Source organism: Dipodomys spectabilis, unplaced genomic scaffold (assembly GCF_019054845.1).
Source record: "Dipodomys spectabilis isolate Male_0828 unplaced genomic scaffold, ASM1905484v1 ptg000644l, whole genome shotgun sequence".
NCBI classification, from domain to species: Eukaryota; Metazoa; Chordata; class Mammalia; order Rodentia; family Heteromyidae; genus Dipodomys; species Dipodomys spectabilis.
In genome coordinates this window covers 1-106,041 of record NW_024871321.1, presented here as the reverse complement: position 1 = coordinate 106,041, position 106,041 = coordinate 1, and the positions used below count along the sequence as shown (strand labels likewise).

The following is a 106,041-nucleotide window of genomic DNA, read 5'->3' as shown; positions in this document are numbered from 1 at the left end:
GTGCCAATTGGACTGAGAAAGCCAAGTGTGAGTGTGAGGCAGAGTTCAAGTCCCAGTGTCAGCAACGCGCGTGTGTGCACGCACGCACACACACACATACTTCAATTAGATCTTTTTTTCATCTCACTAGCTCATAAATATCTGAATTTCCTGTCTACTCTGATCTGTATCTTTATTCTTCCTTGGATCTCCGGAAAGTAATCTTGGCCTCCAACACTATCTGTAGTAAAAACCACCCAAGTTGTACCGACAATTGATACCTCTCTTGTTTACTGTCTCTTTCATGAAGGAGAGAAATTAAAACCAAAGGTAAGTTGACTACAGCAAGGCAATCTTTATGGTAGTGAATTATTTGTCGTGATCTGAAACTTTACTTCTTCGTGTTTATTTTACTGAGGATGGGGCAAAGCTAGCACTCTACCATCTAGCCCCGACATCTTTTTTTTTTTTTTTTTTTGTCGGTAGTGGGGCTTGAACTCTGGGCATGGGTGCTATCCCTCAGCTCTTCAGCTCAAGGCTAGCACACTACCGCTTGAGCTACAGTGCTACTTCCAGTTTTCTAGTGGTTTATTGAAATAAGAGTCTCGTGGACTTTCCTGCTCGAGCTGGCTTTGAACCGTGATCTTCAGATCTCAACCTCCTGAGTAGCTGGGATGACAGGCGTGAGCCACTGGTGCCCGGCTCGACATCATATTTTTATTTATTAATCTTTGGGTTTTTTTTTTGCCAGTTCTGGGGCTTGAACTCAGGGCCTGGGCACTGTCTCTGGGCTCCTTTCGTTCAAGGTTGGCACTCTACCACTTGAGCCATGATGCCACTTCTGGTTTTCTGGTGGTTCGTTGGAGATAAGAGTCTCATGGATTTTCCTTGCCTGGACTGGTTTGAACGATGATCCTCAGATCTCAGCCTACTGAGTACCTGGGGTGACAGTGGTGAGCCGCTGACACAGGGCTCATTTTTTTTTTCAAATTCTTTATTGTGATTAAGTGGTTACCTAATTTCCCAAATTTCACAGTATTGTGGGATAGTGATGCTCAGTTAAATCACAAACACATTCTAACGTTCATGGAACAAATTGTCTATTATGGTCTATAACATTTATGAGTTCTATGAGCTTTACAATACAGTTATTTCTTCCACATTGGGTGATATGTACATTTCTTTTGTTTTGCATAGCATCAGCTGTTCCCTCTTTCCCACTTGTTCCCTCCCTCCCATCGCTGCCATTGAGTTGCTTAGTTCATTTTGGTCAATGTCCAGTGCAGCTGATGGGTCCCGCTGTTGTATGTTTTTCCCTGATTCTCTCTAGTTCTGTGTCCTCCTCCTGGTTTCCCATCAGTGTGCATATATATACCATATATGTGATCAGCAGCATGGGGTTATTTAGTAGTGATTCGGCCAGTTGAGTGGAAGTCCTTTGTTTCTTAAGTCTTGTTAATTTTGTCGTATCACCTAACATTTTGGATTTAACATCCACTTATCAGGGAGACCATGTGCCATTTGTCTCTTTGCACTTGGCTTACCTCGCTCAACATGATTTCTTCTAGCTCTATCCATTTCCCTGCAAATGCCATTACTTTGTCCTTTCTAATGTCTGCATAATATTCCATTGTGTATAGATACCAAAATTTGGGCATCTGGGTTGTTTCCATATCCTGGCCATTGTGAACAGTGCTGTAATAAACATGGAGGTGCATGTGTCCTTGTATACTGGTTCCTGTTGTTCAGGATAGATGCCTAGAAGTGGTATGACTGGGTCATAAGAGAGGTCAATATTTAGCTTTCTGAGGACCCTCCAGACTGCTTTCCAAAGTGGTTGCATAAGTGTACATTCCCACCAGCAGTTCCTCTTTCTCTGCATCAGGGCTCATTTTTTATTTTTCATCAAACATTGCAATTGAATGGTCACTAGTCTGCTTTTCATGATTATGAAGAGATATCTGAGGCAGGTTAAGTTTAGAGACAGAAGAGGTTTATTTGGGAGATTCACAGAAAAACCACACTGTCAGCTCGGTCTGAGTGTGGCATCTTGCTCACTGGGGCATGCGTAGTTCAGGTTTTCTGTCCTTCTCCTTAGCACACCACCAGGAAATACACTGATGGTAAGTCTGTGAGACTCTTATTTCCACTAAATTACCAAAAATGTAAAATCAAATACAGCTGAAAGTGCATCTGTGGCTCAAGTGGTAGAACGCTCATCTTGAGCAAAAGAAGCTCGAGGATAGTGCCCAAGCCCCAAGTTCAAATCTCAAGATTGGCACCAAAATAAATAAAGAATAAGCCAGGCACTGGTGGCTCATGCCTGTCATCCCAGCTACTCAGGAGGCTGAGATCTGAGGATCATGGTACAAAGCCAACCCGAGCAGGAAAGTCCAAGAGACTCTTATCTACTATAAACTATTCAGAAAAACTGGAAGTGGCCCTGTGGTTCAAGTGGTAGAGCTAGCTTTGAGTTCAGAAAGGCTCAGGGACAGAGCTCAGGCTCTGAGTTCAAGCCCCAGGACCAGCAAAAAAAAAAAAAGAATAAAATAAGTAAAGCCACCACAATTCTCTTGTGAAAAGCCCACTTAATCTCTTCAAAATCAAACTACTGGGGCTGGGGAGGTGGGGGTGGCTCAGTGGTAGAGCGCTTGCCTTGCATGCATGAGTCCCTGGGTTTGGTTCCTCAGTACCACATGAGCAGAAAAAGCTGGAAGTAGTGCTGTGGCTCAAGTGGTAGAGCACTAGCCTTGAGCTGAAGAACTGAGGGACAGCACCCAGGCCCAGAGTTCAGGCCCCACAACCGATCCCTCTCTGCCCCCCAAAACTCAAACTACTTTCTACCAGCCACATCTCTAAACTCAATGGCCAGATCAAATCTCTACTTTTATTCATTCATCTATTCCTGCAGTGACACTGGAGCTTGAATTCAGGGCCTGGAGCTGTTGATTAGAGTTTCTACTCAAGGCTGGTACTCTACCACTTAAGTTATCCATACCTCCACTGTTTTGCTTTTTTTTTTTTTTACTGGTTAATTGGAGATAATAGTCTCTTGGATTTGTCTGCTTGAGCTGGCCTTGAACCTCTATCCTCAGATCTCAGCCTCCTGAGAAACTGAGGCAGATGACAGATTTTCTTGATACCATGAACTAGTGACTTTGGATAATGAATTTGGATGAAGGGGTGACAAACTACACCAGACTTCCATCCCTACCAGAGGAGGTCTGAAATTTGTAGCAAACATTTCAAGGAGAAATTTAGTCAGAGCTCTGAGTTCAACCCTGGTACTACCAAAGACACAATACAGATAATGGAACCAATGATAGACACACTCCCATTTTCCCCAAAACATGGAGTTTTCTTGACTCGCGGAACTTTCCCATTGTAAACTACCGTGAGCAGAATGCTTCCTGGTTAGAGTTTTTGCAAAAGAAACAGATGTAATGTGTCCTTTCCCAGGAAGATGAGCTTATCGAAGTCTGTAGGAATGTAACAGTGTTTGAATTTTTCTTTTTTTAAAAAAAGAGACAATGTTGAAAATGAATAGTTCCCTTTGGGTTGATTTTCTTTCTAAAAACAATGGTTGCAATTTTCAAAATGCTTATTCTATGTGAAAAAAATCACAAATATGATTAGCTCTCCCCCCTCCTTTTTCACTATATTATTTTGTTGATTGTGGGGCTTGAACTCAGGGCCTTGAGCTTTTGTGCTCAAGGCTAGTGCTCTATCATTTGAGCCACAGCTCCACTTCTGGTTTTCTGAGTGGTTAATTGGAGATAAGAGTCTCAAGGACTTTCCTGCTCGGGCTGGCTTTGAATGGTGATCCTCAGTCCTCAGCCTCCTGAGTAGCTGGGATATAGTGTGAACCACCAATGCCCAGCTCCCCATCCCTCCTTTTACTTTTGAACTGAGGGTCTCTTGCTCTCCCTTGGTTCTCCCCAACTTTCCCCTTTCTCCCTGGCTCAAGGCTGGTGCTCAACCACTTGAGCCACATACCTCTACTTCAGGCTTTTTGCTGATCAACTGGGGAGAAGAGTATCTCCTGGACTTTGTGCCTGGGCTTTGAACTGTGATCCTCAGGTCTTCAGATCTCAGCCTCTGTGTGACAGGCATGAGTCACCGGCTCCAGGCCTAATTAGCTTGTCTTTCCAATAAGGAGTAACAATAGCCTAATACATGAATCACAAATGCAATCAGCACCTGATTGGTTCCTGGGAGAACGAATGAGTCAGCCAAAGGGGACAGAGGGAGGCAAGTACTGCCTGCTCCACCGATGAAGACACAGGCCCCAAAGTCCACAGCTAGACAGGAAAGGGACTTCAACCTGATCATCCACTCCAGGACAGATCCTGGAGGTTGGGGCTGCAGACGCAAGGGTGGAAGATTCCAGAAATCCAGCAGCTCACGGCCATCCCTTCTGTCCTTGGATATTTATCCATCACGCCTTTCATTTCAGAAACTCACATGAACCCAGGGACAGGGCAGCCCACAAAGCACAAGTCAGGGGAAGGCAAAATGGAGTCATGAAGTGGAATACATTAAGACAATAATTAGCCTCCCCCTTCCCCCCCCCCCCCCCCCCAGGTTCTGATGGCTCACACTTATAAATCCTTCCAGGAGAATCACAGTTCTGAGCTAGCCCAGGCAGAGAAATTTGGATCCAATTGCAAAATAACTAGCAAAAAGCAGGTCTGGAGCCATTGCTTAAGTCGTTGAGTGCCAGCTGTGGATGAGTAGATTGAGTAAGCCCAAGGCCCTGAATTTAAAACTTAGGACTAGAAAAGAAACTGCCCCCCCAAAACCAAACCAACCACCATGTCCCCCCAGGTAAATTACCTTTCATGTGTGTTATGTCATTGTTTACGTGTGTGAAAGAGAAATATAAGAGGAAGATGAATTACCTAATAGAGAAAATATTTTTTCCATGTACAAATGTTGGGAACGCTACAATAGTTTATTATTAAATGGTTGTAGAAAGGGGGTTACAGTTCCATAAATCAGTGTACGAAGTCAGTGCTTCTTGGTCAGTACCAGCCCTTGCGTTATTTCCCACCATTTTTCTCCTACTGTCCATATGTTCAATACAATAGCTTGCATATGTGTGTATGGGGGGGGGAGGGTGGAGATGTGTGTATTGGGCTTTGAACTTAGGACCTGAGTACTGTCCCTTAGCTTTCAGCTGTATTTTCTCAAGGCTGGTGCTTTACCAACTGAACCATGGCTCCATTTCCAGCTTTTTTGTCCAGGCTGGCTTTGAACTTCATTCCTTAGGTCTCAGCCTCCTGAGTAGCTAGGATTACTGGAGTGAGCCGTCAGCACTCAGCTTAAATTATTTTTTGACAAGTTTGACCCAGACTAGCCTATAGGCATATATACTACAATGGCAAGCTTTGAGCCCCTCTTCCCTTCTCCTTTTTTCTTCCCTCCCCTTCCCTCCTTCCCTCTTTTCCTCCCTTCTTTCCCTCCCTCTTCCCCTTCCTCCCTTCCTCCTGGTCCTGAGGTTTGAACTCAGGCCTCTTGCTTGCTAGGCAGACTCTACCATTTGAGCTCTTTTCATGAGATGCAGCCTCTCTTAACTGGATTGGACTGGACTGGACCCACCCATCTCAGAGATAATCCTGATCTCTGGGATTCCAGGCAAGTGCAACCATACACTCAGCTCAGAGTACAGATTTCCTGAGGATGGACACCTAACCTAGTTGTAGAATGTTTGCCAAATAAATATGAACAAATATGTCAATTTACATTAAGTAAACAATTGTACTAAAAAGTGATCAAACATGCAAGCCTAGTACTTTTAGGGCACTTTGTGGCTTAAAAAACATATTTAGATGAATTAATTTATCCTTCAGACAAGTTGAACCATGGGTATTACCACATTTATTTGTTTGTTTATATACCGGAGTTTGAATTCAGGGCCTTGTACCTTCCACACAGGTACTCTATCACATGAGACACACCTCCAGCCGCTTTTTTTTACTTACAATTTTTTTGGGGTGGGTCTAAAACAAGGAATCAAACTTGGTGGCTGACTTTTGCTCATTGGCTAGTGCTCTACCAACTGAGCCAGGCCTCCAGCTTTTTTCTTTTCAAGTTACGTTTCCAATATAGGGTTTTGGTTTTTGTTCAGGCTGGCCTAGACTTATACTTTCCACCCTTCCTTCCTTCCTCCTTTCCAGGCCAGCTATTTGTTTTTGGTGCAAGTACCGGGATTTGAACTCAGGCCCTTGCGCACGGTAGGCTAGCATTCGACGACATGAACCACAACTAGAACCCGGCTTTTGGTTGGTTGGTTTGGGAGGCTGCCATTTCATGGGCTTTCCTAGCCAGGCTGGCTTCAAATCGTGATCCTCCGGACCTCAGCCTCCTGAGAAGTCAGCATCGTGGGTGCGAACCAGTGATTCCGCAGGGATTCTCTCCTTTTCTGTGTGTTGTGTTCCTCTTCGCTCTCGTGTTTGTGCGTGGTCTTCTTGGTCTTCCTCCTCCTCCTCCTTTAGTATTGGTCCTGGGCCTTGAACTCACGGCCGGGGTGCAGTCTCTGCTCATCTTTCACTCAAGGCGGGCGCTCTACCACTTGAGCCACAGCTCCACTTGCGGTTTTCCGGTGGTTCACTGGAGATCAGAGTCTCGCAGCCTTTGCCGCCCTGGGCTGGCTTTGAACTGGGATCCTCAGCGCTCAGCCTCCCGAGCAGCTGGGACGAAGGGCCTGACGCAGGGTGACCGTTTCGTTTTGCATATGCTAATTAGCTGCAGCGCGTCCGCACGCACGCACACGCGCAGGTGCGGCTGCCTGTGTGCTTACGTAAAGACGCACGCCTGTGCCTAGGACACCCGTGCGTGCGCGCGCGCATGCGCCCTCGCGCGCCGGTCCCTGGGCCTTACCTTCTCCCTCAGCGTTCCCGCTCGGGGAGGGCGCTTTACCGCTCGCGCCACGCCTCCAGCCCGGCTTGGTTTTTTCGCCGGTCGTCTCCCATCTTCCACCCAGGACGAACCTGCGCGTGGATGGACGGCGGCCCCCGGGACGGCCGGACGTGCGGACGCGGAAGCCGAGCGGACGTCAGGTAAGCGTCGGGCCCGGGGCGCCGCCCGCGCGCGGTGGAGCGCGGCCCGGGCTGCACGGGAGGTTCTAGATCCTTCTCCCGGGCCACATGAAGGCAGATCCCCGCAAGGCGGACGCGCGGCCACATCCCCGCCCCGGGTTGAGGTGTTTCTGTTTGCTTTAAACCGCTGTCCGGCGTCTTCGCCCTCAGCTCTCCACGGGACGGCCGCAGAACGCTGCTTCACGGGGAAGCGGCCCCCGAACCCGCCGACCCGGGCCGCGAACCGACGGGGCGGCGCGCGCGCGGGCGGGCAGCGCCCCCGCCGGGCCTGGGCCGCGCGGCCTTCCCGCCGTCGGGGGGCGGGGCCACGGCCGCGCATTCAAATCAAAACCCCCGCGATTTGCATAAGGCCGGCGCCAACTCGAGCGCTTATTGGCCGGCGCCGGTGGGCGGAGCTCCGCGTGACGACCCCGCGTGAGCTCCGCCCACCGTCATTTGCATAACGGCCCCCGGCGCGTGCAAAGGGAGAAGCGGGTTTGTTTTTGAACCTGCGGAGGCGGAGGCGGCGGCTGTGGCAGCGGCGCCGGGGCGGCGGCGGCGGCGGCGGCGTGCGCGCGCGACCGGAGCGAGGCGGCGGCGGCGGCGTGGTGGGGACGGCCGAGTGGAAAGGAACGCTGGGGTTGCTCCCCCCTCCTCTCCCGCCACCCCATCCCCACAGGTATCCGCGACTCCCGGGGCCTGGTCGTGAAGCACGTTTTGGGTGAAGGGACTGGATTTTGTGTTTCGGCGAAAAGTGGGAGACTGCATTATGGCGGCGGCGGGACTGAGTCGCGTCTGCGCCTGCGCGGAGACGGAGGCGGGAGGGAGTGTGTGTGTGTGGGGGGGGGGGGGCGGTGGTGGCGGTGGGGCGGCCGCGAGTGCGCCTGCGCGGGGGCGGCGCTGCATGGGAGCACGTGACCCGTGCGGTGCAGCTGGCGGGGGCGGGGGCTGCGCATGCGCAATATTCATATCTAGCCTTTCCCCCTCCCCCTCCCTCTTCACCAGACCGGATGTTCTGGTGGGGCGCCATTTGGGTTCTAGATGTGCATTTCCCTCGTTCTTTTTATTAGTTAATTATTGATGTCTTTTTTTTAATGGTTCCTTGTAAAGCTTGGCCTGGGAGACGTTCTTAGCGTACCGTGCTCTCACCCTCGACCCCGGGGCCCAGCCTTCCTTCCCCGGAGCCTGTCCACTTCATTTTGTGTAACAATAATAATGACGATGACGATAGCAATGTTAATAATGAGGCTCCCCTCCCCCGCGGTTCTGGGCTGCATTTGTATTCCGGGTCAAGGGTAGGTCGACGGTGGGGGGGTTAAAGGTCGGCCCCTAGCGGCCTTCCCACGGGAAGTGCAGTTCTGCAACTGGGCTTTTCTTTTTTTCTTGGTCAGTGCATGTTTAACCCCGTTTCTACCAGTCCCGTCGCGACCGCCTGCAGCGCTCCCCGCTGGGGTTGCTGTGTTAAAAGTAGATGAGTCTTCACATTGCGTTTGCCAAGATGCGCAAGCCGTGATATTTACCCGGTAATTGATTGTGTTATTATTGCTAGCATTACTCTGGTGCCGGTTCTCGGGCTCGAACTCAGGGCCTGAGCACTGTCCCTCCCTCAGCCTCTTCCACCCACACAAACCGGCCGCTCTACCACCCCTGGAGTCCTAGCTCCACTTCCGGACTTTCCTGCCCAGGCCGGCTTCGAACCGTGATCCTCTTATTCCAGCCTCCTTTGCAGCTCAGATTACCCAGATGTGAGCCCCAGTGCATGTCTAACATGCTAGATTTTCCTAAGGATGAGTTTTATGAAGAGTTTCTCATTACAGTGGGGCAGTGCGAAGAAATTGAGTGAACCGTCAGTAAAAACATTTGTTTTTATATAAACACTGATCTATGTATGTGTGTGCGTTTGTGCGTGCGCATGCGCGTGTTACGATTGTGTTAGATTTTTGCACCTGGTTTTAGTTTCATAAGCAGAATGTCAGTAGGATTGGTTGTTTTGATTTGAAATGTGAATATTACTATATTTAAATATTATGTAACATACCTGGAAGTTATGTAAGAGTTTATGTAATGTCATTTGTACAGTTTGATGTAATTTCTCCGATTGTGCAGATTCCCTTAGAACTTTGGTCTGCTTAGGACAATGTTTAGTATGTAAAACAAATACCATTAAGTCAACATTTACCTGATGTGTGTGAAAGTAGTTCTGTGTCAGGGCAGAGGACACAAAGGAGGGAGTGATGGGAGTCTTTCTCCGGAGTCACACCCTGAGCTGACGTCACGCCAGCAATGTCAGCTCCACAGATCGAAGGCTGTTGGGCTGTGGTGACACTATGCCTCTGGTTTCAAGCTGTTAACTTTCATTTCTATCTACACAGTTTGTGCTTTGCCTCCAGTGTATTGATGATTTCATCTTGTGTTGGTAATGACAGTCATAAGATGTACTTGAAGGACATAGTTTATGGTGTAAATCCGGATAGGACAAACGCTGTCATCGTTTTCGTGAAGGCAAACAAATGTAAATTTAAGCGCACTGCATTGAACACCAGTGATTTGTTCTTAATGCATATTCTGAAACTTTAGAGTGATGATTATAGTAATACAACTTTTTTTCTTTTGGCCAGTCTTGGGGCTTGAACTCAGGACCTGAGCACTGTCTCTGAGCTTTTTGTGCACATAGCTAGCATTGGTTCTCCGGTTTGAGTCACAGCTCGTCTATCAGCTTTGTGGTGGTGAGTTGAAGATAAGAATTTCTTGGACCTTTTCTGTTGGGCTGGTTTTGAACTGTGATTCTTAGATCTCAGCCTCCTGAGTGGCTGGCATGACAGGCGTGAGCCACCAGCACTGGGCAGTGATAGTACTAGTTTAATTTTAAACTGAGAGTCCTGAGGATTGAGCCCAGGCGCACAAGTTTGGGCCCCCTGCCACTTGTACCGTGTCCTTCCCTAGTTCATGGTACTACAAAATAACACATGCAGCAAGTATAAATATAGGTTATTGGAGTTACTTAAATATAGTTACTCAAGTTACTTAAAAATCTTTGGAGTTTTGTAATTTCATATATAAAATTTTGTTGAGATTTGAATGATAAAGCCACAAACCATTACAATTTCATTTTTTCCTCTTATTTGGATATATGAAACTATATTTAAATATTTCAAAGAAGCATTAAAGAAAGAACATTTGGAAAACGTTGAATATTAATTAGCAACATTTGAAAATAACCACTCCAAATACTCTAGTGATTTTGGTGACTTTACATTTTTCACAATGTGCTTATTAATAATTAATTTTTAAAAATCAAGACCATAATTTTGCTTTTTTCTGTGTGTTGCTGAGAATCAAGCCCAGGACCACAAGCATATTCCCTTTTGATTATTTGTTTTTAACTTTTACGTAATTACGAATTGGTTTTTGGTGCCAGTGTGTGAGCCATCGCTGCCTGGTGGCCTCTAGAGGTTCTGTAGATAGGTGTGAAGAGCTGCAGGAATTTCTTCATGTACACAGTTTGATGTGAGTGTGCATGTGTTTTCTGTTCCAGTGTTAGTAGCTTCTCAACAAAGTATGCAGTGCAAAATCTCAGCAAGTGAGCATCCTCTGCCTCAGGACCTTGCCACGGCATTTCAGCTCTGTTTGTTGTAGGCCAGCTTCATAAATGTAGGTTTGTAGTGCTGCATACCATGTGAATGCAGTGGCCTTTTCCTTCTCGTTAAGGCATTTCTATTTTGGCAGATCAACTATAGATTCATTTGGTTCAAGTTTTTTAAAGCAAATTAATTTTGTGTAGAGTTACAGTAAATCTAAGTTGTTGTGAACTTTTATCTTTATACTTTTGAAAAAAAAGACTCCCAGAAGGCATTGTGTTTAGAGCTGCTGATGACATTTTTGGTAACTATGACTTCCCAAAAAGATGTGTTCTGCTGTTTTCAGATGTTGATAGTGAGTAAGAATGCATTTATGCTTTTTCTTTTTACAATATTCTTTTAAGAAAATTGTAGTTTTTTTTGCTTTTAATCTGCTTATACAGTATGGCAACACGAAGGTAATGACAACCTTAATTTGTAGTATTAAATTACTGTATTTTCTCATCTAACTTAATAACTAATATTTTATAATAGTTTTATAGTAAATTCATTCTTCACTAAGTCTTAACATATTGTAATTTAATATTCCAATAATATTTTATAATAATGAAATTTAGCAATTATGTATGAATAATAATGTATTTCAGTTGCAACTTTTTGAATTTTCCATAGTGAAAAGTATCAAGTTATTGCCACAGTGTCATTTCTGTTGGACTAGTTAAACTTGAAAATTAATGGAGGGATGAAAAGAAGAAATCTAGGAAGCAGAGGTATAACTTTTTTCTCTCTCCCTTCCTCCTCCCTTTCCCCACTGTTTCCCTTCCTGCCTCACTCCCTCTTCCTGCTCTTCACCCCTCCCCTCCTTTGTCTTCCCATCCTCTTTCCTGCCCTTCTTCCTCTTTTTGCCCCTCCCTCTTCCCCATCTTTTCCTTCTTGTTCCTTGCTCTCTCCTTCCCCTTCCCTTTCCCAATTCCTTTCCTCTTGCTCCTCCCCTCTTCTCTTCTTCCCACTTTGCTTCCCATGTGTGAATTCTAACCCAAGGCCTTGAATGTGCTACAAAATCACTCCACCAGGCTCTAGAGCTATATAATTTAAGTGTATTTAAAAAGTAATTTAGAGTCAGAGGCTGGTGGCTCCCGACTGTAATCCTAGCTGCTCAGGAGGCTGAGATCTGAGAATCCCAGTTTAGAGCCAGCCTGGGCAGGAAAACCCATGAGGCTCCTATCTCTAGTTCACTGCTGAAAAGCCTGAAGTGGAATTGTGGCTCAAATGATGAGTCCTAGAACACAAAAGCCTAGGGACAGTGTCTAGGCCCTGAGTTCAAGCTCCAGAACACGCTTACACACAGTAATTTAGAAAATCAACATGATAATGCTATTCTGTAGTAAAGCGTTTCCAGAAATAGTTGACTTGCAATGTGTCATGAGTGTGCGTTTCTATTTCGTGTTAATAGAAATACTAGAAAGCTAAGTGAGTGTTTATTGGGAAAAAAAGATTATTCAGGTGGGTAGGTTTATAGTGAACCTCTTCATGGTGAAAAAGCAAATATTTTCTTTTACCACATTAAAGTTTGTTCCATTTCCTCAGTGAGGAATGAAGTCTTTTATTTTGAGAACTAGATCCTTTGTAGCAGACGTTATTTCTTGGCCAGCTCTGTGCCGATGCCACGTCTAGGAGTTTGGAATAGGATTCTCAATAATGCTTTGGTGTAGGTTTATGTATTGATTTATTTTCCTGCAGGACAAAGCCCAGGCCTTTTCCTGGAGGTGGGAGTTTTGATCTTTATTTATTTATAAGACACATTTTCCCCCTGAGATAGAGTAACACAGGATCTTATTTCTGTTGTCTCCTTGCCCCAGGGGTGTTCTCTTAACTCACAGCCCCAAGGTTTGCTCTCTTCCTCTCCCCTTCCCTTCCCTCCTTTCCTTCCTCTCTTTCCTCCCCTCTCCTCTTCTCTCTTCAAGGACCCTTGTCTTCCAAATTCCTTCTTTGTACCTGAGGGGAGGGGGCTGCATTTCTAGAAAGGGTATGCGAGGTGTACACACACACACACACACATACACATATATATCATGCATGTGTGTTTATGTATGATCTATGTCTGAGTAAATTTCATATTTTTATGCTTGGTCGATAGTTTGGCTGGGTATAGAACTCTAACTTGACATCATTTTTCTTGAGAATTTTAAGGGTTCTGCTTCACTCTTTTCTTGTTTCTGTTAGTACTAGTGACAAACGTGCAGTCATGAGTATTTCTGGCTTCTCACCCTCTGCAGACAGTTGTGGGATCTGTTATTAATGTCCAGTGTTCTGAAACTCATTGCAGCATGCCTTGCTTTGGATCTGTTTATTCCTGTTTGTCGGCATTCATTGGGTTCTTTTGGTCTAATAGCTTGTGCTCTTCAGTTTCAGGAATTCCTTTTTCTTCCTTACCCAGCGCTTTACATATTAAGGAAGTTCTGAGCTACATTCCCAGATCCTAAGTTTTCTTTAATTATCTCATCAGCTATGTCTTTCCATTGCCATTCTGTCATTCCAGCTGCTTGCTTGACTGTTCATTTATTTACTTTCCGTGTGGCTGCTGGGCCTGCCCTTAGGCCCTGAGCTCTCCTGTGCTTTTTCACTCAAGGCTGTTGCTCTTCAGCCAGTCCACTTGTGACTTCTTGAAATTGAGTTATTCTCTTGGATTTTTCTTTCCAGGCTGCCTTGAAACCCTGACTCTAAGATCTCAGCCTTCTGAGAAGCTGGCAAGCCTGACTTGTTTTTGGTTGTTTTTTTTTTTGATTGTTTTTGTTTTTGGTTGTTTTTCCATTTGAGATAGAGTCTGTGCAGCCAAGCTGGCCCAGAACTGGCATCATTGCAGCCTTGGGTGTCTCAAACTGGGGGTCTTCGTACAGTTTTTCCTTTGAGGTGTTTTTTCCCCTCCTGGTCATGGGGCTTGAACTCTGCGCCTGGGCGTTGTCCCTCAGCTCTTCAGCTCTTCTGCTCAAGATGAGCACTGTACCACTTGAACCACAGTGCCACTTGCGGTTTCCTGGTGGTTGTTGGAGATCAGAGTCTCACGGAGTTTCCTGCCTGGGCTGGCTTTGAACGTGATCCTCAGATCTCAGCCTCCTGAGTAGCTAGGATGACAGGTACTGGCTCCCGGCTCCTTTGAGTTTTTGTCCAGTGTAATCCTCAGGGCCAGGTGGCAGCATACTATCACCTGTACTTGTGCTAGCAAGGACATGAAAGAGTGGGGGACCCAGGGGCCTCAGATGTATTTCCTTGCAGTTGTGCTGCTGCATGTGAATGTGATGGGCTGCGCGTGTGCATGTGTGTGCGCTTACCTGTCTGGAAGCTGGGCTGCCCCTTGGGGGATGTCAGTCCTTACAGTGAGCAGCTTAGGAGCTAGCCTTTGGTGTTTTGGTTTTGTAATATAAATCAGATCCATTTTCCATTTGTTACCTCTGTGGAATAGAGTCATCTGGAGATGGCCAAATCAGCACCAGTGGCCCTGCTTATTTCCTAGCTTTCCAGCTCTTTCTACCTGTTGTAGTGTACTTTTCTCCAGTGAGAGAGTACTGGCCTAGCATACTGTACAGCCGTGAGTTTGATCCTTACCCCTCCCCAAACAAGTAAGCAAAAACCCCTTCACTGTGGGGAGTGCAGTGAGATGTGGGGGGAAAGGAGTGTTTCCATTCCCACCATATCACTGTATTTCCCTTCCTCTTTCCTTTTACTGTGGACATTGTTGATAAGAATAACTTGTGTAATTCAGGGTCCTACCTAAGTAAATGAAGTGTGTTTTTTTTTTTAAAATCAAGTACAGTGAAAGTTTTTCTTTAGCTTCTTTGGCATTGTCAGTAATTTGCATACTCAATTTCTTTACATATTATGTAAGTACATTTTATATTTACATTATGTACTTTCAATATTTTTATATTATATTAAAAATATAGTTTGCCAGGGTTAATTGTCTTAGAACATTTTCTGTTTTTCTCATTACTACTTGTGTAAGTCCTGGCACATGACTACATTCTCCAGTCATAAAAGTCAGATACTGTAAAGCTGGGTGCCGGTGGCTCACGCCTGTCATCCTAGCTATTCAGTAGGCTGAGATCTGAGGATCGAGGTTTGAGGCCAGCTCAGGCAGGAAAGTCTGTGAGACTCTTATCTCCAATGAACCACTAGAAAACCAGAAGTGGCACTGTGGCTCAAGGGGTAGAGTGCCAGCCTTGAACTGAAGAGATGAGGTACAGTGCCCAGGCCCAGAGTTCAAGATTCATGACCAACGCATCCTCCCCCCCCAAATTAGATACTGTTAAACTCTTTCCTTTGTATAGCCATTGTAACAATGAGTGACATGAAAAATAAAATCATGAAACATACTTTTAATTAGGAAGAGATTAAACATGATATAGCCATGGAAATGTTTTTGGAACACTAGAAAATATTTGCAAATATGTATGTTCTTACAAACAAATGAACTGGTTGAAAATGATCCTATCAGAAGTTCCTTGTAAGATAGTCTTTGACTTTGTATAAATAACTGAGCTGTTTTCTACTTGGAAATGTTACTAGAACTGAAAAGTAATTTACAAAGTACTGTTCTTAGTTTTCTGTAGACTGCAGATCACTATTCTGTGTACACTGTTCTGTAGATCCTGTACAACCACGAAAAGCTTTTCAGGGTTCTACAGAGGTGTTTTTCCCATATTAGATCTTATTAGATCTAATTAGATCCTGAAAAATGTAGGGTTTTAGGGCAAGACTGAAACTTAATTTAACTATTTCTTCCTAAAAAGTAAATTCGAAGCTGGGAGCTGTTTGCTCCCCTGTGGTCCTAGCAACTAAAGGCTGAGATTCCCAGTTTGAAACAGTCCAGGCAGGAGAGTCCATGAGCCTCCAGCTCAAAGGTGATTAACAAAAGGCAGGGCTGGAAGCATGGCTCTAGTGGTAGAGTGCCAAACCCACAGACAACAGCAGAGCATAGATCCTAAAAATAAAGGGCCTTAAAAAAGGCTAAGAATTTCCTAAGATTTTTTTTTTTGTGTGATTGAAACAACACACTGGGAATTAATTTTAGTTTATCCTCTGTATAGCACAAGTTTCACATTATAAATAGCAAAGGGAGCTGAAATGGAAAGCAAAGATGTGATGTGTGTCCCCATGTGTTTGCTTATATAAGAGGGTCAAGAATAACTTGGGGAGTTGCAATGGAGGTTTGTACCAGAGATCTGGACAGCAGCAACCCCTGCTTGGGCAGATGCAGAGTGGGGACTGTGCAGGTTGAATGCCGAGTAGAACTTAGCAAGGGAATGTGGGTATCTTGGGGATTCAGTGAAGGTTAGAGGTGGAGGACTTAGGCTGAAAGTCCTTTCTACCACCAACCACAGGTTGGTGAGAATTGAGGTGGTGTGTAAAGCTGATTCACCAGGTATTCGCACCACCCCTTCCCCAATTAAACATTGGGTTCCCGGGGCTGCAGTAATACCAGTCGCGATCAGTCTTTCCCACAGCATCAACATCGTTGGGGTTGGATGAGTTACCATTTTTTTCCTCCCATAGCACTTGCACTTTTCACGTAGCATTGTCTATGTCAAATGAATAGAGACCTTTTTAGGTATTTGTTTACTTCCATGTACCAGGGTTACAGCTTCACATACCATCCACGTGTCCAGTGGTTCTTCATCAGTCTCCCCTTCCGTTAGTCTCCCCTCTCATCTCCTTTCCCCATGAGAACCTTTTAAATATGCACGATCAAAAATGGTGTTACTGTGGAGAAATTCAAGCGAATGCAACCGAATGACATAACCAAGCCCCCTGTGTTCCAACACTGCGTTGGAATGATGTACTTCTCACAGTGTGGCTCTCCTTTGAGCTGTATTCCTTCAGCCCTTCCATGCTGCGACTACTTGTAGTAAATACCTACACTTAATGGCGGGAAGAGGCGACCCACCACCGCCAGGTTTTAGGGAAGTAGGCTTGGGAAGAGAGCAGGTGCTGGCCAGCAAGTCCCCTGGCCAGTGGGACCTGCAGGCAGGCGGCACCCGTGGGTGCCTTGGCCCTGCCTGGAGGCTGTGCTGCTGCCTAGCAATGTTGTGGCCAGCCTCAGTTGTCTTGTTAGGGGACTCCTTCCCACTGGCTTACCCATTCTCCTTGAGATGGCTTTCCTCCCCTATTTGCTGTTCCCTGGTACTGACATGGGGGGGCGTGGTCTGTGGAGGGCAGAAAAGGAAATTTGCCCTACTGCCACTCAACCCCTTGGGGATTGTTTTTGTGACATTGGCCTACCAAAGGGAAGACGTTTGGTGTCTTTCTGAGTAGCTCATCAAAATAAGCTTTGCTGCCATCTTAGATCTCAAGAGATGATTGTCAAAATTCCAAAGATTTGATTATAAACTTTAATTATTCTGTTAGATTTGAGCACATAAATTTGGGGAGGGTCTAATTAGCTTTCTGTAATTTGTAATGAACTTGATCAAATGATTGTCAGGATTTAAAGTCATTTAATTTTCCAAAAATAATCAAACTGAGACTCTTTCCATGATAAAAATGTAGTCCAAAAAGTTCAAAAAAAAAAAAGGAAGAGAAAAGAAAGAAAAAAGGCCTCAGCAGGCTTGACTTCTTTTTTTCTGGACTGCAATGGAGGCTTTCTTTCAGGCGAATTCCCTGATGTTTGCGCTGTGTGATTTGGCTCTATCTCTGTTACTGCTAATATGTGGCATGGATTTCAAGTGGTTTGGGATCTGGATGTGCTTCCGTCTGAAGTGCAAGTCCGGATTCAAAGGCATTTTGTTGCAAAACTGGCTGGCTGCCTTGTGCTTTTTCTGTGTCCTGAGCAGCTGCATTGTTTGTTGCAGTATATGCATTAGCTGTCATCTGTGTTAGTTTCCTGCAGGCTGACGCGGTGGGAGGGGCTGAGGCTTCCCTGGGCGTTCTGGACTGCACACTGCAGCCATCTTAATGACACTTTTGTGCAGCTGGCCCAAAATGGCTGCTCGCCCAACCTTTGGAGCTGCTTAGGCGTGCCAGTGAGGACCGAGTCACATGCACGGGGACCAGAGGTAAGAGCCAATTACGGCTGATCTTCACCCAGCGCAGCACACACATCTGCGTGTCACTGTGCCTCTTTCGGAAGGTGAACTTGGGATGAGATGTGGGACCGGTTGCTAGAACCTGGGAGCCAGGATGACATATCAGTCCTCGGGGTGGCGAGGTCAAAGGTCAAATTCCTGTGCTTTCTCACCATCTTAGGTTCTGTCATTGGCAGAACATGGATTGGGTCACGCCAGTAATGTCTTGTGGCCCTAATTAGCTTGCTACTACTTTGAGTTGGGTATTTTAGTTTGTTAATTATTTATAGAAACTGAAACAGTATATTAGCTGAATAGATTTTTTTAAAGTAAAATAATCTATAAACATTTTTATACAAAGATGATTTTTCTGCTTTTTTGGCGAGGCATTGTTTGGAAGCTTTCTAAGAACAATGGTGATTTTCTATATAAATCAAGGTTGCAGGGATTTTTGAGAATACTGTTGTGTGTGTGGTGTGTGTATGTGTGTGTCTTGTTTGTGTGTATCTGTGCATTACTGTCTCCAGTTCTATCTCCTTGTGTTGCTTCTTCATTGTATACTACTCTTACATTTTTAATAGTGCTTTACTTTTTTCTTCAGATTACCTTTTGCCTAAATTGGCATTCAAATAAATATTTAGAAATAAGTTCAAATCTAGGCCTGAAATACCTTTTTACTGTATTTCTAATGCTCTACAGGCCCATAGAACTGGAGACATACTTAGTTGTTTTACTTAGGTGATATTAATTATGTATATTTAGAAGTAAGCAACTCAGTGGTTGTGTAAATTTGCATAATTTTCAAAAATGTTTCGTAGCGTTGTTCTGAAGTAGAATCATTTATTGAGATACTGTAATTTGATCTTTACCCAGAAAGGTGAGAGAATGAACTTCATTCTTTCTCACGTAGCACCTGAGATAGCAGCAGAACACTCATACTTTAAGCAGGGCTCACACTGCAGTGCTTGCTAAATGCTGCGATACACTCTTCTATTTTTATCTTCTATCTTTAGTTGGAGATAGGAATATATCCCCAACTAATTAGCCATAGAACAGTAAGTTCTAAACTTATGACCAGAACAGCCTAAAAAACAAGGTCTTATATATTAAATTTTTGTGGAATACCCTAACATATAAAAGGGTACATGTGACAGGTTATTGATGTATATTTATTTTATGTTGTACGTTTATAACACTTGCCATAGATATATTTAATTAAATGAGACAATTAAGCTGTTGTGTTGAGCATAACTATGAAATAAGATTACATAGGATGATTAAAACCTTATTAATGTCCAGATCCAGTTCACTTATTAGTAGACTGATAGCCTCTAAGGCACTATGGGATCCTATTGACTGTATCTGTATCTTTTTTGGTTTTCATGCAAGTGGAGCAGAAGATTTCATACTACTTGACAGGCAGCTGCCTTTATGTATTCTTTACATTTTTCTAATACAACAATTATTTTTTCAAACGTAATGTATTAATGGATTCTCACAATAATTTGGACATTAATTTATATAAATCATTCAGTTTTATGACTTTGCCCCTAAGGGAGAAAAAGAAAAAAAATCAATTGACAGTGTGCGTGATTGAGTGTGTTAGTTCCTCCAGTGAGGTCATAGGTCATGCTCGGGAGGAGGAATGACAGAAAATTGAATGTGTTGTAACCGCAGTCACTCATTGTCTTACCTCTTCTGCCCTGCATGGAGGGCAGGGAGGGAATTATATGTAATCACACACACACACACACAGTGCAAGCCCACAACCTGTTTTAATATTTTCTTAATGCTTAAGAAAAGCAGATTAAAAAGCCTGGAGCCGGTGGCTCAGGCCTGTAATCCTAGCTACTCAGGAGCCTGAGAGCTGAGGATCATGGTTCAGAGCCAGCCCAGGCAGGAAAGTCTGTGAGACTCTTATCTCTAATAAACTGCTCAGAAAACCAGAAGTGGCGCTGTGGCTCAAGTGGTAGAGTGCTCTCCTTGAATTGAAGAGCTCAGGGACGGCACCCAGGCCCAGAGTTCAAGCCCCACAACTGACAAAAAAAAAGAAAAGAAAAGCGCATTAGATAAAATCACTGAGCACTTGATGTTAGCATTGAGAGGAGGATCATGGGAAATTTAGCAGTCCACGTTTCTGCCCTCTGACTGCTGCCAGCAGTATTTACTTCCAAACTTGATTGTCACGTGGACACTAAAACTTCATAGATACTGAGGGTAATATGTAGAATTCTTTCATTGCATTTTTGCAGTGTTAGCTTAAATGAGGCCTCTCTGAGATTTTGCTTTTAATTTTTAATTTTGTACTTTGGGGTTAGTGCCGGTTTTCCGTGCTGACTTCATGTTAGCGATTATACCGAGTGTGGTATGAGAGTATCCGTGAGGATGTGCAGTGTCGCTTGTAGATGGGTCCACAGGGGAGTTGAGAAGGGGAAGGAACCCAGCACTGAGCAGCTCATTCCATTTTCTGGTTCTTGTTTCCTCACCTGTGAAATGGAAAAGCTGAGAATCCGTTGGCGTCACGTTACCGAACAGCCTTGGAAGATAGTCCACAAATGTGGGACATTCTGGTGTTCCAGTCTACCCGAGCGCTTCTGTTCCTTGCTGCTCAAATGTTGTATGCTTGGCCGAGTATGAATCGATTGGAGTGTCAGAAGCAAGCAGCGTTCATGCGAATAGAGCTGTTTAATAACGTCCCATGTTCGTGTCCCTCCTCTGTGTCCTTTGCCGAAGTTCAGGATGTTGTCATTACAGAATTGGAGGGGTAGGGGAGTGCTTCGGTGCTAATACCGAGTCTTCTAACTGTACCGTGAGGAGAAGGGTTTCTCTGGCCTGAGCTCAGTCAGTCTCTGCAGTGGAGTCTTTACGCTGGCTGCCCCACGTGTGTATCCTTTAGCCACGCTTCCATGTGTCTTGTTCACCCTCTAAACTTGTCGGGTGTTCTGTGTGTGACGGCGTGAACCATTCCTTCAGGAGGCTGGGTGTGCAGCGTGGTAGGACGTGGGGCCTAGAGGAAGCTAATTGGGTCACCAGGTGCCACGTCTAGAAGTTTCTGGGTTCCCAGAGATTGGAGCTACACGGGAGGCGGCTGGCACCTCCTCCGGGTGTGTCTTCCGCAGGTGCCCTTGTGTCTCACACGCGTGGTGCATCTGCCTTGGCGTGATGGCTGGAGGCTTGTTGGGGGGCAGGTGGAAGTGGGGGGGTGGAGAGAGAAAGCTGGCCTGTTGAAGTGGGTTGTAGGGGTGATCTTCCTGAGGGCTCCTTGCATGCACGCACGCACGCAGACATCACAGTGAGACCACCTTGAATCACTTAACATGCTGACGGTAAAAACCTCCGCAGGACACACTGGATAGGAGTGCGAGGCCTGCACCTGAGAGTGAGCACGCACGTGCTGAGCAGGTGCTGCCTTCAGCGTGCGTCTCCACCTGCCCTCGCCGGCGTTTGGCCCCTTCGCTGCCCGCCTTACGTGCTGACCCCACAGACGGTTCCGAGGAGTCCCTATGCTACTTGCTTAGGGGACCTCAGGCAGCCATAACCAGAACAGCTCCTAGCTCAGAAGTGAGCCACAATGGGATCCCACCTACTTGATCTGGAGAGGAGACTAGCGGGCGAACTTACACTTTGGTCTTCAGAGGACATGGCACCCTTGACTACCTTCCATTTTGTTCTGATTCTTCCCCTGCTGCCCCCCACTCCCCCCAGGGCCTAGCTATGTAGCACAGGCTGGCCTCAAACCCCCGTTCTCTCTGCCTCCCTCAGCTTTGCTCCGGCCGAGATCAGCAGGGAGGCACCCCTGTGTGCTCTGTGTCTGAACATGTCCCAATGCCGCGTCCCCCATTGCAGTGGGGCTGGTGGACAGGGACAGCGCCACCAGCACAGCACTGTGCTTGACTAAAACGAGGTGAAAGACAGGCTCATGAGAAACCTATCAAAAGCCCAGCGCCGGTGGCTCACGCCTGTCATCCTAGCTACTCAGGAGAGGCTGAGATCTGAGGATCTCAGTTCAAAGCCAGCCTAGACAGGAAAGGCCATGAGACTCTGATCTCCAGTGAACCACCAGAAAACCAGAAGTGGAGCGGTGGCTCAAGTGGTAGAGCACTAGCCTTGAGCTAAAGAGCCCAGGGGCAGTGCTCAGGCCTGACCAGCAACAACAAAGAAAAGAAAAGCCATTATAAACTTACTGTGGTTGAAAATTCTTAGGTCTCCATTTATTGATCAGTATCCGCCATGTTGGCCATGTGCGAAGACCACAGATAGCACATGGAATGTGCTAGTTTATCACCTTGATCTCCTTTGTGTCTGAATCCGCATTTTCCAGGGGCTGGGTCCCACAATGCTGTGATCTGTGTAGCTCCATGGAAGGGGTTGAGTGAGAGGGCTTGGAACACGGGGTGTCTCCCCCCCTTCCACCCCGCCTGGGGTTTTGCTGCTCCCCAGTCCTAGAGGAAGGAGTCTTGCTTGTGTCCCTCCCGCTCATGCTCCTTATGGCTTGCAGCGTGTGTTCCTGTGTCCCTTCTGATGGCAGCCAGGTCTGACTGCTAGGAAAGCCTCCACCGTGCCCTCGCGGCCGAAGATGAGGGGCCATTGCTGGGATCGCATAGCTGGGTGACTGAGGAATCCCTTGGTGCCATTCCTGTCCCCTGAGTGGGAGCTATGGGAGCTGGATGCGAGTCACCGCTCACTCCAGCTGCTCCCAAGGCAGAGGCAGGAAGATCGCATGACCAGCCCAGGCAGCTTGTCAGAATCCAGTTGGAGTGGGAATTGATGGACTGTCCAGTGTGCGCTGCGGACTGGCTCCTGGCAGCCACTCTCGTGACGCCTCCCCGTGTAAGGTCCTGATCTCCTGTGGAGGGAGCCGTGGGGAGACTGGGCATGCCGGGGGAAGTGGCGCACAGCTGTGTGCAGGGCGAGGCGGTTTTGTGTGCAAGCCTTCAATCCAAGGAGCTCAGTTGAATCAAGTAATAAAAATAAGTGAGGCTCGTTATACTTATTCTTCTCTTAACACTCTTTAGGTCATTAATTTTCATTGTATTTTATAAAAATATCTGTATGGATAAGAAGAAGCCCACTCTTTTGCTGCAGTTTGAAGCAGTGAGTCGGGAACACCTCCCATTTTGGGCCCTCGGTAATCAAGATTGTCTGTTTTGGGGCAGTACTGGGCTTTGAGCTGGATTGAGCTTTCTTAGATTGCTTGCACTGCTGGTACTCTACCACTTTAACACTTTAAGTGTGCCTCCAGCCACACTTTTTGCTTATTGGTTTTGGAGATGAAGCCTTAGGACTTCTCTGCCCAGACTAGCATTGATGTGCCTCCATCTGCCCAGACTAGCATTGATGTGCCTGCCATCTCTGGTTCTTGGCTCCTCAGGAACTAGTATAACAGGCATGACCCCCCCTCCCCCAGCCCTGCACTCAGCTAGGTTCTAGAGATTTTTAGCTTTTGACTAATTCACATGCTGTTCTGTGATCTGCTTACTTGACTTAAAAAGTAGTACTTGTAGCCGGGTGCTGATGGCTCATGCTTGTAATCCTAGCTACTCAGGAGGCTGAGATCTGAGGATCACGGTTCAGAGCCAGCCCAGGCAGGAAAGTCCATGAGACTCTTAACCTCCAATAAACCACCAGAAAACTGGAAGTGGCGCTGTGGCTCAAGCTGTAGAGCACTCACCTTGAGCTGAAGAGTGCAGGGACAGCGCCCAGGCCCAGAGTTCAAGCCCCACGACCTACCAAAAAAAATGTAGTACTTGTATTTTCTGTGGAGCTATAGTTGAAGTCCTTTGATTGTACTATTATTATTCAAGATTGGATTCATGTACAAGTAGGAAAAGAAAGACAGGAAATACCTAGACAAGGAACACTGGGAAGGGATGCAATATGTAGATAACTTCCAAGGTCTTTTTTCCAACTCTGAGATTTTCCGATTAGTGTGTGGTGTGAGCTTCACCCTCCCCTGGCCTGTGACGTCCCACTGGCTTGCTTCTGTCTCTGTCACTTCCTTGGCTGCTTGTCCTCCCAGACCTGACAGAGAAGGAGAAACCTATCATTTCACGTCAGCCTTTATCTAGTACGTTTATGGTTCCCTACAGGTCTGTTTGACGCTGATACCCCATCCTGTGACTTCATTATTCCTCATGGGTTTAGAGCCTTCTTTCCTTTACTATGTAATACGGGTATCTGAAGAATTTTTGTTGTTGTTTCTTTTTGGCACTGGGGATCGAACCCAGGACATGGCAGTTGCCCAGCAAGCGCTTTGCCATCGAGCGACATCCCAACCTGAGGAAGGTTTTCTAAGCTAAAAATAAGCTTAAACAATAAAGAAGGCATTTTGGCTCAACCGTTTTATTAGCATCTTAATACTTTGTAGTATCCTTTCAGATGTGATACTAAATGACCTTTTTTTTTTACTGGAGGATGAAACGAAACATACGTATGTGGGAAGAGTGAGGTGGACAGTACGATTATTTACAATTCAGATCAGCCCAGTAAAAGTGATGTGCTAGTGACAGCGTTTTCGAGAGAACGTTTGTGACCTGGTGTGTGTGTGTCTGTGTGTCCGTGTGTGTGTCTGTCTGTCTTCGCACGGAGCACGTGTTCAGAGCACTAATTCAGCGAGCCAGTCGGCTTTTCAGCCCTCATGATAGTGGTCCCGAGTCTGCTCATGTGTGCTTCCGGTAGCAAATCTATTGCACGACATGTGCTACTTAATTGATTCCTTACTAGAATTTGAAAAACACTTGATTGGAATGAGGACAGTTTTGATGATAGTTAAAACCAGAAGGCATTGCGTTTTAGGTACTTCTATTCATCTGTCACCATAAAACGAAGGCCTTGTGGAAAAGAAGTCTTTAGGGATTTAAATTTGTCCACGTGGCGGGGGATGGGGCGTCAGTTATGTAAGAATTAGAAGTTGGCTTCCCCCCCTCCCCCCTCCAGCACCTGGATTTGAATGGTATTAGCAAATAGCTAGTGGATTCTAGAACCAGTCGCTGCCTGTCAGGAACGAGAGCCAGAGTGAGAGCGAGGGGAGGGTTTATTCCCCGGTTCTCCTCGCTGGTCTGGAAAGCTAGGACGGCTTTATGTAAATGGCTCTCCCGGCGCCAGCTAGCTGTGACTGCTGTCTGGCTGGTCCAGGGCAGCCAGGAAAACGTGTCGTGGATTTTCCGTGTGGACTGGGCAAGAATTCAGCCTCTGGAGTGGCTGACACATCCGAGTGGGCGCATTAGAATAACAGTGGGGAGAGCTCTACCACGCCAGTGGACGTGTGCGGAGCGGCTAGCCTGCGAAGCTTCCAGCTCCGCCGGGGCAGATGGTGCCTATTGATGCACTGGGCGGCCGTGGGAGGGGCCCACTGCACGCCGTGGCCGCAGAGCCAGGGGTGGACAGGCCGCGTGGGAGGCCGGGCAGGGATTCCGATTCTAGGCATTTTCACTTGACACAGTCATTGTGAAGATGCACTTGACGTGTCCCGCGCACCTCCCTGGCATACACGGGTGACGCGTGGGGCTTTTGTGGTTCATGGGAGTTGCTGCACAAACTCCACCACAGATGTGAAGCATCGCGAGCAATCTGAGTGGGTAGCCAACCCACGGTGCTCCTGGTTTGTTCTTTTTCATGAATATGAATTAAACAAGAAATGGTAGACTACAGAAGGCTGTCCCAGAAGTCTGCATTAGCTCTAATGTTTGCACAAATGAACTAAGTAGCAGTGGTTGACAGAAGAGGAAGTCCTTTTCTCACTCCACAGGTAAGAAGGAGACTCAGGTCCTTGTTCTTGGGGTCTCTACGCCTACCCCGCCCCCAGGTCTTACAGCTCTGTCTCAGCATCAGGAAGCTTGGCTGGTTGGTTTCTACTCCTGGCAACAACAGGATTGATGGATGAATAGTGTTAATGTTCAGGGAGATTTGGGGGTGCCATATTTGGATTTGGTCTTTGAAAAAAAAATGTCCTTTTCATGTGTTCAGAATGTCCTCACATGGAAATGGAAATGCAGGGGACTTCATATGTGACTATTACTTGTGAACATGATTTGCTCATATTACATGTAAATCAATTGCAGGTATCTTTTAATTCTAGTCTGTTTCTGTATTTTCAGTTACACTGACACCAACTGGTGTATGCAGAGATGGTGTTTGTAATCTCACTTAACTCTGAAGTTCTAGTGTAAATTTGCTACTTTGAGTTACCATTACAAATCAGACTGCTTACACAAGTGACTAGGCTTACATCAGATAAGATGTATTTATAGAGAGAAATAGAACATTGTTACGTCAATATTCATATTAGATAATTCATATATAACATGGTTCCACCCATATCCATCCCATATTTAAATGTATCACAATTTTAACAAACTGAACTTGAGTCTAAAACTAATGAATATTAACTAGAAATCCCATTGCATCTAATATTTTATTTCTTCAGGTTTCCTGAGGATGCATAGCCTTTTGTTACTTTGAATGTCTGAGATATGTATACAGAAAGAACTCCTATTGCAATACAAATAGCTATTAAAGATGTTGGCCATTATATAGTAGAGATAGGGAGGCTTATGTGATAAAGAGCTGCAAAAATGCGTGTGCTCTTTTTATCAGGATTTCCAGAGGACCTAAGTCACTGATGGGTAGACTCATTTGGGGACCAGGTGTAGGATGAGTGAGGTAAAGAGGTGGGGTTAGCATGCAAGGTGGAAAAGAGGAGGCAGGCGGCTCTCCCCTGTGCCCGCTCTCTACAGAGAAACAATAGGCTCCCCTGCAGCCTGGAGCCCTGGGTCCTCCGCAGCGGTCACACACTGTGGCTTCAGACGTGGGGGGGCAGCGGCCATGGACGGTCATGTGTTGGATGTCAAGCTGTCGCTAGCTCATGGCCTTACACCGTGGGGCCCGTGCTTTTAACATGTACTGTATCTGTGTGCACATATACACGTGTGTAAGAACATATCCTTCAACATGCAGTGTATCTGTGTATACCCACACGCGTACACACTTTCAATATGTGTGTCTCTGTGTGTACACTATGCATACACATACCTTAATATGTACTGTGTCTGTATGTGCATATACACATGTGCAGGTGCATATACTTTTAACATTGCAGTGTGTCTGTGTGCATGCACACATATGTAGTTACAAATACTTTTAATGTGTGATGTGGCTGTGGATATACACATTTATATGGATATACTTTTAATATGTTGTGTCTGCACAGATATATACATGTATGCATACTTACATACAATATAATTTTTAGTGATTTTTCACTATAAAGTAGATAAACCTTATATTTTTGTGTGTCTTTTTATCTTAGCAAAAGACTTCACTGTGATTGACAAAAAGATGACAAATCAATTTTGATTAATTTTGAAGTCAGTTGGGGAGAAAGACGACGATTCTCAAATGTCTCCTGAACTATTACACTGCCTGGGAAAAGGTTGGCTTGGGAAGATAATTGAGGCAGATGGAGTTTTTTACATCTTTTTACAGAAAAAGAAGGGAGTTGTTAGATGAAGAGAGTGATTTATTGGCTGGGTGAAGGCTGGGGGGGGGGGGGGCGTGTCATAGCAAGGGAGGGGGAGGGGGGAGGACGCAGGAATGTGCTGTATAGACAAGCCCAAAGGAAGCATGAAAGGAAATGACAGAAGACATGGTGGGGGTAGGGGGCATGTGAGACTTGGGGAGCTGAGTGTAAACAACCCAAAATCCGGATGATAAAAGTGTGAGTTTTGAGTTCTTCTGTTCCTTTTAGGCGGTCAGATGTATTTAGCAAGCAGGGTAGAGCCACACAATGTTTGCAACAAAAGGGACGCTCATGGATAAGTAGTTCTAACCTTGCACTGTGCACAAAAATCTACTGTTTGTTAACTAGTTGGGAGCACCTGTGATTGCATTAGGCAGTTCTTTTTTTGTGGGATAGAAGGCAAATCCGACAAAGTTGCCTTTGTCTTGGCTATTCACATCTGCCTGCCCCATGCTTTTGTCTCTGTGTAGAGCTAAACTTTTCCGTGTTCTAGGCTAAATACCCTGCCTCTCCCCCAGCTAGCTCTCATATAGCACATGGTTCCAGAACATTCTTTAGCACCGTCATCCTCTCCTTTAATCTACAAGGCGATGTTTAGACAAAGACAGTATTCAAGAAATACCTCATCACCCCTTCTAACTATATAGAGTATTATTCTTGGCAGCCATCTTAAGGTGTTCAAGTTTATGCAAATTTACAGCTATTCTCACTGATAACCTTTAATATACTTGAATATCTGAATCAAGAAGATTTCTTTTTTTTTTTTTTTGTATTTGTCTCTTTAGAAAGCAATGTGTGTGCATCTCCACAGATTGTAATTTCTACCTGAGTATTTTGAGACCTGGATGGCATTGTATGTGATTTGAAGTGATGCTCTTCAGGAATATTGTTACATACCCATTTCTAGTGGTTTGTGCTTTGTTAACAATGAAACATACTTCTTTTGGGGCTGCATTACTTGAGTTGCACTTGGAGTCCTCTTACAGTATGTTGTCTGTCGGCTTCATATTTATACTTACCATTTTCTTTAGTAGGATTTATATTTAGCATGTAATTTTTTCCTTCCTAATTTGCAGTTCTTCTGTGATGTTTTGTTATAAGGAATATCTTTTTTTTTATAATACCTGATGGATTTTTTTGGTCTTCTTTCTATCATTTTGAAATGGAAGTAATTTTTTATCCCTGGTTGATTTTTACCCTTATTTCCTTATTTCTGTAACTCTAAATGCTAGTTCCCATGTTGTAATATTCTGATATTTTATTTTAGTTCAGAATATTTTAAAGGTGATGAATCCTCAGTTATTTTAGCCTGCCTATGGGTTTAATTTTTTTTTTTTTAGGACATTGCTGATTGCCACATCTGATTTTCCTCATAGAGGCTTTTGTTATTTTGTACCTGTAATACAGTTTTCGTGTGTTATTCTAAGCCTTTGCTTAGAAGTAGTGTCTTTGTCTATTCTTATCGATTGCTAGTTTGACTGGCAATAGAATTCCAGGGTAAAAATAACTTCCCCTGAGCATGGACCATTGTTTCTTCTAGCATAAGTCTGATCTCATTTAATTCTTATTTCTTCATGATAAGAAAGCTTGAAGTCATTAATATGTTCTTATATATTGCTCTCTGAAATCTTTTTACTATATGTCTTAGGTATCAAGAGATTTAATTTTGTTTTAATTTATTGTTTTGATATTCATTGGGCCTTAGTTATTGGAAAATCTGTACATTTTTCAGCCCTGAAATTTTTTTAATTGTTTCTCTTTGCTCCCCCCCTCTTCAAACTCATCTTAACTAGCCACTTTTATTAGTGAACGGACATGGAAACCTTGAGTGCCTTTCGATTTCTGTAGCGAAATGACAGCTATCTTTTGTAAGCCCTTCTGGGCTTTTAGTAAATTCCCTTATTATATGCTTGTACTTCCTTAGATATCTAAAACTAAGAACGAGTACCGTGTAGGGTATAAAAATGATGTCCTCTTTCAGGCGTTACCCAGGTATTGAGGAGTCACGGGATGCGAGGGAGATGTGGCTTAAGTGTCACGCCTGGCCTTGAACGCGCTCACTGTTCGCGGCTGTCCTGTCTACCGCCAGCCCTGCATCTGCGCCTGCGCGCTGTATCCAGCAGTGATCTGGCTGAGAGTAGCTTTAGAATCTGTTATCATGGAAAAGATGAGAACTCTGGAAGACTGCGAGTAATGCCAACTTCAGTAGGTATCTTCCCTACTGCCTTGCTCCTCCCCACCGCCTTGCTCTTCTCATCTCTTCCTGTTCCGCCCCTTCCCTCCCTCCTCCATCCTCTCTCCTTCCCCCTTCTCCCCCTCATCCTTCCTTCCGCTCCTTCCCCTCCCCCCTCTTCCTTTCTCTCTCCTCCTCCCTCCTTTTCCTTCCCTTTCCCTTCATCCTTCTTTTCCCTTTCCCCTCCTCCCTCCTTCCCTTCTCCTTCCCCGCCCGCCTCCTTGTTCCTTCCTCTTTTCCTGTCACCCCTCCCCCCATTCTGGAGGCTCTAGGTTCAGTTAAATATTCTCATGTGGCCGAAAGCCAGCTTTCCAGTAGGCCTGAGCTGAGCATGCTGCTGTTGCTTAGCAACTACTTGTGAAGTCTTGTGGGCTATAACTGAATTATAAATAGGATTATGAGCAGAAGTGCATTGAAATTGAGATTGGAAGGAAAGGCATACTTTTTTTCCCCCTCTCATTTGAATTTTTTAAATTCAGTTTTCAGAAATCTGGCTGAAAAGTATTGAGAGTATTTCCTTATCAAGAAGTCAGGATTCATAAAAGTTTTATCTGTAATTATACATTTGAAAGCCTGGTGGTGATTACTGGGATCAAGTCCTCTGTGATAAAGAAATGGTAATTCATGCAAACTAGAGAACTGCTCCAACATTTGTTGGGCATGCATTTGAGCTCAGTGTCTCTTCGGTATATGCACAAAAATTCTATGTGCAATAACTTTATATTACAGACTATATTGTCCATATTTAGGTATTTGCTACTTATTTCTTAGTAGTGAGGTTTGAATTTAGAACCTTCTAGCTCTTAGGCAGGGTGTTTTAAAGCTACAGATAGAACTAGAGACTGGATATATATTACATGTAAATGTAACATTAAAAAATATAAAATGGTATGTTAGGTTTCACAAATTATTATTTAAAATGTGTGGTTTTTGTTTTATATTTTTGTATTAGTTCTGAGGCTAAAACTCACTTGATCTTTTTTTGGCTCACTGCTAGTCTTCTACCACTTGAGCCATGCTCCCAGGCTGAGTGTTGTGTTTGTAAAAGCATAGGGAAACTTTATTTCAAAATCTAGCCATTGTTCTGAAATGAAAAGAACATTTATTAGTAAATCAGTTCCTCACTTAATTTTCCCCGTCCTTGAATTGACCTTTTATTATGTAAAACTAGCTTGCACTCCTGTGGATTGAAGGCCTGGGCTTCCGAGCTTGATTTGAAATGGAAGTAATTCCTTGTATGCTAATTTAGGATACAGGCATTTAGCTTTTTGAAAGTAATATCAGGTATATGAACTCATTTTCATTTTAGAGAACATTGACCAAAGAAAACATTTGAAGCTTAATTTTCCATTTCACCAAAATGCATTGATAGAAGGTTTGATAAGAAACGGATAGACTTGCCTGCCATTTGTTGTGAGGCTTTGGCTTGATCCTCAGCTTCCAGGAGGGGAAAGGAAAACAGAAAAATAATAAGTGTGTAGAGCATTCGCCTCCCCTCCCTTTCCCTCCCTCCCCTCCCCTCGCCTCCTTTCTTCCCTTCCCTATAACATCATCTTTCCTTGAACCCTTGTTAGTGGGCTAACCATTGAGTTATAGCCAGAATGGTGAAATACATCCTGGAAAACAGAAGGAAAAATTTTAAGTTCTGTCAGTTTTCATGTTTCTGCACTTCAAGCCTAATCAAAAACCAGAAATAGAAGTGTTGTTTAATGTTTAATTATGACTTGACTCCTGCACTAAGGTAATGCATTTTCCTCACTGGTATTATTTGAACTTGACTGGGAAAATAGTTATCGAATTCCTGTTGTGTATAAAACACAACACTACTGAGTGCTGGGAGAAGTTTCTGTTTAACGAATAAAGGAGAGTGAGGTGTTGGTGGTTTAGGCTTACAATCCTACTCAGGAGGCTGACAGTAGGAGGATCAAAGTTAGAGGTTGGTCTGGGAAGAAAAATTGCAAAAGTAAGACTGGAGGTATAGATCAAGTATCACAAACCCCAGAACTGAAAGAAAAGAGGCAAATTCCTCTATTATTTAGAGGTCTGCTCTGACAAGATGTTTAACTTTTGTGTTTTTTTTTTTTTTTTTTTTTTTGGTCGGTTGTGGAGCCTGAACTCTGGGCCTGGGCGCTGTCCCTGAGCTCTTCAGCTCAAGGCTAGCACTCTACCACTTGAGCCACAGACCACTTCCAGCTTTTTCTTCTTATATGGTGCTGAGGAATCGAACCCAGGGCCACATGCATGCAAGGCAAGCGCTCCACCACTGGGCCATCTTCCCAGCCCAACTTTTGTGGTTTTAAAACATGTCAGTTTCTGGTTTTTTTTTTAAGATTGTGAAGTAGTTGCAGAAAAACGTACTAGAAAAATGCAGTTGTTGAGATCCTGGGGTTTTGAAAGTGCTTTGAATTTATTAGAACTGTGATCCATGTGTTTCATTATTCGCTTGAAAAATACAATCCTTACATGTAGCTTTGGTTTGTGCACACATGCGTGCACATACGTGTGAAGTAAAATAGATAATGCCATTGTTACTTAGAAGTGGCCCATTGGTTTAGCTTTTCATTTGTTTTTCTTCAGTGAGCACTTAAGAAGAAAAGAGATCAAATTACTCTTTGAGGTCATAAAATGAGAGGCACATTTCCCCCAAGAAAACAAAGTGTGTTAGCTGTTCCTTGTTCCTGTGTGTTCACACCTGGTCTAGGACCCATACAGTCAGTCATACAGTGTCTATTTTTAGGCTGTTGCCAGGCAGACTTCAAATTTCTCCTCTTATGGTTACCGACGTGGGCTTCCTGATTGGCCACGTGGCTCTGCTGCCAGCAGCCAACCACAGTGACTATGCAAATTGTATTTCAGTTTCTGTTTGTGTGAAAGAACTGATAAGATGGCTGCCAGGGCTCCCTTTGGGGTATGTGTGTTATTTTAAAGATGGCTTTCTTCAGGGTGTGGTAATAAACCATTGTGGATAGCTTTTAAAGGGGGTGTTTTAAGTTTGAAATAGGAAATCACACTAGGCAGGCAAGCTTTAGATGGCTGACAAACGTCTCTCAGTGTTAGATTTCATTAGTTCGAATGGTGCTAGGCAGTGCTTCTATTAGGCAAGGCCGGGCAGGGCATAGAATATTATACTACTAGGTTACGTTAATTGCGTTATTTTTATATGAAAACACGCCAGCATGTTAGCTTCTATGTCTGTTAAAATGTTCTAGATCACTGCCTTTGCTTTCTAAAAGAATAACTTTTGCACTTCAAGAGTTGTTTATACGTGCTTTGTATGTTCCTACTGGTTCCTTTTTAACTAGTATCTACTATATGCCCAGACTCTATAGTACATGATGATAATGTCAGGATACTTCTGTTTTTGTCCTTTGTGACACCACCTCATCAGCTCATTAGAATGCCAGCATATTTAAGGTGCTTTCTGACATGAAATCATTGACACATAAAATAGATAAATCCTCTACTGGATACGTGAAAAGATGGGTCCGAGTGTCTCATGAAATGGTCTATCCCCTGGGCATTAGAGTGCGTTTATCGCTGTCGCCTCTGACGGTGCTGTCCGACGAGTGAACGGTGACTGGTCGCTTGGTGGATCAGGGAGTCATGGCTAAGGCGGGACCGAGCCATGTGCAACTCCAGAAAGTTCGAGAAACAGACCGCATGTAAAGACACACTTAGCAGCATTACTTACACGTAAGTACTCAGGCTCTTCCATTGCTAGTTCATCGGAGGACATGTGTCTCGCGTAGGACTTGCTGCGTCTCTGGTAGAAGATGGCCGATTCACCGGTGGTTCCGCGCTGAGGACGGCGTCGCTCTCATCTCCTCCGTGGCTCTGCTCTTTCGTGTCGGTGTTTCAGGCTTCTCTCTGTTTCCTAAGCTATAAGCACACTGTGGATTGCGTCCCACTTCGGAGGGGAGTGACACGTGGCTGGTCTGTCTAGGTGAGTACGGCTCGGCGCGTGCCGCCTCTGCCACGGGCACAGCCACCGGACGCGCCCTGGCCGGCCCCGCCCGGCCCGGGAGTCCGGAGCGACTGACCCACGAGAAGAGGCTTGGGGAGAGCAGGTGGGGAACATGCAGAGCAGCTGTGCTATTTTCTGAAATGCCACGCACGGATCATGGCACTTACCCTTCCGTGTACAGTCCCGTGGTTTCTGTTGCATCCACAGAGCTGTGTAGACATCGCCACGGTCCTTCTCCATTCCTGTGCCCTTTGGGAGCTGCTCCTGGCTCTTCCCCAATCTGCTTCCGGGTCAGTCTTCTCTGCCCGTCCCGGCCTGCTCTGTAGGTGGAATGGTTCAGGGTGAGCCATGAAGGAGGGGAGGGAGGAAGGAAGGAAGGAAGGAAGGAAGGAAGGAAGGAAGGAAGGAAGGAAGGAAGGAAGGAAGGAAGGAAGGAAGGAAGGAGTCCTTCCGTCGTCTGTCTGGTTGGAACAGGCAGCAGTACTTGGTTCCTTTTCATGGCTGAGTACTACTCCACTGCTTGGATATGCGATGTGCCAAGCATTGGAGTTGTTTTCGGTTTGGGGTCATCGTGAGTGTTGATGGGCAGGTTTTTGCCTGACTCCGCACACGACATGTTTTTGGTCATTTTGGGTATTGAATTTGGTAAGTTAAATGGAAACTCCACACTTCACAAACTGAGGATTCCCCCCCCCACACACACTTTTTCCCTCTCCTCCATCCCCTCCTCCCCCGCCCCCCCCCCTTCTCTTTCCTTCCAGTGTTAGGTTCTTGTTTTTCCTGAGCATATTATTACCTGCAGCTTCCTTGTGATCATATGGGCCTTTCTTTCCCTTGGGCGGTCCACTGACTTCCATCAATTGGCTGTACTCTGAAGGCTTGTTTCTCTTCCATTGACCTAAATACTGATCTTTGTGCTAGCATTGCCATATTGTTTGGGTTATTATAGCTTTGTGTAGACAGTTTTGAAAATAGGCAGTGTGAGTCCTCTATGCTTAGTTCTTTGCTTCCTCCCCGTTCCCAAATTGTTTTAGTTATTGTCAGTTTCTTCTGGTAGGACTTTAGGGTCAGCTTGGTCAATTTCTTCAAAGTAGACAGCTGGGATTTTGATAGGGGATTGCTTGGAATCTGTAGCTCAATTTGAAGAGAATTGACAGTATTACATTGTTTTTTTCTTTTTCCGGGGATTAAGTCCAGGCCTCATTTATACTCTTTAATGATCCACTCAAGAAAAATGTGACAAATATATTTAATGACGTTGTTTCTTAATGCCTGAGGCAGTAAATGTGTGGCCTTGATAAAGGCATGTTAAGGGAGTAACTGTGCGGCAGCTCCAGGGCATGACTGGCTGTGGACTTTGGTAAGGGGGGCACACCTGGCTACCTCGTTAGGTGCTGTGGTTTGATGAGTATTTCCTTGCTCAGGCTGGCTGAGCTCGTGTGATCTCCAGGGTATGTGAGTGCTGGCGTGCAGGCCTGGGCCCCCTCCTGCCTCCCCCCTGTATCTGCATTCATGGAATAGAAGCTTAGAGAAGGGGTTTCTGAGGGGCGTCCACCTCAGCACCAAGGGCCACAGTGAGCCATGGTTTTCATGGAACCAGAATCTCGAGAGCGGGACTGCTCCTGCTCGCTTCAGGAGCTGCTGCTGCTAAAGAAAACACCATTTCCTTGTTAGATTGAAGATTCTCTGTTCCACATCTTCATACTCAAGCTGATACCGGGATGCAGATGACGAGCAGTGGGAATATTTATAGATGTGGCAAGATGTCAATCAATAGGAAACAGACCTCTCCATCTTAAAAAAGAAAAAAAGGTTGCTGGATGCCCGTGGCTCACGCCTGTGATCCTAACTTCTCAGGAGGCTGAAATCTGAGGATCATGGTTTGAAACCAGCCTGGGTAGGAAAGGCCATGCGACTCTCATTTCCAGTGAACCACCAGAAAACTGCAACTGTGGCTCAGTTGGTAGAGGGCCAGCCTTGAGTGCAGAGGCTCAAGGACAGCACCCAGGCCCTGAGCTCAAGCCCCACAACTGACAAAAACAAATACATAAAAATAAATAAAGGTCCAGGACAGCTGAGGGCAATCTTGTGTGCCAACAGGAGAAGCACTTCAGTGTAGAATTGAAGACAGCGAGCAAGTAAGGAATATTCCAGAAACATCTAGAAACAAGAACTAGGAAAAAACGGTAAAGCTTTTGTGGGATTTGAAACAGCAATAATGATTGTGGCTTACTTAAGCTTTAGAGAAATAACAGGTTTTTACACGAGAGTAAGGAGATTCGTAGTCTGAGTTTGCGCATCTTAGGTCAAGTATGTGAAGCATTGCATTGTGGGGTTGCCCTTCGTTGGCAGTAAGCGGATGGTTGTATTGACTGTGTGACACACTGACTCTCCTTCCACCGGGAGGTACCAAGTGCACCCCTGTGCTAAGACGTGGGGTACATAAAGATCCAGAAAGAGCTGTGTTCTGAGGCGGGGCTGAGGGACGCTTGTTCCTCACCCAGGCCCATGGAAGTGGGCACGAGGGAGCCGTTACCAGCCCGGCTCATCCAATGCCGTTGAGGGGCATCATTGGAAGACCTATATTTGCATAAAAGTCCTTTCTACACGCAGTGTGGGAGCAGCGTGTGGAGAGCCCTGCGGAAGGCGACACTGCAAGGCGACACTGCGTTGCCCTCGGTTTGGCTGCGCATCCTCTGTTTGTGCAGGTTTTGTGTCAAGTGTGTTTGATCAGGCACTCGCGACGGTGAATTGGTGTCGTGTTGTGCGCTTTGACCCAATAACCTTGGCGTTTACTGAAGGCAGCGCAGGCCCTGGCCTACCAAGGCAGAACAGAACTAAGGCTGGAGGCGCCTGGCTCCAACAGAGCCGGGGCGGGCGTGCCCACGGCCTCCCTGCGGGACTCACCTTCATTCTCACACCTCCGAGCCTGGGCAGCGCTGGCCCTCCTCAGCTTCCCTTGTTGCTGGGTAAGGTTAGTGAAGCCCTTTTCTGATTGGTATTCATGCAGCTGTGCTTTGGGCCAATCAGCAGCCAGCTTCAGTTCTCACTGGGCTGAGCACTGGAGGAAGCGGCTCTCTCTTGTGGGAGACTGAACTAAGAGTGGCTGCAGATGGCTCCCTTCTGGTGTCTGTTCTTAGCCCCGAACACCTGACACGGGGCAAGCGGGAGGGCGGCTGCGATACTGTTTTTATAATCAGTCGCTTACAAAACGGGACAAGGAGTGTGTTGCATGGAGTGGGGTGCCCATGTCCCCCCTACCCTGATGTGGGGGCAGCAAGGAGCCGTGGTGGAAATCCAGGCATGCGAGGGCCTCCAGGGCCGGGCCATGCGCACTATGTGTGGCCAGGACTGCTGAAGGTTGGAGCTGGGGATTCCTAACAACAGGGGTGGAGGGTAGGAAAAATAATGCTCATTTGTTTGGATCTAAGGTTCTGTGAACATCTGTAAGTATATATACATATAGACACATAGACTCGTGTGTGCGTGCATGCGTGCACCCACATATCTTCGTATCTACACACATCCTATGCAACTTTATAATTTTGCAGACTCATTGATGTAGCAAAGCATGCTTTCATGGACTGTCCACGCTGGACTCGTTTCTCAGGTAAGGAGTGAGTTTGTATCTCTAGAAACATGCACATGTATTAAATATTTAAGAGATGTGCACGTTGTGTGTGTCTGCTGTGTGCTCAGCACACTCCTCACGCATGCGCATGCATGCAGACTACGTTCTAGATTACTTCTGTCACACTGGGTCTGACCTTCCTGTCCCTGGCCTGTTGCTGGGCAGGACTCAGAGTGCCGGCCACTGATTGGCTGACTGGGTGTGTGAGCTGCCCGCCACAGCCACTTAGATTCCTCAGCTGTCTGAGCTGACCATTGTAGGCGGAGACAAAACAGCTTCTCTTTGTTGTGTCCTAGGAGGGTCTATGAGAAAGAAGGAAGACAACCAGTAGATAGAGGGGTCACTTAGGGGACTCCCTGGGCTTTTCCCAAAAATTACTTCCCAAGAATTTGAAAATAAAAATCCTTTTACAAGCTACAGAGAGATGTTTACAGGTACCAAATACACCAGTCTGTGGTTAGTGACATTGTAGTTGCTTGTAGACACGGCAGACATTTCCCGCTGTCATACACACTTCTTTCCTGTGGAAATGAGTGTCATCCCGTGGCTCTAGTACTGCAGCTCCCAGAGTCAGCCTTTATTTTGCAGAAGAGACTTAGGAGTGGAGTCTGATATCCAGATGGTCCTCAGAATTTTCTGGTACAATAGCCGTGGGAACTTGTTTGCCTGTGACTCTTTCCTCAGTGGGCAAAGGAGATTTCCAGAGCAGGCTGCTGATTGGTTTGCACAGATGTGGCTGAGCAAGTACACTGCCTGCTCACACTCACACCATTTCCTGGTTGCTTTGTCTGTTTTTCATTCTACTGAGAACCAGAGGCGGCGGGGGACGTGTGCTCCCTTGTGGGCGTGGGTGGTACTTGCTCTTTTTGCCAAGTGTGCCCAGGTTGCTACTGACCCCATTACCACATTAAACATTACTCGGGCCAGGGGGTAATTTAGTACTAAACGTGATCATTTTACTTGTTGGATTATCTGATTCTCATATGAAATAGCAAAATTATTGATAAGTAACGAATATGTAACTCATTGAAGTCTTCAACTCTGTGCCTGAAAACACACTGATGGACTTAGAGATTATGGTGGTAACATGGAATGCTCACTGCACTCTCCGTGTGCAATGTAAATTGATTAGTATTAAATAGGCCTCACTTGTTTCCTTTTTAAGACAACTAAAACCTGAAGCGTTAGGTAGCTTAAAATGTCACTAAGTAATTACCTAGGAGAAAGGAATTGGAAACTGTGACTGTCTAGACTTTTTGTTTGTAAGCCACTAAAAGTTATGGAAAGCATTTTCATTTCCCCCTGGTGTTGCTAGGATTGGAGCTCAGGGCCTGGTGCTTGCTAGACAGGTGCCGTACCACCTTACCCATGCCCCCAGCCCTAGTTGACTTCTTCAGATAGTGTCTTAGTTTTTCCCTGGTGATCTTTTCCCTTCTTGATCTTTTGCATAGCTGGGGTTACAGACATAGCACCGCTATGCCCAGATTATTGGTTGGGATGTGGATCCCGCTAACTTTTGACAAGGCTGGCCTCAAACTCTGGGTGTCTTACTCCCTGCCTTCCCAGTATGGGTGTGCCTCACCACATCTGGTCACACAAAAGTGCGTGTATGGATGTGTAAATGCGTGTATGTGGGTGTGCGGACATTTACATGATGCAGTCGAGAACAGAGTGGTTGCACACATTGATTTCCCATGGGCCAGGCTCACCTGAGCAGCCTTGCGCTCCCCACTCAAGCTGCCCAGGCGCACGGGGAGTGGGCACCGAGGGGCATCTCCCCATGCCTGCTGCTTAGGGACTGTTGGCATGTTGGCCTAGCTGTAACAAAGGCTGCTGGCATGCTTTGCCCGCATTGAAGATAGTTTCCTTGGTTCAAGGTTACTGCGTTGTAACTGCTTTCAATACATTTGAGGCACGAGTCTCTTCATCAGATAGGACTTCCGAGTGTTTTCCCTCTTCTCTCCACCCCCTCCCTGTCTCTTTTCTTGTCCTCTCTTCTCTTTCTCTCTACCTTCTCCCTCCTCCTCTCCTCTCTCTCCTCTCTCTCCCCTCCTCTTCCTCCCTCCTCTCCTCTCTCTACCCTCTCCCTCCTCTCTGCTCTGCTTCCTCCATTTGGAGAGGTGCTCTACCACTTGAACCACAACCCTAGACTTTTGAATTTTCTTCTGGTTTGCTTTTGTTTGCTTTCAAGTCCTGGGGCTTGAATTCAGGGTTTGGGCCGTGTCACCAGGCTAGCACTCTACCACTTGAACCACGACTCTACTTCTGGCTTTTTGGTGGTTAATGGAGATAAGACTCTCATGAACTTTCCTGCCCAGGCTGGCAGGCTGGCTTTGAGCCGTGATCCTGAGGTGTCAGCCTCTTGAGTAGCTGGGATGACAGGTGTGAGCCACTGACACCCAGCTCTTTATCTGCTTTTTAAAGCTCCTATATCTCTGTTAGTCTCTAAATTCCATATTGAAAATGAAAATTGTTCCTTTTTTTTCCCCCTGGTTTCTTCCTGGTTATTGATCTTCTGGTATGGACCAGAATGCCTTTTATCACTTTGGAGTTATATAAATGAGGCAAATAGGAAAATTTGCACGCAGCAAGTTCTTTATGTCATTATTTCAAAATGACCATTTGTCTTCTATTTGGACAGGATATCTACTGTGTCGGTGTCTCCTTCCGGATCAGTGTTTAGAAAGCCTAATGAATTACGTGACATTTCCGTTATCAAGCTCTTTATCTCCTTTTTTTAAAGTTTCGAGATGGATTGTATAGAAGAACCTCAGAAAAAAATCTTCAAGGCTCGGAAAACAATGAGAGTGAGCGACCGGCACCAGCTGGAGGCGGTATACAGGGTGAGGGACGAGTTGTTGAAGACTGATGCCAAGCTCGTCAACGGCAACCACGAGAACGGAGACCTGGACCCGTCCTCCCCGCTGGAAGGCGCAGACTACATGAAAGAAGATGAGGGCATGAACGGCATTGATGGGGTTTGCTTTGACCCTGAAGACAGTAAGACGGAGTGGGAGGAAGCGCCCGGCAGCCTCACTGTGAAAGTAAAAACTAAGCAGGGTGACACGGCGAATGGTGAGCCTTTGCCTTCCGGCTGCGTCACTTCAGAGGCAGCTCCTGAGCTGAACCCTGGGCCGGCCTCTGGCGAGCCGGCCTCTAGTGAGCCGGCCTCTAAAGAGCCGGCCTCTAGTGATCAGGCCTCTGGTGATGAGGCCTCTGGTGATGAGGCCTCTGGTGATGAGGCCTCCAGTGAGCCGGCCTCCAGTGAGCCGGTCTCCAGTGAGCCGGCCTCCAGTGAGCCGGCCTCCAGTGAGCCGGCCTCCAGTGAGTTGGCCTCCAGTGAGCCGGCCTCCAGTGAGCTGGCCTCTAGTGATCAGCCCTGTAGTGATCAGGCCTCTAGTGAGCTGGCCTCTAGTGAGCTGGCCTCTAATGAGCCTGCCTCTACTGAGCCAGCCTCCAGTGAGCCGGCCACTGGAGAGGCCGCCTCTGGAGTTGTGGCCCCTGGTCATTCTGAAGGTGTTGATTCCAGTCCTGGTGATGTCCCCTGTGCCGGTGCCCCGCCCCACAGCCCCGCATCTGTGGACCACACCGCACCCTGTGACCCTACTTGTGAAGAAGCCGCCACTGGTGACCTCGCCGCTGGCGACTCCACTGCTGGTGAGCTTTTTTCGGACAAGCCGGTTTCTGCTGAAGAGGCCTCTGCCGAAGCAGCGCCTGGTGCCACCGGTGCCGCTGCTCCCGGGGGCCTGCCCGCTGCTGGCCTCTCTTCTGGTGATGACCTCCCCGCCGGTGATCCCGGCTGCAGCGCACGGGACTCGGATGACCCGGCCTCCTCCAAGCTGGCTCCGGCCCAGCCAGCCTCTGGTGAACCCGCCGCTGGGGCACCAACTCGCGAGTCAGCCCCTGAGCCCGCCTTGAAACCTACTTCCGGATCCGGCGGTGAGCCAGTGCCTGAAAGTGACCATCCGGAGCAGAGCAGCAGTAGGGACGGTGCGTCGCTGGCGAGCAGCGAGGACGGTGGCAGCGCTGACCGGAGCCCACGCGGGGATGCCCTCGAGGACGAGAGCCACGCCGAGACCGGTGCTGCCAGTCCGAAGGAAGGGCGAGAAACAGACGGTGCGACGGCGTGTTCAGATCTACCTCCCGAAAACGAACAGAAAGCCAGTGAAGACCCTGCCGCCGCCGCCGCCGCCGCCGCCGCCGCCACGGGGGCTGTGGGGGACGAGGCCATCTCCAGCAGCGTGCAGATGGACGGAGCGGACAAGGATGAGGACGAGGAGGAGAGCGCCGCCCGCCTCCTCCAGGCCGCCAGGGACGAGACCGCCGCCAGAGACAGCGGCGAGGAGAGTTTAGAACACGCGGACTCCATGGAGACAGACGAGATCATTCCCATTTTGGAAAAACTTGCACCTTCCGAAGACGAGCTCACTTGCTTCTCCAAGAGTTCCCTCCTTCCAATGGAAGAGGCAAGTCTAGATCTGGAAGAGAAAATGGAAGGCTCTTTTGGCTCCCCTTCGAAGCAAGAGAGCAATGAGAGTTTGCCGAAGGAAGCCTTCCTGGTCCTCTCGGATGAGGAGGACATCTCGTGTGAGAAGGACGAGTCCGAGGCCATGCCACAGCTCCCCGCGTGCTCCCCAGGTGAGCCCGCGCGCGCGTGTGCTCAGCCTTGGGGTTCCTTTTGTTCCCTTTGTTGGTGACTGAGGGAGGGAGGGAGGGAGGTTTCACTTAGTCATCACATAGCCAAATCTGCAAGCATACTCAATTATTCACCAGCTCCAAGCGTAACGTCATAATTTTAATGAATTTTACCAATCAAAGGTGCTTTGAATGGACTTGCTTTTGAAAGTCCACTACCATAGTTGGAAGGTGAAAGCTTGAAGCCTTCTTACCTGTTCCCTCCGTCCCCCGCAGCTCTTGGAGCCCGGCTTTTCCCCTCGTCTCGCCCCCACCCCTTCTTTCATGAAGTTCGGGTGCTTTTAGCTTGCCTGCAGACTCTTCTGCAAAAGATCGATAGACTTCATGATTTGGTAAATACCCACCTCCCATCTTTGATTTTTCATTGTCTTTTGTTTGCCAGTCCTAGGGCTTGAACTCAGGGCCTGGGCCCTGTCCCTGAGCTTCTATGTGCTCAAAGCTAGTGCTCTACCACTTGAGCCACAGCACCACTTACGGCTTTTTCTTTTATTTTTTGGGGGGGTCCAGCCTTGGGCCTGAACTCGGGGCCTAGGCACTGTCCCTCAGCTCTTCAGCTCAAGGCTAGCGCTCTACCACTTGAGCCACAGTGCTGCTTCCGGCTTTTTTCTTTTTGCTTATGTGGTGCTGAGGAATCTAACCCAGGGCTTCATGCATGCAAGGCAAGCACTCTGCCACTGAGCCACCTTCCCAGCCCCACTTACGGCTTTTTCTAAATGGTTAATTGTGGATAAGAGTCTTGCGGACTTTCCTGCCCAGGTTGGCTCCGAACTGTGATCAGATCTCAGCCTCCTGAGTAGCCAAGATTTTAGTTGTGAGCTACCAGCACCTGGCTCCAGTTTTTAATTCTCATAGAGGAAAAAAGAAAAATTTGAATTGCTTTTGTGGTTAACTTCAAGCATCATTACTGAATAAAACCTTTTATGCCCATCAGATTACATGACAAGGTTTTAGTTGTATCTTATGACATTGTCTGTGAGGGAAAGCATGGTAGCATGAACAGTGTTTTCTTGTTTGTTCCAAGTAAGAATAAGGAGGCAGGCCTAGTAGAAAAAAATGGAAGATCTTCCTTCAGTGTATCATAGCAGCTTTTGGAGATAAGTTGGTTTTGGTTTTGGTTTTGGTTACAAGGTTTGAACTGGGACCCTCATGCTTGCTAGGTAGTTACTCTTCTAGAGACACGTTGAGCTCTGTTTTCTGTAGCATTTTTAATCAATCATATTTTATGGGCCTCTTACAAAAATCACTCAGTCTTTCCGACTATTACTGTTCCCATGTGTATCATGGCACATGTAGGTTATATGGAGGAGAGATCTAGAAAGCACCAGGCCTACTCCTTAACAGTGTTAACAAAGTATTTTCAAGGAATGTTTTTGTTGCATTCAGGATAGCCTTTCCATTCCTTGTTTATGAATTGCCCTGTGACCTACTGTGAAAATCGCATGATTCTTTCTACCGCTCTGGTTAAAGTTGAGTTTATCAGAAGTTTCTAATTTTTTTTTTTAAACCTGCCGCTGTCACTGTTCTAGTTTTACAAATTTAAGGGAATCTAAATGCACACAAGAGTTGTTTCCACATTTTATTATTTTATTAGTGATAGAAAATTATTGAGAAAACTGTCTTGCTTTCGAGCCTGTATTTCGAATTGTTTTATCCATGTTGAGTTTATTACGAATTAGATAATGATAGAATATGCACTCGATTATTCATGTCCGTCAGGTTGTGCTCCCATTTTCTTTGCAGAATTTCACATTTTGGGGCTCTGACTTTGTAAGAGTATAGTTTGGAGACTGAGTGGTTACTAAAAGTGTAAACCAATGAGTTAATATCCATTTCCTTCCTCTGTGGATCTTCTGCTCAATATTTGATTCCTACTAATCTATGAACTTGGGAAGTCTTGCTGCTGCTTCATCTGACATGAATTCCCATGGGAAAGGATTTCCTTTTCTACTTTCGTTACAGCGGAAGTAGAAACAAATGAGAAGGACAGCAAACCTGAGGAGGAAGAGCCAGTCATAGAGGAAGAGGAGGAGAGGCCTTCTGAGAAAAGTATGTGTGTAGTGTTTGAAAAACGCTCATTATTGTTTCTGGCTGCAGATGCCATGGAATGACACACTTTTCTGCCCATGGGTAACTGCAAAACCTTGCAGTTGAAGGCACAGTTAGTTCATCTCGCTGATGACTTGAAGGATAACTGAGTGGGTTATTGCATGCACTTCAGTGTTTGTATTTTATTTATATTACATGTCCACAAAAAAAATGATGGCCACCTGGACGCCAGTGGCTCGCGTCCATAATTCTCGCTACTCAGGAGGCTGAGATTTGAGGCTCGCGATTCAAAGCCAGCCCAGACAAGAAACTGTGAGTCTCTTACCTCCAACAAAGACCACTAGAAAACTGGAAGTGACACTGTGGCTCAAACAGTAGAGCACCTTGAGCTGAAGAGCGCGGGGACGGTACCCAGGCCCAGAGTTCAAGCCCCACAACTGACCAAAAAAAAAAAAATAGATAGCTGCTCTTAGTTCTCCCTGTCCCATGGTTCTTCTCGCTGGTCATGTTATATAACAGGCACCAGGGGGCACGGCTAGAATCCGTGCTGTCTCCGTGTATAGGGTAGAGGGAGGTGTGGGGAGGGGGATTAATATGATCATATTGAGATGATATGAGGAATTTTAGACATTGTAAAATAAACCAGATGAAATCTGCTTGTGATCCAATGAATGGCAACATGATTGGAGATCACCTAAAGTTGTAGCTGATTTTTAAAGCACATTTATAATCAATGTCACACGCTTCTCCCCACCCCCAACCACTTCCCCTCCAGTACTAGGAATTGAGCCCAGAGCCACACACACTAGACAAGTGCTCTACCACTTCAGTCTGCGCCCTAAAGCTCAGGTGCACTTTCGCAGTAACATTAATTTTGTAGGCTGTATATGCTCCAAATCCACTAAGATATGTTAAAAGTGACTATTAGAATACTGTTATTAGCTGGCCGCTGGTGGCTCATGCCTGTCATCATAGCTACTCAAGAGGCTAAGATCTGAAGATTGCCGTGTAGACCCAGTCCAGGAAAGTCTGTGAGACTCTTACCTCCAACAAAAACCACCAGAAAACCGGAAGTGGAGCTATGGCTCAAGTGGTAGAGCGCTAGCTAGCCTTGAGCTGACGAGCTGAGGGACAGCACCCAGTCCCAGAGTTCAAGCCCCATGACCGACAAAAATAAAAAAAGAATACTGTTGCTTTCTTAAGTCTAGGGGGTAAGCAGTTGTCCGATATTTACTGAGGCAGAAGAGTGAAATAATCCAAGCTATGTCCATTTGACAGAAGTCTGTGATGTTAGAATACATTCTGTATTTTTTTCAGAGGACTATGCGCACTGTGGGATTTAGTAAGGGAAAGAATACAAGGTGATCTCCACTTTCTGCAGGACGTAGCTATAGAGAATTCTCCATTTTACTAGGTGGTTTTCAGGGGAAAGAGGTTCTGCATTTAATGACGAATGTGGCTTAGTCATTAGAAAGTTCTTAGCGTTCTGAAAATGTCACCTGATGTTCAAAGCTAAAAGTATATATACATAAAATGCAATTCTAAGAGAATTGGTAAAGAATCCTATTGTGAGGGTGGAAGATAGTTAACAAATCCTGTCATGAAAACACCCGCCTAATCACTGTGGCTTTTGCCCTCAGGTGAATGTTCAAGAAGAAAACGTTCTAAATCAGAGGACATAGACAATGTACAGTCCAAACGTCGAAGGTACTTAGAGGACGAATACGAGGCAGAGCTTCAAGTAAAGATAACTGCCAAAGGAGACATTCATCAGAAGCTTCAAAAGGTGTTGTAAATGATAACTTAAAAGGCCCACGGCCCAGAGACTCATCTCAACCATGTGTGATGGGGGGGATGCACACTCGGCCCTGTGGAAGTGTGTACAGACTCACACCCGAGCCTCCCCAGGTGCGAGCACAAGCATAAAGGCCTGAGGGCGTGGCTCCAGTGTGTGCCTGGCAAGCACAAAGACCCAGGTTCGAATCCTAATACCAACAGAGCAACAACAGAAAAGAATGGTGATTCTTCTAGATTTGTGGTATGATAGCATTCTATGTTTAACTGACATCCAGTTTATCATGGAAAGAGACACCGTGAAATGGTTGAGCTTAGGAAGTCTTATTATTAAGTAGATTTTGTACCTTGTATTTTAGTGCTCGAATAAGGTGATTTCATAGTTGTACACCTGTGCATTCTAAAATCTTTGTTATGTGCTTTAGTGTTAGGGAAAGAAATATGGAAGGACTGTGAAAGCCTTCCCCATAAATTTGTCAGGTGAGACAGAAAGAACAAAAATACTCACTATTTTAGGTATTTTAAAAATGTGTTCACTGATCCTTATAGTAAATACCTGTTGTAGATAGGCACTCGAAACTCAGGTGAGGCTAGTTTTTCAAACATTATATATTCAGTTATGCCTTTATAAAGCCAGATTCTTCCGCTGAGATAAAAACCAGATACCTACATTTTCTGGAAAAAGGAACAGCATGACAATAAAAACAGCGATACTTCGTTCCTTGTCTCATCTCTGTTCTGCATATTTAGATAATGTTAGTCTGTTAGCTGTGTTAGGATTATGAAGAGGCGAAGTGTGTAAGAACTGTGCAGACTTGTAAGTGAACCGAGAGCTGCATTGGAAAGGTGTAGTTCATGGGTCTGCTGAGGATCCTGTGTTTTGTTTGTCATAATGAAGTAGTAATGCGAATTGTAAGTAGGTGGTTAGAAATGTTGTATAGGATAGACAAGCATTATTAGTATATCTCATAAGAACTAACCAATGTATATTAGAACGGAATTTTTTTTAAACCACTGCTTTAATTTCCTTTAAGTTATTGGAACAGGAGCTATGGGAAGAAAATTCTTAAACTTCACAATTTTACTCTACCATCTTGAGGTCGATGCCGCCCGCATATATGGAAGTAGGGGTTTTCAGCAGGTAGAATCGATTGTGGGGTGTATTTAACCAGCTAAGCAGTTTCATTCATTAGAGTTAATCACTTAGCATCATTTTATACGTACTTCTATACATCTTGCTGTTGTTTTGCTTGCTGAGTGACTTCTGCATAACAGCATATAGAATGAGGACTGGGTGTTTCTTTAGGTTGTGCAGTGGTTACTGGAAGAAAAGTTGTGTGCGCTACAGTGTGCTGTGTTTGACAAGACTCTGGCGGAGCTGAAAACGCGAGTGGAGAAGATCGAGTGTAACAAAAGGCACAAGACCGTCCTTACCGAGCTGCAGGTTTGTGAGCACCAGCTGCTAGCGTTGTACAATGTGTTCCCTACGGTGTGCCATCGCGGAAGACTAAAATACATTGACATTCTAACTGTGAGCAGTCAGAGGGACCTTAGCTTTCCAGGGCTGCTATCAACCCAACCCAGTGGAGTGCCTTTACCTATAAAGCAAGATTACCTGAGAGAGTCGATGTCAATAGGGTCGGTGCTCTGAGGGCTGGCGTGTGCGTGCGTGTGCGTGCATGTGCGTGTGTGTGTGTGCACTGATGTGCATGTGCATGCATGTGTATGTGTGTGTGACCCACCCCTATGCTTCCCTCCTCTCCAGCTAGCAAGTGGATGGATGGTCTTGATGTCCATGCCTTGTAGCGGTGTCCCCAGCTCTGGGGCTGGGCTGTTCCTTCACATGGCGTTGCTTCTGGATGTGTGCTGGTGTTCGGTTCTTTCAGGTTTAATCATCATTCACGAAAGGCTGATAGGTAACCTGCTGTATGTGCAAAATAGCATTTTATCAGTTCACTTCCTCCATGGGTCTTACATTCAGTATTTACTACTAGCCCATGGACATGGAAGGTCTCTCTTCTTCCAATGCATTTCTTCTTCAGGACTTCTATCTTTTTCACTGTAATAGTCTTTAGACTATTTGGTTAAATTTATACTTAGATATTTTCTTACTTGTTTCTTGAGGTTAGCATGAATAGGACTATTTCCCTGATTCCTTCTCATTGCGTTCATTACTAGTATATTTAGAAAAGCCATCTACTTTCTATGCTGATTGGTTATCTTGCTGCTCTGCGCGGGAGTATTTAGAGATTTCAAGTGTAGTCATGTTGTCTGCATACAGGGATAACTGGACACCTTTCCTTTTCGTATCTCTCTCTGACCGTATTACTCTGGCTAAGAATTCAAGCACTATAAATGAAGAGTGGAGAGAGTGGATACATTTGTCTCATTCCTGACTTTAGAAGAAATGCTTTCAGGTTTCTAAAGAGTCTTTATTATGTAGAGGTGTCTTTCTGTTTCAACTTTCTTCAGGGCTTTTCGTCATAAAGGACTGAAATTTTGTTAAAAGCCTTTTCTGCATGTGTTAAGGTGATGGTACAGTTCCCTTGTTTGCATTTATTTGCTGCATGACATTGATCCATTTGCCTACTTAGACCCATCCTTGCCTACCTGGATCAAAACTAACTTGCTTTGTGCACGGTGGTTTTCATGTGTTGTTGAAGTTACTATCTGTTTTGTTAATAATTAATTAATAAGAATTTTTGGGTCTGCATTTATCAGAAATCCGCGCATCGCTTACTTTTGTCCTGACCTGGTTTTGGTATCAGGGTAATTTTGGCTTCACAGAGTGAATTTCATAGCATTCCTTCCCTTTCAGTTTTCTGGATCATGAGTTGGAAGTTCTTAAAGGCCTTAGAGTCTACCAGTAAATACATCTGGCCTGGGCTCTTCTTTGTTAGGAAATACTACTGTTTCAGTTCTCTGCTCTTAGGCATGCTGAAGTAGTTTAGTCTTTCGGTTTCATTTCAATGTCATTTGTGTCTTGAAATAGGCCTTTTCCTTCTAGAGTTTACAATTTATTGAAATATATGTATTGAAAGCACATCCTAATGATTCTCTGGTTTTCACTGGAATCTGTTGGAATATTTTTTTTTTTGTCGGTCGTGGGGCTTGAACTCTGGGCCTGGGTGCTGTCCCTCAGCTCTTCAGCTCAAGGCGAGTGCTCTACCACTTGAGCCACAGCGCCACTTCCGGTTTTCTGGTGGTTTATTGGAGATAGGAGTCTCACGGTCTCTCCTGCCCGGGCTGGCTTTGAACCGCGATCCTCAGATCTCAGCCTTCTGAGTAGCTAGGATTACAGGCGTGAGCCACCAGCCGCCCAGTTTGTTGGAATATTTTTTAAATTTAAGTCTTCTCTCTCTCTCTCTCTCTCTCTCTCTCTCTTCTCTAGTTTGGCTAAGGGTTTGTTCATCTTAATTGTCTTCTCAAAGAACAAAGTCTCGTTTCCTTGATTCCTTGTCTTGTTCTGTTAGCCTCTATTACATTAATTTCCACCCTGTTCTTTGTGTCTATCCATGTAATACTTTCTGATTTGGCTTTTGTTTTTCTTAGTTCTCAAGATGTATCATATAGGCACTCATATATCTATCTACCAAACCTTCTTAAAAACTGTTTTTGCTGTGTCCCAAAGCTTCTGGTTAGTTTGTCTTATTTCAACCTAGAAACTTTAATTTGCCCAATTTTTTCACAAATACATTGATTAGTTTCCATGTATTAGTAGAGTTTTTCTTGCTGTTGATTTTTTTTTATTATTTCTTTCCATCATCTGTTTAGGATAAAAGAAATGATTTGTTTTTTGTATTTGTTGAGATTTGCTGTGTGGCCTATAATGCGATTTATTGTGGAGCAAGTTCCATGGGCTGCTGTTGGAGGGCGTGTTCTGTACATGTCTGTTATTGACTGGTTATGCATTTTAACCTGAAGTGCTTGTTCCTTTTTGTGTCAGGTGTTTGGAGGATGCCATGGGGTGAGGGGGGTCCTGAAGTCACCTCCTGTTCCTGTCTGCAGAGCACTCTGCCCTTTTATGTCCACTCGTGTTTCAGTGGAGAGTTAATACCATGTATATTCACTTATTATTGAAAGATAATTGCTGATGCCCGTAATTTTGCTGTGTTTTCCTTGTTGACTTAAGTTCTGTTCGTTTTGTCCTCTCTCCTTTATTTTCTCAGGAGGAGATCGCTGATGTACTGAGTAGATGGTTTTCTTTCCTTTCTAATTCTCCTGTGAACTTTACTTTCACTGAGCTTTCATGTTGGTGACTTCTCCATCTGTGTGTATGATTCCTGGCTTAAATGGTCATGAATTGTTTGAGTCGGACCTTCTCTGAGAAGGTCTAGTTCTCCATGGATTTAAAAGGATAACTAGGTTGGGTATGGTAATCTTCCATGGTAATTCCTAAATTTGGCCTTGTGTTGTACACAGCAGTGTCTGTGTAATAAAATGATGAGCCATCCGCAAATGTAGTCGTCGTTGGTCTCTGGGGATGTGTTCCAAGGCCAGCGCATGCCCAGATAGATGCATGCCCAGATGCCCGAGCTCCACGCAGTGCCGCAGATGCCCGGTGCATTTCAGCTTCGGCTGCAGACGTGAGGCCTCCCATCAACCCAGAAGTGCTCACTCTTATCAGTCGAATGAAGCACGCTGTCCTTCTCCTTGCTTGTTGGGCACCATTTGTCATTTGGGGAGGCCAACTTTCATCATACTGCAGACGGATGGGCTTCCGTCATTTCTCTATATGGGAGGAAAAAGTAATTACGTACAAATACTGCGTAGTTTTACTATGATGTGGTTTTAGTTGACTTCTAATTTGATTCTGTTATTATTAAGTAGCTTTAATTCCGTCATTCGGGTTGAGCACGCTGCATCTTGATCCGTGTCACCCCTTTTGTGGTCCCGCGGGCCACAGAGAGGTAATTGTCACTCTGACTCCCGGGTGGCGCCGGGGAGATGGTTGTTTACTTGCATACACAAATTGTGGGAGTGTTTTCCCGCAGAACTTGCTCTCAAAGTGGAGCGAGCTGCTGTTGTATGAAATGGAGTCACTCAGAGCCAGGCTCAGCTGCTAGGTGAACACTTTGCTCTTAATTATGTTCTCAGCAGCCGGTTACCTGGGGATTTGTGGTGGTTTTGTGTGGCCTTTTCACTGCTAGATTGCCACTTGATTTTCTTTTCATGTTTCTTCCATTTCAGGCCAAGGTAGCCAGGTTAACCAAACGCTTTGGAGCAGCCAAAGAAGACCTTAAGAAAAGACAAGAGGTAAGAGTTTCTGCTTATGCAGCAGTTTTAGGAAACACTGAGCTGTCATGAAAGTGTTTTAAGTTGAAATTGGCATTTATAATACACACTACTACACTTGCGGAGCTGCGGCTTGAAGCACATTCTCCAGGACGGGTGATGCTGTGTGACTCCATCCTCAGCTGCACTTCCTGTCCATCCTTAAGGTGGCCGCGATTTGTCTCTCCTTGCAGTGTCACACCTAGTAGAGGTTGTGTCCCTCTGTGCCTCAGCCCCTCCTCCTCCAGTACTGTTGTTCCTTCAACTCACCAGCAGAGGGGACACAGTGCAGTCAGCGCCTAAGACACCTGCAGCATTTCTTTTCGTTAGTAAAGGGTTAAGTCCACACATCACAGGCTAGTATTTGTCCTCTGCAGTCTGCCTTACGCTCTATTACTTACTAGTCTACTGTTCTTTTATCCTTTATATTTTTCATCTAGCAGCTGCATACTATGTTACAGATGAGTTGAATTTCTTTCCCCTTGAACTTTTTCATTTGAGCAAATTACAGTCTCTTTGTTCTTTATAGCTCCATTATCTAGACTATCATAATTGCCAGTAATTAAAATCATTCTTGTGTAACTTATACAAGTAGTTTCAGTGTTAGCACAGTTTTATATTTTCCTTACTTGACTGTTTAACAAACAATTTAGTTTGAAGCAGTGATATATTCCTCAGAGTGCTCTATCTTAGCACAGTGTCAGAACCAAAAATCAGGACATCAGCAATGTGGCTGGCTTTTCCATTCATTCATTCATTCTTCTGTTGTGAGCACGCGCATGTGTGTATCTTGTGCGGTTGGATCGCGTGCGTGGGTTCGTGTACAAGCCTCACCACCGTTAGGCTGATCGATGGTTCAGTTACGACACAGAGCTCTTCTGTCACGTTGAGGATCCAGGCTTCTCTTTACAATCTGCTTCCCGCCTCCTCTCTTCCTTAAGCTTTTTAAGCTCTGCTTCTCTTCCCCAGAGCATCTGGCGTTTGTTGTCATTGTCCCAGACAGTCACCTTTCCAGGTGATGGTTTGGTTATACCATGCTCTTCATTGTGGTCTCACATGATGTGATTGCCCACGAGCCCCGCCTTCCTCACGGTTCAGACTGAGCCATTTTACATGAGAAGCATTTGGCCTTGGACGTTTCCATTTTGTTGTGCACGGTGTCAGTTTTCCTTTTCTCCATTCCTTCTTGCATCCGAACTCAGCAGCTGTGTGATGCTGTGGGTGGCGGGCTGCCGAGGGCGGCAGCGTGGAGGAGTGTGTTCTCACACGGGCCCGTGTACTGGACTCCTGCGCCCTTTGGCTCTGCTTCCTTCTTGCTTCTTGTTTTCCTGGCCCAGTAATTGCCTCTGGCCTTTTCTCAGGGGTGTGGCCTCGTCTCTTCACTGGGCCCGGTGTGCTCTCTGCGCTGGGCAGGGAGGGTTGCCCGTCAGGCACGTACCTCATGCCACAATCTGGATAGGAAGATCTCCAGCCTTTCCTCCAAAGGCTCATAATTTGAAATACAATCCCTACCTGAAAGAGTAAGACGGTGGAAACTTAATCTGACTGCAGCCTCTGGAGGCGAAAGGTGAGACACAGACAAGGCCACCAGCGTGAGCCCTGCACCGACAGGTCCTGATGACTGATGGGAAAGAAGGAGAGACCAGAGACAGATGGAGTATGCGTGTGCATGCGTACACGTACGTACACATGAATACCTCCATCTCCTCTCATGTAGTGCTATGCACCATCCTGGAACACTGCTAACAAAAGGCAGCACCAGCCCTTCCTTTGGACCTGCAGAACTCTGAACTCTGTTCTCTATAAAGTTACTTGTCCCTGGCATCCAAGGATAAAGGGAACAAAGATAAAGCTGCTACGCTGCAGCACCAAAACTTGATTCCCTGTGGATACTCGTCTCACTCATGCATCCTCTTTCTGGTTTGCTTTAGTTTATCTCCCCAAGCATCTTAATAGCAATTATTTTGAATTCTTTATTGGATTCTCTATTTCTTTAGGGTCAGTTAAATGGTGTCCTTGTTCCGTGTTCCCTGATTCTATCTTTCTTTGAAGTTTGAGGAGGGAGAAGGCTGGTCAGTGGTGTGTGTGTGCAGTGGAATTTGAGAATTTTTGATCAGAGTGAACTATATTAGAGCTATATTAGTGTTGAGTGGAGTCATGTGATTTGTTCTTCTTCTATGGAATGAATAAGGAGGGCATTGTTATCAGAAACTTGACTTGTAACTAATATGTGGATGTTAGAATTTCATTTCTATTTCTTTGGCTTTGAGGGCACAAAGCTGAAATTGGGACGTCTTTTTGTGAGATTACTCAAGTCACATAGAGATGGGTACGTGTTTTAAAAACAAAACCTTAAAAATAAATTTGGTTTGAGAATTTTTGATCTGTGACTTTAGACATGTCGACTCTCTCGTTGAATTTCTGCTGGGTTGGCAAGTTGGCCGTTTTCGTCTTTTTATGTTTTCCTAAGAACACTGAGGTATAGGAATTACAGTGTTCATCCTCAGATGATGAGCAGTTGTCTTCCACAGAGAAAATGACAAGTTGCAGTCACCAGGTGCAACGCCAGGTTCAAATTCTTGTCCTCACCAGTAATGTTTTCCACTGCGTGACAGAAATGACCCATCACATAGGGAGAAAGCACTGAAAAGTCCTCTTTTTAGAAAGAAAAGTTTGTATTTTGGGTCTTAACTTTGGTATTTCCTCGTGCCAGAGCCCACCAAACCCACCCGTGTCCCCAGGAAAGCCCGTGAATGACATCAACAGCAATAACAACATGGTGTACAGGTGAGGCTACGCGCTCTGTGATCGGCAGGAAAAATGATGTGGGAGTGTGCTTTCTGCTTTGCTACATTGCCCATCTGTAGATACTACTTTTGCTAATATAGAAAGGACTATTTTGTTACCGTGTAACGTGTGTTCACGTGCGCGTGCACGTGTGCATGCTGGGGATCAAACCTAAGGCCTATACTGTGCCTGGCCAATGCTCCGCCCCTGCCCCTCCCCTGCAGTCCCCTGCGTGTTTCCTTATGCACTGGCCATTCCTGGTCTCTTAAGGAAAGAAGGGCTCCATCCACTCAGTCTTGGGGTCAGGGCTGCTGATTTTAGAAGACGAGGCCATAGACCCCATCATATGCCAACTGAGTCTGGGTGGCGTTGCTTGTGGAGTTGGGTGGCAGAGCCCAAGTCTGGCCTCCCCCGCCCCAGGCCTGCCCACTGACCTGCGCATGCGCGTCTGTTTCGTAGAACTGCAGGCACAGTGAGGCAGATGCTGGAGTCTAAAAGAAATGTAAGCGAGAATGCACCGCCATCCTTCCAGACCCCTGTGAACACAGGTAAGATTTTTGAACATCAGAAAACCACTCAGGATTGGGTTCTCTTAGATTCTTTTGAGATTGGAAACAGGCTATAAAACAGACGGAGGTCTACATATGAAATATTACTAACAATTCAGCATCATAGCTAAGTATGTGTACGGGAGAATACAGAGAATTCAATTCCTGTGCAGCAGTTCCCAAACTTTCTCACCCGCATGTCTCTTCACCATCTTACCAGACTACTAAGAAACCCTGGGAACTTGTGTACATTATACCAACTGGTTCTTAATATCAATAGAAGTCACACCAAGGTTCTTTTAAAAATGGCTTATTTACCAGTAGTCATCCATGATATGAAACACCAATAAATGAAGAAATAGTGGTAGTTTCCAAAGTAGTGGTTGAGCACTCGATTGCTATTCACCTTCACGGACAGTGGAAGGGAGTGGCTTGGGGCATGGTTCTGTTTGCTGATTGGCTGAAGTAGAAGGAAGCTATCCAGCCCCTGGCAACTAGTGGAGACGGAAAAAGGCAAGCCCCTCGATTTTAGATAACCGGATGTGCCTTGCTGACACCAAGCTAGTAGTTTCTTCAGGATTAGCACAAACCAGAGTATGAAACCAAACTAAGGAATTGTTCTTGTAAGTCATTGCTTCAAGAAGGAAGGTCTAGCTGGGTGTAGTGGTGCACACTTGTAATCCCAGCCCTCAGGAGGCCCGGGCAGGAGGATCTGGAGTTCAGTAACGTCTGACAGAGGCTGCCACTCCGCTGCCTTGGTTGGTAGCAGTCCTCCTGTACCCATTGGAGGAGGGAGGAGGTGGCAGGCGCACCGCCAGCTCAGCACAGCTGTCACCCCGCAAAAGAGTCAGATGTCCCTTCATTATCATCAGAGCTTTCACGAGTGAACTCCCTGGAAAGATCTCGGGAAATCAAGAGTGTTTCTAGATTGGAATCACTGCTGTAGTGCGCCTGTGATTGTAGAAAGATTGTGAGTCAGTCAGAAACAAGTTTAGCTATTTATTTCTACCCTTGTCCCTGAGGCTAGACCTCTGTAGTTGAGTCCCAAGCACTGGAAGTCTCTGGGGACACGTCTTTCTCCTCTGTCTAGGTCAAGTGCTGTGGGTGGAGAGATTTTCCTAAGGAATGGCAGAAAGCTAGATCCACGCAGCCAGGTTTCCCAGGGTCCAAGTATCAGGTACCCTGACCATGTTTTCCTGTTAAACGCTGCAAATGGATCAAGCCTTCCCGCTGGGTTTGTGCGCTGCTGGTACAGTACAGCAGCTCTGCAGGTGTCTCGTGTGGTTGGAAACCAGTGCGTAGCATTGAGTCAGATTTCAGTGTCAGCTAGTGCTTCAGACCTTCCTAGTCGCTCAGAAGTGCTTGTGCTTGTGGTTCATTTTCCAAGGTTCCTGGGCCCTGGGGCAGCGCCCCTCCACACTCATGTTTACTCAGTCTCACTACACACACCACGCCCCTGTGCACACATGGTACGGGGATCCTGGATGGGCTGTAGTGACTGCACATCGCCTTGTGGGGGCGCTGAGCTCATCCTGGTGCTTTCTCTCTGCAGTGTCCTCGTCCAGTCTGGTCGCCCCGGCGGTTGTCAGTAGCCAGCCGAAGCTGCCCACGCCGGCCACCTCGGGCTCACTCACGGCCGCGCCGCTTGTCCCCGCACCCAGCACGGCCACTGTGGTGGCCACTTCTCAGGTGCCCAGTGGCAACCCGCAGCCCACCATCTCCCTCCAGTCCTTGCCGGTGATCCTGCACGTGCCGGTGGCCGTGCCCTCCCAGCCTCAGCTCCTCCAGAGCCACCCGGGCACAATCGTGACCAACCAGCCGTCGGGCAGCGTGGAGTTCATCTCCGTGCAGAGCCCACCCGCGGTGAGCGGGTTGACCAAAAACCCTGTCTCCCTGCCGCCCCTGCCCAACCCCGCCAAGCCGGGCGGCGCCCCTCCCGTGCCCAGCCCCAGCATGCAGAGGAGCGCCACGCTGGCTGTGCAGGCCGTGCCCACGGCCCACTCCATCGTCCAGGCCACCCGCACGTCCCTGCCCCCCGTGGGCCCATCGGGCCTCTACAGCTCCTCTAGCCCCCGGGGCCCCATCCAGATGAAGATCCCCATCTCTGCCTTCAGCACCTCGTCCCCCGCTGAGCACAGCAGCCCTGCCGCGCCCAGACCCGGTGAGTGGCTAAGTTTGGCTGCACAGCCTCCAAGCACAGAGGTGGGAGAATCGCTGTTAGTAACGCTCAAGATCCCGCAGAGTGGGTGCAATTGGAGGTGGACAGGGAGGTTGTTTTCTTCCGTGTGGAGGTGCAGTTTTTGTCTGTCTTTGGGGGCACATTGTGCTAAGTTGATACACGTGCACAATGTCTAATAAATAGATTGGTGAAGTGCACCTCTGCGTCTTCAAGTCCAACCATTATGTAGCTGGGATTACAGGCATGAGCCACCAGCTCTGTTAGAGAATCTTTCTGTTTAACCATTTGCCTCACTGGAATATCTTCAATGATTTTTTTCCCTTTAAGTATTCCTTAGAATATCTGACTTTCAGTGACTGGGTCAGTGGGTATTTGACCTTGGTTTATCTAGTTTGTGCATTTGCCGTGGTGACTCTGAGAAAACCATTTACTACACGGTAAATGCTAGCAGCAAAGCAGCCGTGAAGACTAAGGAGAGCTGTTACATATAAAGCCATCTGACCTTGTGCCTATGTATGTAGACAGCTGATGAAATTGTTCTGTTTCAATTCTCAGAAAACCAGGCAAACAAAACAGTAGATGCTGCTATTAATAAGAAAGCGGCTGATAGCACGTCACAGGTAAGATTTCCTTCTCTCTCCCAATAAAACTCAACATACTCTAAAACACGGCTTTCCCTCGGTATCTGTGACTCGATGTATAATAGTGCAAGCCTGTCTTGCACAAAGGCCCATATGGTTTCTCCCAGCTTCTTGGTTAGATGCGTGAACCATTAATGTATTAGATGTAGTGAAAATGCAAATTCATTCAGATTATCAGCATGTTGGAAGACCGGAGGCTTCCCTTTTACATTGCTCTCTGCAGTTGTGTTCTAGTTCTTAGGGAATGGAGATCATCTTCCAGTTCGTTTGTTTTCTAGAAAGATTCATGAAGCCAGTTGCAGGTTATTTTCTTGATTGCAGTTTGCTCAGTGGGCAGGAGTGGAACCAGAGCGTTAGGGAAAGACACCTCGACCTGAGTCGGGGTCCAGCGTCGGCTGCACCCCCTCCCAGCAGCACAGCTGTAAAGAGAGCCCAGGGTAGCTGGGTCCTCGGGGCCTGAGCTATTTTGGAGGTGGTCACATTTTTCACTATAGCTGGTCAGCACCTGAACAGTGAAACTCAGGTCCATACCATCTGTCTTCGGTGGTCTGTCTGTCTGTCTGACGCAGCCTGGCCTGCGTGCACGTTGGAGCACATGCTGGCCCTACATGCATGGTCTTGGCTTGCTGAGGTCTGGGGGCCACACAGCCTCCTGCAGTCTTCTCTGACCCCACCGCGCTAATTTTATAGCAATTGTTTTGCGCTGCTTGCCGCCAGCTTTTGGCACTGCCACTCCCAGCTCCACAGCTCGGCGACAGACGACGCCGGGCGAGGTTTCACAAGTCAGCAGCATCAGAAAACTGGCTTCTGCTAGATAGCAGAATATTTCACGTTCTTTGGAGACCATTAGAAACTTTTAATTTTGAAATTAACCAAATGATGGTACATGTTTGTAAATATGTCATTCTTGTGAAATCACACAAAAAAAACCCAAACCCTTAGAATAGCAACTTTCGCTTGAGATTAGGCCTATATTTTTTGAAACTAGAATTTTAATTTAGTGCCACAAAATCTGAGTTTAACAGATGAAACCCCTAATTGGAGTTGATCTCCGTCCGATATAGTAAAGGAAGTTATTTTTATGATGTATTGCACAGTTACCATGTGCCATATATGTGGTTAAGCAATACATTCATACATGTGTATGTATATATATGTATGTATGTCTTGATGATCATCACAATGCTTCAATGTCCATACTTGAGAAATTGACAAATGATCTTTGAACACTAATTTGCATAGCTAATTCGTGGGAGCTGTAAGAGCCGGGCTTTCTGGCTCTGGAGATGGTTATCACCTACATGTGTGTTTAAAGTAGCATTCTGGGGGTAGGGCACTGTGTTAATTATCCTTATAAGGATGCTATCAGTGGCTTGGGAAATTGGATGGACTCTAGGTATGTTTCTTTGGTTGTTGGTGTTGTTTGGCATTGTCTCTGTTATTTTGGTGATATTCATTCATAATTGATTTTTAGAATAAGCTAGTTAGCAGTTGAAGTGTCAGAAGGTGAATGGTTGTTTTGTTAGTCTCCTAACCGTTACAATGGCTAATTGTTTTAATGACTGGGGGAGGGAGGAGGGGACAGCTTCATTCACAAAACTGCTGGAATTCCTTTCTGGAATTGGGTGTTACTCAGCAGTGCTTTCCCTCACCAGCTTCCTGGGGTGTGAGCTGACAGTCGGGCATCTTCTTGAAAAGCCATGCAGTGCTCCAGAGGGCCCAGTCTGCGGGTGCCCTTCCCCTCTATCACTGTGCTAGGCTCGGCCCACGCATGCGCCTCTCTTCCCATTAGACCTGCCCATGCCTGACCCCTTCCATTACTGCACGGGGAGCCGGTCCTTCCTCTCCCCCTTCCCCCCCTCCCCCCCTGGTTACTGCACTTGGCCCTGGTGCCTACCATGTTCTGCAAATGCTATTTTGTATTTCAGAGTGGGAAGGCCCCTGGCAGCGACTCGGGCGGAGTCATCGATCTCACGATGGATGAGGAGGAAGGCGCAGGCGCAGCTTCCCAAGGTACATGTCCTGGTGGCATTTAGTGCCCTCCGTCCTCCAGAGACGAGTCCCCTGCTTGTGTCAGTAGACACAAGCGTGCTCTAGGACAGAGCAGTTAGTTGACAGTGCGCTGGGATTAGGTGTGGAGGGTCAGCAGGGGGGCTGGGAACGGAATTAGATTGAGCTCTTCTAAATCTACATGAATTGTTCTCCGCATCTCCTAACTGGAAATGCACGTCAGTCACGTGGATTGCTCGTGTGATGTCTGTGTGCTGTGTAAATGCAAGGGAAGGCCTTCAGTAATGCTCTGATGGCCCTGTGCAAGCTGGCCAGGCTGCGCCGGCCTCAGCTCCGTTCCTGGTTCTCCTCCTGCGCTTCAGCCCTTGTTGTTGGCGTCATGTGTTCCATGGGTCCCTGGCACGCTGGGAACACGCTGCGCTAGTGCTCCATGGGCTTCCCGTGAGCCTCCACCATGCCAGGCTACCCTGTCCACCTCTGCACAGACCAGAACCGCAGCGGTTTCTCACACTTCCTCAGCTGCACAGTAACTTCGTTCATGGATGGGGCTGTGCTCAGCTATGCTGATGAACGAGAGCCTTCAGATGCTTAATAATCAATGTGTAAAGCAAGTCTTATGTAAATATCCTATTTTAAGGACAGTTGCTATAGGGCAATATTGGGTTTGTGTGTTGTGTGTTTAAAACTGAGATAAGGGCTGGGAAGGTGGCTCAGTGGTAGAGCGCTTGCCTTGCATGCCTGAGGCCCTGGGTTCCATTCCTCAGCACCACATAAGCAAAAAGAAAAAAGCCGGAAGTGGCACTGTGGCTCAAGTGGTAGAGTGCTAGCCTTGAGCTGAAGAGCTGAGGGACAGCGCCCAGGCCCAGAGTTCAGGCCCCACGACCGGACCCAAAAAAAAAAAAAAAAAAAAACCTGAGATAAAGGGGCTGGGAAGGTGGCTCAGTGGTAGAGCACTTGCCTAGCAAGCCCTGGGTTGGAGTCCTCAGCATCACATACACAGAAAAAGCCAGAAATGGTGCTGTGACTCAAGCGGTAGAGTGCTAGCCTGGAGCTGAAGAGCTGAGGGATAGGGCAAAAATTGTTTTGTTTTCTTTGGCGATGTGTGTTTCTACTAGCACATGTGCACTGTGGGAATTTCAGTGGAACACTTCCACACATGTGTGGAACACATTCCTGAGGCACTGAAGCAGGCTTCCTTGTTCTGTTTTCATACGTGTGACTGTTTGGGGTAAGATGGAAAACAGGCTCCTCGTACCTGGTCTCTGTCAGTGAATGCTCTCCATTACAGCAAAGAAGCGCTCAGCCAAGGCTGAGGACTGCAGGCGGGGACCACCATAGATAAGGATTTAGCTTGCATTAGTCGCACACAGCGCCCTTGACATTTTTGAGAGATTTTTATTTCCTGGGCTCTTGGAGACTTTCCTTGACACCAGACTCCTGATGGACATTTTATTTTAAAGGCTAGCAGTCATTTGTGTTATCAAATGAACTATGTAGCTTTGAAGAGTTGAAATGCAAAATCATGGCAAAGCCTGGTGCTGATGGCTCACGCCTGTCATCTCAGTGACTCAGGAGGCTAAGATCCGAGGATCGAGGTTCAAAGCCAGCCCGGGCAGGAAGGTCCTTGAGACTCTTATCTCCAAAGAACCACTAGAAAACTGGAAGTGGGCTGTGGCACAAAGTGATAAATGTGCTAGTCGAGCAAAAGAGATCAGCACAGCACCTAGACCCTGAGTTCAAGTCCCAGAACCAACAACAAAAATCGTGGTAAAAATCTCACCAGTTTATGTAGTGTTTGTTTAGGAGAGTGTATACACCTGCACGTATACAAACACATGCACTGATTCACACAAGCAGTGGAGTTAACTATACTCAGAGGATATCTGGAATCTACAAGTGAGATTCCTTCATTCAAAATCCTGAGCTTATGTAACTGTGGATTAGGATTATTCTTGAAGTGTTGGTGAGTCTTTGATTATTCTCGAAGTGTTGGTGAGTCTTTGTTTTCACACCAATGAAAATCCAACTCAAACAGCCGGAGTTGTCATCACAGGAAGCTGAAAGTGGCGTGTGAATGCAAGCACACATCGCACGCACGGGAAACACCGGCGTTCTCTGTTTTCATCGGACCTCCTCACGCCTCCCCTTTCCTTCCCAGACCACAAGAAGCTGCACCACACGCCCGTCCCGGCCATGACGTCACCCCAGCCCCTGCCTCGCCCCCTGCAGCCCATCCAGCCTGCGCCACCACCGCCGCCACCGCCATCCGGGGTGCCCACGAGTGGCCCGTCCCAAACCACCATCCACCTGCTGCCTCCAGGTACCTCGCAGGGCATGGGCGGCCTCGGCTGCGCCCGTGGCTGCTGCCAGCCACACCACACTCTAGTGTTTGCTGCTGCTGAATCTTACCTCGAAGTGGTATAAGCTGTGGACTTGATTGCGGGAAGTAAACGCTCGTGTTTCACTTCTTCCGTTTCAAGATCTTACCGATGAGGGGTTTCCAGGCTGTCACGCAGGCCGCGTGGGTGCCAGGCAGCGGGGCAGCCCTTCCATGGAGTGAACCTCCTGCTGCTGCGGCCCCGCTGGGGATTCTACCCCATGCAAGGCTCACTTAGAATACCAGAGTCTCTTGTAGAGAGAGCGCTCAGCATTGAGTTACGGGGTGATGGTTGAGCGTACTTGTTAACCGGAAGTATGTTAGCACTGAGAAACCACCGTTGCTGTCAAGCAGGTGGCAAGTGCCTGTAGTCCCTGCTACTCGGGAAGCTGAGACAGGCGGATCAGCTGAGCCTCAGACTTTGAGGTCAGCCCTGGTAGAAAGAAGCCTGGGCTTCTCCTAAAGGCTTTCAAAAGAATCCTCCTCATTATTAGAGCTCTGTGCTGTAAGTCCTGTTTTGATAAATGCATCTGTTAGCCCCCAGGCTCTGAGTTCAAGCCCCAGGAGTGGGCCATCAAAACAAAACACAAGACTAAAAAGAGCAATCTACCTTTGAAGAGGGCGATTGTTGACCTCTCCTGTAGGAAACCTACCCTTAAGTCTAGTTCTTTATGCTCTCACGGTCCTTGGTCGGTAGTGGGACCTGAACTCTGGGCCTGGGCGCTGTCCTTCAGCTCTTCAGCTCAAGGCGAGCTCTCTACCACTTGAGCTACAGCGCCACTTCCGGTTTTCTGGTGGTTTATTGGAGATAGGAGTCTCACGGTCTCTCTTGCCCGGGCTGGCTTTGAACCGCGATCCTCAGATCTCAGCCTCCTGAGTAGCTAGGATTACAGGCGTGAGCCACCAGCGCCCGGCTAGAAGTGAGGATTTATACTGTTCATCTTTGGTGGCCGCGTTGCTCTTCCTGTCCTTACGAGGACAGCAGCGAGCTCACGTCCCGTGAAGTGGTAATTAATTCCCTGTGAATGAATACTGTTTGCCTAACGCACTGTTGCTTTATTTCTCTCTCTCTCTGGCTTCCATTAGCTCCAACCACCGTGAATGTAACGCATCGTCCCGTAACTCAGGTGACCACGAGACTCCCCGTCCCCCGGGCTCCGGCCAACCATCAGGTAGTCTACACGGCCCTGCCCGCACCGCCCGCCCAGGCGCCTCTGCGGGGAGCAGCTGTGCCCGCACCTGCCGTGCGTCAGCTCAACCCCCCAAACAGTAAGAGACTCCTCTTCTCCCTACGCTTCGCGCTCGCTTGGTGATCTCCTGTAGAGCCGTTACTCTAAGTGCCAGAGCTCGCTGCCTAGCGGCTCTGTAGTGTAGTACAGCTGCGAACAGTGTATCACGCACTTGGAAGTTGTGAAGACTCTGCACATTCTCACCAGGCAACAGTTCTGCGTGTACGATTAGATACGTGCATTACACGATCGGTCATTCCACAGAGTGCACTTAGTTCAAAACCTGAGTACACAATGAATGCACACAGTTTTGTCGATGACAACCACTTTTTCCTGAACAGTAAATAAAAGCTGTGTTACTGAAAGTTACCCAGACCAAACTGGACCTGGTGCACCTGGTGTGCGCTTGCGTGCTGTCGTCAATGTCACTTTTGATTTGGGTGCTAGCTATCTTCAGTGCAACTTTTGATTTGTGGCCTATGCCATCACCAAGTACTGTTTGGTGCTGGTGTGGGCATCGCTGGCTGGTAGAGTGGGCATGGTTGATCGGGTAATCACGTGTAGATCAGCCTCTAGGGTGCAGACAGAAGAAATACAAAAAGGAAAAGTCAGAGGAGGCTGTGCGGTAGCGTGTGTGTGAACTGTGCAGGATGGATTAATGTCTGTACGTATGCATGTCAGTGTGGATACACAGGTATGAGTGTAGATCAGCAGTAGACGGTGTTAGATGAAAAGCAGCTTCGTAAATGTCTTTTTCAAGTTTAAAGCAAACTAAAGTGAATCACCTCTGAACTCTACAGGTTTAAGAATAGGTCTTGAGCAGACCCCGCACACCATCTCTGGTCTGGCATTCCTCCTGTTCTTTCCCTTTCCCCTTCCCCCTCTTTACTTTTCTGGACTTCTCTGTACTTCTCTTTTTGCTATCCCTTTTCTTCACTGTACATATCATTAGTGCACGTAGAGTTGAGCTTTGGCACATTCATTGCATGTCAAGGAGACGTGGAACTGCATCTGGGAACTGGAAATGCCATCACATGGTAGCTTTTAGGAGAGAGTAATCCAGGCCCTGCTCGGGTGTGTAAGAGCAGCCGACCTGTTGATAGCGAGCTCTGGGAGACAAGCTTCCCCCCGGCCGGATGCCCCGCGCCTGCGCCCCCACCCTCCCCACCCCCTGTGCCGGAGGAAACACAATGGGAAAGATAGCTCTGGATTTCCTGTGGCTTGCTCTAGAAGATGTCACGGTTTCCTGTGGCGTGGAATATCTGCTCTGTGAGGAGGACGTGGACAGAAAGATCATTCCACAGGCATCACACCATGTCTTACACTCCCTGTGGTGGCTGAAAGTGTGAGACTCCAGGGTCTCTAGAAAGACAGCTCGAGTCCGCCTGTCTCTTACATCTCACTTGGTCTCTGCGGCACCTGGCCGCACCTGGCCGGTGGGGCGGGTTTCCCGGCAGGCCTCTGGCGGGCGGACAGGTATGCCTTTCCGCGCTGATGTCCTGTTCTTGGATCTCACGTCTTCCTCTTTCTTCTTGTCTTCTCTCGCGGTCCCAGTGACATGGGTGTGAAACTTGCACAGCCCTCGCTCCTCCGTGACCCCCCGCTCACTGCACGCGTCCAGGCTGGAATGACTTTGCCTTCAGAATTTCAGAAACAAACGCTGCTCTGCTGACAACAGATGCTCTCATCAGCACCCCCCAAGACCTCCACCGCCCCCCCCCACACACACACACACACTGGCGTTCTGATGTGTCCCCCTCATTTGGTGTTACAGGTGTTACAGTTCGAGTGCCTCAAGCAACCACCTATGTGGTGAACAACGGACTCACACTGGGCTCGGCCGGACCTCAGCTCACGGTGCACCACCGCCCTCCGCAAGTGCACACGGTGAGTGTGGCGCGGCACGCGTGCACGCCGCCTCGTGCCGGCATCGCCCCCACAGCGCTCGTGCCCAGCCAGGTGGTGGCTCTTGCATCGCGGGTGGGAGCCGAGGGCGGCCCCGCTGAGCCGCGCGTGGCGGTCGTGTGCACCCCGTCCTCCGCTGGGACAGGAAGGGAAGCCGCCCGTTCTGGTTCACTGTTAGTGCGCCTTGAAGTCTGCCATCTTGTCGTTCCTGTGTGTTGTACAGCCCTCTGCTGTCAGCAGTCGGTTCATGGAAAACCAGGGCCCGCACCTCCCCTTCCACACCCATGTCCCGCGTGGGCGATCTCTGTGCATCTCTGGGGTCTCTGAGCCCAGCTCTCGGTTTCCGGGGAGAGCTCAGCATTCTTGGTCTTGGAAGTGGGGGGGCATGCCCCTTGCCCCCAGGGTTCTTCCCATGCTCCAGAGAACCCCCACAGTTGTTGGAGTGCCGTGCTCCCCGCTGCCCGCCCATGTCACTATTAACCGGGCATCCGTGTCTCTCCTCAGGAGGCTCCCCGGCCCGTGCACCCTGCGCCCCTGCCCGAGGCCCCCCAGCCGCAGCGCCTGCCCCCCGAGGCCGCGGGCACGTCCCTGCCGCAGAAGCCGCACCTGAAGCTGGCGCGCGTGCAGAGCCAGAACGGCATTGTGCTATCGTGGAGCGTGCTGGAGGTGGACCGCGCATGCGCCGCCGTGGACAGCTACCACCTGTACGCCTACCACGAGGAGCCCAGTGCCACGGCACCCTCGCAGTGGAAGAAGATCGGCGAGGTGAAAGCCCTCCCACTGCCCATGGCCTGCACCCTCACGCAGTTCGTGTCTGGCAGCAAGTACTACTTCGCCGTGCGGGCCAAGGACGTGTTTGGCCGCTTCGGGCCCTTCTGCGACCCCCAGTCCACGGACGTGATTGCGTCCACGCAGAACAGCTAAGCCCGGGGCCCGCCCGCCCCGGGCGCCACCCTTCCGTCTGTGCACACCATGCGCGCATGCGGGACCGCTCCGGACACCGCCGCCTGCACGCACACTCATGTGCGCACACTACACGGTGCACGGCCCGTGCGCAGTGCACGCGGCCCCAAAGGCATGGGTCAGGGTGCGACGTGTAAATACGCACCTCGCCGGAAGCGCGGGTGCTGGTGTGGGGTTTTAGGTTGTTTTTGTTTTTGTTTTTCCTATTTCTGTGTCTGTTGCCATCTTCACCCTCCGATCCACTCCTCTTCAGCTGGAAGGAAGGAGAGGATGGGGCTGGGGTGCGTGGCGCACCTTCTGCCCCCCCAGATGCCCGCGTGAGCGAGTTCACACACGTGACGAATCCCAAAGAAATAGACAGCACAGCGACTGGCTCCACGTAGCTTCCCTTCCACGCAGAAGACCTTTCCTCCATCTTCATCTCCTCTCCTGCGTGGCCGCACCGCCGTGCCGCGCCGCGCCGCCACTCCTTCCTGATTTGGCTCCGACATTTGTTTTGTGCCTTAAAAGTTAACTCGAGAAAGAAACACGCCCGCCCCGGGGGCTCCGTGCATCTCCTCCACCCGTCAGTGCACACACGTACCTGGCCTGTGTGTGCATGCGTGTGTGTCCGTGTGACACTGGTGAGTGATCATATGGCGTCGGTGTGATGTATGTGTGTGTCCGTGGGACGTTTGCATGTGTGTGTGTTTGTGTGTGGTGTTTGCGTGTGTCCAGTGTGTGCCTGGTGTGTGTGTCCGTGGACCCCCCCCTCCCCCCCCCCCTCCCCCGCATCTGTAGCATTACTACGCTGAGCTCGGGGAGCTTTGTTCTTGGGAGAACGCGGGCTTCTATTACTGGCCGTCATTTAACTGCAGAGAATGGACCAAGAGAAAGCCCCGGGGCTCAGGACATTGCCCCTCATCTCTGTCTCCACGTGCGAGTGGCCCACTTAGCTCCAGGAAGTCCATCCCATCCCCCCCTCCCCAGCAAGGCCCATCAGTTCAAGAGCTCACGTCTCCCGTCAGCCCTGGTGGGCGTGGTTTGGTAGTGCCAGCAAGAGGCTGGCTCTAGGCCCCCTCCCCCCTCCCCCTCCCCCAGTTGTCTGCGGAGCACTTTGATCCTCTCCCCCCCCCCCCCCCCCCCCAGCAGCTGTGCCCTGGCTGCTCGGGTGAGGTTCGCGGGTGGACAGGCGGGAGCAGGGCTCAATCGCTTGTAGACATGATCGGTGCTTGGAGGAGTACTTGTCGGGCGGGGCCCTGCTTTCCACGTCACGTCCCATGCGGGGTTTCATCCCCTTCTCTGCCTTCTCCCCACAGTGGTTTTCTGGGAAGCGCCTAGGGAGCCCTCTTTCTCGGGGTTCTGGTTGCTTCTCACCGGTCCTGGCCGGGCATGGTGGGGTTTGCCCACAGGTTGCCAAAATGTCCACGCTCAAGCCCCCCTTCCCCGCCACCCCCGGGGGGTGAGAAGCGGGGTTCGCACGGTTCGCCAGGCCGACCCTGCAGGCTCGGCGTGGCGTCTCCGCGGCTTCCCCTGGGCTCATCTCGTCCCCATGGGTTCGAGCCTGCCCTGCACCGTGGGCTGCTCGGCCGCGGGCGAGGTTTCCCGGTCCCTGCTGGACGTTGTTATTTATAGTCACCCGTTGCCGTGTTCCCTCCGCTTTCTCTGTTACAGAATCAGGTAGCCCTTTGGAATAAAATATTTCGTTATTTTGGCTTATATATTTTGTTAATGGAAGAGATGTGCATCGTCCCGATAGCGACCCCGAGACAGACTGCGGGGGGGATGGCCTCCCCTGTGAGCCTCTCCCCTCCCTCATGGGCCTGCCCTGGGGGGCGGGTGCAAGTGCTCAGTGCTGGCTTTGTGCTTGGTTTGGGTTTGGGGGGGTTGATGAGAGTTTAGGGGGTGCCACTAGAAATGGTGAGCAACACCCCATGTCTCCCAGCCAGCCACACCCACCCCTACACGCAGCATCTGTACTCCGTGATGTATTTTCCTGGATTCTAACACGCTCTGTCATCCCCAGTGCTACTGCCAGTAGGGGGTCCTGGAGCCCCAAGTGTGTGGAGGGGAACAGACCCAGGGCATAGCTCCCTGCACCCCACTCTGCACCATGTCAGGATCCATCCACCCTGCTGAGAGGGTTCAAATGCCTTCCACACCCATAAACACAGATGGGGGGAGGGGGTAGGGCGCAGCATCCTTGCGGGGTCAATGTCTCTATGCAGAACACTTTGTACTATACCACACAGCGTGGAAGCGGCATTCTTCCCAGACCGTGAATATTGGGGTACATTTGCCTCCCAGAGTTTTTCCCATGACCCTCAACCCCACTGCCAGGTAATAAGACCTTGGGAGAAAAAATGACCTCCACTGAGCCTTCTAGAAGGTAGAGTTCCCATGGGCGCCCTACCACGGGCAGCTTCGTTTAGTTGCTTTAAATTCCAGCAAGCCATGGGTGAGGCAGCATTGCACCGTTAGCCTTCTTTCCATTAGTTTTCCAGTGCTGTAGGAGACTGAGCCCAGCACCTCATCTCACACTGCACACCTGTGAGCCCAGCACGGTAGCGCACTACATATGCCCTCCGAGCGTTCTGTCTCCTGTTCTGTTCTTGGTCCGTTTCAGCATCCTCAGTACGATGATCTTTTTTTTGATTTATTGTTTGAATTTCATCACGGGGCTATCATTGGTTGGCCTGTTTTATTCTCATTTCCAGGAAAAAAAAAAATACATGTCCCAGTATTAAATTTTATAGCACCTAACTGTATAACCAATGTATGAGTCTATTTACTCAGCAAATGCTTAAAAAAGATATTTTTGTTATCATTAACATGTTGTCCCAAAGGACTACCATTTCATAAATCAGGGTTTTTGTTTCTAATTTTTGTTATGTTTTTGGTCGGTCATGGGGCTTGAACTCAGGGCCTGAGTGCCATCCCTGAGCTCTTTCAAGACTGGTGCACTACCACTTGAGCCACACCACCACTTCTGGTTTTCTGGTGGTTCATTGGGAGATCAGAGTTTCACAGGCTTTCCTGCCTGGGGTTGGCTTTGAACCACGGTCCTCCAGAGCTGTCTCCTGAGGAGCTGGGATGACAGGCGTGAGCCACCAGCACCTGGCTGATTTTGTGGTGGTTGTTTGGTTTTAAAGACAAAAAAATTACAGCAATGTCACGCCATGTTTGTTAGTGGCAGACTCCAATCTGTTTCCTGAACCTCACGCATGCTCCCTGTCCAGCCACAGGGGGTGGGATTACCGCACCTGTCACTCATCATCATAGCTTACCTTCAGGCATTTCATGTCAAAATAAGCTTTGGGGTTTTTTATTTTTAATTTGTAGAGTCTGCTAAATTATATTTAAATGTCTTTTTTTTTGTAAATAAGGTAACAGCAAACACTTTTTGGGGGATCTTGGCTTTAGTATTTTGTCAGACATTTCAACACAAAAGATCACAACCAATCTTTTGTAGGAACCTTGCACCCTGATGTTTGTTTATTACTGTGGAAAGTGTAAATAATAATAAGACAATGTGAGACCTTCTTCCTGTCTGATTAACTGGGCGGTGGCGAGTCGCCCTTTTTCTCTTGGGTTTCGTGGAATTTTCCTTTCTCTCCTTCCTTTCTTTGATGTACAGTAGGGTGATGTCTGTACGTGTTACCTGTAGTGGGGTTTTGTTCAGCAAGCCTGAAATTTCTACTTTGAAATAAACGACTGGGTTTTTAATGTGCTGAGTGCTCTGATTCATTTCCAGCCTGCATGTGTGTGTGTGTGTGTGTGTGTGTGTGTTTGTGCATGCACGTGGGTAACGTCTCCCACCTTGTTTAGAGTTACTTGTTATTAAATCCTCCAGCTCTCGGGGAGAATTGCTGTGTGTGGCGGCTGCCCTATGGGAACAGAGACCTTTTGGCTTTGGAGCAGAATGTAATTCACTCTACCTCACTGTGACCCATGGAGCCCACAGGGGCCTGGATCCTTGCTCTGAGTCAGCCCTTTCCACGTTGTGTCACAGCTCCATCTCCAACTTTTTAAGGCTTCATGAGAGATCAGATACTCACACACTTTTCCTGCCCTGGCTGGCTTTGAACCAGGATCCTCAGGTCGCAGCCACCTACCTGGAATGGACCAGAAAAACCACTCTGCACACCTGAAGTGGTGCTGAGCACAACCAGCCAGAGAAGGAGACAGCCAGCCTGCTAAGTAACCCTGGGATTTTCAAGGCCTTGCTGCCTTCCACTGCAACACAAGTCTCCAGGACCCTGGGAGCTGGAATTTGTGCCCGCCGACATAAAAGAATCACACAGATGTGGGAGAGAGTTGTGCTCTTGTAATACTGGGCTATAGGCTTGTGGCTTCCACCTTTAATCCAATATTTGTTCTCCCCCCTCCCCCATGCTCACAATCACGACGCCGAAACCAGCAAGAAATCAAAGGGAATTTAATAACGTGTTATTAACAATAGTTCTGATGGGGGGGAGGGGATGTGGGGAACCACAGCTAAAAATAACAATGCCTTGGGAGGGGGTGTACGCCCCTCTTCCCCCCCCCCCCCCCGTGCCCCCCACCCCCCTCCGGCTTCTGTCAATCATTAAAGAAGGGTTTCATGAGGACAAAGTCGAAGTTGTAGATTTCGGGCATGCCTTGGTGGAGGGTTTTGTTGAACCGCCTCCAGCTGAATGCTGGGAGCCCGTCCTGCACTGTGGGGCCGCTGATGGCGTAGGCTATGTACTTCGATGCCAAGAAAATGTCTGACACCTGGGGAGACAGACAGAACCATCTAGAAAACAACATGGCTTTCAAGACCCAGTCTCCATTCTCCCTCTCCATCTTTAACCAAAGTTACCAGGACGGTGAGGGGCAGCCCTTTGGCACCTGCAGGCGAAGGGAGGGGGCCGTGTGGCAGCTCACCCCAGGAACTGTGACTCCAAAAAGTTACTTATAAATCCATTCACCTGTTTCGGGCTCACTTGGCTCAATGGTCAGTCGCATGGAAGCTACGATATGATTAATTCCTCAAAGTTGCTAGGAATAATAGCAGCAGCAAGACTTTTTTTGGTGCCAGTCCTGGGGCCTGAACTCTGGGCCGGGGCGCTGTCCCTCAGCTCTTCAACTCAAGGCTGGCGCTCTACCACCGGAGCCATAGCGCCACTTCTGGCTTTGTCTGCTGAGGAATTGAACCCAGGGCCTCATGCATGCCAGGTGAGCACTCTACCACTGAGCCACCTGCCCAGCCCTTGGGTTTTGGAATGGGATTTTACTGCTTTTTCTTAGACCAGTTGCAAGCCTGTGATCCTCCCTCCCACCTGTGCCCCTGCTAAAATAGCTGGGATTACAGGCGGGAGCCACGGGACTGCCCCTCCCCGCTGGGCTCTGTCAGCTCTAAGGCAGCCTAGCCTGTGGTGCCTGGCCTCACAGCCCACCAGTGCCACTGACGCCAGCCTCCATCTGGTAAAACCAAACCAGGTCACCTCCACCACTCACAGGTGAGAGGAGACGAGTGCACGTGTGTCTCACACACAGCCCCGAGCCGCCATTACCTTTGTGTCATAGCAGCCGCCCGGGCTGGGCACCGGGGAGCTCAGGTCCTCTCGGCAGCAGATGGTGCTGCAGGGGTCGCCCTTGCTGTATGGCTCCTCCTCGTAGTCTGCCGGGAGGGAGGAGAGGTGAGGAGGATGGAGGGATGGGGGGAGGGCGGGGGAGGAGGGAAGAGGGATGGGGGGAGGATGGAGAGGAGGAAAGGGAAGAGGGAGAAGAGGGGGAGGATGAGGCTGGGGAGGAAGGAGGGAGGGGGTGGCTGGGGAGGAGGGAGGGGGAGGGTAAAGAAGAGGGACTGGGAAGGAGGGTGATGGAGAAGGAAAAATGCGGGTGGGGAGGAGGAGGAGGGAGAAGGGAGGGGGAGAATGAAGATGAGGGACTAGGGAGGATGATGGGGAGAAGGGAGAATGTGGGTGGGGAGGAGGGAGGAGTTGGGAGGGGTAAGGTGAGCATGGGAACCAGAAGGGAGGAGGATGAGGGCAGGGAGGAGGAGGAGGGAGGAAGAAGAAGGAGAGGAAGGGGAGAAGGGGGAAGGGAAGGAGGGAGGGGTGCAGGGAAGAAGAGGAGGGTGGAGGAAGGGGAGGAGGAGGAGGAAGAGGGGTGAGGGAGGAGGAGGGGAGGGAAAGGAAGTAGAGAAGGACGGGAGGATTCTGGATGAGGGCAGGGAGGAGGAGGAGGGAGGAAGAAGAAGGAGAGGAGGAGGAAGGGGGGAAGGGGAGGAGGAAGGGAAGAAGGGAAGAAAAGGGTGGGGGAAGGGGAAAAGGAAGAGGAAGGGGAAGAGGAGAAGGAGGAAAGGGGAGAAGAAAGAAGGGAGAGGGAGGAGGAGGAAAGGAGGAGGGGCAGGAAAGAGGAAGTAGAGAAGGGGATGAAGAGGAGGGCAGGGAGGAAGAGGAGGATGGGGAGGAAGTGGAGTGGGGAGGAGGAGAGAGCGGAGGAGGGAGGAGGAGGAAGGGGAGGAAGAGGAGGAGGAGAGGGAGGGGAGGAGAGAGAAGAGGAGGAGGGGGAGGCGGGGGCGGCGCTCCAGGGTACGCACTGTTGTAGCGCATGAGGTACTTCATGGTGGCCAGGTCAGTCACCTTGCCCTGGTCGCGCCGGAAGACCTTGGCGCGCGGGGCGAGGTCGTAGGAGTAGTCGAGGCCCAGCTTCTTGACCAACAGCGGGTATCCGCTCCAGCGGTAGATCTTCTTGTGGAAGGGGATGTTGTAGGACGGCCAGTAGCCTGCGGAGTGGAGCGCAGGGTGGGGGTGGGTGGGCGTGAGATGGCTGGAACAGGGCTGCAGACCCCACGCCTGATTGGATTCCTATTTTTTCTTTTTGAAATGTTCTGCAAGTTGTTTTGGTAAGGGAAGAGGATCATCCAAACGTGATTTTCACCCCAGATTTTTTTTTTTTGGGGGGGGGGTGTCAGTCCTGGGTCTTGAACTCAGGGCCTGGGCGCTGCCCCTGAGCTCTTTCACTCAAGGCTGGCGCTTTACCACTTGAGCCACAGCGCCACTTCCGGTTTTCTGGTGGTTCATTGGAGATGAGAGTCTCATGTACTTTCCTGCCTGGGCTGGCTTTGAACCACGATCCTCCAGATCTCAGCCTCCTGAATGGCTAGGATGACAGGCATGAGCCACGGACACCTGACTTGAGCCTGGTCAGTTTCTCCCAGTAGAACTGGCAATCGGCACACCACTCTGCCACCATTTGTGCACACACCACCCATCCCCCACACACGCGTGTGTCCACACGCATCAGGAAGGCGGTACCTTTGCGCAGGATTTCAGTTTGATCCGAGTACTCCACGTAGGTGGGGATCTGCTCCACGATGTACAGCGTGCCCTTGTCCAGGCTGTTGCGCGGCCTCACCTTATTCGTGTCCAGAACCATGTACTGGTTGTTGTAGGTACCTGCAGGCCCAGGGGGGCGATGACATGTGGGTGATTGTGTGCCCCGCGATGCGCCCACCGCCCCCGCACATGCCCACAGCCTCTCCGCTTGGCACTCACCGGAGTTGTGCCTGGAGAAGATCTCTGCCCACTCTTGGCCATTGCTGGCCAGCATGTTGGCCACGCGGACCCTCTGCCAGGCCAGGAGGGCCTCCGGCACCACAGACTTCAGCAGTGTCTTGTTGTACACACTGTTGGTCGTCTGCAGCAGGACCAAGCCACTGCTGAGGATGTAGAAGTCATCCAGAGACTCCAGGAACCCTGCGGGGAGCGCGGGAGACAGCCTTCCTCAGCATCCCTCCCTTCCTCCCTCTCCTCCATCTGTTCATCCACCCACCCATCTGTCATCCCTCCATCTGTCCATCCTTCCATCTATCCCTCCATCCATCCCTCCTTCCATCCACCCATCTGTCCATCCTTCCCTCCCTCCATCCCCTCCTCCATAGATTTCTACATCTGTCCATCCACCCACCCATCCATCCATTCCTCCCTTCCTCCCTCCGGCCATCCATCCATCCACCCATTCATCCCTTCCCTCCACCTGTCCATCTATTTGTCCATCCCTCCATTTGTCCATCCATCCATCCATCCATCTGTCCATCCCTCCATCCATCCATCCATCCATCTATACATCTGTCCATCCCTCCATCCATCATCCATCTATCCATCCATCCATCCCTCCATCATGAAACCATCAAGAGAAGCTCAGAGCTTTGCATGCTCTGCATTTTGTACACCAGTTCTTCTTTTTCTTGATGTGTAGCAACATTTCTCAGCTTTGGCTGAACTCTGTGTAGCTACCAAGTTATTGCTTACAGGGGTCCAGAAAACCCTCCACTGGATTCACCATTGGCAAAGGTGTAACTTGCACAGAAATGGGAGGACAGAGGGTGAACAAAGGCAGCTATGGTCTTCACTGGACACCAGGTGGAGCATGAACTCTACCGCTCATGGGTGGGGATGGGACAGAAAAACGGGGAGAGAGCGAGGAAAGGGGGGACATGGTCCACAGAGAAATGAGTTCCTGACCTGACTCATGTCACTGTCACCCTCTGCACATCGCCTTTACCATCACAATAAAAAAGAAAAAAATGTGTGACTTAATAATTTTGAATGACAAAAGATAGGAATATTACAAGTTTTCAAAAATGATAGATAATAGCTAGATGGATGGATGGATGGGTGGATGGATAGATTACGTAAATAATAGAGACTATAGAAGATACTAGGTTAGATATAAAGTGGCTAAAATGCCAGGAATGGCATTCAAAAGTCTACTCCAAAAAAGCAGTCAGCAACACCGCCCCCAACAGATGATTGAAACTAACAGATGATGGATGTGAATCTGTCCGCTCAAGGCCTGCACGGGAAAGCAATAAGGGTGAAATATTCGCCAAGGGTATTGGGATGCTAAAATCAACAACGACGACAAAAGAAATGCAGCTGGAAAATTAAGGAAAAAAAATCCAGTGGAAAGCATCATCAATAGCCTCGATCAAGCAGACAAACGTATTGGGAACTGAAGATTGTACCTCAGGCACACTGTGCCGGCATTGATACAAGAAAACCATGACAAACTGTAACATGACCGGGAGATAAGGGAGGCGCAAAGATCGGGAGACCTATTAGTAAAGTTACTGTGCAAGTTCCCTCTCTCAAACCCAGGAAACCATACGATATATCTGTGCATTCAGATCGAGCAGAAAGGGAGTTGAGAAAGGGTGAACAGAGGCAGTCACAGTATTCAGTAGATGTAATGGGGAAAATGACCTGTGTAACTTGTGGCAGAGACAGGACTGGGAAACAGGGAAAGGGAAGGAAGGGAGGAACATTGTCCAAAAAGAAAAGAAAAAAAGGAATGTACCTATGAGCTGACTTCTGTCCAATGCCTTAATAATTACAATAAAATTATATTTCAACTAAAAAGCAATTCAGATTCTGGTAGCGCCAGACTCATTCAAGAGTGAGTTTAACTAACTCATGCACTGGGCTCTGGGGGGCCCCTGTCCCCTCTCTCTGCCCTTATGGATCCGTGGGATGACTGTCCCTGGTGGGATCTGTGTGAGGAGCGGGAGGGAAGACATTCAGGGAGGACGCCCAGCCGTTCCTGATTTTTCCCCTTTGCTCTCGGTCTCGGGATTGACTTCTCGCTCTGCAGTGCTCCCAGCTGTTCCCAAGAACTGAGATGACACCCTTGGACGTGCGGCTAAACAGCCCCGCCATCCTCTGCTGTCTCCTTACAGTGGGGTCCCCCTGCCCCACACCCTGCATTGACTTACCTGGGTAGCTGCTGAACGTGTGGCGGTTGCTACTGGTGTCACTGTCCCTGAGGTTGAAGTCCCAGTGTTTGTAGATCCTGAGCATGGCCGCATAGGTATACCAGCTCGAGTGTGCGAAGAAGATGTTCTCGAACCCAGGCAGCACCTGCAGGGAAGGGGCCCAGTGAGGGTGCGAGCCTGGTGGGGAGGCGATAGACACGGGACTGGGGACAATAGCACACATGGAAGACACAGGATGGCCTCCACTCAGGACTGAAAACAGAGCCTTAGGAGTCCAACAAAACAGACTCTCGCCTTCCAGCATGAAAAAGAGAAAATTCTGGAAGATTCTGGAAGATCAGAAGTAGCAGCTGCTTAGCGAGGAGGAGGAATGGTGGAGGAGAGGTGGCAATTCAGAACTACATTTCCCTCCACTGATCATTCTGTCTTGTCAATCTATCCATTCATCCATCCACCCATCCAACCATCCAACCATCAATTATCAATCTTTTTATCTATCCCTTCGCGGCACAATCATCTATCCATCTATCCATCAACCTATCTATCTGTCTGTCCACAGAGTCTATGGTTTAGACTTAGGTGCACTTGCTGGACCAGGCCTCAACCTCTTGAGCTTCGCTCTCAGCAACAACCAGTGGAGGTGTTTAAAGGACTTGGCAGTGCCAGGGTTTGAACTCTAGGCCTTGCGTGTGCTGGGTGTGTGCTCTGCCCTGGAGCCTGGTCCCTGGCGTCCAGTGCTCTGCATGGCCACCGAGGGCCCCCAAGCAGCTGCTGGTGCACCCGGGGTGAGGGCTTGTGGCGTGGAGAGACGGAGGGGCACAGCCCCAGCCTCACCTTGATGAGCGCAGAGCAGTGCCCCATGTCCCAGCGCTTCCGGTTCATGCCAGAGATCCTCGAGGGAGAGAGGGAGGGGATCAGGTCTAGCAGGTCGCCAACGGCGTTGAGAAACTGGATGTGGAACATCGTCAAGGGCTGCGGATGGAACAAGCATCCAGTGCTGACCTTAGTACCCAGCGGTCAGTACTGAGCTGAGTACTGAGTACTGTGTAGCAGTACTGAGCTGAGTACTGAGTGGCCAGTACTGAAAGAGTGCCAAATGTTCAGTACTGAGCTGAGTACTGTGCAGTCAGTACTGAGCTGACTATCAAGCAGCAACCAGTACTGAGCTGAGTACCAAATGGTCAGTATTGAACTTAGTACTTCTGTGGTTCTCCCCCATTCCTCTGTAGTCCTCTGGTGTTCCTCTGTGGGGGAGCAGAGGGGAGAAAAGAAGGGGTAAGGCTGTCACAGGGAGCCCTGGACCTCAAGCCTCCTTCCTCTGCCTCCCTAGTGGATGGGATTACAGGTTTGCCCTGCGATACCCTGTGGATTTTTTGTTTTTGTTTTTTGTTTTGTCAGTCATGGGGCTCAAACTCAGGACCTGGGCACTGTCCCTGAGCTTCTTTCACTCAAGGCTGGTGCTCTACCACTTGAGCCCCAGCTCCATTTCCAGTTTTCTGATGGCTCATGGGAGATGAGAGTCTCATGGACTTTCCTGCCTGGGCTGGCTTTGAACCACAGTCCTCAGATCTCAGCCTCCTGTGTAGCTGTGATGACAGATGTGAGCCCCAGTGCCCGGTAGTATTTGTGTTCTGAACTTAAATTTTGTGTCAGACAGTGAGTGAGCCACACTGCCCGGGCCCTGGGTGTACAGCGCCCGCCCTGGCCAGTGCCCTACCTTTATCCTTTCTGCCAGAGACCTCTTCATGGCTCCCACGTACAGCCCATCCATCTGCGCCATGACATAGCCCGTGTGCCTCCAGAATGGGTCCTCCTTGGACAGTTTGATGTTGTTACGAGTCCAGGTGTCCTGCTTCCTGGGGAGGTGGAGGGGGGGCGGGGTGGAGAGGGAGGACGTGAGGCCAGGATTCAGGGGCTGCAGGGCAGAGCTGAGCCTCAGGGCACACCGGAGATGATGCACTCAGACACGGGCCAGATGGAAACTGCAGATTGCTTCACCAATACATCATGTACACACACACACATTCACATTTACACACCATGCACATGCACAGAGACACAGACACACAAGACAGACACAGGTCTGCAGCCCCCCAGCAGACACCGGACAGCAGACTTGGTGTACGTACTCCAGAAAGTCCTTGACTTTTTCCAGCAGGGAGGGCTTCTTGATGAGCTGGGGGTACAGGTTGGTGTAGTGGTCGCTCATGTGTCTGAAACAAGGGCAGGGAGGGGTCATGAGCTGGGCGGGTGGCTCGGTGGTAGACTGCTTGTCTCACATGCATGAGGCCATGGGTTCCATTCCTCAGTATCACATACACAGAAAAAGCCAGAAGTGGTGCTGTGGCTCAAGTGGTAGAGCGCCAGCCTTGAGCTGAAAAGCTGAGGGACAGCGGCCAGGCCCAGAGTTCAAACCCCAGGACTGACACAAAAATAAAGAGAGAGAGAGAGAGAATCCACAGACAAAAATAAAAAGAGAGAGAATCCACAGAGTATCACAGACTGTGACTGGTGTGGCACATTGTGAATTCTGTGCAAAGACTCAGTGTCACCACCACCACCACCACTACCACCATCACCATCATCACCACCACCACCATCACCATCACCACCACCATCATCACCACCATCATCACCACCATCACCACCATCACCATCATCACCATCACCACCACCACCATCACCATCACCACCACCATCATCACCATCATCACCATCACCACCACCATCATCACCATCATCACCATCACCACCACCATCATCACCACCATCACCATCATCACCACCACCATCATCACCATCACCACCACCACCACCATCATCACCACCATCACCACCATCACCATCATCACCACCATCACCATCATCACCAACATCATCACTACCACCACCATCACCATCATCATCATCATCATCACCATCATCACCACCACCACCATCTTCATCATCACCATCACCATCATCACCACCACCATCATCACCACCACCACCATCATCACCACCACCACCATCATCACCACCACCATCACCACCACCATCACCATCACCACCACCATCATCATCATCACCACCATCATCACCACCACCACCATCACCACCACCATCATCATCACCACCATCATCACCATCATCATCATCATCACCATCACCATCATCACCACCACCACCACCATCATCATCATCATCACCATCATCATCATCACCATCGTCATCATCACCATCATCATCACCATCATCATCACCATCATCACCACCACCATCACCATCATCACCACCACCATCACCACCATCACCATCATCACCACCATCACCATCACCACCATCATCATCACCACCACCATCACCAGTGACTTCAGAGAAGCACTAGCAGGCAGCTTATCTGATCAGTTGTGAGCGAGGCTGTGTCCTAACCATCTCTGCTTAGAAGGATGCTGAAGGCTGGACCAGGGAGGAGGGAAGGAGGAGGGAGGGGAAGAGGGGAGGAGGGAGGGAGGGGTGCGGCACTCACGGGGCGGTGAGGTAGCCCTCCAGGAAGCCGGCCACGAACATGAGGATGTCGTTGGTGAGGGTCTGCGGGCCGTAGCCGGCGCGGATCTCCAGGACGCCCCAGCCCGTGCTGTGCATGGAGTTATTGTAGAAGCCATACGCGTCGCCGTTCCTATCCAGAATGTTCTTCACCACCACTGTCCGCTCCTTGGGCATCCAGTACGCCGTGCCATAGTAGAACCCTGGACGGAGGGAAGGGGAGGGAGGGGAGGGAGAGAATGGGAGGGAGGGAGGGAGGGAGGGGAGAGAAGGGGAGGGAGGAAGGGAGGGAGGGGAGAGAAGGGGAGGGAGGCAGGGGGAGGGAGGGAGGGAGGGAGGTAAGCATCTGCCCAGCCCTGGCTAGCCTTGCCCAGGCCTCTGCTCCTCCACAGCACCCGCCCCACCTGGTGACATAATCCAGAAGCTTCCAGAAGCACTTGGAATTTGAAATCACCCTGAAAAAAACTCGTATTCCTTCCCTACCAACTCCCATTTTCCCATTTTCTCTCCTATCTTGGCCACCTCTGAACTCGAATCCTGGGTCCATCCTGACCTTCTCTCTCTCTCTCTCTCCTCTCTCTCTCTGTCTCATTCTATCATTCTCTATCTCTCTTGTCGTTCATGTGACTGGAACTTGGCCTGGGCGCTGTCCCCGAGCTCTTTCACTCAAATCTGGCGCTGTACCACTTGAGCCACAGCGCCACTTCTGGTTTTCTGGTGGTTCACTGGAGATCAGAATCTCATAGACTTTCCTGCCCGGGCTGACTTTGAACTGAGATCCTCAGATCTCAGCCTCCTGAGTGGCTGAGATGCCAGGCGGGAGCCACGGCGCCCGGCTTCCATCCCTTTCTATAAATCTCGTCTCTCCCTCTCCCTGTCTCTCCGCTCTGTATGTTTATCTATGTCTCTGTATCTCTAGTTCCCTCCATCTCTTCCTCACCAGCTCCCCCCTTTTACTTTCTTCCAGAGACGCAGTGCCAGCTGCTATGTGGCCCGGGGCCACCCTTGCTGGGATTACAGGAAGGCACCAGGGCACCCTACCCCGGGGGTCCCCCTGGGAGAGGTTCCCTCCGACTTTAACTTTCCCTCCTCCGCTCTGACAACTCTTCTAAAAGGCAGACGGGACCTGGCCAGCTTTGCCTACTTACAAAAAAGTCTCCCATAGCCAAAACAAATCCTTGCACAAAAACAAAGAAAAAATGCTAAGTAAACAGGAGCGTGAGGTCCCAGTACACACACACACACACACCTCAACAAACAACCCTTAAACAAACAACTGTCCCAGTGTGATAAGAGGTTGGCTGGGCCTGTGGATTTGGGGGCCCCCTCCACGCCCCCTCCACACCCTCCTTTGAATCTGGGCTACTTTACAACCAACCTGGCTCCAGGATTCCCGGATAAGCATCTAGCAACAACATAGTTCCACAGACAGTGACACCATCTCAACAGCCGCAACCAGACACATAGTGCCTTCCCATGCCCAGGGCCCCGACAGTAGACAGCTAGCCCTGGTCTAGACGCACCCCTGAAAAATGTCCCCTGGAGAGCTGTACCCCCCCTCGGCTGCCTTCTGGGGAACACAGCTCCTTTCTCTACCCTTTCCGGGGTCCGGAGTCGGTGGTCAAACCAAACTGGAACTTCCAGGACTTTGGGATGTAGGCTGCACACGTTTGATTGACAGTTGGGGTGATTTCCCTTCTCCCCCACCCCACACGGGAAATCTAACTTCCAGATTTGTTCTGGACCCCAAAGCCCACTGCCCAAGCCTTGCTCTTGGGCCTTCCCTGGCCTGTGGGGCTGGCGGGGACCAGGGGGAAGGGAGAAGAGACCACAAATAAAACACACACCCAACTTCCAGGCTGGGTGCAGTGGCTCCCGCCTGTCATCCCAGCTGCTCAGGAGGCTGAGATCTGAGGATCACGGTTCTCAGCCTCCTGAGTAGCTGGGATGACCGGCGTGAGCCTCCAACAGGCCTTGATTTGCCTACTTTGAAGTTTTTTGCTGATTGGCAGTGGTCCCTCCCCCCTCCCCCCCTTCTAAGCTATGCAGGAAGATAAACTCTAACACATTCACTGAGTGAAAGGAGAAAAGAAATGGCTTGGGGGGGGGGGGGGAGAGGAGACCCAGGGGAGGAGAGGGGGAGAGGAGAGGGACAGAGAGAGTAGGAGAAAGCAAAAGAGAGAGAGGAAGAGGAGAGGGTTAGGAGAGTGTGTGAGAGGGAGGGAGGGAGGGAGGGGAGGGAGGGAGGGAGGGAGGGAGGTCACAGCAAGCAGGGTCCAAGAGAGGCCACAGAAAAAGGGAAGCAATCTCTCCAATTGTTAATAATTTACTGCTTTCCCATCTTAGATCCCAGGGCTGCTGTCTCCCTCCTAGCCTGCTCCCTGGGTTTGGGGCCCATGGCTCAAGCCTGTCATCCTAGCTACTCAGGAGGCTGACATCTGAGGATCACAGTTTAAAGCCAGCCCCAGTAGGAAAGCCCATGAGACTCTGATCTCCAATAAACCACTAGAAAGCCAGAAGTGGCGCTGTGGCTCAAGTGGTAGCTCACTCGCCTTGAGCTGAAGAGTGCAGGGACAGCACCCAGGCCCAGAGTTCAAGCCCCACGACCGACAAAATAAATAAAAAAAATTAAAAATTGTGATGATAAAGGTGATGTGCAGAGAGGCGACAGTGACATCAGTCAGGTCATGAGCGCATTTCTCTGTGGACCATGTCCACCGTTTCCTCGCTCTCTCCCCATTTGTCCCTCCCATCCCCACCCACAGTGGTAGAGTTCATTCTCCACATGGTGTCCAGTGAGGACCACGGCTGCCTTGGTTCTGTGCCCCCTCACCCTCCCAGAGACAGAGAAGCCAACACAGCAGACAGAAAAGAAAATAAAGACAACATAGAAGAAAAAACCCTCTTGTTTCCATTTCCTGGACTCCATTTTGATCATGTTCAAGAAAAAAAAACCCTCTTGTTTCCATTTCCTGGACTCCATTTTGATCATGTTCAAGAACTCTGGAAAGCAGAATGGAGGTTCCTCAAGAGACTACACACAGCGCTCCCCTAAGACCCATCAATCCCACTCCTGGGCATCTCTCCATTTGACTACTGACCACAAACCAGGCCACACTAAAGCCACCAGCACAACCATGTCCACTGCAACATTGTTCACCATAGTCAAGATACAGAATCAGCCCAGATGCCCCTCGGTGGACAAATGGATCAAGAAAACATGGTGTAGATGCACAGAGGAATTCTACACTTCCATCAGAAAGGATGATATGGCACCATTTATAATGGTCAGACTTGGAAAGACTTGGAAGAAAATCATATCAAACGAAGTAAGCCAGACCCAGAAAAACATAAATTTGCGTGGTTTCCCTCCTGTGTGGTAACTAGAAGGTGTCTGCAAATCTACAAGCAAACATGCTGGATGGTAAAAGACCAAAAAAAAAAATACACTGGGAACTGGTAAATTATATACAGGACTCCGACATTTCTATGGTGTGGACAGAGGAGGATTTTCTTAGGAGGGGATTGTGAGGGCTCAATACGGTGTGCGTGTACTCCCTGGGTTTCAGATTTGCTTTGAGTTCATCACAGACACTAAGCAAGCAAGCAAACAAAACAACAACAAGAAAAAAACACCAAAAAAAAAACAAAACTGTTCACAAATAGCCAGGGCACCGGCATTTGGCTGACAAGCAGGCTGTGGGTTCGGATCCCCACAGAGACACAAACCTACGGCCTAGGTGGGAGGGCTTAGGACTGACCCAGCTCCCAGGGGCAGCAGCTGCAAACCCAATGATGGGCAGCCTCCAGGGGAGGACAGGACCTCCATCTCCTCCTGTCCCCTCTATGGGCCTAGCACTGAGCTGCCAGGGATCACAGGACCCGCCTGCTGCCCAGTTCGGGCACACTGGCCTCCAGTTTTAATTACACACTATAAAGTTGTGTTAAAAGTTGAAAGTGATCTGCCCAGAGGGCTGAGATCTGAGGATCACAGTTCAAAGCCAGCCAGGGCAGCAAAGTCCACGAGACTCTTATCTCCAAAAACCAGAAGTGGAGCTGTGGCTCAAGTGGTAGAGCGCCAGCCTTGAGCTGAAGAGCTGAGGGACAGCGCCCAGGCCCCAAATTCAAGCCCCAGGATCTACACACACACACACCACACACACACCACACATACACACACAACAACAACAGTAGTTTAATGATGCATGATCTGCACAGCCCAGGGACAAATCTCAGAGCCTGAGGCTGTCTTGCTGTGATTTGTGCGTAGTGTTTTCAAACCCCCTCAATTCAGAAACCTCCTCGGCGTTCTCCAGGGAGACGGTGACATGGCCTTGCGCCGTGTGTGGGTGCGCTGCTGTCTAAGGCTAAGTTTCCTCATCTGGGCGCCGTTGTTTCCCTATTTTCCTCCTAACCACATGAGTGAAATTTCTGTTTTGCAGAAGTAGAAAGAAGCGCCATAATTGCATTATTAATCATATTCCCTGCCACCTTTTCAAGAGAAACTTTCAAAAGACTGTTAAATTTGTTGGGAGCAACTGGAAGGAGAGAAGGAAATAGAAAGAAAAGCTGAGCTCCAGCAGCTCCCGCCTGTCATCCCAGCTGCTTGGGAGGTTGAGATCTATCTGAGGATCGCAATTCAAAGCCAGCCCGGGCACGAAAGTCTGAGAGACTTATTTCCAATGAACCATTAGAAAACCAGGAGTGGAGCTGTGGTTCAAGGGGTAGAGCGCCAGCCTTGAGCTGAAGAGCTGAGGGACAGCGCCCAGGCCCAGAGTTCAAGCCCCAGGACTGGCATTTAAGAAAAAACAAAAACGAAAAAGGAAGACAGAGAGAACTGAAAGAAAGAAAACGGCAGGATGCCCAGCACTGGGTTGTGCTCTGACCCAAGCTCTTCAGAGGCTGAGGAAGGAGGATCGCAAGCTGGTCCAGAGGCCCAGCCGATGTAATGAGATCCCCTCTCAAAACCCAAAACAAAGCCAGCAAAGCTCAAAAGGGTCAGAAAACAAACCCTTGGCCAAGATCACCTCTGGTGTTCTGAGTAGATAGTGCTTGGAGCTTGGTGCCGGATGCCTGTCACCCCAGCTACAGGGAGGCTAAGATCTAGAGGATCACAGTTCAAAGCCTGGCCAGATGGAGAAGTCTGTGAGATTCCACACCTCCCCACACCCTGCCCAGTACGCTGTCTTCCTAACCTGACCTGTGGAAATGGAAACACTTTTGTACAACAACTCCAAGATAAAGCCACAAAGAAGCCAGCCAAAAGTTGGACCGGGGGCATGGCTCAACAGGTAGAGCGCCAATGGTGAACAAGAAAGCTTTCAGTGTCCTAAACACACACACACACACACACACACACACACACACACCCCAAAACATGCCTTCAACGCTGCAGAGAACCCACTGGAGACCGAGGCATGGTCCCACGTGGAGATCTCCTGATCAGCCTGGCATTCTACTGGATGTGTGGACAGGCCCCAGGCGCCGGGGTGTGTCTGGGTGAATCAGCCCGGAGCCCATCCGAGCTGCTGCACCGGCGGGGTGGGGTGGGGCACGGAGGCTCCCGCCCGGCTCTGTGAGCCCTGAGTGGAACCAGTTTGCCGGGCTGCCAGCCCTGCGCCTCAAGGCCAATGATGACAGCAGGGCGGCTCTGGGAGCACTGGGGCTGCGGCTGGGGCCAAGACCCTGCTACTGTGAAGGAGATGGCTGAGGAAGCCTCCCGTCTCCCCCAGGAGCCAGAGCGGCTACTGGGGGGGGGGGGGGGGCAGGGCACCACCTGCAGTCCCGGCCGCCTGCAGTCCCGGCCGCCTGCAGTCCCTCGCTGGGCTGGGCGGCTGAGAGCTGGAAGAGCAGGGTCTGGAAAAAAAATGTCCAAGACTCCCATCTCCAAGTGACCAGCCAAAACAGCAAGGCTGGAAGCGTGGCTCACAGGGTAGAGCACCAGCCCGAGATGAAAAACTGGTTACGCACACACACGCACACACATATGCACACACACGCACACACATATGCACACACATGCACACACGCATGCACACACACGCACAGAAAAAAGACCCCATAGTTCACAATCTTACAGTCTTGGTGTGACAGGTCCAAACCAACCTACCCTCCTTCCTTCCATCCCTCCCTCCTTCCCTCCCTCCCACCTTCCCTCCTTCCTTCCATCTCTCCCTCCTTCCCTCCTTCCTTCCATCCCTCCCTCCTTCCCTCCCTCCTTCTTTCCCATTCCCTCTTCTTCTTTCCCTCCTTCCCATTCCCTCTCTTCTTCCCTCCCTCCTTCTTCCCATTCCCTCCCTTCCTTCCTCCCTCCCTCCCTCCCTCCCACCCTCCCTCCCTTCCTTCCTTCCTTCCTTCCTTCCTTCCTTCCTTCCTGTCCTTCCTTCTTTCTCCCTCCCTCCCTCGGTGCGCAGGGCGGTGTGTGGGTGCCCGGCCCCCCATCTTCACCCTCTCCCTCCCCCATCTCCCCTGGACGCAATGGGGACGAACCCGACCTCTCTCAGGTGGTCCCCTGGCCACCGGAGCCCCGCACGGCGGACAGACCAGCCAGAGCCGCCCCGTCGGAGCCCCGCGCCCCCCCCCCCCCGCCTGCACCTTCGGGGTGCCCCCCCCCCGCCCGCACCTTCGGGGTGTCCCCGCCCGCACCTTCGGGGTGTCCCCCCCCCGCACCTTCGGGGTGTCCCCCCGCACCTTCGGGGTGTCCCCCCCCGCACCTTCGGGGTGTCCCCCCCCCGGCCCGCACCTTCGGGGTGTCCCCGCCCGCACCTTCGGGGTGTCCCCGCCCGCACCTTCGGGGTGTCCCCCCGCACCTTCGGGGTGTTCCCCCCCCCCGCACCTTCGGGGTGTCCCCCGCACCTTCGGGGTGTTCCCCCCCCGCACCTTCGGGGTGTCCCCCCGCACCCTCGGGGTGCCCCCCGCCCGCACCTTCGGGGTGTCCCCCCGCACCCTCGGGGTGCCCCCCGCCCGCACCTTCGGGGTGTCCCCCCGCACCCTCGGGGTGCCCCCCGCCCGCACCTTCGGGGTGTCCCCCCCGCACCTTCGGGGTGTCCCCCGCCCGCACCTTCGGGGTGTCCCCCCGCACCTTCGGGGTGCCCCCCGCCCGCACCTTCGGGGTGCCCCCCGCCCGCACCTTCGGGGTGTCCCCCCGCACCCTCGGGGTGCCCCCCGCCCGCACCTTCGGGGTGTCCCCCCGCACCTTCGGGGTGTCCCCCCCCCGCACCTTCGGGGTGCCCCCCGCACCTTCGGGGTGTCCCCCCCGCACCTTCGGGGTGCCCCCCGCCCGCACCTTCGGGGTGTCCCCCCGCACCTTCGGGGTGCCCCCCGCCCGCACCTTCGGGGTGTCCCCCCCCCGCACCTTCGGGGTGCCCCCCCCGCCCGCACCTTCGGGGGTGTCCGGGGCGTCCGGGAGGTCCGGGAAGTCCGGCGCGTCCGGCGCCCCGCGCCCCGCGGCCCAGGTCAGCAGCAGCGGCAGCAGCAGCAGCGGCGGCGGCGGCCCGGGGCGCCCCGACATCGCTCTGCCCGCGGCCGGGAAGTCGGCGCGGCGGCCGCGGCCGGGCGGGGCGCCGGGCGGGGCGGGGGTCGGGCGCCGCTCCGCCTCCGCCTCGGCCTGGACCGCGCCCCCGCCCGCCGCCGCCCGCCGCCCGGACATTGTGAAGTCGGGGGCCCGGGGCCCATTGTGAAGTAGGCCGGCCCCCTCCGTGCCGGCCCCGCCCCGCCCAGGCCGGAGCCAGGACCCCAGCCAGGACCCCCAACCCCCAGCCAGGACCCCAGCCAGGACCCCCAGCCCCCAGCCAGGACCCCAGCCAGGACCCCAGCCAGGACCCCAGCCAGGACCCCCAACCAGGACCCCCAACCAGGACCCCAGCCAGGACCCCCAACCAGGACCCCAGCCAGGACCCCAGCCAGGACCCCAGCCAGGACCCCAGCCAGGACCCCCAACCAGGACCCCCAGCCAGGACCCCAGCCCCCAGCCAGGACCCCAGCCAGGACCCCAGCCAGGACCCCCAACCAGGACCCCCAGCCAGGACCCCAGCCAGGACCCCAGCCAGGACCCCCAACCAGGACCCCCAGCCAGGACCCCGGCCAGGACCCCAGCCAGGACCCCAGCCAGGACCCCCAACCAGGACCCCCAGCCAGGACCCCAGCCCCCAGCCAGGACCCCAGCCAGGACCCCAGCCAGGACCCCCAACCAGGACCCCCAGCCAGGACCCCAGCCAGGACCCCAGCCAGGACCCCCAACCAGGACCCCCAGCCAGGACCCCAGCCAGGACCCCAGCCCCCAGGGAGGACCCCAGCCAGGACCCCAGCCAGGACCTCCAGCCCCCAGCCAGGACCCCAGCCAGGACCCCCAACCAGGACCCCCAGCCAGGACCCCAGCCAGGACCCCCAACCAGGACCCCCAACCAGGACCCCAGCCAGGACCCCCAGCCCCCAGCCAGGACCCCGGCCAGGACCCCAGCCAGGACCCCAGCCAGGACCCCCAACCAGGACCCCCAGCCAGGACTCCAGCCCCCAGCCAGGACCCCAGCCAGGACCCCAGCCAAGACCCCCAACCAGGACCCCCAGCCAGGACCCCAGCCAGGACCCCAGCCAGGACCCCCAACCAGGACCCCCAGCCAGGACCCCAGCCCCCAGGGAGGACCCCAGCCAGGACCCCAGCCAGGACCCCCAGCCAGGACCCCAGCCAGGACCCCAGCCAGGACCCCCAACCAGGACCCCCAGCCAGGACCCCAGCCCCCAGCCAGGACCCCAGCCAGGACCCCAGCCAGGACCCCCAACCAGGACCCCCAGCCAGGACCCCAGCCAGGACCCCAGCCAGGACCCCCAACCAGGACCCCCAGCCAGGACCCCAGCCAGGACCCCAGCCCCCAGGGAGGACCCCAGCCAGGACCCCAGCCAGGACCTCCAGCCCCCAGCCAGGACCCCAGCCAGGACCCCCAACCAGGACCCCCAGCCAGGACCCCAGCCAGGACCCCCAACCAGGACCCCCAACCAGGACCCCAGCCAGGACCCCCAGCCCCCAGCCAGGACCCCGGCCAGGACCCCAGCCAGGACCCCAGCCAGGACCCCCAACCAGGACCCCCAGCCAGGACTCCAGCCCCCAGCCAGGACCCCAGCCAGGACCCCAGCCAGGACCCCCAACCAGGACCCCCAGCCAGGACCCCAGCCAGGACCCCAGCCAGGACCCCCAACCAGGACCCCCAGCCAGGACCCCAGCCCCCAGGGAGGACCCCAGCCAGGACCCCAGCCAGGACCCCAGCCAGGACCCCAGCCAGGACCCCCAACCAGGACCCCCAGCCAGGACCCCAGCCCCCAGCCAGGACCCCAGCCAGGACCCCAGCCAGGACCCCCAGCCCCCAGCCAGGACACCAGCCAGGACCCCAGCCAGGACCCCCAGCCAGGACCCCAGCCAGGACCCCCAGCCAGGACCCCCAGCCCCCAGCCAGGACCCCAACCAGGACCCCAGCCAGGACCCCAGCCAGGACCCCAGCCTGGACCCCCAACCAGGACCCCAGCCAGGACCCCCAGCCAGGACCCCCAGCCCCCAGCCAGGACCCCAACCAGGACCCCAGCCAGGACCCCAGCCAGGACCCCCAGCCAGGACCCCAGCCAGGACCCCCAGCCAGGACCCCCAGCCCCCAGCCAGGACCCCAACCAGGACCCCAGCCAGGACCCCAGCCAGGACCCCAGCCTGGACCCCCAACCAGGACCCCAGCCAGGACCCCCAGCCAGGACCCCCAGCCCCCAGCCAGGACCCCAGCCAGGACCCCAGCCAGGACCCCAGCCAGGACCCCAGCCTGGACCCCCAACCAGGACCCCAGCCAGGACCCCCAACCAGGACCCCAGCCAGGACCCCCAGCCAGGACCCCCAGCCAGGACCCCAGCCAGGACCCAGCCAGGACCCCAGCCAGGACCCCCAGCCAGGACCCCAGCCAGGACCCCCAGCCCCCAGCCTCAGCCAGGACACCCCCAGCCCCTAGGCCCAGCCAGGCCCCCAGCCCCCAGCCAGGACCCAGCCCCATCCAGGCCCCCCAGCCCCAGCCAGGCCCCCAGCCCCCAGCGAGGACCCCTGGCCCCCAGCCAGGACCCCCAGCCCCAGCCAGGCCCCCAGCCCCCAGTGAGGACCCCTGGCCCCCAGCCAGGACCTCCAGCCCCCAGCCAGGCCCCCCTGACCCCAGCCAGGACCCCCAGCCCCCAGCCAGGACCCCCAGCCAAGACCCCCAGGCCCTAGCCAGGACCCAAGCCCCCAGCCAGGACCCCAGCCAGGACCCCAGGCTCCAGCCAGACCCCCCAGCCCCCAGCCAGGCCCCCCAGCCCCCCAACCCCCAGCCAGGCCCCCAGCCAGACCCCCAGCCCTGAAGCTGCTGCTGAGTCCGCTGAGAACTCACTTTTCTTCTCAAAAGCACAAGGAGAAAGGCCCTGTCACCCGGGGGTTCCCAGGAGGCCAAGACCCGAGGATTGCGGGCCGAGGCCAGCCTGGGGAAAGAAAGGCCCTGAGGCCCTGATCTCCAGAGAACCACCAGAAAACCAGAAGTGGCGCCGTGGCTCATGTGGTAGAGCACCAGCCTTGAGTGAAAGAGCTCAGGGACAGCGCCCAGGCCCTGAGTTCAAGACCCAGGACCAACCAAAACAACAACAACCCCCCCTTAGCTTCCAACACACACACACACACACACATACACACACACACACACACACACTGCCTTTAGACAAACCAAAAGCCAGGAGTTCACAGTGCATTTTAATGGCGATCAGGGATTGAAAATGGAATCAGGACGATTGAAATACAAAGAAATCCACGCGTACAGAAAGGGGGACAAAGCACCAGAAAACAAAACAAAAACAAACTGGGGGGTGGGGGGAGACATTATAGGAACTTTGTCACAGAGTTCCTCCACTAAACCCCACAGATTCTTGGGGTCTCCCCCCAGAGGCTGGGGTTGTACCTGGGGTAGGGAACCCGCATACCCCCTCCCACGGCGCAGGTCTAGAAATAGGTGTCGTGCTGGTCGGGGGTGCTGAGGTGCAGGTACTCCAGCCCGCTGCCCTTGTAGCTGGCCACGCGCCGGGGCCTCGGCCGCTGCAGCCCGGCCGCCCGCCGCCGCTGCAGAGCGCTCACGATCAGGTCGGAGAACTCGGCCTGCAGGCGCTGCTGGTTCTCCCTGGAGGGGGGGGAAGGAAGGGGGGAGGGTCACCCCAGGGGTCCTCCAGAACGCCAGTTCACGGGCTCAAGGCCTGGTCCACCCCAGAGGCTGGAAGCCCCAGAGATGGCTCAGAGAAGGCGGCTTTGGCATGAGCCCTCCTCTCTCCCTCTCTCTCCCTCTCTCTGTCTCTCTCTCTCTCTCTCTCTCTCTCTCTCTCTCTCTCTCTCTCTGTGTCTCTCTCTGTCTCTCATTACATACATAAGCTCTATATGTCATTCTATATTGCTAAGTAGATATAATTATATTATTACACATCATATACAATTATATGCAATTATATTGTTATATGTAATTACATAGTTATAGCTTATATTAGATATAATCGACTTTACTTATAATTAGCTGGAATATATACAATTTAGAATAAGGTACAACATAAGGTTATATAGATAATCTATAACATAGATATATTATAGATATATAGACATATAATATAGATACTATATGATGTATAATATAAATATGATATATCACATATAACCAAGATATTACATATGATATGTAATTATATAACATACAGCAATGCATCATAGTTTACAGGTATGTAGTTATGTATAGGTATAATATATACTATACTCTAGCTATATAGTTACATTTGGCTATAATATATGCTATATTACAGCTATATCGTTATATTTGGATATGATATAAACTATAGTCTAGCTATAGTTATATTTGGCTATAACATATACTATGTTATAGCTACACAGTTATATTAGGGTATGATATTAAACTATATTATAGCTATACGTGGGCATGATATATACTGTAGTCTGGTTATACTGTTGCATATAGGTATAATAATATATAGTATATAAGGTGTGTAACACACCGAAGACAGACATATTTAACTGGACAGTTAGAAGCGGTCCTGTCAGAATGCAGGAGAAAGGCACGCAGGCAAACATGAAGGCGCGCTCCATGGAAGGTTCCAGATGGTTCTCCTCGGGCCTCCTTCCCAGGGAAGGGTGTCTGGGTACCGTGTCTGACCACAGCAGCCCAGGCTAGGGGGGCATTTTGTGGGTGGGTGGGTGGAGGCCTCGAGCTCCTCGGTCAGTCCCCAAGTCCGGGGTCCCCTCAGCCCGTGTGCCCCTCAGCCTCGCACCCCGGGGCCCAGCGGGGGTCCCCTCAGCCCCACACCCCGGGGACCGGTCACCCCGCACTCACACGGTGGGAGGGGGCGGCAGGTTGTACTCCTGGTCCTTCATGCCCGTCAGCCAGTAGGTGGTCTCCGTCCCTCGGCCCTGGGGAGGGAGACAGGGGTCCCCTGGAATACCGCACCCCAGAACCCCAGCCCCAGGCTCCCACAGGAACTGTATCCAAGGGGGAAGGGACAGGTGACCTGTCCCTTCCACACACACACACACACACACACACACACACACACACACACACACACACGTTTATTTCCAGATGTCTTCGGAAAACCAATCGATCAATCAATCAATCAATCTCTCACCAGATTGGTTTTTGCCAAACTAGTATTCTCCTTTGCCTCCAAATGATCGATTAATCGCTCAAAACCCCTCCCATGTGAACACCGATCGTTGGGTTATGCCAGCTAATCAGCGCTTTAGGCTGCTGTTGGTGGTGGTTGGGTTTCATTTTCTTTCACCAGAAAGTTCTGGTTCCACACTTTTGTGATCGGTCCTCCGACCTCACGCGTGTGAGTTATAAACACGAGTGCACACCGATCAGAAAGCCTGAAGTGTGTTCATGGTCTAGTTCCTCTGGGGGCTAGAAAACGGACAGAGCAGGGCTGGGCAGGTGGCTCAGTGGTAGAGCGCTGGCCTCACAGGCTGGGAGCCCTGGGTTCGATTCCTCAGTATACATCCACAGAAAAAGCTGGAAGTGGTGCAGTGGCTCACGGGGTAGAGCACCAACCTTGAGCAAAAGGAAGCTCAGGCCCTGAGTTCAAGCCCCAGGATTGGAAAAAAAAACTATATATAACTGTATGTATGCAATGGCTACACACATATGTATTTATAAAATCACTTCATATATACACATGCAATCTGCAAACCACTGATGGCTTGGAGGAAAATGCTTCTGCCTAGAAAACATTTTAGGGTTTCATTTTTCCCTGGAATATGCATTTATGGACGATTCAGACAGCGTGCCGTTAGGACATTTTTATGTTGGGGTTGGATCGCAGCTTGTTCCCAGCACGGGCTTTCCAGCCGGGACCAGTGGCTCACGCCTGTAATCCTAGCTACTCAGGAAGCTGCCATCTGCAGTGCTGAGGTTCTGAACGCCTCTAGTTCTAATCAGCCAGCCAAAAAAAGCTGGACTGGAGTCTTGATCCAAGAGGTGGAGCACCAGCTGTGAACAAGAAAGCTGAGCCAGACGAGCGTGAGGCCCAGAGTTCAAAGTTCTGGTTCTGGCACCAAAACAGAGATACAGCTTCTTGATCTACGCTCACTCCCCGCCCCCCCAGGCCTCTCCCCCTGGACCATTTGCACAAGCAGAACATTTGTACAAGTGTTTGGAAACGTGAGCTGGTGTGCAGCCGCACCGGGCAGTCCCACCGGTCTAGGGCACTCAGAGGAAGAGATGCGACCACAGGCTGGGCCTGTTGCAGTGCATCGGGGGAAGTTGAGGAAACTCAGGGGAAGTGAGGACGAGGGGTGGGCCCGCTCTGCCTGGCCGCACCCAGAGCTCCTGGGTGGGAGCCGAGTTGGAGGAGGAACCTGCCACCCTTAGAGCCCAGCCCTGAGTTCAAAACACCCCAGGGGCTTTAAAACAAACTATTTGAATGCAGGAAGTTCTGGGTTTGGATGCTTCTGGAAGGTTTCTCGTCCTGGTAAGCTGGATGGCTGTGGAGAACCCTGTACTGTCCAGCCAGGTCTGCAGGGTGGGGGTGGGGGATCACGCCGGCCCCCAAATCTTCATGTTGCATCGCCTTACCTTTAAGTAGGTCTCTCCTCGCTCTTCGTACAGGAACCGGCTCTGCGTTCTCTTCAAGATGGCCACCGTGGAGCTGCTCATGTGAATCCTCAGGGCTGGACGGGGTGGGGCCGGTGATGAGGGCCGCATGGGGCCTGGCTCTGGGGCTCTGATTGCCTCCTCCGACCCCCAAATACCCAACGCCCAGCACACCATCCCAATCACAGCCAGGGAACCCTAAAAAGATCCCGCCTGCCATCCCAGCTACCCAGGAAGCTGAGATCTGAGGATCACAGTTCAAAGCCAGCCTGGGCAGGAAAGGCTGTGAGACTCTGATCTCCAAGGAACCACCAGAAAACTGGAAGTGGCACTGTGGCTCAAGTGGTAGAGCACCAGCCTTGAGTGAAAGAGCTCAGGGACAGCGCCCAGGCCCCGAGTTCAAGCCCAGGACCGACAGACAGACACACACCACAAATCACATCAGCCTCACAACAGTGATCATTAAGCAATCCCAGGGGTTGGCCGTTTAGCCTTTCCTTCATGGGTGCCTCGTTCCCAGTGTCCTGGGCCCCACATTAGACCCACAGCCTCCCAGGCCTCCCGCTTCTTACGGAGGCCGGTGGACTCCATCCTAGAGGCTGTGTTGACTGTGTCTCCAAACAGACAGTAGCGGGGCATCTTGATTCCCACAACTCCCGCAGCACAGGGGCCTGGTGAGGAAGAAGGGAGGCTGGAGGTGAAGGCCAGGCAGGGCCCGATTGGAGGCTGGAGGTGGAGGCCGCGGAGGGGCAGAGTGGAATCAGGATGGGGTGTGTCTTGGCTGAGGGGTGCCCTGCTCTGACAGTCTGTGTGTGTGTGTGTGTGTGTGTGTGTGTGTGTGTGTGTGTGTGTGCAGGTGTGTAGGGATGGCACTGGGTTTTGAACTTGGAGCTTTGAGCTTGCCCGCTTGAGCCACGCCTCCGGTGTGTTTCAGAGGCAAAGCCAAGCTAACACATGCAGGGAACACACGGCATGCAGAGCCTGGGGAGCTGAGGTTCCTGGGAGGCCAAGCCAGGACTCAGGCCGGAGTCCATGGCAAAGGGGTCGCTGGTGAGGGATCGCACAGAGGCGTGCTCGGGATTTCACACAAGGAAAGTAAATTCTCCCGGCAATGATAGCTGTTCAATAACCAGAGTGGGCTGTGCTGGAGACCATACGTTTCCAGGGTCCCCGGGTGCATTGTTATTGGCCTTGGGACCAGTGTGCTTTGCAGAGGATTGAGAGGGATTGCTAGAGATTATTTTTAATTCCTTTCCAACACTTTTCCTATAATACCTGTAATTAATTTACAGGTATTCTGAATCTTCACCTATGATACCTTAAATCTCTGTGAACGCTGGCTGTTAAATGAACTAAATTTGGCCCCTGGCTTAAGCCCTAACACCTCCCAGGTATGGAAAACACCAGATGCTTAATTTGGACAAACATCTGATTCTCAGCCACATAGGACACAGAGGCTCAGCCAATCACAAGCTGCTAATTGATTAAACCACCCAGAGGCTCAGCCAATCACAAGCTGCTAATTGATTAAACCACCCAGAGGCTCAGCCAATCACAAGCTGCTAATTGATTAAACCACCCAGAGGCTCAGCCAATCACAAGCTGCTAATTGATTAAACCACCCAGAAGCTCAGCCAATCACAAGCTGCTAATTGATTAAACCACCCAGAGGCTCAGCCAATCACAGGCCGTTAATTGATTAAACCACCCAGAGGCTCAGCCAACCACAGGCCACTAATTCATTAAACCACCCAGAGGCTCAGCCAATCACAGGCTGCTATTATTGATGAAAGCAACCAGAGGCTCAGCCAATCATAGGCTGCTAATTGAGCAAACCACCCAGAGGCTCAGCCAATCACAGGCTGCTAATTGATCAAACCATACCCAAAGGTTCAGCCAATCAGAGGGTGTAGCCAACCAAGCGCTTTCTCAACTTCTTCCTCTTCCTCTTTTACTTCTTGTTTTTAATATTTTTACTACCTCCATTGTAGTTGTACAAGGCGTGGCCATTCAGCAACGCAGTTCTTGCTCGCTTGCTCTCTTCCTTTCTCCCCTTCCCTTTTTCTCCCCTCTCCTTCCTTCCCCTCTTTTTTCCATTTTTTTCCTTCCCTTCCTTTCCTTTTTGTGCCAGTCCTGGGTCTTGAATTCTGGGCCTGGGCACTTTCCCTGAGCTCTTCCTCTCAAGGCTGGCGCTCTACCACTTGAACCACAGCTCCACTCCCGGTTTTCTGCTGGTTCATTGGAGATCAGAGTCTCACGGACTTTCCTGCCCGGGCTGGCTTTGAACCGCGATCCTCAGATCTCAGCCTCCTGAGTCGCTGGGATGACAGGCGTGCGACTCTGCCCCTCCCCGCCCCGCCAAGCTCTCTCAGTGCTTTGGGAGGACTCGGGCTCTGGATGCGGCCACACCCACCCGAGTGCACGCCGATGCGGATCCAAACCGGCAGGCCGGGCAGGTGCTCCAGCTCGAAGGTGCCCATGAAGCTGAGGATGTCCAGGGCCATCTTGGCGATGTCCACCGCGTGCCGGTTGCCGTTCCTCTGGGGCAGACCACTGGCCACCACATAGGCGTCGCCGATGGTTTCTACCTGGGAGAGACCCTCTCTCATCACCAGCTGCGCTGGGACCTGTTTAATCTCTGCAGGAAATTCCCCCAGAGCGTGGGCCGCGTGACACACAGACACCAAACCAAACAACAAGACGGGAAAAGTGCTGGAGCGACGTCTCCTGCGGGACCCGAGGCCAATTTCTTCAAAGCTTTGGTAATAGTCTGATTACACGAATGTTAAAACTGCTCTCAAAGATTCTGGGCCTATAAAAGTACGCCCTAATTGGCTGAAATTGCACAGGTGTGACAATTGGGTAACGGCTTATATAAGCTGAGGGGTTCTTTATCATCGTAGGATGGAATGAGCTACCCGGACAGTACTTCTCATACTCTACCTCCTGTTGGGCTAAAAATAATAATAATAATAATTTGTAGGGGCTGGGAAGGTAGCTCAGTGGTAGAGCGCTTGCCTTGCATGCCTGAGGCCCTGGGTTCGAGTCCTCAGCACCACATAAGCAAAAAAAAAAGCTGGAAGTGGCGCTGTGGCTCAAGTGGTAGAGCACTAGCCTTGAGCTGAAGAGCTGAGGGACAGCGCCCAGACCCAGAGTTCAGGCCCCACGACCGGACCCCCCCCCAAAAAAAATAATACTTTGTAGCTTTCACCCAGACAGGAAAATTAACCCCCACGGGACAGGGTGGTGGTCATTCTAACTTGGGTGTTTGTTTGTTTTGAAATTGGTGCCTAAACAACGTCCAGCCTCGGTGTGTGTGTGTGTGTGTGTGTGTGTGTGTGTGTGTGTGTGTGTGGCGGGGGGGAGACTTGAAGCTGGGTCGTGTTTCTCTATGTTCAGTTCTGAACATTTCATTCTTAACCAGGTGCCGTAGCTCACGCCTGTCATCCCAGCCACTCAGGAGGCTGAGATCTGAGGATCTTGGTTCAAAGCCAGTCCAGGGCAGGAAAATCCACGAGACTCTGATCTCCAATGAACCACCAGAAAACCAGAAGTGGCGCTGTGGCTCAGGTGGTAGAGCGCCAGCCTTGAGTGAAAGAGCTCAGGGACGGCGCCCAGGTGGTGAGTTCAAGACCCAGGATCGACAATGGGGGTGTGGGGAGCTGGGGGCCCGGCCTGTCGAGGGTGTGGGGAGCTGGGGGCCCGGCCTGTTGAGGGGGGGCGCGTGCCGTGGCCACACGTGGCCGTCCGCACCTTGTAGACGTCGTGGCGGTCCACGATGTGGTCGAAGCTGCGGTACATGTCATTGAGCATGTCCACCACCTCCATGGGCGAGCTGTACTTGCAGATGGTGGTGAAGCCCACGATGTCGCTGAAGTACACCGTCACCTCCTCGTACAGCTCCGGCTCCACCACGCCCTTCTCCTTCAGAGACTGCACCACCAGCCTGGGGGGGGGGGGGGCACGGTGGGGAGCCAGGGCCTGCGGGACGCAGGGGCCGGGCGATGGACGGCCCGGTGCCCCGAGGCCTCGGAAGGGCCCGGATGTGGGTTGCTGGGCAGCGTGGACGGTCCAGCGCTGGACCTCCCCCTCCATCATCCATTGCTCTGACATCTACTCCAGGCCTGGAGAATGGCTCATTCCCTTCCCTTCTCCTCCCCCCAGCAGCCATGCCCGACCTGGGGTGCCCTCTCCCCCTTCTTCATGAGCCCACAGTGCGGCCCACGCCTGTCATCCCGGCTCCTCAGGAGGCTGAGATCTGAGGATCGAGGTTCAAAGCCAGCCCGGGCAAGAAAATCCATGAGACTCTGATCTCCCATGAACCACCAGAAAACCAGAAGTGGCGCTGTGGCTCAAGTGGTAGAGCACCAGCCTTGAATGAAAAAGCTCAGGGACAGCGCCCAGGCCCTGAGTTCAAGCCCCACCAAAACCCAAAAACAAACAAAAAAAGAGAATATGCTAGAAGAAATGATCTATAGCAATAAGAAAACCCCCAAGAGGCTGGGCAGGTGGCGCAGTGGTAGAGCGCTTGCCCAGCGTGCATGAAGCCCTGGGTTCGATTCCTTAGCACCACATACAACAGAAAAAGCCAGAAGTGGAGCCATGGCTCAAGTGGTAGAGCGCCAGCCTTGAGCTGAAGAGCTCAGGGACAGCGCCCAGGCCCTGAGTTCAAGTCCCAGGACTGGAAGAAAGAAAAAGAAAGAAAGAAAGAAAAAAAGAAGGAAGGAAGGAAGGAAGCAAGCCCCCACCCCAAATAACAGTGGGGGGGCAGAGAGGAGGAGCAGTGGCTGGGCCCCAGGCCTGCGGGGGTGGGGAGGCTGCTGCGGAGGCCGGCCTCACCTGGGGAGCAGCATGAAGTTCAGCCGGTCGGCCCGGTCCCGCTCAGACTTGTACAGCTGCGTCCTCTCCTCCACCAGGTGCTCCAGGTTCCGAGAGTACAGCTGCAGGCGCCGGATGAGCGTGTCCATGTACGACTCGTTCTTCTGGTCGTGAAACAGGCTGCGTGGGGCGGGGGGGGGGGCGTGGAGGAAAGGGGGTGCAGAGCGACTCAGACGCCACTGAGGGGGTCACTGCCGGGCGCCGTGGCTCACACCTGTCATCCCGGCTACTCAGGAGGCTGAGATCTGAGGATCGCAGTTCAAAGCCAGCCTGGGCAGGAAAGTCCATGAGACTCTGATCTCCCATGAACCACCAGAAAACTGGAAGTGGAGCTGTGGCTCAAGTGGTAGAGCGCTCGCCTTGAGTGGAAGAGCCCAGGCCCTGAGTTCAAGATCCAGGACTGACAAAAAACAAAAAAGAAGAGCCACTCTCCTTCTTTGGACGCCGTCGAATGAAAATGATCATGGGGGAAGGAAGCAAAAAACCAGAACCCGCAGCCCCGTGTGAAGGAAAGTCCATGCCTGAGCCGTACCCAAATAACTTGGCGAGCGTGCTCTCGATTCTCTTGAAGTCCGGCCTCCTCTCGGGGTCCTCCTCCCAGCAGCTTTTGATCAGCAGGTACACCTGCCAGAAGAAAGGGGGAGCCACACACCGGAGCTCACGCCTGTCATCCCGGCTACTCAGGAGGCTGAGATCTGAGGATCGCGGTTCAAAGCCATCCCCAGGCAGGAAAGTCCGTGAGACTCTGATCTCCAGCAAATCACCAGCAAACCAGAAGTGGTGCTGTGGCTCAAGTGGTAGAGCGCCAGCCTTGAGTGAAAGAGCTCAGGGACAGATTTCAAGCCTCAGGGCCAACAAAACAAAACAAAACCAGAGGCAAAACATTACAACCATCACCACCACCAAACCCTAAGAATGGTGAATTGTGGAAGTTTCCATTTCCTACTTTGTGGGAAATCAAAACTGTCAGATAAGAGGCGATTGCATTTTTTTTTTTTTTTGGTCGGTCGTGGGTCTTGAACTCTGGGCCTGGGCGCTGTCCCTCAGCTCTTCAGCTCAAGGCGAGCGCTCTACCACTTGAGCCACAGCTCCACTTCCAGTTTTCTAATGGTTTATTGGAAATCAGAGTCTCATGGACTTTCCTGCCCGGGCCGGCTTTGAACCACGATCCTCAGATCTCAGCCTCCTGAGTCACTGGGATGACAGGCGGGAGCCACCGGCGCCTGGCTTGCATTCTTTTTTCTAAACGGGGAGAGGTCTTGTAGGAGGCGATTCCCTGAGAAATCCCCAACTCAGATAATTTTGTTGGGGGACCCCTCCCCTCAAATGCAGTCACCCAAATCCTGGGAGGAAGGAGAAGGCTGGTGGGAGACAGGGAGAGGCGCAGAGCTAAGAGGCAGTGCTTGAAGCATGGGGCCACAAGCCAAGGGATGTTAGCCACCCCCAGAAGGTTCTAGAAGAGGCGGTGTGCCTCAACCTCAGACTCTGGCCGATGCCCAGAGCCTCCAGAGGCATTTTGGGGGGAGGCGGGGGGGAGCACTCACTTCGAGCTCATTTTCCTCAGCCGTTTCCAGAAACAGGTCCGGGCGGAAGGGCTGCCCTCCGTTGTAGTTTTCCACTCGGAAAATCTTCTCTGGTGGGACGAGAGGAAATGACAAGTTTAGACACCACCCCGGGGTGGAGCTGCGGTGGGGGGGGGGGCAGGAGAGGAATGGGTTAATTTGGGAGGGCCGTGGAGAGGTCCGAGGATCATGGTTTGAAGCCAGGCCCGGGCAGGAAAGTCCCCATGAGACTCATCTCTAAAATTAAAAAGAAGAAGAAGAGGAAGCGGGGCTGTGGCTCAGGTGGTAGAGCGCCAGCCTGGAGCCCAAAAGCTCCTGGGGGACCGCGCCGGGCCCCGAGCGTGGTCTGAGCAAGTGGGAGCGTGCGCGGGTTCTGAGCCTTGCACACTGGCGTGGCCTTGCACACTCGAGGACTGGCCTCCAACGGAGAGCCTCCCATCCTCAGCCTCCCCTCTGGCCAGTCAGGGGTCAGTCAGCCCTGTTCTCCTTGTGGGGAACCCGAGGGTGGGCTGGGGGGTGGGGAGGAGGATGGTCAGGGAAGATTCTGGAACAAGGGCAGTGACACCAGACCTAGTGGTGGACACTGTCCACGCCTTCCAGAATGTTCCGACATGCTTTCAAGGTGTGGATGGAGAAGGCCAGTGTGCATGGCCTGCAGACCCCTGTCTGGCCCATACCCAGGACTCCCCAAGCCCTGCCCCAGGACTCCCCCCCCCCAGGACTCCCCCCCCACCCAGGGGCTCCCCCCCACCCGAGAGCTCCCCCCCCACCCAGGGCTCCCCCCCACCCAGGGCTCCCCCCCCACCCAGGACTCCCCCCCAGCCCAGGGCTCCCCCCCACCCAGGGTTCCCCCCCAGCCCAGGGCTCCCCCCCACCCAGGACTCCCCCCCAGCCCAGGGCTCCCCCCACCCAGGACTCCCCCCCCCCAGCCCAGGGCTCCCTCCCACCCAGGACTCCCCCCCCAGCCCAGGGCTCCCTCCCACCCAGGACTCCCCCCCCAGCCCAGGGTTCCCCCCCCACCCAGGACTCCCCCCCCCCAGCCAGGGCTCCCTCCCACCCAGGACTCCCCCCCCCAGCCCAGGGTTCCCCCCCCACCCAGGACTCCCCCCCACCCAGGACTCCCCCCCCCAGCCCAGGGCTCCCCCCCACCCAGGACTCCCCCCCTAGCCCAGGGCTCCCCCCCTCAGCCCAGGGCTCCCCCCCCAGGGCTCCCTGCCCAGCCCAGGCCCCCCCCCCCACCCAGGGCTCCCCCCCCAGCCCAGGGTTCCCCCCCACCCAGGACTCCCCCCTAGCCCAGGGCTCCCCCCCTCAGCCCAGGGCTCCCCCCCCAGGGCTCCTGCCCAGCCCAGGCCCCCCCCCACCCAGGGCTCCCCCCCCAACCCAGGGCTCCCCCCCGCCCAGGGCTCCCCCCCAGCCCAGGGCTCCCCCCCCAGCCCAGGGCTCCCCCCCCAGGACTCCCTCCCCAGGGCTCCCTGCCCAGCCCAGGCCCCCCCCCCACCCAGGGCTCCCCCCCCCAGCCCAGGGCTGCCCCCCCGCCCAGGGCTCCCCCCCAGCCCAGGGCTCCCCCCCAGCCCAGGGCTCCCCCCCCAGGGACTCCCCCCCCAGGGCTCCCCCCCCAGCCCAGGGCTCCCCCCCACCCAGGGCTCCCCCCACCCAGGACTCCCCCCAGCCCAGGGCTCCCCCCCAGCCCAGGGCTCCCCCCCAGCCCAGGGCTCCCCCCCCCAGGGCTCCCCCCCAGCCCAGGGCTCCCCCCCCAGCCCAGGGCTCCCCCCCCAGGACTCCCCCCCAGCCCAGGGCTCCCCCCTGCCCCAGACGCCCCCAGCCCAGGGCTCCCCCCCCCAGGGCTCCCCCCCAGGGCTCCCTGCCCAGCCCAGGCCCCCCCACACCCAGGGCTCCCCCCCCAGCCCAGGGCTCCCCCCCCAGGACTCCCCCCCAGCCCAGGGCTCCCCCCCAGCCCAGGGCTCCCCCCCCAGGGCTCCCCCCCCCAGGGCTCCCTGCCCAGCCCAGGCCCCCCCACACCCAGGGCTCTCCCCCCAGCCCAGGGCTCCCCCCCAGCCCAGGGCTCCCCCCTGCCCCAGACCCCCCAGCCCAGGGCTCCCCCCCCCAGGGCTCCCCCCCCAGGGCTCCCCCCCCAGGGCTCCCTGCCCAGCCCCAGGCCCCCCCACACCCAGGGCTCCCCCCCCAGCCCAGGGCTCCCCCCCAGCCCAGGGCTCCCCCCCCAGCCCAGGGCTCCCCCCCCGCCCAGGGCTCCCCCCAGCCCAGGGCTCCCCCCCAGCCCAGGGCTCCCCCCCGCAGGGCTCCCCCCCAGCCCAGGGCTCCCCCCCCCCCCCCCCGCCCCGGACCCCGCAGCCGCGCCCCTACCCTTGCGCTCGCGGCAGCTGAGCGTGTGGAAGGTCTCATCCTCCTGGCCCACCACCCCGAAGCTGTACACGTCCCCCTTCTGCGACACGCCCGCCCCGCGCAGGTGCTCCGGAGCCGTCCACAGGTCTGCGGGCGGGGCGCGTCAGGGCTGCCCCCCCCTCCTGCCCTCCCTCCCTCCGTCCATCCCTCCCTCCCTCCCTTCTTTCCTTCCCCCTTCTTTCCTTCCCTTCCTTCCCATTCCCTCCCTCCTTCCCCCTTCTTTCCCACCCTCCCTCTTTCCTTCCCTTCCTTCTTTCCCTCTCTCCCTCCTTCCCTCCCACCCTTCCCTCTCTCCCTTCCCTCCCCTCCTTACTTCCCATTCCCTCCTTCCTTCCCTTTCTCCTTCCCTTCTTCCTTCCTTCTTTCTTCCCTCCTCCCTGTCTTCCTTCCTTCCCACCCTCCCTCTTTTCTTCCCTTCCCTCCCTCTTCTCTCCTTTCCTCTTCCCTCCCTCTTTCCCTCCCTCCCTTTCCTTCCGCCCTCTCTTTCTCCTTCCCCCCTTCCCCTCCTCCCCTCCTTCCTTCTTTTCTTTCCTTTCTCTTCCTGCTTCCCTCCCTCTCTCCTTCCTTCCCTCTCTCCCTTCTTCCTCACTTCCCTCCCTCTTTCCCTCCCATCCTCTCCCTCCTTCCATCCCTCCCTCCCTCCTTCCCTCCCTCTTCCTTCCTTCCCTCCCTCTTTCCCTCCCTCTTCCTTCCTTTCCCTGCCTCCTTCCCTCCCTTCCCACCCTCCCTCCTTCCTTCCCTCCTTCCCTCCTTCCCTCCCCTCCCTCCTTCCCTCCCTCTTCCTTCCTTCCTTCCTCCCTCCCTCCTTCCCTCCCTCTCTCCCTCCCTTCCCTCCCTCCCTCCCTTCCCTCCCTCCCTCCCTTCCCTCCCTCCCTTCCACTGGGCAGCGCCCAAGTTGGGTGCTGGGGTGACATGGACGGTACAGGAAGCTCGGGCAACGCCCTGGTGACCCCCGCGACCCCCGTGCCCCTGCCCCCCCATGCCCCCGCCCCCCCCCGCGACCCCCAGTGCCCCCCCCCCGTGCCCCGGAACCCGGCCGTGCCCACCTTTCCTGGGCGGCAGGATGGAGTTGCAGCCGAAGTCTGTGATCTTCACCACCATGCGGCTGTCCACCACGCAGTTGGTGGACTTGAGCCGGCCGTGCACCTCCACCTTGCTGGCGTGCAGGTAGGACATGCCCTGCGGGCGGCGGCATCGTGTGCGGGACACACGGACACAGAGCCGCAGCCCACGGCCAGCCGGTGCCTGGCCCAGCCCCAGGCATCCCCACCCCAACCCGCCTTCCCCACATCCACGCGCCTTCCTTTGCCTTCCTGTGCTGGTCCTGGGACTCGAACTCAGGGCCTGGGCGCTGTCCCTGAGCTCTTTCACTCAAGGCTGGTGCTCTACCATGTGAGTCACAGCGCCACTTCCAGTTTTTAGGTGGCTCATGGGAGATCAGAGTCTCACGGCCTTTCCTGCCCAGAGTTGGCCTTGAACCAAGATCCTCAGATCTCAGCCTCCTGAGGAGCTGGGATTTGACTCCTATGTTGAACCCCGTCTGCAAACACCACCGCGACCCGCAATCAGGAAAGGGGCCACTACTCAAGAAAGGGGCCGGATGCTGCTGCTCCTGCCTGTCATCCCAGCGACTCAGGAGGCTGAGATCTGAGGATCTCGGTTCAAAGTCAGCCCGGGCAGGAAAGTCTGTGAGACTCTGATCTCCAAGGAACCACCAGAAAACCAGAAGTGGCGCTGTGACTCACGTGGTAGAGCGCCAGCCGTGAGTGAAAGAGCTGAGGGACGGCGCCCAGGCCCTGAGTTCGAGCCCCAGGACCAGCACAATGAATGATTGAATGAATAGAAATAAATCGAGGCCTGGTTTCCTTTGTCAGGGCGCTGGCTCCGGTGTGTGAAGGGCTGCGGTGTGAGCTCAGGGCCTGGCCGGCGGCCGGCGGCTCCGTCGCCTGGGGCTCCGTCGCCCATAGCTCCATCGCCCGGGGCTCCGTCGCCCGGGGCTCCGTCACGAGCATCCGCGTCTGCAGCCCTCACCTTGGCGATGTCGTAGAGAACGGAGATCTTAAACTCCCAGTCCATGAAGGTGCCGTCGGGGTAGGAGATGGCGTCGTCCAACACCTCCTGCGGGCGAGGGGCAGGGGCCGGTGAGGGGCCTCCAGGGGCCTGTGGTGGAGGAGGCACCAGAAGCTTCCCTCGGGCCCGGTGGCACTTGTGGGGGAAGTGGGGGGCAGGTGGGGACTCCCCGTGGACCTCAGCCTTTATGTGATACATAGATATATAATATAAAGCATAGTATAATATGGTCTATCGTATCTATCATTACGTATTATATAATAGACACTATATGATATCCATGATGTTACATATTGTATATATTATATTATATACATTATGATATACTGCATATTATATAAATTATGATACATTACATGCTATATTTAACATATTGTACTCAGTATACTATACATGACATAGTATATATTATATACACCATTGCATGTTACGTACTATATATTATATAAATTATGTATATTACATGTCATATATTACATACATTCTTATATTGTATATTATAGCATATATTATACCTGTTATAGAATGTAGTATGTAATGCATGTAATTATATATCACATGTGAATTATTTGTAAAGCCATCTCATGTAAGTTATATGTATGTACATGCACACATAGCTATGTCATATAGTATATGTGTATGTGTGTACATCTGTCACAGTAAACATCACATATATGTGTGTATGTATGTCTATATCACCTTTTACCCTACATGCATGTGTGTACATGTATCACATACTATAACAATTATGTCTATACCATAGTTGATTCTATATTGATTAATTATAATTGACATCTTTTTTTTTTTGTCGGTCGTGGGGCTTGAACTCTGGGCCTGGGCGCTGTCCCTCAGCTCTTCAGCTCAAGGCGAGCGCTCTACCACTTGAGCCACAGCACCACTTCCGGTTTTCTGGTGGTTTATTGGAGATAGGAGTCTCACGGTCTCTCCTGCCCGGGCTGGCTTTGAACCGCGATCCTCAGATCTCAGCCTCCTGAGTAGCTAGGATTACAGGCGTGAGCCACCGGCGCCCGGCTTTATAATTGACATCTTATACACGTGTATGTGTATGTCATCCATGATCACATATTACTATGTCTATTGTCATATACTAATCTATATATTATTATAATCTATATTATATACATTATGTGTATATAATATACAATGTGTTATGATATAACCTACACATTCTCTATGCTATATGTGTATTATGTGTACATTGTGTATATAACATACACACGATACAATATGTAATACATCAGGTAATCTGTGATATTATGTTATAGTAATATATGTAATGCACTGTTGTCTAGTGTAGTAAGGTAAACACGTATAACGTGCACGGTGGGCTATTCACCTATGTGAAAGTCAACTGACACGCGTGGTGACACTTGCGTGTGATGTCACACGCTGTTGGACCCCGTCTACGGACACGCGTGGCGTGGCCGGGTCCCGTGGGCTCGTGGCGTGCGCCCGCTCACCCCGCAGAGAGCCTCGCTCGCAGCACTCGATCACCGCAAACACCCTGGCGTCCAGCCGCGTGGTGCCGTAGAACTTGGTGAGGTTGTAGTAGTCAGACTGCAGCAGCTGTGAGCACGGGCGGAGGGAGGGACGGAGGGACGGACGGAGGGACGGACGGAGGGAGGGACGGAGGGATGGACAGACGGAGGGAGGGATGGAGGGAGGGACGGAGGGAGGGATGGAGGGAGGGACAGAGGGAGGGACGGAGGGAGGGAGGGTGGGCGGGAGCTGGGCTCAGGCTCCATCCTGGTGCCTGGGGGACCCTGGTGCATGTTTGTATCAGTCCTGGGGCTTGAACTCAGGGCCTGGGCGCTTCAAAGCAAACTGTATACCAACTCCACCCACTTTCCAGAAAAATCTAAGGCCTGGTGTAGAGCACACCAACCCCGGGCCAAACTGGTTTAGCCATCAGACATCTCGATTTAACATGGACATTATTTTCCTGGTAGAATTGTTTTTGTCTTTTTTTTGTCGGTTGTGGGGCTTGAACTCAGGGCCTGGGCACTGTCCCTGCGCTCTTCAGCTCAAGGCTGGTGCTCTATCACTTGAGCCACAGCGCCACTTCCGGTTTTCTAGTGGTTTATTGGAGATCAGAGTCTCACGGACTTTGCTGCCTGAGCTGGCTTTGAATCGCAATCCTCAGATCTCAGCCTCCTGAGTAGCTAGGATGCCAGGCGTGAGCCACTGGAGCCCTGCTCCTGGTAGAATTTTTGACATGAAGCAAGGGGCCCAGGGTTGGGAGGTC

At 50.9% G+C, this 106,041-nt stretch overlaps 3 protein-coding genes across 3 annotated transcripts; 1 reads left to right on the top strand and 2 right to left on the bottom strand.

The window, feature by feature from the left end:
* Nucleotides 1–7,658: 7,658 nt before the first annotated feature.
* Nucleotides 7,659–66,583, top strand: LOC122101238 (activating transcription factor 7 interacting protein). The gene is made up of 15 exons (XM_042671566.1): nucleotides 7,659–7,737; nucleotides 39,783–41,677; nucleotides 43,694–43,780; nucleotides 45,421–45,566; nucleotides 46,881–47,018; nucleotides 50,765–50,830; nucleotides 53,562–53,635; nucleotides 54,095–54,183; nucleotides 55,736–56,344; nucleotides 56,918–56,982; nucleotides 58,932–59,016; nucleotides 61,172–61,333; nucleotides 62,477–62,659; nucleotides 64,394–64,506; nucleotides 65,029–66,583. Exons 2-15 carry the CDS (start codon nucleotides 39,790–39,792, stop codon nucleotides 65,446–65,448), a joined length of 4,125 nt encoding a protein of 1,374 aa, XP_042527500.1. The 5' UTR covers nucleotides 7,659–7,737; nucleotides 39,783–39,789; the 3' UTR covers nucleotides 65,449–66,583.
* A 3,447-nt stretch (nucleotides 66,584–70,030) lies between these two features.
* Plbd1 (phospholipase B domain containing 1) lies at nucleotides 70,031–86,189 on the bottom strand (the record flags this gene model as incomplete). Its single annotated transcript, XM_042671551.1, has 11 exons — nucleotides 70,031–70,221; nucleotides 71,004–71,110; nucleotides 72,035–72,220; nucleotides 72,753–72,893; nucleotides 72,993–73,193; nucleotides 75,212–75,356; nucleotides 76,046–76,183; nucleotides 76,929–77,067; nucleotides 77,341–77,424; nucleotides 78,720–78,939; nucleotides 86,117–86,189. Coding segments are annotated over 11 exons (1,608 nt in total), but the record flags the coding sequence as incomplete, so codon positions are not given.
* A 3,534-nt stretch (nucleotides 86,190–89,723) lies between these two features.
* Gucy2c (guanylate cyclase 2C) lies at nucleotides 89,724–105,362 on the bottom strand (the record flags this gene model as incomplete). Its single annotated transcript, XM_042671567.1, has 13 exons — nucleotides 89,724–89,898; nucleotides 91,108–91,184; nucleotides 92,848–92,942; nucleotides 93,438–93,536; nucleotides 95,279–95,453; nucleotides 96,619–96,811; nucleotides 97,705–97,863; nucleotides 98,276–98,367; nucleotides 99,288–99,376; nucleotides 101,667–101,792; nucleotides 102,752–102,884; nucleotides 103,737–103,823; nucleotides 105,249–105,362. Coding segments are annotated over 13 exons (1,614 nt in total), but the record flags the coding sequence as incomplete, so codon positions are not given.
* Between the last annotated feature and the right edge of the window lie 679 nt (nucleotides 105,363–106,041).

Excerpts from the sequence above, each read along its gene's own strand:
- LOC122101238 (XM_042671566.1), top strand. The coding sequence starts at position 39,790 with ATGGATTGTATAGAAGAACCTCAGAAAAAAATCTTCAAGGCTCGGAAA. Across the intron at positions 41,678-43,693 it reads GCTCCCCGCGTGCTCCCCAG|CGGAAGTAGAAACAAATGAG; the intron begins GTGAGCCCGCGC and ends CTTTCGTTACAG. Across the intron at positions 56,983-58,931 it reads CGGCTGATAGCACGTCACAG|AGTGGGAAGGCCCCTGGCAG; the intron begins GTAAGATTTCCT and ends TTTGTATTTCAG.